This window comes from Lytechinus variegatus, chromosome 8 (genome assembly GCF_018143015.1).
Source record: "Lytechinus variegatus isolate NC3 chromosome 8, Lvar_3.0, whole genome shotgun sequence".
NCBI classification, from domain to species: domain Eukaryota; kingdom Metazoa; phylum Echinodermata; class Echinoidea; order Temnopleuroida; family Toxopneustidae; genus Lytechinus; species Lytechinus variegatus.
In genome coordinates, this window is record NC_054747.1 from 35,957,139 (window position 1) to 36,101,317 (window position 144,179).

At 36.6% G+C, this 144,179-nt stretch overlaps 3 protein-coding genes and 2 long non-coding RNA genes across 5 annotated transcripts; 4 read left to right on the forward strand and 1 right to left on the reverse strand.

Moving 5' to 3' along the window:
- Positions 1-3,927: 3,927 nt before the first annotated feature.
- LOC121420847 lies at positions 3,928-5,815 on the forward strand. The gene is made up of 3 exons (XR_005970854.1): positions 3,928-4,288; positions 5,116-5,237; positions 5,756-5,815. It is a non-coding gene; the product is annotated as an uncharacterized LOC121420847 (long non-coding RNA).
- Positions 5,816-28,961: 23,146 nt separating this feature from the next.
- On the reverse strand, positions 28,962-29,585 carry LOC121419685. Its single transcript, XM_041614145.1, has one exon. It carries the CDS (start codon positions 29,583-29,585, stop codon positions 28,962-28,964), a length of 624 nt encoding a protein of 207 aa, XP_041470079.1.
- A 33,021-nt stretch (positions 29,586-62,606) lies between these two features.
- On the forward strand, positions 62,607-77,089 carry LOC121420848. The gene is made up of 8 exons (XM_041615468.1): positions 62,607-62,672; positions 70,403-70,513; positions 71,540-71,784; positions 72,747-72,836; positions 73,117-73,188; positions 73,596-73,706; positions 75,516-75,593; positions 76,962-77,089. Exons 3-8 carry the CDS (start codon positions 71,680-71,682, stop codon positions 77,031-77,033), a joined length of 528 nt encoding a protein of 175 aa, XP_041471402.1. The 5' UTR covers positions 62,607-62,672; positions 70,403-70,513; positions 71,540-71,679; the 3' UTR covers positions 77,034-77,089.
- A 5,645-nt stretch (positions 77,090-82,734) lies between these two features.
- Positions 82,735-84,526, forward strand: LOC121420552. The gene is made up of 2 exons (XM_041615217.1): positions 82,735-82,795; positions 84,058-84,526. Exons 1-2 carry the CDS (start codon positions 82,739-82,741, stop codon positions 84,403-84,405), a joined length of 405 nt encoding a protein of 134 aa, XP_041471151.1. The 5' UTR covers positions 82,735-82,738; the 3' UTR covers positions 84,406-84,526.
- A 41,480-nt stretch (positions 84,527-126,006) lies between these two features.
- Positions 126,007-129,105, forward strand: LOC121419924. Its single transcript, XR_005970660.1, has 3 exons — positions 126,007-126,090; positions 126,765-126,842; positions 128,081-129,105. It is a non-coding gene; the product is annotated as an uncharacterized LOC121419924 (long non-coding RNA).
- The last annotated feature ends 15,074 nt before the right edge of the window (positions 129,106-144,179 follow it).

The window sequence follows — 144,179 nt, forward strand, 5'->3', positions numbered from 1 at the left end:
TAATTTTTGACTTTCTAATAGGATTATTTATTTTCTCATTCAATATCTAACAGCTTAAATTGTTGAGGTATATACACAGGAGCAACTCACGTGCATGTGTGACTTTTTGAGAAGAAACCACGCAAGACTGTTGGTTAGCAATCATCATGTTAAAGGGTAAGATATACGGTTACACTTCGTAATTCCGAAGCTTCGTAATTCCGAAGGTTCTTTATTCCGAAGGTTCGTAATTCCGAAACACGTAAATTGCCTATACCTCGATGTTCGTTAATCCGAAAACGAAAAAGGGTTCGTTATTCCGAAGGTTCGATAATCCGAAAACGAAATAAGGTTCGTTGTTCCGAAGGTTCGTTAATCCGAAAACGAAATAAGGTTCGTTGTTCCGAAGGTTCGTTAATCCGAAAACGAAAAAAGGTTCGTTGTTCCGAAGGTTCGTTGATCCGAAAACGAAATAAGGTTCGTTTTTTCCGAAGGTTCGTTAATCCGAAAACGAAATAAGGTTCGTTTTTCCGAAGGTTCGTTAATCCGAAAACGAAATAAGGTTCGTTAATCCGAAAACAAAATAAGGTTCGTTAATCCGAAAACAAAATAAGGTTCGTTAATCCGAAAAATGAAAACCGGGAAAGCAGAGGCAGAGGCAAGGGAGGGGGGCGGGGGACACTGTTGCCGTTCAATTATTATGAGGATGGGAAGGCAAGGGCGGCCGAACGAATTTTCGTTGGGGGTAAAGCCAAAAAATGAAACTCATACGTCAAAATGGGCACTTTGGTGATATTTTCACCTTAAGATTATCATCTGCTTGAAGTCATTGTGTGTTTGATAGTGATTAAGTAGAGAAAAACTTTTTTGAAGTGACTTCTTATTATGGCAAAATGTATATTTAGGCTTTATTTTTCGGGAGAGAGTATAATGAGCGAGCGGCTTGGTAAAACAAATTCAAAGGTGAAGTTGTATAACGTTTTTTTGTGGTCAATTATTCTTAAAATGGCATTATTGCGAGGTGTTGCGAGCGTGAATCAAAAGCTAAAATTTCAGGGTATTTCAATAAAAAATGAAAATAAGTTTTTAAAAATCCGAGCAGATTTCTGCTGTCATTAAAAAGATGTGCATCTAACTAAAAAAATAACACGAGCTTAAACATACTGACCAGAAAAGGAACCTGTTAAAGAAAGCATTTAGCATGTTTAGTGACCTCTTTAGGATGCATATTTCACCAATCGAATGAGAGTGCGAAGCGCAAGCTGAAAATTTTAAATATTCCAACCTGAAAACTTAACTTAACTTGTATACTTTAAAAAGAGTTTTATTTCGAAAAATATGAAAAACGGCATATTTATTTTTGAAAAAGGAACTTTCCCATTTTGGAAAATATTAATTCCCCTGTTTTTTATTTCATTTTTGATGCCCCCTGCCTTTCTCCCGGCGGATCCAACTTTCGTCAAATAGAGGGGGGGGGCAATTTTTTTAGCCATATTTTCCTTGATCGGCAGTTTAAAGTTGATTTTTGTTTGTTTCTTTGAAAGAGTAGTCCTAACAGTCAATAATTAGCTTTATCCTTATAAAATAAAGTAAATATGTAATAACATGATAAACCCTTTTTAAATAATGCGAGCGCGAGCTATATATTTTTTTTAATATGATGGGCAATGTGTTTGTGATCTTCAAAGCGAGATGCCTATGTAACTAAATTTAGATAATAACTGCTAGCAAGAAGCGCGAACAGAATAGGGGACATTTTAAGAACTTTTTGCAGTTAGCCATGAAGACGACGCGTGTTTTAACCAATGGCGGCGGAACGTTTTTTTTTTTTTTGGGGGGGGGCAAAGCAAAAAAGGGGCCAATAGGGGCAATTTGGTGCAAACGGATATTTTCACCATTAGATTATCATCTGTGTAAAGAGGTTGTCTGTTTTGTAGTAACTAAATTGAGCACAATTTTTTAAGTGATCACTAAAGTTATATATTTACGTTTCATTTCTGCGAGCGTAGACAGCAAGCGGTTTTGGGGAAAAAGTCAAATCTGAAGATGTAAAATTCACCTTTTTGGTCAATTACTGTTAAAAGGGCATCCTTGTGAGATGTTGCGAGCGAATCACGTGCTCAAACTTTTGGAAATTTCATGTGGGCCCAGAATGATAATATTGATATAGATATTATTTGCCCAGGGAAGCCACTTGAGTTCTGAAAACTATTCTCCCAGCTATTATTATTTTTTTTACAAGAATGCTTGGAATGTCCAGTTTTCAGGTTGGAAAATCGGAAAAATTTGGCTCACGTTTCTCGCTCGCATCAAGTATTGTTTATTGAGGAATTCATTCTATTCCTGGTTACAAAAAAGAAGTATGAAATGTCTGAAAACTAAGGTTAGTCTGATTTCCGCCATTGACTTAAGCACAGGGCAAAAACTCCTGTAAAAACAACCTGAGTTTTCTCAGGTAAAAAGTTTCATGCAACGGTCCCCAGGTCGGTATATAAACAAATTACAGCTCGCCCTCGCATTAATTCTTTTAGAAAGATACACATCTTTCTCACGATTACAAAAAATGCTCCGAATGCTCACTTCGCATCTTGTTACATGAAATGTCTACTAGTTTGAGCTTGCGATTCGCGCTTTCAACATCTCACAAGGATCATTATTCGTATTATTTTTATTTTTATTACCAGCAGAAGCTGTTATTAAAAATGACATCCCCTCCAATACAAATCCTATTATCTAGAGGTTGCTCGCACGCTTCCAACACACTTGATCCCCTGCATCTTTAATTAAACCATTTGCTTAGGCAGCAATTGCTCAGATAAAATCGAAATTAGCCTATGCTTGATCAGGGCGCCTATATTCTTAATGAAATACATGCTTTGGCCCCAACACACGCATGTATCATCGATCGTTATTACTATAATTGCATAATATCGTTTAATCTTGTAATGACAACATCGTTTTTGTTACCAAAATGAATTATTTTCATTTTCGGAAATACGAACCTTATTTAATTTTCGGATTAACGAACCTTATTTCGTTTTCGGATTAACGAACCTTCGGAATTACGAACCTTATTTCGTTTTCGGATTAACGAACCTTCGGAATTACGAACCTTGTTTTGTTTTCGGATTAACGAACCTTCGGAATTACGAACCTTGTTTTGTTTTCGGATTAACGAACCTTCGGAATTACGAACCTTATTTCGTTTTCGGATAAACGAACCTTCGGAATTACGAACCTTATTTCGTTTTCGGATAAACGAACCTTCGGAATTACGAACCTTATTTCGTTTTCGGATTGACGAACCTTCGGAATTACGAACCTTCGGAATTACGAACCTTCGGAAATACGAACCTTCGGAATAACCGAACCTTCGGAATTACGAAGCTTCGGAATTACGAATGTATGCGAGATATACAGCTTAATTTCAAATTAGCCAAAATTCTAATTGCTACCATTTTAAGTATTTATAGACAGGCTTATCTTTTATGTTGATAATCTTGATGCAAAGTTTCTAAAAGTGAAGAAGGAGTCATTACTGCCTGATAATGTCGAACATAAGTAGTTATAAAGTGCAATTTTTTAAACAGGTTTTGTCTTCTTGAAAGAAAAGAAAAGAAAAAAAATATTGTTTTTCAGGCATATTTGGAATGAGTAAGAATCCTCCTGTTGATTATTCAATTTATACAACCCCTCCAAAAAAAAATAGATATTGTACCTAATCTCACCTGGCTATGCTAGTGATTGTGTAGACCTGAATCAATAATAGTTAAGTTCATTTAATTACCTCTTGCTATTCTTTGAAAATTATTATTTATTTATTTTTTTTTGATATGTCCATTGAAAATGATGAAATCTTATTTTCTTACGATTACAAGTTTGGATTTTCATGGCATAAAACTACGATAACAAGTTTGGATTTTCATGGAATAAAACTGAAATAGTACAACACATCTATCTTATAAATTCCCAAATTGAACTCTAGTTACATAAATAGATTGCAATTTTAGTTTTTTATATAACTTACAAAGTAGAAAAATAATATTAATGATATGCCATGAAATGAGATTTTTGTCAAATAAATTTAGACATTCGTGACATTAAGTGCAGAGTGTCTTTTCAATTATTATATAGCATATTTTATGATTTGTTTGTGTTTGCATTTTAAATAAAGGTTTGCAGAAACCAGACAGAGAGCCTGGGTGGAGATGCTATTGGCTGCCTAGGTCGGACTGCCTCCAATCTGAGGTGATCTTGGAGTGATCTAACATTAGAATGAATGGTTACGCTAGGAATCAGACAAAGACTGGTGTGTATTTTTATTTATAAGAGTTAAGAATATGTTTTATATGCATCAAGAAAAAAATAAAGATCACTATCTCTTAAATTATGTTTTGTTGTAATTGTCATGCAACTAATCCAAAAATCTAGAATTTTTTACCTCCACCCATCGGAGGTGGGGCCGAGGGCAGGTTTTTGGGTAATCTGGCCATCATTTCTTAACTTATTCTGATAAGTAAAGAACAGTTTGATTTCAAACTTTGTCCAAGTATGCATATAGGATTGATGATACTTTGATATTTTGAGGGTATCAAGGTCAACGGTGACACGCCTTGTTCACTGAATATACATCGTTCCTGTGATAAATGAAGAACCCTTTGATGGTTCAACTTCAACTTTGCAAAGATACATTTGGGAGTAACAATGATCAGGTTATATTTTGGGGTCACTAGGTCAAATGTAAAAAATTCACCAGAGATCTTTGGAAAATTTGTGCGTTTAATATTTTTATTTTTTGATGTGGCAATAGTGGATGCATAAATTTTGAAACTTACAAATGTACCCCCATGATTCTCAACGGGTTAAGGATGGATTGGGTGTCACTGCTAAATTCTAAATAAAAAACAAAGTGTTCTTCCCCCCCCCTTTATTTTTTTGGTTGTCAACATTTTCTGGACAAAAGTGCCCCTCCTTTTGGAAATTTCTGGATCTGTGCCTGGGGTGAGGCGAGTCAAAATCACCCTTCATAGTTTATTAATGATGTTCACTCCACTTTTAAGATCCTTCTGCTTTGATCCCTGTTTGCAATTATAACATTTATAATTTTGGCATTACTGTACTTTGTTAAATCTTTAGGAGGTGAACAGTTTGGTAAAGTGAAGTCAAAATGGAAATCGTGCTGGCAGTCATGAGGAACAAGGCCAAGCATTGGGTCCATCCATGGCCAGGAGACAGAGACTGAGACATCTGAGCAACTGGTTAGTTTTACCGTAAAGATTTATTACACTGATGCATAACAAAATTTAAAATAAATATATCAAAGGATCTTTTATTTATTTTCGCTTTTTTCTATATTCTTTCATTCATTTTCTTGAGAAATGAGCATAATTTTGATTGAAATTTGTATAAGATGGATCTCCCTATAAAAAATAGGTAAACTGGTTTACAATGAAAAATTCACATTATTCAAAACCCAGAATATTAATCATCTGTAACCCATAGAATTCCTTTCATTCATTTTGAATTAATTAAATCTGTTTGTCAAAGGGGACAGTTGTTTTTTTCCTCATGAAAATTTCCGCAAGGTATAAGTAGCTTCAACTACTATTTATTGCCAGCTTGAGAGATTTCGTTCAGAGTTGGTAAATGATTTAAAGTTTTTAAAATGAAATAAGAAATGTTGAATCATAGTAAGTCAATTAAAAAAAAATGCGGAATGGTTGAAGATGTCATTTTTTATAAAGTTAAGTCAAAGATTCTTTTTCTTGATGTGCAGCTTTCACATAAGACAGCCTGCTTCTGGACATGGGGAAGCCAGAGAAAGAGGAGGTTGAGGTATGTTCCCGAGGCACCATTGACATCCAGGGTAGATGGGATCTACCGGTAGTTGATTGTGTAGGACACCAAGATGAAACCCAGCATAAGAGAAGAAAGAGAAGGTGCCCTTCCTGTTTTGACCAGCACACCGAGTACCAGGAGCATAGATCTGCTGCAAGTTCAACAGGAGACACTCAGAATGCAGCAAGCTATGCTGCAAATATTTTAAATAAAAAAATATCCATGATGATTTTAAAATTATCCACAATTGTTTGCAGCAGTTTGTTAATGGAAATCAGAAGTAATGTTGAACAATTCAACTTCCTTTTTTTGTTCGTATTTTACTACTGATGTCCATTAACATCTACAATAAATATTACCCGTGTTCTGAGCAAATCTTGCTGAATTTTAAAGAAGGCATCAACTACTTATTGGTGCATATACTCCACCTTTTTTATGATGTTCCCTTGGTTTCCTGCTGAAAAGCTCAATGCAGCTTTAACTTAAGCAAAATATGAACAAAAATCTTTATTTGTAGAAATCCATACAGCAATATCTATATTACAGAGATTGGGCAAGATTGTTTCATTGACAGTTACTAATTAAAATAATTAATTTCATGTTATTTATGATAGTGTCTCAAACAATTTCCATTGAAAATGAAATAAATGAAATGTATGAGAAATTTTAAGAACAATATTCATCAAAAAGAATCGTTTGCTGCTGCTATTGTTTTTTTAAGAAGCAAATTTTACATTTTAAAATAAACCAGGCTATGTTGGCTTTTATGAATTAATCTTTTCTGTCAACTCTAAAAATAGTAGCTTCAATGCCACATACAATTTATATTCTTATGGAATTAATAATGAAATAATTTTATTAGATGTTTTCATCATCTGTAGAATTTTTAGTAAAACTTGAACTGAAGAAACACTTCAAAAGAAGAAATGAGTAGACTGAAAACCTGTTGAATATTCTTTTTAGAAAATGAAGTAAAATCACCTTGAACTTTGGAAATTTCCAAAAGCATGTTTGAACAAGTAATATGAAAATGAGTTTTGCCTAGGTCACATTACGGCGAGTAGAAATAAGCCGTTTAATGTATTATTATACGAACCACCTACATGAAGCTGGTACAAGGATGAATAAAATGGCTGATTTCGACTAGCCGTAAGGCCACCGGCCGGCAAATGTGACCTAGGCATAAATTGCTGATGTCATTGCCTCATAATTTTATACAAAATAATGGCAAAGACTACATCCTTTAGGATGGAGAAAGTTATACTTGAACTTTATTCTCATCTCAGTAGATAAAAGATGTTATTCATTCAATACTTGAATAAATTTGAACAAGTGCATTGCAATGCAACATAAAAATTAAGGTTGTGAAATCTTAAAGGGAATCCCTGTGCAAGAACAGTTTTAAAGTTTATTTATACATGTTCATCTTGCAAGTCTGTTATATTTTCTGTCAGCATTGTTTGTGGATCCCACACTGGTGTCATAAGCCATGGTTCTTATATATCCTGCATTGCCCAACAGGATGCCTTGCAATTCGCCATCTGCAAAAGGTTATCCTATGGCACTGTTCTGTTGAACATTGACGAGTGGATACCATGCGCGACCCCAAAAACACGTAAAAAGGATGTCTTTTTCACGATAGGGCACTTTACGTACGTAACGTGATAAGGGTGTCAAAAACACTAAAATAATGAAAAAAGGGTATCTATTTCGCAAGGAAAATTACGTGTTTAGGGTCGAATTTCCGGGATGATAAAACAAAGATAGAATGTTTTATAAAGGATGTTTTTTTTGCCCCAACACTTCGTGTTTAGGGTCCGATTTGCGCGAGGTGTAGATCGAAGGTGGGGTCGTTCTAAACCGAATAAGGTCAAACCGACGACCGAAGGACCCGTAACAATAAAACATTCCTTTACTTGTTTAGGGGTTCATTTCGGGGAACATTTGCCAAGAGTATCGTTTTGTTTCCAATACTTGTAAAGGGTAGGGTTTCAAACGCCAATACTTGTTAAGGGGTGCATTTTCAGAAAATGGAAATTACGTGTTTAGGGTGCTTTTCGAGACCCCATGGTCGCGCATGGTATCCACTCGTGAATGGAAGTGCCCCCCCCCCCGGGATTTTAATAACCAAATATATTTTGAAAAGAGGTGTTTACCAGGCTAAAGTAAAGGTCCTCATTTGGGTATGAACGACATATTCTCATTAAAATACATGTTGTGAGTTTCAAAGGGGGCACACTTGTGTAAAATGGCATATTTACATTAACAAAATTGATAATGGCTCTCAAAGGGGGGCCGGCACACGGGCCGGATCCCCCCCCCCCTGGATTCACTACATAACTGTACCCTCCATGTGCAGAATATAGACCCCCGTATAGACCCACTACTTCTTTTAGTAGAGGTCACAAAATAGACCACAATACTTTTGAGAGCCCAACTATTGTTCAAAATGAATACCGCGCTTATTGGATTGTATTGTGTTACTCCGGCAGGATCCGCACCAGCATGCACTCCATCCTTGTTGATCTAGTATGCTAAATACCTCGGTCACATTTGTTCTAAGGCAAGTCGAAAACAGTCATTTTAACAGTTTTTGTACCAGTTAAATATAGGAAATTTGAATAAAATGAATAAAACGGCTGTTTTCGACTCGCTGTATGGCCGCCGTAAAGCAAATATGACCGAGGTCTTACCATTTCCTGTACGTTAATTTATTTTTGGTGCGCATTTGAATATGCAAGCTATACAGAATACAGCTATACAATTAAGAGGTGAGGTACAAAGTTGGAAGGGAAACTAGGCCAAAGAGGCTTTCGTGTTACGTCGGTAAATTATGTTTACCTTAGACACTGGGAATCTAATTTGCAATAATTTGACAGACACACATTGCAGATTAATTCGGATATTTGATAGGAAGAAGAAATCAACGGCAATATACACGTATTGTTCAAGTCAAACATGAAGGTTAAAAGAAAATAGGTATAGAAAAGTTTTAGAAAAATTCAAAGGAAGAAATGAAGTTGGATAAAAAAAGGAACCATCAGTATTAAGTTGACAAAATTGAATAATGTTTGTAGAACAGGAAAATTGAAAGAAATAATTAAGTCCCCTCCCCCCGAGCGAACTGGTTTGAAGGGGTGGGGTCACCATGCATAAGATTATGGTACTTGTTGAGGCCTCAGCCCCAGATCCCCTTCGGTTCTGTGGCTCCTGGATGGTAATCAAGAACACTAGGTCACAGAGCACTCTAGATCACAGGGAAATTTATATCAGAGAATAAAGACGGATCACAGGTAAAAAGATATAGTATAGATTTTCCTGTCCAGTGTCATGTCGGAGTCACTTCAATGTGTTAAGTTTCATTTTAATTCACGCGATATTTTTCATCGGTCATTCAAAGTTTAGAATGGGATTAATAGAAGACGCTTAATTCCTTTATAAACACTCAACTCTATTCATGGTCAAGACTACCTCAACTTTGATAAAATCAATATTTATTTTTAAGTGCTTTTGATTTCGTTCGAAGGTAAAGATTTTTGTAATGGTCTTAAAAAGTAACGAAAGTACTTTTTGTTCTGAATTTCGGGTAATGAAATTCAAGAATTGTTCATTTAAGCTACAATTACCGATATGACAGCTTGAGCATCCAATTTATTTTTTTAAAGTTCAAATTAATGATATTTTATTCGTTTGTTTTGCACGGCATCTGTATTATGTGCGAATATATAAGTTTTTAGAATTCCAATGTTTAAACAAATGCAGTGGCGTACCTCGGACTTTCCACAATGGGGGGGGGGGGCGAAATCGCCTTAAAAGAGTCCTCAACAGGATATAAAGGACATTTCACAGCTAAAACAAATTGTCAAGCAAAAATAAAAGGTCTTCAACTTCTCGTCGGGGGGGGGGAGGGATAGATCCGCTGCATGGGTTGTGACTCGTCAGGGGGAGGGGGGAGTCTGCCCCCTGTAGGTACGCTAGTGAACATATATATAAGAGGGCTAAATTAAACATAGGCCTATGTTAAGCTCAAATTTGAATTTCAACGCTGCCCTTAGTTTTCAACCTTTTTTCCAGAAAAAAAACGGTTGCATTTTATGTATTTATTGTTATTTTTTGTCACGGTAGCGTTTCAATGTATATCTTTAAATGCCATCATTTTTGGACCAAGGTATGATTTATATTGTATCTTTTGCGTGGGTTTTTGCATTTCGTTTACAAAGATGTTAAGGACAATTCCATATTTTTCCTCTTCACCCGACAATGCTGACTGTGTGGGCTCAGTGTGATGAAAAAAAATCTTACCCTCGCCTGAACACTTACTTTCAGAAATTCAATATGTTAACGGTATGTTCTTCAAAATAAAACAACATGCTCGTGCTATTAAGGGCTAAAGCTTAATTGTTCTATTAAAGAAATGAAATCTAAATCTAATTGAAATTTGTCATATACTGAAACCCGAAACGAAAAATTCTCCCCCAAAAATGTGAAAGCGTAACTTTTGAAAATATATACCCACTGGACTACGCACACCGATACAAGGACACAACAATATTCAGATCAGAGACTAGAGATCGGGCGTTTAATAGTTTGCCTAAATGCCGATATCGTGGACATAGAGGGCGCTCATGCAGAAACATCTTATCGGAGAGACAACCGGGTGGTGTCAAAAGAAAAGATCAAAGCGCACGCTTCCGTTTTCGCTGCAAAAGGGAACGTTGGCGTCTTGAATGGCAAGAGCACTGACCCGTAGGAAAGAAAAATGGACAATGGAACGTTGAGCGGGATCGCCGTGGAATATAAAGGTAAAGACGCACGCACACCTTTGACAAGCCGCCTTAAAAGGAAAGGGACCTTGTCAACTTTCAATCACATCTTTCAATATGCATACAATGGTATGAGATACTGTTAGCATTGAAATTAAAATATGAATTGATAAGAATTATTTTCAATTAAATTCAAACTATTATTATTGTTCATAATGAGTTCTTTGGACTGTCACTCTGATTGTTCTTAATAAGTGATTGCAAATAAAATTATTTCAAATGTATAATTCTATGAGAAATGAATTGTTTAAAGGAGGATGAATTGCGAGAGAAGTGATAGAAAAAGAAATAAAGTATTGAGAAAGAGACATCTGAGTTGTGTGACTGTAATTAAATTGAGAGAAGAAAACAATTCTTAATAAGTGATAAGTGTTCCTTATTCTCAATTGCTAATTAGATTATTTTAAACATATGATAATTGAGAATTGTTTAAAAAAAGGAAAAAGGTAGAGAGAAGAGGAAGAAAATGAATTATCAAGAGAGAGACGTCTGAGTTGTGTAATATTTTAATTGACAGTAGAACAAAAATTTAACCTTCCGGTTGGCCTCTGACTAAAAAAATAAAATTCACCATCCCTGTTTGCTCATAAAGGAAAATATTTTTTTATTTTTGCATAAAAATGTTACCAAGAAAAACATCAAGTCTTAATTCCCCCCCCCCTGTATATTGCCCCACCTTCAACACTATTCAACACTATGGTCTGACTGAAGTATAATGGGGCATAAAAAGTAACAAGCATGGTGCTGTTAATGATTTATGTAGATCTATGTTTTATGAAATGACTAATTTTGATATTTTGGAAAGATTTTTAACATTGCCAAGAAAGCACCAACAACAAAAAATTACCTTTTGAAATATAGGCAATGTGATACAAAATGTTTTCCTCCACTTTATTTAAAAATATGCTTTGAATAATGGCATTGAGGGGGGGAGTGTGATTGAATTGAATTTAATTATTTGTACCTTGTAAATACATTGTGTAGGCCTAGGCTGTTTACCCCCCCCCCCCCCCTCTTCCAGAATACTCCGCTCTTGCTATCTCTCTCTTCCCCTGTCATTGCATGTAAGGCGGCTTGTCAAAGGTGTGCGTGCGTTTTTACCTTCATATTCTGCGGCGAACCCGCTCAGCGTGCCATTGTCCATTTTTCTTTCCTACGGGTCAGTGCTCTTGCCATTTAAGACGACAGCGTTCCCTTTTGCAGCGAAAACGGAAGCGTGCGCTTTTATCTTTTCTTTTGACACCTCCGGTTGACTCTCCGATAAGATGTTTCTGCATGAGCGCCCTCTATGTCCACGATATCGACGTCTTAGGCAAACTATTAAAGGAGCGATCTCTAGTCACTGATCTGGATATCGTTGTGTCCTTGTATCGGTGTGCGTAGTTCAGTGGGGTATACATTTTCAAAAGTTATGCTTTCACATTTTTTGATAATTTTTCGTTTCGGGTTTCAGTATATGACAAAATTCAATAAGATTTAGATTTCATTTCTTTAATAGAACAATTAAGCTTTAGCCCTTTAGCACGAGCATGTGGTTTAATTTTGAAGAACATACCGTTAAGAAATTGAATTTCTGAAAGTAAGTGTTCAGGCGAGGGTAAGATTTTTTTCATCACACTGAGCCCGCACAGTCAGCATTGTCGGGTGAAAAGGAAAGATATGGAATTGACCTTAACATCTTTGTAAACAAAATGCAGAACCCCACGCAAAAGATGCAATATAAATCATACCTGGGTCCCAAAATGATGGCGTTTAAAGCAATACACTGAAACGCTACTGTGAAAAAAAAACACTAAAAACATAAAATGCAAACGTTTTTTGGTGGAAAAAAGGCTGAAAACTAAGGGCAGCGTTGAAATTCAAATTTGAGCTTAACATAGGTCTATGTTTAATTTAGCCCTCTTGTCAATTCGTTTTTGCTGTGAAATGTCCTTTTTTGAGGACTCTTTCTGGGCGATTTTGCCCCCCCTCCTTGTGGAAAATCCTAGGTACGCCACTGCATTTGTTTAAAACATTTGAATTCTAGAAACTTATATATTCACACATAATACAGATGCCGTGCAAAACAAACGAATAAAATATAATTTATTTGAACTTTAAAAATAAAATGGATGCTCAAGCTGTCATAACCTTTGATGTAGCTTAAATATGCAGAATCCTTGAATTTCATTGCCCGAAATTCAGAACAAAAGGTACTTTCGTTACTTTTTAAAACCATTACAAACATCTTCGAACGAAATCAAAAGCACTTAAAAATGAATATTGAAATTATCAAAGTTGAGGTAGTCTTGACCATGAATAGAGTTGAGTGTTTATAAAGGAATTATAGCGTCGTCTATTAATCACATTCTACACTTTAATGACCGATGAAAAATATCCCGTGAATGAAAATGCAAATTAACACATTTAAGTGACTCCGACATGATATTGGACAGGAAAATCTATAAAATCTTTATACCTGGGATCCGTCTTTATTCTCTTATATAAATTTCCCCTGTGATCTAGAGTGCTCTGTGCCCTAGTGTTCTTGATTACCATCCTGGAGCCACATAACCGAAGGGGGGGGGCTGAGGCCTCAACAAGTACCATGATTTTATGCATGGTGACCCCACCCCTTCAAACCAGTCCGCTGGGGGGGGGACTTAATTATTTCTTTCAATTTTCCTGTTCTACTTATAATATTCAATTTTGTCAACTTAATTCTGATGGTTCCTTTTTCATCCAACTTTATTTCTTCCTTTGAATTTTTCTAAAACTTTTCTATACCTATTCTTTTTTAACCTTCACGTTTGACTTGAACAATACGTGTATATTGCCGTTGGTTTCTTCTATCAAATATTTAAATTAATCTGCAATGTGTGTATGTCAAATTATTGCGAATAAGATTCCCAGTGTCTAAGGTAAACATAATTTACCGACGTAAAGTTAGTAATACGAAAGCCTCTTTGGCCTAGTTTCCCTTCCAACTTTGTACTTCACCTGTTAATCGTATAGCTGCATTCTGTATAGCTTGCATATTTAAATATGCACCAAACAATAAATTAACGTACAGAAAATGGTAATACCTCGGTCACATTTGCTCTACGGCGGCCATACAGCGAGTCGAAAACAGCCGTTTTATTCATTTTATTAAAACCTATATTTAGCAGGTCCAAAAACTTAGAACAAATGTGACCGAGGTATTTAGCATACTAGATCAACAAGAATGGAGTGCATGCTGGTGCGGATCCTGCCAGAGTAACACAATACAATCAGCGCCGTATTTATTTTGAACAATAGTTGGGCTCTCAAAAGTATTGTGTTCTATTTTGTGACCTCTAGAAGTCAGTGGGTCTATACGGGGTCTATATTCTGCACATCAGAGGGTACAGTTATGTAGTGAATCCGGGGGGGGGGATCATCCGGTCCGTGTGCCCCTCCCCCCCCCCTTTGAGAGCCTTTATCAAATTTGTTAATGTAAATATGCCATTTTTACACAAGTGTGCCCCCTTTATTTGAAACTCACAACATGTATTTTAATGAGAACATGTCGTTCATACACAAATGAGGACCTTCACTTTAGCCTGGTAAACAGAGTTGGTAGGCAATAAATATAACTCAAATGTTCACATTAAGAGTAGACCTATAAAGAGGGAAGTTACTTGGTTAATCAAAAATGTGTTGATAAAATATCAGTCGAACGTTATGTTATAATCTGCTTCGCCAAATAGGTTTTATGTAATATTGCTCTTAATAAAGGCAAGCATTAAACTACATTAAATGTCGAAATGTTAAGAAATATAATGGAAACCATATCAAAATGCACATTACGAAAAGAAACAAAATCAAGGTTCTAGTATGGGGACAAAACGAGAACAAGAAAACTACCCATTTGATGCTCATTTTAATTCCCCGAAAGCCGGACGTTGAAAATGACATGGGCCAGCGCATTGCAAGCTGTATTTAACGGCTTACCCCATTGACAAGGTAGATTTAAATTACCCCATTCTTGATTGGGGAGATTAACGTATATTCTTGAACAAAGAGGTGGTCTGACGGGTTGCGGATTTCAATAGAAAGATGACCTCTTGATTGGTAGGGGTATGTCAAGGGGAGATTATCACTTTGTCAGCGCGGGTGACTTGTCTTGATACTTTGATGTTCCCCGATGTGCCTTCTATTCGAAAACCGTGTTTGCAACTAATCCCAATTATGAGACTATTTGGAATCAAAATGAGAGCCTAACTGCACCCTTTTTATAGATTTCGTTTGAAAATAAAATACTTACGTTTAAGGTAAAATTGGAATATGAGAAGGCGCTTCATAATATGTAAACCAAATAGTGTCACTTTTAAGCTTTATTCTTTTAAATCAAATGTAAAAATATGTGTAAAATAATCTCGCAAGCCTAATCAAAATAGTGCGAGCACGAAGCGCGCGCGCTAATTTTTAATTTTTTATTTCATGTATTTTGTCCTAAAATAGCATTCTGGCAATGCTTGTGATCCTAAACGAGATGAATGAATTTATTACGCATTGATCGTTCTGATAAAAAAGAATCTGTTAACGGCTACTTTTAATTATCTGTAAATGAAAACATTACATATTTCAACAATTAAATAATGCGAGCGCGAAGCGTGAGCTGAAAATATTTACTTTTCTACCTGAAGACTAGAAGTTCTAAGCAATCTTTGTAATCATGAAAAAGGTGAATACATAACTAAGCAAGAGAAGCGAGCGCAAGGAAATTTGAGATTTGTAGAATTGTGAGTGGATATGGATCACAGTTAAAAAGGAACATATATGATTCATTATTATTACTTTGAGTTTTGACATAGGGCCGGGATATTCGAAGAACAATATTCCATCATGTGAAAATTATGACTGTCTTCCTATTTCTCTTATCAAATCGCGAGATGAAACTTTTTGATATTCCATTCCGAAAAAGGGACAATTTATCAATAAATTAATTCATTAATCTAATAAGCCTAATCAGAGCGCGAAATCTGTCAATATTATATATTTAAAGCACTTTTGTAATTATGAATAAGATGCCTGAGTTGATATATTTTTAACAATCAATGTGCGCGCAAATCGCCAGCCGAAAATTGTTGATAAACTGTCATAAAATGGAGATTTTAATTAGTTTGTAATATAATTAATATTGAAATTTTCATAACTCACCAATCAATATGCGAGCGTGCAGCGCTAGCTAATATGTTTTACAATCTGACATGAATAGGGATATTCTGATAACTAAATATAATCTATGTCTTTCAGGATCATGATATGAAAACCCTTTTATAACAAACATGATAAATGAAAAACGCGTCTCAAGTTATACATGGTTCATTGGAGGAAATATACCAATCATCTTCGTTTGTTAATGTTTAATGATCAACATTATCACTGATGTTATTATTCGTATTATCATGTCCATTAATATCACTTCAAAGTTCTAATTAGCACCATCATCATCACTGTTATCATCACCATTCATTCATTATCTATTTCCAATCGTTCTCCAGTATCAATTTTATAGTTTATATAATCCCAGGTGAGGTGAATGGGTACCCGGTAGGAAGAAATTCCTCGAATGCTCGAGCGCCCGATCAAGGTAGCCGTGCTAAAGCCGGGGTAATAATAGCAGGCCCTCTGGCAGAACAGTTTTTGGAAATGAAGTGGCTACCCTGGGTAAATATGCCGCTATTATTATTATTATTATTATTATTATTAAAAAAATGAAAGATAATGGTAATGATTATGGTGATGTTGGTAATCATGAACATTAGATCCGTTTTGTGAGATAATTTATGCGATTTTACACGCTAATCGCTACTCGATGATGGTGAAAGAAATCTTTTAAATAGCACAACAAAAGTCGGGCGGTAGTTACTGCATACACATACTTTAATACACTACATTATTACAAAAGATTCCCCATCGGGCGGGCCAACGGTCTTTTGAAGTAGGTTTATCTATTGAAATTACGACAATAATCACGGCAGCGGATATGGGGAATTCAAGACTGTGAGCTTCTAGCTCTCCCATTGTTTTCTGTGGCGAACCCGCTGAGCATGCTATTGTCAATGATTCTCTACTATACGGGTGACTGATCTTGCTTTTTCATGATCATAGGCCAGGGCAATGACTAAGAACAGTTCGATGAGTATCAATGCCAAGCAATCCTGAAAGGTCAATAATGTTCAATTCTCTATATGGAGAAGCTTATATCATGGCCCTATTTGCTTTTGCTTTTAGGCCAGTAAGTGTACTAACTAATATTAATAATAAATAATCACATTCCATCTATTCTAGAGCAATGACCTAATGCTAATATCACTCTACATATCTCCCTGCAGCTTACGGCCCCATAATTTATCTTCACCCGTGAATTACCGAATTTTGAAGCTTAAATTATTGAACATAATGGCATCCTAGTATTGTAATGATGTAATCACTGCAAGTGCAATATAAATAAAAACATTAATTTAATTCTACTCACATTGATTTTACTTTAGAACAAACTCACCCCCTCTTCTACTTCTTCTGTTTCTCCGTCGTTATTCTTCTTTTCCATCTTATCATTCTTCTTGTTCTCATCCTTCACTCCCTTCTTCATCTACTCTTCTTACTCCTTCTCCTTTTTTTAATCTTTTTTTCTTCTTCTTCATATCCTTTGTCGTCTTTCATTATTCTTTTTTCTCCACCTCATCCTTTCCTGCTGCTTCTTTCTTTTCCTTCCTCCCTCTCTTCTTGTTGTTCTTCTGCCCACGTACCTGCCCTTCTTATACGTCTCCTACTGCTTTTCCTTCGTCCTTCTTCTTTTTCTTCTTGCGTCTCCTTTTTTTCTCTATCTTCCTTTTCCTCTCCGTATCCTTTCTCATCTCTCATTATTAATCTCATCCCTTTTTACTGCTCCTCCATTCTACATGTACGTCTGCTTCTCCTTGGTAATTCTTCTTCTCCTCCTCCTTCTCCCACCCCATCGATTTATGATGATAAAATTATAATGAAATAATAGAAATGTTAACGAAGATAATACTTATAATAGAGAAATGAAGATGATTGCGATAGTAACAGCGGTGATGACGATATCGATAACTATGGGAGGATAAGACCATGTACAGCACAACGTATCAGGCGCAATTTCAAATATGATTACATGACGATTTCGACACGAAATATTCATCATAAATCTAGACCTAGTACATTAATATACACTTATCTTTGTAGAATAATGAAATCGCCGCTCAATATCGATAATTCTGATGATCACTAAAACAGAAAAGCATACGTGGGACAGTGTATTATAACATTGCCTCGAAAAATACCTGACATTTGATGGAATTCTGTGCTTATATCGCTCATTTCTCAGCACTTTTACGACTTTCTTTCACAGGGCTATTTGGCAAATATTTTTCATTTATACAAACACTTCGTTGGTAAATTTCATTGGATTCTGATCGAACAAATTTTCAGATCGTTACCACAGTTGGTATTTATCTTCAATTCCGAACATTACGTTTAATACGTTAAACCAATTAAATGAAGTTATACTTTAGTCTGTTATATGTTGTTTTTATGTTGTACTCTCATACCCCGAGAGGGGATCGATAGGTGAATAAAATGTAAATCTAAATCAGGGGCGGATCCAGCCTCCGCCAATAGGGGGGGGGGGTGATTTTTTTTCACCCATATTTTCCCCGATCGGCCGCCCAAGGTTGATATTTAATTATTTCTTTGAATTGGTTGTCCCAGTGCCGTAGTGATTATTAAAATTATTTAATAAGTCTTCGCATCATCTTATTCACTCGCCTTCCTCTTATGTTTTCCTCTTCTTTTTTTCTCCTCTCTTTTTTCTTTCTTTCCCTTTTTTTTTGCTCCGCCAATAGGGGGGGGGGGGCCTTTGTAAATGTAAATCCAACCAAGAATCGGATCTATACAACATAATGTCTAAAGGTCAGGGGAGGATCCATGACGGGGAAAAAAGGTTCCGCTTTTAGGGGGGGGGGCACTCTTCTGTTTTGGCTGCATTTTGCATTACAAATTCTAATTGTGCCTCTCATAATGGAAGGGGCAAGGGCGGCTCCCCCCTAAATCCCCAGTGATAGAAGGGTACAGGAAGTTTGAGGATGCTGATTCATTCATGGCATACAATTTTCGAAATAGACGACCACAATTTCGTAAATATCCAGTCCACGCGCATGCGTACTCTCATTCCGAAGACGCAAGTCATAAAATAATTTCACCCCCACCTGATCACGGTTTCTGCGAGGACACAACTCTGCTTTCTCATGAATATTGATTTCGATGCAGAGGCAGAAATCGGGAGAACCCCTCTAAAATTTCCGAGTTTTTTCCACTCTTTCAACTGTATTTCCTTCATTTTTTTCACCCTTCCTCTTATTCCATCCCAATATTATTTTCTTATTTCTCTCTGTTTCCCCTCCCTTTGACCTCTTAGTTTCTTTTTCCTCTTTTCACAATCCCTTTTGGTCCCGTTTCTTTAAAACATGGAGATAAAGAAAATTAAGAGACAATATGTTATCCTGGGGAAATGGTTGCCCGTCAAAAATATGAAAAACTATTTAAAACAGTTTCTAATAAATCTTTGTAAATCTTTTTTCTTTCTATGCCTAATAGAGCTAAGCTGTTCCGGTCATATTTATCTTATCATTCTATTTCCTTCTGTTTTTTTTTTTTTGGGGGGGGCGTTCTCGACACCTGTTTGAGATGCGAGTGATAATTAATATTCCAAATCGACGTGAATTCTACGAATGGCTTGGGCCTACGAAACGAAAATATGTGGAATCTTATTTTCCCACCTAAAACATGAATTGACTGTCTTCCAATTGCAAAAAAGAGGTTTTCATGGTTATTGCTGCAAATTCGAAAGATCAGTAACGATTTTCGACACATGCGTGATTTTTTTTTAAGCTACCGTGGCTTTATGAATGCACCCGATAGATGCGAACCACAGTTCAGAACAGTGACCCGAACTCTCGATCCGACAGTCAAGATGAACATGATGAAGGCACACATTTGTTTTGGTCGTAGAGGGAGCTATTTAGAATAGATTCTTCGGCCTTTCGACAGAAATTAAGACTTGCAGGAAAGACGAACAAAAGAACGGTGGCATTAAAGGGCCTTTGATGGCGGCCGTTCCTTTGAAGACAAGGGAACGTTGGGCGGGAAAGCCGAAGCGAAAACCCGGATGCGGGAAGAACGATGAAGAACGGTGCGTGGACTTTTGACAAGCTACCTAAGTTGTTGGACAGCTTGGTCCCATCATATCATATATTTAGTTTTATTCCCGGTTTTTATAAAGCAACCACAAATCTAGAAAAAAAAAAAAACATAGCTCTCAGTTCCCGTTCATTTTCTTAGGGAACTTTCGATGATGGCAATTTTTTTTTTTACTTTACTACATTTTATTCCCAGCATTCTATTATACACATGTAGACACAAGTGTGAAATTAAAAGGAATCCACACAAATTTCGGGTCACTGTATATATAGTGTAAGTTTTGATATCAGTCGGATATTTCATTTTCCCTTTTGTTTACGTGCTCGATCGTCGTCTGTCATGGACTGGAGCGAGCCGAGCGACGGGAAGAAAAAGATAAGTTATGTCTGTTTTTAGTGAAAGATAGACCTCCTCCAGCATGCCCCTCCTTCTCAATCATCACCCAGTTTTTATGACGTGTTAAAGAAAAATGAGACTGGCAAAGGTGAGAAATTAAGATGTCCAGTGAGCGCGTCCTTATCTTACTGAAGTTCCAACTTATTTTTGCAAGTGTGGGACTTCGTTCTGAACAGGCCGTATCGACTGCTATTCAAGTTTTCCTCGTAAAATTGAACTTGCAGTACAAGTCTGTTCAATCGTTAAAATAAAGTTAGCTCATACTTCTGAGTATTTCAGTTGATTTAGGGTAGTATTTCTGGGTATGTCTTATAGAACTTGTAAATATTTGGATTTGTAAAGGTGGTTAAATGGTAAAAAACAGCAAAAATAGAGGCGGCTTAGAAGGTACTCCAACAACACATCGTCGCATATCGCATGGAGGTTGATCCAGCGGCCAGCTCGCCAGCCGGAGGCTTTGGCGATAAAGGTCACGGTAGCAAAGAAAAGAGCAGACTGCCCAAGTTCAAGTTCAACTTTAAAGCCTTATGTTTTGAATAATTTAAAGGGTTAAGTCCAACTGCATCGATCTATTCACAGCATAACTTTTCAAAAAACACTGTAATCATATAGATTTACTTAAAGTTAAACTAGAACTAGATTCTATCTAAGATTTTTATTTATTGTCCTGTCACAGGGTTGATATATTTTAAAAAATTAAACCACCAACTATTCCCCCCACTTCACTTAAAATCTAGACCTTCCTAGGCCCTATTTTTACTAAATTAAATGAAATTTTCTGTAATTACCTTATTGCGTAGCCTATATAAGGCTTATGTCAACGTTCTAATTATTCTTGAAGCCATAGACAGGTGAATACTGTACATGGTACTTGGGACAGATCCTGAGCAGCTGCCTTGAAATAGTTTTGCCGGAGTTTTTAGGACTTTGCCGTTGGTACAGGAGCTACGGCAAAAACCCACTTGATTTGCCGGAGTTTTTTTAAAGTTTTGCCGTAAAAAACTCCGGCAAAGTTTTATGCAATGGAAAACTCCGGCAAATTTTTTTTTGCCGTAGTTTCCTGATTTTTTGCCGTAAAAAAACTCCGGCAAAAGTTTTATGCAACGGGGCCCTGGCGTCGGTCGATACTGCATATTTCCTTGTTGTGCCGTCGTCACTAGATCCCACTTCTGACACCACTTGTGACGGAATCGCTCGGCGGCGTGGGTTGTTCCGGTCCGCTGGCAGCTCGCTCTTTTCAGGATGCCTGCCGCCGGCGGGTGTGTCGCCGCGTCGATTTCCAAACTTTTAGCCGTGGATCCGTTTGGCAGAAATATAGTGCCGCAGTTGACACTTGCACACGCCTCGATCCTGTCAGTACCACCACCAGGCAACCTCCAGACGGCTGCACTCTTTGTTGTCAGCTCCAACAGCTCACCCGACCATATGCATCTAGCTTGTGTAGTTAAGCTCTCTCGACCACAGGTATGGGTTTCTCTGCAGTTAAACTCCTACGACCATACCCATGGACTCTGGTGATTTCCTCCGTCGTCTGCTGACGACCAGCTACTACGTCTGTTCAGTACTGCAACCACGTCTGTTCAGTACCACGACCACGTCTGAGTCCGTACTACAACCACTGACATCTGTTCAGTACTGCAACCATGCACGTCTGAAAAGACATGCGAACGATCATATAAATCATTTAGATCGCATCCACCAACTTTATTTATTGGATAGCGAATCTAAATCGATCTGCATACTTTACGTGCAATGCACCCCGTGGGCACCGTATTTCAACAGATCATCGGCAAAGCGTCACTAGTACTAGGGGTGGGCAAATGACAATTTTTTTTCAAACGGTGAATTCTATGGCCGTTTTTGCCGCTGAACACAAATCCGCCAACCATTTTGACCTCCAATGAGGTTTGATATTGGTTCCAGTCATTTTTTTTAAAAATGGCGGGAAAATTGCCCTATTTTTTATATATAACGGCATATAACGGGTGTGTATTTGTCTCTCTCTTTGTTTTTGAGGGTGCTGAGTTCAATTATCTCAATATGTAAATCATTGGATGTATAGCCATGGTAAAAAATTGCCATTTTCCCTCCATTTCTTGAAAAATGGCGGGAAAATGCAATTTTTTCATGTTTTTTACATTGAGCAGCATAAAATGGGTGTGTGATATGTCTTATGTGTTTGAGGGAGCTGAGTTCAAATATCTTCACATACATATAGGACATTAGATGTATAGGCTGGGTGAGATTAAGTTTTTTTCCCGCCATTTTTCTGAAAAAATTGGCCATATTTGTACATTAAACATAAAAGGGTACTGAGTTGAAATATATGCATACTTAAGACATTGAGGTACAGGCATGGTGATAAATGGTAAGATCAAAATTGTAAGCAAAAATCAATGCAAATAGTGAATATCATAATTATGTTTAGTAAAAATCATTATCATGCATGTAGTAATGAACAAAACAAAACAAAATCAAAGATTTAATAATCTGCAGACCAGCTGCTTTAATGAATCAATGTTGAAAATACATAGGCCTATAGTTGATATGAATGATATGAAAGCAAACCACATCACAATAACTGGACCTTCAGGTAAAAGGACATCCCTGACTACAGGTTATGTGGGAAATTTGAATCATAGTGGTCAAGATGGTGCTGATCAAAGCTTATGGGTTCAGGCTCAAGTGCTTAATAGCCATTCTTGCCAACTCCACAGCTGATGAATTGAAATCAGAAATAGACTTCTGGATGACAGATCGAGCTGCTGACTGAAGGCCCTTGGAGTAGACCTTACTAAAATCCTAAAATGCTGCGCTCATATAATTTTGCGTATAGATCATGCAATAGATATACAGAAACATAGAACAGAAGATTTGCATCCACCAGTTACTGGAGGTATAAGCAGGTGAGGGGATCTTTGTATCTCCAGGATTTTCAATCCATACTAGGGTCAATCGCAATCTCCAAGTTATTGTCTCCTAGCCATAATCAGCAATAAGTGTCCCTCTTGGATGGAAGATAACAATATTCAGTGCCAAGGATTCAAAGGATTTGTAGCCAATAAATTCAGTAGAATTGCAGAACTTGCTAAGGAGTACCTGTCATGACGAGAATTCATCCAAGCTTTCTTCAATGCAGATGTGGACACCAACAACTACAAACTTGTTCTTGCAGTGGCTACATTCATTCAGAATGAGTGGTTCACATGCTGTTGAGAAATTTACACAATGACAGGTTATCTTAACATCTTCCTGATGAAAGAACTGCTGGGCATCAACAAGATGGGTGAGCAAAATGCTGGGGGATAGAACGTGGCAGGTGATTCCTTGAGGAAAAACTAGATGGGTAAGATAAAATTATGGTGGGCAAAGAGAAAAGAAATAGGATCGGGAAGAGATAGGCTAGTTGCTGATGTGATTGAAGAAGTTATTATTTCAGTGAAGAGCCAGATGTCCAGGACCGATTACTTTATCGGATGTTGATGGCATGATTTATGCTCCTTTTACCAACTTAGAATGTGAAACTGAATTTTCAAAGCTAGTGCACAGATTCAAAGTTACTGATGGAAGTTCTTCTGTCCAGACTCTGTCCGGAAAAAAAAATCTGCTGGCATCTGGTGGTCTTCTGGTACACCCTGAATTTGAAAGTAAGAGTATAGAAGAAAGGAAGGAAAGGTGGAAGTGGGCTCGCTGTTCTGAAGAGGTGAACACAGTATAGAAGCTCGAAGCACAATTTAATGCAACTGTTGTATCTGCACGGAAATTTGCACTGCATAAGAATGAGGGGATAAAGAAGAAGAAAGCTTGTAAAACTCTAACAATCTAAGATGTAAAGACCATAATGGCCCATTGACTCTTAACAACTTAGATAATATGTTAGCAAATCTTAGTGAAAATGGCTTCAGAATGAAGTTGGCTATCTTTGTCTCACAGTAACTCCACACATTCGTCAAATAGGTGTGTGAAAGGATCAGATGGCATACAAGATGGAAAAATGTTCTGTGGAGGAACTGAAAGTTTCGATAAGAAATGCTCAGAGTACCAAAAGACTGAAAAAATGGATGCTCTGCTGCTGAATGCAAAAGTTCATATATTGATTCATTATACACGTACACACATTAGTACACTCTGTGCTCAGACTCTACAGTTTCATGTAAGCAATTTTCATTTGTCAAAATATTTTGTTTTCCCAAACTTTGACACAGAGTACTTGTAGGCAATCGTATTAGTCAAAAATGATGTTCCAGTTTTACTAGTGTTGAGATGGTCTTGTAAATCACTGCACCCAATACTGCATATTGGTAACAAATGCAATAAGTACATTTTAACATCTATAATTTTGACTAAAGTCAAGGTGATATCTGACAAAAATTTCACCAAGCCAAGCATTACCCCCAATTTAAAACAGAAATATATAAATCCTCATAGGAAAACATTGATAACTAAACAAGTAATTCATATAGCCACCTGCTTTAAATTTCATTTTCTTTAATCTAGTGCTGATCATGAAAACATGCACTATAGGAGGCATAGTTCGACTACTTGTTCTATTACGTTATGTACACCAAAAATATTTCAAAGCCACATACATGTATACCCCCCTCCCGCCTGCCTGACAATTTCTGGGATTTTTCTCTAGAAAGACAATTTAATTATATCATCATATATGAATCATCTATTTTTCAAATAAATTGCATGAACACATATATCATATATCAATTCATACTATAGGTACAGATGCATGAATATTGGATTTTTATGAATGCAAATAGTGATTTGTGATCATTTATCACCACATGATTAAAAAAAAGCTGATTTCACAAAAAAAAAAGACTACAAATGTTGGAACAGATTTAATTTATTGATTGTTGGTTTCAGTGGCCATGAAAACATATATTTAGATATGTTACAAACTACAGATAAATGAACAGTTACTGTTTTATGTCCAAAAATTGTGATTTGAGGGCAATTCATACCAAAAATGGCCCAAACATGCTGTTTTTCACCTAAAAACATCATTTTGAATGACCCAACTTATCTGATTCATACATTTTTGTGCTTAGTGACCATGAAAACATAGAGCTAGACATGCAACAAGTTACAGATGAATGAATAATTAAGGATTTGTGTACAAAAATTGTGATTCGAGGACAATTTTTACCAAAAATGACCCAAAAATGCTGATTTTACCCCAAAACGTCATTTTGAATGACCCAACTTATCTGATTCATGTATTTTTGTGCTCAGTGACCATGAAAACATATAGTAAGATATGTTGCAACCCTTATTTGTACAGATATTTAAGGATTTACAAGTGAAAACACTGATTTTGGAGGAATTCGGCGGCCATTTTGAAAAATCGCTTGGAACCAATATCAGACGTATTCTAAAACAAAAATACTTATTAGATTTGTGTTCAGCAGCCAAAATGGCAACAGAATCCACTCGTTTGATATTGAATTTCCCAAAAAAGGTTTTATTTGCCCACCCCTGCTAGTACACTTACTGTAGTTATCCATTAATTATACATTTTCTGTTATAGTTAACCTCTGTTACAATCTTAGAACAGCTATATTTTGCTCTCCAAAACCGGATATGCATGAATGACATATCAAATTAAAGCATTTATTTAGATCAAGCTAGTGATAACCATACTAATCAGTTAACCATCTTCAGGAAATTGTTATTCCACAAAAACAGTTCAAAACCGGCATGCATAACTTTCATGCTCCTATCTACGTAATTATTAGTGTAGAAACATGCATGTTATATTGCCAGCTACGACAAAAACATTATAAATCAACCAAAATAATTTGCTAACACGAAATAATACCCATTTCGTGACAATATATTCATGGTGTCATATTGCAATATTCTTCGGGCAACATCAACGAGTGTCACAAACCCAATTCTTTTGTTGCAAAAGAAAGCAATTCGCATTTGTGCTGGAGTTGGTTACCGTGATCATACACGCCCTCTCTTTATAAAGCTGCAATGTCTTACTGTTGATGATGTCCGTTTTCTTCAAACTTCCCTTTTTATGTATCGGTTTAATGCCAAAATGTTACCTACCTGCTTTTCCAATATGTTTCAACAAAATAATACTATCCATACCTACCACACAAGACAAGCATCTAATATGCATTTATATAACCCTCGCACACTGTTGGCTCTTAAATCTGTCAGACATTATGGACCTGATGTTTGGAATTCGATACCTACTAGTATTAGGAATATATTATCAGTGCATTCCTTCAAAAATGCGGTAAAACGCATACTTGTCTCTAAGTAATGTAATTTTTTAGCAAGACACATTTTGTTGCACTGTACATTTTAAACTTAAGGATTGATATAATTTCAAGTATTATTACGCCTCATACACACCTTGTAAATATTTGTAAATAGTTGTGGAACATAATAACTTGTTTATTTAGTTTTCTTTGTTTTGTTTTTCTTTTTCTTTCCTTCTTTGAGTAATCATTAGTTTTGACTTTTCAGTATTGTTTTTATATTTATGTATGCATTTCATATATTCAAAGGTCTGACAACAGCTCAAGCATCTGCTTATTTTGTCATACCACTGCATGTCTGCAACCTTGTTATAATCAGTTATGTTAATGTTATGTTAATCATCATAATTATACATTATTATTATGTAAAATTCAATGTAATCAATTTTGTGATGGTTACACTATGTAAATTATCATGACATGCAGAAACAAATAAATAAAAATAAATAAATAAAAAATAAATATATATATATATATATATAATATATATATATATATATATATAATATATATATATATATATTGTGACGGAACCGCTCGGCGGCGGCGTGGGTTCGGTCCGCCGGCAGCTCGCTCTTGTCAGGATGCCTGCCGCCGGCGGGTGTGTCGCCGCGTCGATTTCCAAACTCTAAGTCGTGGATCCGTTTGGCAGAGATATACTGCCGCAGTTGACACTTGCACACGCCTCGATCCTGTCAGTACCACCACCAGGCAACCTCCAGACGGCTACACTCTTTGTTATCAGCTCCAAAAGCTCACCCGACCATATGCATCTGATTCCTGTAGTTAAGCTCCTACGACCATATGCATCTGATTCCTGTAATTAAGCTCTCTCGACCATAGGTATGGGTTTCTCTGTAGTTAAACTCCTACGACCATACCCATGGACTCTGTTAATTTCATCCGTCGTCTGCTTACGACCAGCTACTACGTCTGTTCAGTACAGCAACCACGTCTGCTCCGTACTGCAACCACGTCTGAATTTCCGTACTGCAACCACGTCTGTTCAGTACACGACCACGTCTGATACCGTACTGCAACAACGTCTGTTCAGTACTGCAACCACGTCTGTTCAGTACCACGACCACGTCTGAGTCCGTACTGCAACCACCGACATCTGTTCAGTACTGCAACCACGTCTGTTCAGTACCACGACCACGTCTGAGTCCGTACTGCAACCACTGACATCTGTTCAGTACTGCAACCAAGCACGTCTGATTCCGTACTGCAACCACGTCTGTTCAGTACCGCAACCACGTCTGTTACCGTACTGCAACCAGCGACCTCTGTTCAGTACCGGAACGACGTCTGGTTCTTCGACCATATGTATGGGTCCTTCTGCAGTCAGGCTCCCACGACCACACCAATTGGCTCTGCTCTACTTGTAGTTTTTCCCCGTTGTCTGCTCCGGACCTCCGACCGTCTGCTTCCAGACCAGCAACCATCCGCTTCAGACCAACCCGTCTGCTCCGGACCACCAGCCGTCTGCTCCAGACTCCGAACCGTCCGCCTCCAGACCAACCAGACTACCAAAAGAGCAAGCCCTGGTATAGTCTCTTGCTGGCGTGCAAAAGACCCAACATACAAGGAAATCTAACCACAGTCGTCGCCTAGGATTCTAGGTTTCCCCGTGGAAAGACATGCGAACGATCATATAAATCATTTCGATCGCATCCACCAACTTTATTTATTGGATAGCGAATCCAAATCGATCTGCATACTTTACGTGCAATGCACCCCGTGGGCGCCGTATTTCAACAGATCATCGGCAAAGCCTCACGAGTACACAATCTTACTGTACTTATGCATTAATTATACAATATCTGTTATAGTTAACCTCTGTTACAATCTTAAAACAGCTATAACTTTGGTCTCCAAAACCGGATATGCATGAATGACATATCAAATTAAAGCTTTCATTTAGATCAAGCTAGTGATAACCATAATAATCAGTTAAGCGTCTCTAGAAAATTGTTATTCCACAAAAACGGTTCAAAACATGCATAACTTTCAATGTCTTATCTACGTCATTATTACCGTAGAAAACATGCATGTAATATCGCCAGCTACGACAAAATCATTATAAATCAACCAAATATAATTTCCTAACACGAAATAAAACCCATTTCGTGACACAACTCCCTTATTTTTCAAAGCTCGGCCCCCCGAGCGTCATTTAACAACATCAGACACTGCAGCACGAAATAAATCGTATCTGTATATCAAACTATGCATTCTGTCTTTTCTCCACAAACAAAAATGCATAAAGGAGTCCTAAAACAACTAGTGTTGAGGTTCAACAAAACACAACAGCTAAAGTCCAAAGTAAACTCTTAAATAACTCGGCATGAAGAATAATGTCCAAGGTACATGGTGACATGCTGTTCTTGTCCTGTCCTTAGTTTTCTTAATCAGCATCCTCGTCATCGTCTCTGGTTGGTGGGTTGGAGGCGGATGAGTTGTACTGCCACACGTCTCTTGCAGCACCAGTGTATGGTTTGAGTCGATCTGCATGGACAATAAATGGATGTGATCTTGGTGAAAGTTGCAAGCGAAAAGTCACATCGGACAGTTTAGTGACCACCAAGTATGGTCCAAGCCATCTGGGTTGGAGCTTTGGTGCGAGTCCCTTCTCTCTAGTCTTCTTCCTCATCCACACAAACTCTCCAGGGTGAAATTGGACTGATTCAGTTGCTTTGTCATAGTGTTGCTTCTGGCGACTAGCTGCCTCTCTCAGAGAATTCCGAGCCTTTTCATGAACATTTCTCATAATCTCACGAAGCTTCAAGGCATAGTCTGTGTCCAGATCTTCAGTAGTGCCTGGTATTGGTGGAATTGCAAGATCAGGTGGTAGAACCACTTCACGCCCCATCATCATCATACTGGACGTTTCACCGGTAGATTCCTGTGGGCAGCTCCTGTATGCGGCAGTGGCAAAAGCAAGGTACTTGTCCCAGTCCCTCTGGTGAGCTGCTGGGTCTAGCATGGATGCTATGGTGTCAATCAGGGTGCGGTTATACCTCTCGATCATTCCGTCTGACTTTGGGTTGTAGGGGGGTTGTTCTGGTTTTGGATATCCCCATCAGCTTACAGACTTCACCAAATACTTCGGATTCGAAGTTGCGTCCCTGATCAGAGTGTAAATATCTGGGCACAAATATCGAAAAATTCTGCAGATTTCGCAAGTCTTGCTTTCTTCTCCGCAACAGTCTTGGCTTTCTCATTTGGTACAGGAAATGCTTCCACCCATTTGGTGAAATAATCTCCGACTACTACAACATATTTGTTGCCCTCAGTGGTTTCTGGTAGTGGTCCAAGGATGTCCACTGCTACTCTTTCCATAGGATAGCCACTAATCCTCTGCTGGAGTGGTGCTCTTCGTGTCCTGGTAGGGAGTTTCCGCCTGGCACAGACATCACATTGGCGTAAGGCTGAACGAAGGTCAGCAGTCATCCCTACCCAAAAGTACTTCCGCCTTGCACGCCCCAAGCACTTGGAAAGGCCAAAGTGCCCTGATAACTTTGCAGCATGGACAAGCTGTACTACTTCTGGTACCATTTTCCTGGGCACGACCAACTGCCACGTGATCGTTTTACCGTCATTTGATTCCCATCGTCGGAAAAGCACTCCTTCCTTCAGTTCTAAAGCATCCCAATGTTCTAGTAGATGTCTAGAAGCCATGGAACATGTGCATGCTTCATCTTGATTAGGCCTGTTGCCAAGTGTCTTGGCCATGTAGATAGGACGTATGTCCTTGTCTTCTTCTTGCCAGTCAGCTTTCTCCCGTGAGCTCCGGTCAGTGATGGTTTCAACCATTTGAACAACCTGTTCCTGAAGGTCGTCCATTCTAGGCAGCTGGTAGGCATCTTTAATCGTCTCTGCATTGAGTTGACGGTAGTCAACACACAATATTTGGCTGCCATCTTTCTTTTGACCAGTTCGATGTTGGATGCCCATGGGCTAGTCACTGGCTCAATCAGGCCTTGAGCTAGTTGACTCTTTACTTGCTCGTCTATTTCTTTCCTCTGCGTCAGGGATGTCTCCTCTGGGCTTGACATATTGGTTTCGCAGTACCAGTATCTATGCCATGTTGGACAAAACTGGTCTGTCCAAGATCCGAAGGTCCTGTAGAGAAAACATCTGCATTCTCAACCAGCAGTTCTTTTGTCAAATCATGGCATTGGGCTGGCACTTCGTCAGTACTGCGAACAAAGAGGTCCTTCAAATGTTCTGGTATGTCTTTGTTGGTATTGGTCTCAGTTGGCTCGGCAAGGTTGCACATTCCATGCTCACTTCTTCCAGCCCTGACAATGAAGCAATGGCGGTGCCTGCCTTTATGATCCTTTGTTCCTTGGTTGGGTTGAAAACCCGAACAGGTAATACATCTTTGTCTGCCTTCACACAACATCTGGCGACGATGAGTCCTTTCTTGATTAGTTCTGTTGGATTTGCAGGTGGTTCTACTAATCCATCACCTAGTGACACTTTTCTGCCTGTAACTCTACCTGCTAATACCATCTCGTGTCCTGGAGGAATTGAATAATCTTCTCCCGCTACTATCCTCCTGCAGAATGATTCTCCGTTACTATCTAGGCATGGAATTATGCCATAATTGGTCCTCAATTCCATCTTTTGGCAGTCTAACACAGCATTGATTTTGACTAGGAAATCTAGCCCTAAAATGCCCTCATTCTTTAGACTAGCCACTGTAGCCATTGTAGTGACGACTATATCTCCAATCTGCACTTCCAACATTGACTTTCCTCTGATTCTCAATTGAGATCCATCTGCTTGTAGTACAACACTTGTCACTGGTAGTAATTCTGGTCTTCTGATTTCCTCTATCTGGTCAAACACTTTCTCTCCAATGAGAGTGTTGGTAGCTCCAGTGTCGACCAGTAATTTCAATTCTTGTCCATTTACTTTGCCTTGAAGGTAAAGCCCTTTTCTCTTGGTATCTAGAGTCGCTCCGACTCTGGTTTGTTCCTCTTTCTTTTGTCCTCTTTTATTTTGTTCATCTAGAGTCACTCCGACTCTTGTTTGCTCCTCTTTTTCTTGTTCCTTTGTTCCTCTTTTCTCTTGTCCATCTAGAGTCGCTTCGACTCTGATTTGTTCATCTGTTTCTTGTTCTCTTATTCCTTTCTTGTCTTGTCCATCTAGAGTCGTTCCGACTCTGATTTGTTCCTCTTTTCCTTTTATTTCGTTCATCATTTCCCTTTCGGGTACTTGTAAAGCTGCTGTTCTTCCTTTTATTTTCTTTGGATATGGGCAGTTGTTCCTCCAATGCCCCAATCCATTGCAGTTGAAACATCTTTGTTCCTCTTGTTCATCAATCCTTGATTTATTTGGTTCCTCTCTTTTTCTGTGTGGCTCAAAGCCATCTTTTCTCGATTCCTGATATTTGGTCCTGATTTTTGTTTCCTTTTTCTTGTCTCTTTCATCCAAGGCGTCTATGACAGCCTTTACTATCTTGTCGATAGTTGGATTTCTTGGTTGCTTTTCCTCCACTGCTGCAACCTCACACTCCTGCTCTTCCAGAGCTCGGCTGTACCTTATGACCCGCTTCACTTCATTCCTCTGACCCTCCTTTCTCAGAAAGGCCTCTGTGTTTAAAGCAGCTTCCACAGCATCATCCAATGTGCGAGGTTGAGCACGGAACAATCCCTCTCTTATTTCTGGTGTTACTATGGCATCTAGGAAATGCCCTCGGGCAAGCCGATCTTGCCCCTTTTCATCAAATTCGGGATACGCCAATCCACACAGTTCCCGTATTCTTTGTCCTAACTCCTGGAGGCTTTCCTTTGATTGGCGACGACGTTGCCTCAACTCCGCCAGGTATACCTCAGCTTTGCCTCCTAGGCCAAACCTGTTTCTGAGCCTGTATACCAACTCGTCGTATGTCAACACCACTCCAGGTTGTTGGGTCAACAACTTCACAGCAGGGCCCCTTAGACTTGCAGCAAGAAACTGAACTGCTTCCCTTTTTGTCCATCCGTTTACTCCAGCACAGGCCTCAAAGTGATGCAAATAATCTTCGACAGGTGTACGTCCATCAAATCTGTCCGGTACCAGATGTGGTCGTCTGCCAATCATAGCATCAAAATTTGCCATCCCCGCATCCTGAATATGTGGGGAAAACTGTGGGGGTGTAGATTGAACACCGGGTCTTGCAGTAGATGATCGTCTCATCTGCTCTCTGGGCGTTGAGCTGAATCCAGCCTGCTGTGCCCCTTCCATCTGTGAGTCATTCCTTGGTCCTCTGTCCGCTTGTCCACTCACAGTTTGGGGAATATCCTGTCCACTTGATTCTGCACCGGGTGCTTGTCTTATGGACAATCTTAACTGCTCCATCATTTGGTCAATCTCTGTCATGCTCCTCTCTAAGTGCGCCATCATCTCTCCTGGCGTCGGTCGATACTGCATATTTCCTTGTTGTGCCATTGTCACTGGATCCCACTTCTGACACCACTTGTGACGGAACCGCTCGGCGGCGGCGTGGGTTCGGTCCGCCGGCAGCTCGCTCTTGTCAGGATGCCTGCCGCCGGCGGGTGTGTCGCCGCGTCGATTTCCAAACTCTAAGTCGTGGATCCGTTTGGCAGAGATATACTGCCGCAGTTGACACTTGCACACGCCTCGATCCTGTCAGTACCACCACCAGGCAACCTCCAGACGGCGACACTCTTTGTTATCAGCTCCAAAAGCTCACCAGACCATATGCATCTGATTCCTGTAGTTAAGCTCCTACGACCATATGCATCTGATTCCTGTAATTAAGCTCTCTCGACCATAGGTATGGGTTTCTCTGTAGTTAAACTCCTACGACCATACCCATGGACTCTGTTAATTTCATCCGTCGTCTGCTTACGACCAGCTACTACGTCTGTTCAGTACAGCAACCACGTCTGCTCCGTACTGCAACCACGTCTGAATTTCCGTACTGCAACCACGTCTGTTCAGTACACGACCACGTCTGATACCGTACTGCAACAACGTCTGTTCAGTACTGCAACCACGTCTGTTCAGTACCACGACCACGTCTGAGTCCGTACTGCAACCACCGACATCTGTTCAGTACTGCAACCACATCTGTTCAGTACCACGACCACGTCTGAGTCCGTACTGCAACCACTGACATCTGTTCAGTACTGCAACCAAGCACGTCTGATTCCGTACTGCAACCACGTCTGTTCAGTACCGCAACCACGTCTGTTACCGTACTGCAACCAGCGACCTCTGTTCAGTACCGGAACGACGTCTGGTTCTTCGACCATATGTATGGGTCCTTCTGCAGTCAGGTTCCCACGACCACACCAATTGGCTCTGCTCTACTTGTAGTTTTTCCCGTTGTCTGCTCCGGACCTCCGACCGTCTGCTTCCAGACCAGCAACCATCCGCTTCAGACCAACCCGTCTGCTCCGGACCACCAGCCGTCTGCTCCAGACTCCGAACCGTCCGCCTCCAGACCAACCAGACTACCAAAGAGCAAGCCCTGGTATAGTCTCTTGCTGGCGTGCAAAAGACCCAACATACAAGGAAATCTAACCACAGTCGTCGCCTAGGATTCTAGGTTTCCCCGTGGAAAGACATGCGAACGATCATATAAATCATTTCGATCGCATCCACCAACTTTATTTATTGGATAGCGAATCCAAATCGATCTGCATACTTTACGTGCAATGCACCCCGTGGGCGCCGTATTTCAACAGATCATCGGCAAAGCCTCACGAGTACACAAACTTACTGTACTTATGCATTAATTATACAATATCTGTTATAGTTAACCTCTGTTACAATCTTAAAACAGCTATAACTTTGGTCTCCAAAACCGGATATGCATGAATGACATATCAAATTAAAGCTTTCATTTAGATCAAGCTAGTGATAACCATAATAATCAGTTAAGCGTCTCTAGAAAATTGTTATTCCACAAAAACGGTTCAAAACATGCATAACTTTCAATGTCTTATCTACGTCATTATTACCGTAGAAAACATGCATGTAATATCGCCAGCTACGACAAAAACATTATAAATCAACCAAATATAATTTCCTAACACGAAATAAAACCCATTTCGTGACAATATGTATGTATGTATGGTGTGTGTGTGTACGATATTATGTACTGCACATGTAATCAACCAAGTCCACAGTGTTTTTCGCCTTGTTGTTGTTAACAAATAATTTTAATTTTCAACCCATCTGTAAGCACAGGTACACTAGCGCCCCCTCGTCTATGCATGGGTGACCTAGGCATTTATGTCCGAAATATCGGCACAATGTACCGTGCTGACCCGTATGATTGCATCTTTGAAATGGCTGGGCAAGCGCAACTAGTTGGAAGTGGGCTAAAGATAGCGGCTTGTTTTGGGTGACGATTTGTTCAAATGCCATTTTGACAAGAGTTACGACATACTTTTGTATATAATTACTGTTTTTTCATATGAGAAGGATGCACAGGAAAAATATTTCATATATGAGAAGTGAGATTTTATAGATAGAGTCAATGGCGAGAATAGTCAAATATGACTAATTGCCATCGAAATCCCCCAAATCGCCAAAAATGCAGAACCCGAGTGATTTCGTTCGCACAAGTGACCCAAGTGATTAGTATAAGCCCTATCAGTCAAGGAAACTCCCGCTTTTGCGAGAGCGACAGAATCTCGAATAACAGGGATTTGTGGTCGCATGACGTAATCTTTTAGGATCTCACCGAATAGCTCTCCTGTACAAAGTGAATGGGGTTTTCTGACATACCCTCACTAAAAAAATCATATAAAAAAGCACCACGGTGGCGGATTTTTATTTTCAAATATGTTAAAGAAAACTAAATTTCTCATCTATATTCGAAAAAAGAGAATTCGCCACCGTGGTGCTTAGATGCTATTGAAGAAAGAAGACACATTTATGATGAAAAAATGCAAGTAAAATTTCTCGTAAGAGGACGTTAGTCTCTGCGTTCAGCCTTTGTGCCGCGATACTCCGCTGCATGTTGTAGCCGAACGTGTAGTGTGTGTGTACTGCGTGTACAAAGTGTGCATAGAGCTATGGTACTACCATGCATGGACCTTCCATGACCATGTTGAAAGTTATTTTGGGTACGGCATTACATAATATCTGATAAGAAAGACTTGGAAAATATATTCGTTCCCATGGTACAGTGCATGTTTATATATAAACCTCTAACCAGCTCTCCGGCGGTTAGTGCTATCATGGGCTTAATGGAAAATGGACATGCAGTTTTCGATAATGTTCATAATCTAAACCATTGATCTCACAGTCCTGTTCACTGCTAGCATGGATCATGTCGAATGGAGAATGGTCATGATCATAATGACATGACATGACATCATGATATTGCTTTTAACTCATCTGGGCTGGACGTTTGGGGGAAGTTTGGACATGGATCGAGCTGACATGCAGACTTTTATAATGCACTTTATTTGGTGACCGCTAGCCCCAATACTTTGCAGTATGTTTGTTTTGAAGGTGAATACAGTATACTTTTTTCCAATTCGTTGGCTTCGTCAACCAGCCAATGATTGCATGTTTAATACGACGTACAGACCTGTATTTGTCATGTTTTGAAATTGCATATCGACTTGATAATTTCCATGACTTCCGCCGGCACTAGTGGAAATAATATTATAATGTATTGATCATGGATTGTGCAGCAGATCATAAGCTGAAGATGAATGCTCAGGAATTAACATGAAAGTTGGATATTACGGATATACATGACGGTGGATCCAAAAATATGGTCTAATTACGGCACATGATTAAGGGTAAGTGATGAACTAAAATCAAATTGAATGCTTGACAATAAATGAGAGAGAGAGGGGGGGGAGAGAGAGAGGCACATGTTTTACAGATAACAACAATGCACAGTTGTATACACGCGTACACATTTTCACCGCTCTTACCGAGTGTTTCGCACACATACATAAGGGTCTGAAAACAGCCGAGAAAGACTACACAGGGGAAGTTTTTCAGCGGTGATTCACGCTTCGGCGAACGCAACTATCTCGAAAAAGGGACATTTCAAACGATCTCGGAAAACCGGGAGTTTCCCTGACTGCCTATTCGGAGTCTCTATTCTGGACATTACAGGGAGAAAAGGGTTGTATATATATATATATGTATAAACAAATATATATATATATTTATATAATATATATAATATATATATATATATATATATATACATATATATATATATATATATATATATATATATATATTATATATATATATATATATGTGAGTGTGTGCGTGTGACAATTATGAAAAATATTTTCTGCAAAATACAAAATGGCTTGAATTTCTACGTTAATTGATTGGCAAAAGTGGTTATACGGAAAGAGGTAAAGGTGCTTGCACAGGGACCCCCTCCCATTTTTAACACAAAGAAAAATATAATTTTTTACATGTAGGCCGTATGTGTATACAAGCTAAGAATTCATATCATGCGGTGTCCCATTAATGTTGTCATGTGCTCTCAAATGGAATCTTTTACCTTTCAAATTGCATTTTTTTTTCGTTCGCATGCACCCGTGCAAAATAATGTATCTTAATTCACAATATATTTAGCTACGTTAAGTTAAATCGACCATATATCCAGACCCCTTTATGTCCTAAAAATATTTTTTTTATTTACGAAGGTCATCCTCAGCTACCAACAAACTGCTGGATAGAAAAACAGCGTATAAATTCAATAGTTAAAAAACACTTTCTTCTGTTACAAGTGGCGATGTACATCTTATAAATTCATTCGTAAAAAAAGGAAAAGTCACTTTTCTTCTACCGGTGATATCCCGCTTATAAACTAATTCGATGATAGAATCCCATTTATTCTGCTCTAACGTAACAGCCTAAGCAGATGTGAGCACACTCAATAATTAAACTGGCTTGCAGATTATGATTAGTGAACGGGGTTTTATCAATTTATTTCGATTGGTTAACGTGTGAATTTTGCGAAACGGGTCCAAACAATAAGTCCATGTCTTTCAGGCATCACTCTTTTACATGCATGTTTTTAGGCTCCAATAACATGTCTCCTCCTCTTTGGCACATGCCTTGAATTTTAATGTACGTATAAAAACAGAACAGATTTGGAATAATGGAGAACTGTTGTGCATTCTTTCCAAATAATTTATGTTTCTTATGTTAAAACGAATCCTATAAGATTTCTTTTAATTCACTCCACTGTTTTTTTTCTTCATATCACAAACACATTCTTATTACGATAACATAACTTAATAGCGCCATCTGTAATCAAGGCTCATTCATCTGCTTCCTTGTTAATTGGATATCGTTTTGGCAGTGACAAATATTCACACTGCTTCATAACTTCGTCTTCACCACTTGTAATTGAATGAAATCTTTTCCTAAAATGTGGCATTTATTTATTTTGGTTATCACCATCGGATCGGTGTTTTGTTCTCAAGGTAAGCATTAAATAGAATGAGTAGTCGTTTTAATGACAGATTCTCATATTATATCACAATAATCCTGTAAACTCTTGTATCATAATTGACAAATTTCTATTCTTACACGTTTCATTACATCGATATTTAATAACATTATGTTCATGGTTTCTGTCGTCATGGAGCAGCTATTAATAAATGCTTACAATAGTGGATGTGTACGTGTAAAGACTTTTATGACAGATAATCGCTAACATATTTTTTCTTTCTCTTTAATAATTTCTACTTTTTAGATATAAATAGGAAAGCAGATTCTGGGGACGACGTACATCTGAAGTGCATATTAACCAACGCAACCGAACAATTATTATTAAGTTATTGGGCGAGTGACGGCTCGTCGTTATTCAATTGGAAATCGGAGAAAAAAAGTTCAATTAATACAACGATCCACACTCTTGAAGTTAACCATGAGCCGGTCAGCATTTTGACACTGAACAACGTTTCACTTGCCAATGAGGGTAGATACACCGCTGTCCTGCTGTCTAATAACCACCGCAATGAGTGCAGAATCAACCTGACAGTGAATGGTAGAGATTGAACTTTTTGTTTAAGAATTACTAGTACAGTACACATTTATTACATAGATACATACACAGAGGCCACATTCTAAGTTCCTAGTAACGAAAAGGAAACACTCCTAAATCAGGATCAGCATTTTTCTTTCAAAGGAATTAGCAGTCATACTTTCTTTGAAACGCAAACAACGGAAAAAACCCCAATAGGTTTCATTTGAATTCAACGGCGAAACTGGATAATTCTATTACCTATCACAAAGAAAATATAAATAAACAAGGACCTGCATCATATTATGGTTCAAGAACAAAATGGAACAGACCTCACCTGTCGGGTCCCATTGAAAAAATAATATTCGCATTAGAAATGTTATTCTTTCCAATCTTTATACTTTAAATATTAGCAAAATATTTATAATGAATTTAGCATCGGCACATTTTAGTTCGAACGAATTACTTACATGTGATGTTATTTAACCTATCTAGCCAGGATTTTTTAGGGAGATCATGTGGCCGGGGTAGGGTGCCTCCCGAGCCTCCTTGAATTCTCAGCCGTCAACCCCGCGAACGCGCCGAAAATGGGGATTCAAATTGTCTGGGATATAATCTACAAAAATGTATAATTTTTATTTTCATGCAAATTGCTATTTGTGTTAATTCATGCGTAATAAGTGTGCAAATCATTATTTTCCCTCTAATTCCCTAAGTATAAAGTTCGTAAAGCAGGGATCTCAAATGGTGGTGCACCTAGCCTTGCTGAGTAGCGCTTGGGAGCCGGTATGAAAAAAAAGTAAAAATAAGGAAAAACTGGTGAGAAAAAATTATCCCCCAGTAACCTGGAAAAAAGGATTTGATAATCATTTCAATTCAAAGAGAAAACAAAACTCTTTTCTTGACACTTAATTGCTGATTTTTTCAAATTTTGTCCAAGCATTCGATAACCCCATATGGAGGATCGATGATGTTCCTTTTATTTTATTCTATGCTGTACAAAGTTTATGTGCCACACAAGTGATTTGAAAACCCCTATCGTAGAATTTCTATTTCAACGGCGAGAAATTTTGCATATCCAGAGTATACGTTTTGGTTAAGAGTTAAACATCAAATAATATGATATCCAAAGAACATCCTAGTCATAAACGATTATGAATTTGGAACATAACAAGCAGAAACTTTTTTCCGTAGCCGATTAAAATCCGAAGTTTAAAAATGAAATACATGTATGCTCAGATGTATTGCCTGCCGTGCTTGCCTGCACGCTCTCTTGTTTAACACGAACTGGGTGAATGATACCGCACGTGATGTGTTGTAGATAGAGAGAGGGGCAGTTTGTGGCATTAGTGCAGTGCAACGCCTAATTTTCAGCCCTTGCAAAATCGGGGAACGTAACTTCAGCCACTGGCGTATAGATTAGGGTTGGGATTGGGGCCCCCAAAGTGTTTCACGGCCAAGAAAAAAAAGAAAAAGGAAAGAAAAGGAAAGGGAAAGAGTGGAACATTGTATTATTTTCTTAATATTATGTCCAAATATAGATTTTTGTATTGAAATGTTCAATGTTTTTGCTTCAGCTGCCATATCTAGCCCCTCATTTCTTTTTTTACTCATTACGCCACTAATTTGCTTCAACAAATTGATCTGGTGCAGAACAGTCTTAACCATAGTGGTATCATATGTTGTGAAGAAGTCACTGGTCATTTTTCTTTTAATGTTAATATTGTGTAGTTTGTTGGCATTTGTATTTCTTTTGTTGATATTAATCAGAGCCCCTCTGGGCAATTTAAAAGGCCTTATATTCCAAAACCTCTGGGGGCTCTGCCCCCTCGATCTCCACCAAGGGCCTCTGAACGCCCTCCGCTGATTCATTGCTGGTTTGAGTAATGGATACTGGAGCATTACAGATTCTCAACAAGAAATGCGGCGCTTCAAAAAAAAAAGGAATTGAGAATGGCTGTCGTAAAGTTTTAGTCTTTAGTAAAGAAACTCGTTGTGGTGTTCTCAAGAAATATCTTGAAAACTTGTTTATAATTACTTATGTATTTCTTTTTTTTAACCTTTTTATTTTTCTTTTTTTTTCGATGATTTCTGTAAGAGATTCTTTTTAGATAATAAACAGCATAAAATGAATCTATTTAGACCAGCAAAACTATAAAAAAGTCATACTTGTATACTTTTCTTCTTGAAAACACAATTTCCATTGACAATGTCCACGGAATCAGGTTTTTGATCAATGTTAGTCTGATTTTGGAACCATCCCAAAAGATGCGCAATACTTTAAAGTAAAAAGACCAGCGGTGCAGTCAATGTATTTCGTGCGGCAAAAAATTTGGGCGAATCTTAGTGTGTGTGTGTGTGTGTGGAGGGGGGGGGGCTCCGAGCCCCCCTGCTTAGATATGGCAAAGGATTCTGAGCTAAAAAAAAATTGCTTCGTTTCTATTATGTAGTTATATATATATATATATATATATAATATATATATATATATATATATATATATATTGTGACAGAACCGCTCGGCGGCGGCGTGGGTTCGGTCCGCCGGCAGCTCGCTCTTGTCAGGATGCCTGCCGCCGGCGGGTGTGTCGCCACGTCGATTTCCAAACTTTTAGTCGTGGATCCGTTTGGCAGAGATATACTGCCGCAGTTGACACTTGCACACGCCTCGATCCTGTCAGTACCACCACCAGGCAACCTCCAGACGGCTACACTCTTTGTTATCAGCTCCAACAGCTCACCCGACCATATGCATCTGATTCCTGTAGTTAAGCTCCTACGACCATATGCATCTGATTCCTGTAGTTAAGCTCTCTCGACCATAGGTATGGGTTTCTCTGTAGTTAAACTCCTACGACCATACCCATGGACTCTGTTAATTTCCTCCGTCGTCTGCTCACGACCAGCTACTACGTCTGTTCAGTACAGCAACCACGTCTGTTCAGTACCGCAACCACGTCTGTTACCGTACTGCAACCAGTGACCTCTGTTCAGTACCGGAAACTACGTCTGGTTCTTCGACCATATGTATGGGTCCTTCTGCAGTCAGGCTCCCACGACCACACCCATTGGCTCTGCTCTACTTGTAGTTTTCCCCGTTGTCTGCTCCGGACCTCCGACCGTCTGCTTCCAGACCAGCAACCATCCGCTTCAGACCAACCCGTCTGCTCCGGACCACCAGCCGTCTGCTCCAGACTCCGAACCGTTCGCCTCCAGACCAACCAGACTACCAAAAGAGCAAGCGCTGGTATAGTCGCTGGCGTGCAAAAGACCCAACATACAAGGAAATCTAACCACAGTCGTCGCCTAGAATTCTAGGTTTCCCCGTGGAAAGACATGCGAACGATCATATAAATCATTTCGATCGCATCCACCAACTTTAATTATTGGATGGATAGCGGATCCAAATCGATCTGCATACTTTACGTGCAATGCACCCCGTGGGCGCCGTATTTCAACAGATCATCGGCAAAGCCTCACGAGTACTCCAACTTACTGTACTTATGCATTAATTATACAATATCTGTTATAGTTAACCTCTGTTACAATCTTAAAACAGCTATAACTTTGGTCTCCAAAACCGGATATGCATGAATGACATATCAAATTAAAGCTTTCATTTAGATCAAGCTAGTGATAACCATAATAATCAGTTAAGCATCTCCAGAAAATTGTTATTCCACAAAAACGGTTCAAAACATGCATAACTTTCAATGTCCTATCTACGTCGTTATTACTGTAGAAACATGCATGTAATATCGCCAGCTACGACAAAATCATTATAAATCAACCAAAAATAATTTCCTAACACGAAATAAAACCCATTTCGTGACACAACTCCCTTATTTTTCAAAGCTCGGCCCCCGAGCGTCATTTAACAACATCAGACACTGCAGCACGAAAATAAATCGTATCTGTATATCAAACTATGCATTGTGTCTTTTCTCCACAAACAAAAATGCATAAAGGAGTCCTAAAACAACTAATGTTGAGGTTCAACAAAACACAACAGCTAAAGTCCAAAGTAAACTCTTAAATGACTCGGCATGAAGAATAATGTCCAAGGTACATGGTGACATGCTGTTCTTGTCCTGTCCTTAGTTTTCTTAATCAGCATCCTCGTCATCGTCTCTGGTTGGTGGGTTGGAGGCGGATGAGTTGTACTGCCACACGTCTCTTGCAGCACCAGTGTATGGTTTGAGTCGATCTGCATGGACAATAAATGGATGTGATCTTGGTGAAAGTTGCAAGCGAAAAGTCACATCAGACAGTTTAGTGACCACCAAGTATGGTCCAAGCCATCTGGGTTGGAGCTTTGGTGCGAGTCCCTTCTCTCTAGTCTTCTTCCTCATCCACACAAACTCTCCAGGGTGAAATTGGACTGATTCAGTTGCTTTGTCATAGTGTTGCTTCTGGCGACTAGCTGCCTCTCTCAGAGAGTTCCGAGCCTTTTCATGAACATTTCTCATGATCTCACGAAGCTTCAAGGCATAGTCTGTGTCCAGATCTTCAGTAGTGCCTGGTATTGGTGGAATTGCAAGATCAGGTGGTAGAACCACTTCACGCCCCATCATCATCATACTGGGCGTTTCACCGGTAGATTCCTGTGGACAGCTCCTGTATGCGGCTGTGGCAAAAGCAAGGTACTTGTCCCAGTCCCTCTGGTGAGCTGCGGGATCTAGCATGGATGCTATGGTGTCAATCAGGGTGCGGTTATACCTCTCGATCATTCCATCTGACTTTGGGTTGTAGGGGGTTGTTCTGGTTTTGGATATCCCCATCAGCTTGCAGACTTCACCAAATACTTCGGATTCGAAGTTGCGTCCCTGATCAGAGTGTAAATATCTGGGCACCCCAAATCTGCAGAAGAATTCTTCCACTAGCTTCTCCGCAACAGTCTTGGCTTTCTCATTTGGTACAGGAAATGCTTCCACCCATTTGGTGAAATAATCTCCGACTACTACAACATATTTGTTGCCCTCAGTGGTTTCTGGTAGTGGTCCAAGGATGTCCACTGCTACTCTTTCCATAGGATAGCCACTAATCCTCTGCTGGATTGGTGCTCTTCGTGTCCTGGTAAGGAGTTTCCGCCTGGCACAGACATCACATAAGGCGGTGCTGCACCATCCCGAGTTTGCTCAATCTCGAGATTTTAGCCCGATCAGCCCTCTTCGCGATTAATCTCGAGATTCAAGAAACCCCGTCTCCACCATCGCACGAAGAGCGATTCTTGCTCGAGCGAGGCAACAAGCCCGATATTCCGAGCATGCGCACTTTCGATCTTGGAGTTTCAACGGCCCGCGCTTTTGAATAACTTCCCGCGATATGCAATCAAGTACATGTACTCTTTCGCCGAATTCGACCGTTGTTATGCAACAATCCTCTCAGCTCAGCCGCGCTATAATTATAAGCGAGTGAAGTATTCTTCGTTTAATATGATGGCGGACTCCGAGGCAACGACAGAGGGGGGGGAGGAAAGAAATGCTATTTGCTCACATTTTGCGAAGGAATAAGACGACAATGCTGTCAGTATTGTTATTGACTATGACCATCGTCGATAATGAGCGCCTAGCTCCCCCATCGGTCTGGTCTCTCCCAAAATCCATTCACGGGGGGCTTGACACCATCGTTGCTGATTGGGGAATTGATGAACGCTATGATAAAGTTGACTTTCGCATGCGTTCGGTATAATCGCTGTTTATGTTTTTACCAAGGCGGAAATGGAACGCGAATTGCATTATGGACTGAAGGTCATGAATAAATTAACCCGAGTCCAAACCCGAGTGCGTCTGCACCTACGAATTAGCGCGATAATTCGTAAATAGCGCGCTATTTTGCAAATAAACCCGAGTTGACTTGGGATTGCAATCTCGAGATTAATCCTACGAACTAGCGCGATAATTGCGTCTGCATTACAAACAATCTCGAGATTTTTCAGATCGGGATAATTTGCCGGATCAGAAATAGCGCGCTAATTTGAAAACTCGGGATGGTGCAGACGGCCCTATTGGCGTAAGGCTGAACGAAGGTCAGCAGTCATCCCTACCCAAAAGTACTTCCGCCTTGCACGCCCCAAGCACTTGGAAAGGCCAAAGTGCCCTGATAACTTTGCAGCATGGACAAGCTGTACTACTTCTGGTACCATTTTCCTGGGCACGACCAACTGCCACGTGATCGTTTTACCGTCATTTGATTCCCATCGTCGGAAAAGCACTCCTTCCTTCAGTTCTAAAGCATCCCAATACTCTAGTAGACGTCTAGAAGCCATGGACCAGGTGCAAGTTTCGTCTCGATTAGGCTTATTGTCAAGTTTCTTGGCAGTGTAGATAGGACGTATGTCCTTGTCTTCTTCTTGCCAGTCAGCTATCTCCTGTGAACTTCGGTCAGTTATGGTTTCGACCAGCTGTACCCGCTCTTGCATGTCGTCATTGGTTCGTCCACACTGTCGACATGGACGTCTCGACATACCATCTGCGTTGCCATGTTTACGACCTTCTCGATGCTGGATTTCAATGTCAAACTCTGAAATTATCTCCATCCATCTGGCCATCTGTCCTTTTGGGTCTTTGAACTTGGTTAACTAGCGGAGAGAGCCATGGTCTGTTCGAACCCGGACTGGTCTTCCATATAGGTATGGTCTGAATTGTTTCAGGAACATTACAATGGCCAAGAGTTCCTTACGTGTGACACAATAGTTTCTCTCTGGCTTGTTAAAGGTCTTGCTGCCATAGGCAATGACCTTTTCCTCGCCATTCTGGATTTGGGATAACACTGCACCAGCTGCATAATCACTTGCGTCCGTGTCCAGTACAAACTGTCCCTCTGGTTGTGGATAGGCGAGGAAAGGTGGTGACACCAACCGTTCCTTGAGCTCTTGGAATGAAGCCTGACATCGATCTGTCCATTCGAACTTATGGTTCTTTTCAGTATTAAGCACTTGTAGTGGTCTTGCGATGTCAGAGAAGTTTCTGATGAAACGCCTATAGTAAGATACCAGGCCTAGAAAGCTTCTGACTTCCCCAACCATGGTAGGTTCTGGCCACCTCTGAACAGCTTCCAATTTGTCCGGTTCTGTTGCTACTCCTTCTGCTGAAACCACATGTCCAAGGAAATGGACGCTGGTGTGGAAAAAGTGACATTTCGATGGCTTCAGCTTGAGGCCTGCTAGGCGTAATCTCTGAAATACCACCCTCAGTCGTTCCAGTTCAGCTTCCACGGACTTGGCATGAACTATCACATCGTCAAGATATACAAGTAGTGTATCCCATTTGAGTCCAGCTAACACACGATCCATCAGTCTGCTAAAGGTTGCAGGTGCGTTTGATAACCCAAAGGGCATTACTTTCCAGGAGTAGAGGGCGCCATTGGCAATAAACGCCGACTTTTGTTTGGCATCTTGAGTGAGTTCAACTTGCCAGTAGCCACTTGCAAGATCTAAGGTCGAGAACCATTGTGCTCCTGCAAGTGAGTCTAGTGTGTCATCAATTCTAGGCAGCGGGTAGGCATCTTTAATGGTCTCAGCATTGAGTTGACGGTAGTCAACACACAACCTTTGGCTGCCATCTTTCTTTTTGACCAGTACGATGTTGGATGCCCATGGGCTGTTCACTGGCTCAATCAGGCCTTGAGCTAGTAGATTCTTTACTTGCTCGTCTATTTCTTTCCTCTGCGTCAGGGGATGTCTCCTCTGGGCTTGACGTATTGGTTTCGCAGTACCAGTATCTATGCCATGTTGGACAAAACTGGTCTGTCCAAGATCCGAAGGTCCTGTAGAGAAAACATCTGCATTCTCAACCAGCAGTTCTTTTATCAAATCATGGCATTGGGCTGGCACTTCGTCAGTACTGCGAACAAAGAGGTCCTTCAAATGTTCTGGTATGTCTTTGTTGGTATTGGTCTCAGTTGGCTCGGCAAGGTTACACATTTCCATGCTTACTTCTTCCAGCCCTGACAATGAAGCAATGGCAGTGCCTGCCTTTATGATCCTTTGTTCCTTGGTTGGGTTGAAAACCCGAACAGGTAGTACATCTTCGTCTGCCTTCACAACATATCTGGCGACGATGAGTCCTTTCTTGATTAGTTCTGTTGGATTTACAGGTGGTTCTACTAATCCATCACCTAGTGACATTTCTCTGCCTGTAACTCTACCTGCTAATACCATCTCGTGTCCTGGAGGAATTGAATAATCTCCTCCCGCTACTATCCTCCTGCAGAATGATTCTCCGTTACTATCTAGGCATGGAATTATGCCATAGTTGGTCCTCAATTCCATCTTTTGGCAGTCTAACACAGCATTGATTTTGACTAGGAAATCTAGCCCTAGAATGCCCTCATTCTTTAGACTAGCCACTGTAGCCATTGTAGTGACGACTATATCTCCAATTTGCACTTCCAACATTGACTTTCCTCTGATTTTCAATTGAGATTCATCTGCTTGTAGTACAACACCTGTCACTGGTCGTAATTCTGGTCTTTTGATTTCCTCTATCTGGTCAAACACTTTCTCTCCAATGAGAGTGTTGGTAGCTCCAGTGTCGACCAGTAATTTTAATTCTTGTCCATTTACTTTGCCTTGAAGGTAAAGCCCTTTTCTCTTGGTATCTAGAGTCGCTCCGACTCTGGTTTGTTCCTCTTTCTTTTGTCCTCTTTTATTTTGTTCATCTAGAGTCACTCCGACTCTTGTTTGCTCCTCTTTTTCTTGTCCTTTTGTTCCTCTTTTCTCTTGTCCATCTAGAGTCGCTTCGACTCTGATTTGTTCATCTGTTTCTTGTTCTCTTGTTCCTTTCTTGTCTTGTCCATCTAGAGTCGTTCCGACTCTGATTTGTTCCTCTTTTCCTTTTATTTCGTTCATCATTTCCCTTTCGGGTACTTGAAAAGCTGCTGTTCTTCCTTTTATTTTCTTTGGATATGGGCAATTGTTCCTCCAATGCCCCAATCCATTGCAGTTGAAACATCTTTGTTCCTCTTGTTCATCAATCCTTGATTTATTTGGTTCCTCTCTTTTTCTTTGTGGCTCAAAGCCATCTTTTCTTGATTCCTGATATTTGGTCCTGATTTTTGTTTCCTTTTTCTTGTCTCTTTCATCCAAGGCGTCTATGACAGCCTTTACTATCTTGTCGATAGTTGGATTTCTTGGTTGCTTTTCCTCCACTGCTGCAACCTCACACTCCTGCTCTTCCAGAGCTCGGCTGTACCTTGTAATCCGCTTCACTTCATTCCTCTGACCCTCCATTCTCAGAAAGGCCTCTGTGTTTAAAGCAGCTTCCACAGCATCATCCAATGTGCGAGGTTGAGCACGGAACAATCCCTCTCTTATTTCTGGTGTTACTATGGCATCTAGAAATGCCCTCGGGCAAGCCGATCTTGCCCCTTTTCGTCGAATTCGGGATACGCCAATCCACACAGTTCCCGTATTCTTTGTCCTAACTCCTGGAGGCTTTCCTTTGGTTGGCGACGACGTTGCCTCAACTCCGCCAGGTATACCTCAGCTTTGCCTCCTAGGCCAAATCTGTTTCTGCGCCTGTATACCAACTCGTCGTATGTCAACACCACTCCAGGTTGTTGGGTCAACAACTTCACAGCAGGGCCCCTCAGACTTGCAGCAAGAAACTGAACTGCTTCCCTTTTTGTCCATCCGTTTACTCCAGCACAGGCCTCAAAGTGATGCAAATAATCTTCGACAGGTGTACGTCCATCAAATCTGTCCGGTACCAGATGTGGTCGTCTGCCAATCATAGCATCAAAATTTGCCATCCCCGCATCCTGAATATGTGGGGAAAACTGTGGGGGTGTAAATTGAACACCGGGTCTTGCAGTAGATGATTGTCTCATCTGCTCTCTGAGCGTTGAGCTGAATCCAGCCTGCTGTACCCCTTCCATCCGTGAGTCATTCCTTGGTCCTCTGTCCGCTTGTCCACTCACAGTTGGGGGAATATCCTGTCCACTTGATTCTGCACCGGGTGCTTGTCTTATGGACAATCTTAACTGCTCCATCATTTAGTCAATCTCTGTCATGCTCCTCTCTAAGTGCGCCATCATCTCTCCTGGCGTCGGTCGATACTGCATATTTCCTTGTTGTGCCATTGTCACTGGATCCCACTTCTGACACCACTTGTGACGGAACCGCTCGGCGGCGGCGTGGGTTCGGTCCGCCGGCAGCTCGCTCTTGTCAGGATGCCTGCCGCCGGCGGGTGTGTCGCCACGTCGATTTCCAAACTTTTAGTCGTGGATCCGTTTGGCAGAGATATACTGCCGCAGTTGACACTTGCACAAGGCTTGATCCTGTCAGTATCACCACCAGGCAACCTCCAGACGGCTACACTCTTTGTTATCAGCTCCAACAGCTCACCCGACCATATGCATCTGATTCCTGTAGTTAAGCTCCTACGACCATATGCATCTGATTCCTGTAGTTAAGCTCTCTCGACCACAGGTATGGGTTTCTCTGTAGTTATACTCCTACGACCATACCCATGGACTCTGTTAATTTCCTCCGTCGTCTGCTTACGACCAGCTACTACGTCTGTTCAGTACAGCAACCACGTCTGAATTTCCGTACTGCAACCACGTCTGTTCAGTACACGACCACGTCTGATACCGTACTGCAACAACGTCTGTTCAGCACTGCAACCACGTCTGTTCAGTACCACGACCACGTCTGAGTCCGTACTGCAACCACCGACATCTGTTCAGTACTGCAACCACGTCTGTTCAGTACCACGACCACGTCTGAGTCCGTACTGCAACCACCGACATCTGTTCAGTACTGCTACCACGTCTGTTCAGTACCACGACCACGTCTGAGTCCGTACTGCAACCACTGACATCTGTTCAGTACTGCAACCAAGCACGTCTGATTCCGTACTGCAACCACGTCTGTTCAGTACCGCAACCACGTCTGTTACCGTACTGCAACCAGTGACCTCTGTTCAGTACCGGAAACTACGTCTGGTTCTTCGACCATATGTATGGGTCCTTCTGCAGTCAGGCTCCCACGACCACACCCATTGGCTCTGCTCTACTTGTAGTTTTCCCCGTTGTCTGCTCCGGACCTCCGACCGTCTGCTTCCAGACCAGCAACCATCCGCTTCAGACCAACCCGTCTGCTCCGGACCACCAGCCGTCCGCTCCAGTTCAACCAGACTACCAAAAGAGCAAGCGCTGGTATAGTCGCTGGCGTGCAAAAGACCCAACATACAAGGAAATCTAAACACAGTCGTCGCCTAGAATTCTAGGTTTCCCCGTTGAAAGACATGCGAACGATCATATAAATCATTTCGATCGCATCCACCAACTTTAATTATTGGATGGATAGCGAATCCAAATCGATCTGCATACTTTACGTGCAATGCACCCCGTGGGCGCCGTATTTCAACAGATCATCGGCAAAGTCTCACGAGTACAACAACTTACTGTAGTTATGCATTAATTATATAATATCTGTTATAGTTAACCTCTGTTACAATCTTAAAACAGCTATAACTTTGGTCTCCAAACCGGATATGCATGAATGACATATCAAATTAAAGCTTTCATTTAGATCAAGCTAGTGATAACCATAATAATCAGTTAACCATCTCCAGAAAATTATTATTCCACAAAAACGGTTCAAAACATGCATGTAATATCGCCAGCACGACAAAAACATTATAAATCAACCAAAAATAATTTCCTAACACGAAGGAGGTTTGACTAGGCATGAGCATGAGCATGGTCTCCATAGCTGTGCTAATTTCTGCCATTTTATCCATTGGAAACTGTTATTCTTCACCATTGCTGATGTCTAACTTGCATGTGTTATGAGGATAACATTTTTTATTGTTTTAATACTGAGCAAGTGGTGATTTAGTGGATATTTCATGGCTACTTCTCAAGGACATTAGACTAAAGGTTATCTACAGTCCCGTGTATTCAATTACATGTTTGCAGTGTTGCTGCTCACATTATAGTTAACTACATTGTTGCTGTCTGGTTTTGCTGCTCTTTGCCCCTGTTAACTACACTTCATTCATCATGGCCAGTTTGAACAGGTATGCTGCACTAGAGGTCGAAGGAGAGGAACCGGATATTACGGCTAAAATTGAGGAGGTGGTTCACAGTGCCATGGGCCTTATCCCCGATCGTAAGGGTGATGGGTGGCAATCGTCGACTTGTTGGTGATATCGTGAAAGCAGTGGTGGCGGCTATGCTGCCCATGGTCCATGATTTGGCTTTAAAGATGGATCGTGGAGTGGCAATATCGGCAGTGAAAGCCCAAACTGTTGTCCAGAAGCATGACGACTGGTTGGATGACTTGGAACAGTATTCCAGGCGGGACAATGTTGTACTTAGGGGTATTCCTGAGAGAGAAGGTGAGGCAACAAACTCCCTGGTCATCAATGTAGCCAAGTCGGTAGGTGTCGAGATGTCTGAGAAGGATCTCAGCACTAGTCATCGGTTGGGGAAGCCGCAGCCAAACAAAACAAGGCCAATTGTTGCTCGATTTATACGTCGAGATCAACGCACCCTCCTACTGCGCAACAAAAAAAAGCTGAAGGATGCATCAGATGAGGTCATGAAGAACGTCATGATTGGTGAACATTTGTCTCCTGGTCGTGCTAAGCTCTTGCAGGTCATCAAAAAAGATGAGTCAATTGATAAGGTGTGGACTATCGATGGCAACATTCACTGCATGACACGAGCTGATGGAAAAAAGCATGTCATCGGTAATCCACATGATCTCTTCAAGCGTCTAGATTGGAGCGAGGATAAGCTGAAAAATTCGGGTCTGTTTGTCGACATCTCAGAATAGGAAAAAACCGGCTCCCTTTCAGCATCAGCAGAACTAGCCATTGTGAGTCTGAACGTTAATGGTTTGAACAGTAAACTGAACTTAGGTATTTTAGATCTATACCTAAAGAACTTTGATGTTATTTGTCTTTCGGAAACTAAAAGTGATATTCCTGACCTATCTCAATCTATTCTACATGATTACGAGTGTTATAGTATGCAGAAAAATATACACGCTCAATTCAAATATGGGGGCTTTCATGGTATGTGTATACTTATGAAAAAAGAGATTTTTGCATTTTCTGAAAGAATCCAAGGTACAGTGTCTGAATCGATAATTTGGATTAAAATTGATAGCAATGTTCTTGGTTACGATTTCGTTTTGGCTGCAGTTTATTTACCTTGTGAAGGGTCTATACATCACTCTAATGAGGTTTTTGATAATTTTGTCCATGATGTCATTGGCATAAGAAGTAGATTTGATTTACCTTTTTGTTTTCTGGGCGACTTTAATGCACGGACTGGTACACTCAATGACTTTTTAGATTCGAAAGACAAGGTTTTGAACTTGACTGGATTTGACTTTTTTGATGATGATGATGATGATGACAACAGTATTCTTAAGGCATTGCAGGAATTTGGTATAAATACCAATCGCTTTAATTATGATAAGCATGTGAACACAATAACGGTAGTAAGCTTATTGACATTTGCCAGAGCTTTGATTTCAAAATAGTAAATGGAAGGTTTGGAGATGACAGGAATTTGGGGAACTACACATGCTTTAATAAAAACGGTGGTTGTAGTACAATTGACTATGCTTTGGTATCTTACCCACTCCTTTATCATGTAAGTGATTTTCGAATTGATACTTTTGATAAATGTTTATCTGATGTGCATTCTCCCATTATGATAACTCTGCAGTCAACTAGTTTTCAGGCTCATTCGTCTGGGAGTGAATTAGAGTCTGTACTTGCAAGTGATGAAGGTATAAGTATGCCTGCAATGACTTTCAAATGGTCAAACAATGTCAAAAAAGATTTTTCACAAAATATTAATGATTCAGTTGGTACTCTTAAAAATAGTTTGGACTGCCTTATGGAAAATGTTAACCAAGAGGAACTTGACTTATTTTACTTGCAAGTCTGTAAGGTTTTCACGGATGCTGCTCAAGATGTTGGGGTATCTAAATGGAAACATCTCAAATCTAAAAATCAAAGAAAGAGAAGTGTTGAGAATAAACCGTGGTTTGATGCAGAATGTAATGCAGCAAGGAGTGAGTATTTAAACATTAAGAACCGCATAAGAAGAAGAAGGAAATTGAACCTGAAATACACACTGATCTTGATAACGCCAGTAGACATTATAAAAGGTTTTTAAGAGGTAAAAAAAGACAATATGAGAAGAACTTAAATGACTCTCTTCGTTCTTTGAAGACAGATGATCCAAAGGCGTACTGGAAAAAGTTGAATGCTAGTGAGAATAAGAAACACTCTAGCATGTCTGGTGACAAAGTTTTGTTATCTGATTTTGCAAGACACTTTTGCTCCTTAGGTAATAGTCTGTCTGAAAACGATATAACTTTAGTAGACCTTGTAACTAATTCAGGTGATTCAAATGACGTATTGAATGCACCAATTACAATAAACGAAGTTGAAAAAATGATAATGAACTTGAAGAATGCTAAAGCCTGTGGAAAGGATTTGTTACGAAATGAATTTTTGAAAAGCTGTCCACGAAGCATGCGTAAAGTTTTAGTGAAATTTTTCAATGTTGTTTTGAATAGTGGCTATGTCCCCACAGAATGGTGTATTGGAATAATTGTCCCCATCTATAAAAACAAGGGGCAAGATACCAACCCAGATAATTATAGGGGAATCACACTGTTAAGCTGTTTAGGTAAGCTATTTACATCTATTTTGAATCAAAGGATTACGCAGTTCCTCGATGCTGAACAAGTAATTGGGGAAGAGCAGGCTGGTTTTCGTTCAGGCTATTCAACGACTGACCATGTGTTTGCTTTGAAGTCTATAATTGATTTTTATGTTAAAAAAAAGAAACGTCTATATTGTGCTTTTATCGATTATAAAAAAGCTTTTGATCTAATTGATAGAACAAGTTTATGGCTTAAACTGTTGAAGTTAGGCGTTAATGGCAAAATATTTACTATTATCAACAACATTTACAAATATGCAAAGTCTTGTGTTACTGTAAATGGTAAATGTTCTGAATTTTTTACATGTAACATTGGCGTTCGCCAGGGGGAAAACCTTTCCCCCTTGTTATTTGCAATATACTTGAATGATTTTCAAGAACATCTAAGCAGATTCTACAGTGGTCTTAGCTCTTTGGTAAATGACGTACGTGGCTACCTAGATGATGAAGATGTAGAAACCTTTGTTAAACTTCACTGTCTATTGTATGCTGATGATACCATAATTTTAGCAGAAAGTCCAGAAGAATTGCAAAAAGCATTAGACGGAGTACAAAATTATTGTAATACTTGGCAGTTGACTGTCAATACAAGCAAAACCAAGATTGTTATTTTCTCTAAAGGAAAAGTTAGAAATGTACCTAGTTTCACTCTAAGTGGTGATGTGATTGATGTTGTAGATGATTTTGTATACCTTGGAATTCGATTCAATTATAATGGTAGTTTTAAGAAAGCAATATCAAAGCAAGTGACACAGGCCAGAAAGGCTTTATATTGTATGCTGGTAAAAGCAAAAAGATTACAACTTTCAGTAGATACACAGTGCCACTTATTTGATCATATGGTATTGCCGGTATTACTGTATGGTTGTGAAGTGTGGGGATTTGAGTGCATAAAGCAGATTGAAATTTTCCATAGGAAATTTCTTAAGGACAATGCTACATGTAAATAGATGTACACCAGACTGCATGGTGTACGGTGAAACAGGACGTGGACCGATATTGAACCAAGTCAAATGTAGAATGGTTGGATATTGGTTAAGAATAATTAAGGGAAAACAACAGAAGTATTCAAATATTTTATATAACCTGCTTAATCACATGCACACTGTCAATGAATCATCCTTCACATCACTCTGGCTAAAATGTATCAAAGATATTTTTCAAAATGCAGGGTTAGGTAACATTTGGTTGCATCACGGTAATGGACGTAGCAGTCAATGGATTCTCAATGTTCTGAAAACACGTCTTTCTGACATGTGTCAACAAGATTGGAAATCGTCAACCTGGTCTAACCGTATTTGTACGAATTATAGGATGTTTAAAAATGATCCTCACATGGAAACATACTTTTTCGTATTAAGCAAAAAGATATTGTTACTCTGAGCAAATTTCGTTGTCGGTCACATGCACTACCTGTAAATAATAGTAGGTATGATTTAAGTTTATTGAAAGATACAAATTGTCCACTTTGTTTATCCTCAAACTCAGGTGATGAATTTCATTACCTTTTTGAATGTCCTTTCTTCCAGAAGGAGAGAAACTTGTATATACCAAGACATATCAATAACATCAGGTCAAGTGCACTTAAAATATCGAAGTTATTTAATTCTGCTGATACTTGCCAGCTTAAAAAAATAGCAAAATTTGCCAGAATTATCATGTTGCAATTCCACCAGTCTCCCAGGTCAAGTATTGAGGACGATGTGCCTAGTAACAAAAGTAATACCAATATAATTGTACGTACCCGTAGCGGTAGGATAATCAAACGGCCAGACAGGCTAGTCTTGTAAAACGTTTTAAAATACAAACAAATACAAACTCGAATAAAAAAATGAAATAAAACTATACAAAAAAAAATAGCTCAAGTATGATACTAGTTTTGTTTATTTAATCTATACAATCCATATTAAACTCTTTATGCTCTGTGTTATATCATTCATGTACATTACATGTTGTATTTACTCTGTATTCTATATAGGCTGAATATTTTCATATACTATTATGTTCACATCTATTATGCTTGTATATCTTTTGTAAATATGTTTTTATGTTTGTACTCTCATACCCCGAGAGGGGGTCGATAGAGTCAATAAATCTTATCTTATCTTAACACGAAATAAAACCCATTTCGTGACAATATATATATATATATATATATATATATATATATATATATAGTTTGCGTTTGCAAGTACAGACTCATATTTGACACTCCATTAAAAGGGCTAGAGTGAATAGAGTGAAGACTAGACTCCAAACACTCTGTCTGTGAAAGCCAGTCACAGTACATAGTTAATCTAGTCTCACTACTACAGACCCTGCATAGTATGCGAATCGCTAAAAAAAATAAGTGATTGCGCCAGACTAGCATATATATATATGTATATATATATATGTATATATTATATATATATAATATGTAATATATATATAATATATAATATATATATATATATAAATATATATATATATATATATATATATAATGAGATGAGGCGAGGCCAACTCAACAGATGACGCAGGACACCATTTATTTTCTTTAGCTTTCGTCTTTTAATTGAGACTTCTTCAGAAGCGTCTGTAGTTACAGACTATGATAGTATGACCGTTACAGACGCTTCTGAAGAAGGCTCAATTAAAAGACGAAAGCTAAAGCAAATAAATGGTGTCCTGCGTCAACTGTTGGGTTGGCCTCCCCTCATCTCATTATGTTGAATGTTGACAACTCAACAACGATTGGTAATAGTAAACTTATCACCACATTATACAATGCGTATCAAAAAAAGTTTACAATTAGACAAAATCCTGTAAAATTATATATTTGTAATATCCTGATGACTTTTCCACATGTTAGCATTGCTACCGATCCATTTAAGGAGATAAAGATATAACTGTCGAAAAATATTTCCGCTTGAGTGGGGACCACTTACTTTTGAAAAAGTTTGTGAAAAATGATTTGCGCAGAACTTTGAAATAGTTATGCAAATAAAAGTACACCTTAATCATGAAGAACACGTGAAATTTAGCTAGTAAAATTGATTTGAAGATATTTTTGTTACCTTTTCAAACTTGTTTCCTTGCCCAAAACACTTCGAAGAGTGCATTGCGCCCAACCCCACTCCCCCACACACTGAGGCCATCGTGACGATATTTGCTTTACACTGAGCTGTGATTTACCTTGGAAAAAGTGTGGAGGAACAAGTATTAAATGAAAAATAAAATGTAAACCCACTTTAAATGATAAAAACTTAGTGAAAAATGCTTGAGATGTCTGATATAAACTTTTGTTCAGATTCAGTTATGTCCTCAGATCCAGCTGGCACAAAAAGGGTAAAGGTTGTGCTTACTAAGTGTTAAAATTTAAAATTTGGGCGGCAAAATTGTTACAAAATGCTTGAATGTATCCGTTTTATTTCAATTGGCTAAAAGTGCTAGGGAAGTTTATGAGAAATCCTTCGCAGGGTAAGTTTGATTTCGCCCTTTCCCCTTGACACAGCGTGAAAACAAGCATTTCTGCGCAAACAGATTTCTGCGAGCTTTACAAAAATGGACAGTGCTCACTCAAGTGTAACATTCTGTCAAAACTTTTACTTTCATTGGATAGATGAGACCCAAACCCATAATTATATGTGAAAAAAATTACACACATGTTGTATATTTTTAAATTCCCAGGGCTTTTTCAAAGTGTATTTTTTTTTGATACGCACTGTATATATATATGTATAATATATATATATATATATATATATAAATGTGTAAAGTTATACATGTAAAACAGCGCTTGGCAACTCTTTTTTTATTTAAATATTGTAAAGAAATGGATGGCGGCTTGTCATTGTTCTAAACCCACCTTCACCCGACAAAGGAAATTATAATTGGTATAGTGTCGAAAAATCTGTCTATCTGACGGTCAATCGGATTGGGTTCGCCCTAGCCATTAACCCGTCTCTGTGGTCTAGTGGTTAAGGCACCGGCGTTCAAAGCTGGGGCCCGGGTTCGATTCCCGGCAGAGACATTTTTTCGGCATCACCAATTTTTCCAAAGGGTAGATAGCTCTGGGGAACCTTGATTTAAGCTACGCCTACCATTGTTCTCTTCATCCATTTCTTTACAATATATATATATATATATATGCGTGTGTGTGTGTGTGTGCAATGATATGCTGTAAAGCGCTTGAGCCGCTGTGAAAAATGCTTTATAAAACTAGCTTTTATCATAAATATTATTATCATTGTTATTCATGTCATTACCAATTCATTGTAATACATAGTGAACAATAAAACCAACATTTTATTTGAATGATTTCAGTTCCACCGGAGGGGTTGATCTTAGTAGACGGAAAGGACAATGCTCCTGTACACAAGCAAGAAACGCTTACCGTTGCAAAAGGGGAAAATAAGACACTAGTCTGCAAAACCAATCGATCAGTGAAACCATCGTTATATTTGGAATGGGATGTATCAGTCGGAATAATCCTATATGACGATTTACAAGAGAATGTGAATGTTACCCACGACGGACGATTAACAGTGCCTACACGAACTATGGTCTTCACACCAGTATACAACGGTACTGATGAGCTTAAGGTAGTGTGTAGGGTGGCGAATTCATCGTTTCGTCATATAAAGTCATCAATCATCATAAGAAAGGAAGGTATAGTGATAAGTTTGTTTTATTGTTATCAAGAAGTGAGAAAATTTGTTTACAATAAAAAAGTTTCTGGCCTTTTTTTCAAGAGATTACATAAATATTGTCGAATTTCAGTGAAAATTAAAACATTATTTGTTGCTTCACTTTTGATTTGATACAAATGTCAAAACTCTACTATAATTTTGTACCCTTATCTGCCACAATCCTTTTTCTTCATTCTCTCCCAATTTATTTTCTTTTAACACATAAAACATTTCAAAGGGATTCCCCTTCTATTATGAAATTGACAGAAGAAATACAATTCTGGTCTATTTTGTCCACATGGATACTCCTACATGAAAGCAACTTAAAAATGTTTTCCCCAGTATTAGATATTCAACAAAGAAATTCAATTCTGCTATATTGTGTGCCTTTTGCTACCATGACATTATATTTTTCCTTCAGTCTTTTGTTTCTTGTTATTTCCTCAAACCTTTCTTAGTTTTGCTCTATTTTATAACCATTTTGACCACCGACAGACATCGATAAATGAATTTACATTCTTTATATTTCCAAAAAAATCTTATGATCTATTTGGCGGAATTACATGTTATTGGTGCAGCACCCTAAACAAAAAAAATCAAATATAAAACAAGAAAGGTGTTTAAAGGCTAAAGAATTTCGACTTTTAAAACCAAAATCAGGCACTGATTTTTTTTTCAAGGATTTCACTAATGTAAGGCTACTCTAATATTTTACCTAAAGAAAGTACGCACTTATTATGCCGATTGTTTTTCTTTTATCTCTCCGGATTATTTTCTTTTAGACAACAATTTATATGAATTTCCACGATTGGTCGCTACATCGCGATTTGTTGAACAGCAAAATGCAGATTCGTTAGTGCCAATTGGAAGAGGAAGTGGGGGGGGGATTATGCAACGTCAGGGTTTTCCAGGGCAATGGCTTGATACAGATTGTGTATTATTCTGTGCTACATGTATTTTTCCACATCATCTGCAATAACAGAATTTGTATATGATCAGGGGATGTTTAACAAAAGTTAGCTTTTACTAGTATCTCAGAAAATATTCATGTAACACATGTATAATCTGTGTTGTTGTATTATCAATAGTCATCTCCAAAACTTTCAAGGCATAAGAAGTAAAAAAAAGTAAAAAAAAACAGTTTCCCCTTTAAAATGTCTCCATTAAGAAACAAAATCACCCCCACAAAAAAACGCTCACTCCCTACCCGCTAGGATAGGTGTAATGTTCACGATTACAATGTATATTGCCCTATTTTTAGTTGTATATTAACGTGGTTCATGGTGCATTATATGCCTTAATAAAAAAGAATCAGTCAATTTGAATGGTAAGTTTGCAGAAATTTTATTTCCTTGTTATTTAGATATATAAATGCAGAATACTAGAATAGAATGCAACCATATAAGGAAATCACAAGTAACACCCGTGTAACACATATGAATGACCACAATACTTCGAAAATTGAAAGCATTCGTTCCAAATATTTTATAGGAAATTTCCAACATCTGGAATATCATTCAAGGAAGTTTTATTTTGCCACCAGCATATTATCGAAACTTGGAAAAAGCTCTTTCACTGTTTTCTGTAAGAACAAGGTGATTATAACCCTTGCACGAGTTTTGTTTGAGTGTATGAAAAGTATTTTTTTTATGAATTCGTACAAACAAGCGCTAAATTTTTCCTTATTTTGTCAATGTATTCCAAATTTGAGCATGCGTTTCGGGTGTTTTTATAGGCACTAGACATGAATGAGTAACAAAGGGGGTCTAAATAAACAAAACTGATTTCCGGTAGTGTTTCGAGCTCAAAATTTTGGTTCAGTGAGAAATATATCTTGTCGATGAATTCCAAGATACCGATCTTGATATGTCTCTTTTCGGCTCAATAAAAATGGAAATTGATGCGCTCTCGTCGTTCTGTATAGTTATATATGTATCATGTTAATGAATTCAAATGGTGCGAAAATACACTAATAGTTTAGGCCAAAATATCACTTTACTTGATCGTTTCTATTATTCATGTTATTTGATTTTGGAAGAGCAATACAAAAAACAATATACTCCTAAAAATAAGTTTCTCATAATTAATAAGGGACCCTGAACACAAGCAATAATAAATTCAAGAAAGGGTTTATTATAATACAGTTAATTACATATCAAATTACATGTTAAGACTATGCAGTCTTTATATTTTCCAAAAACATATGTAGGAACAACAAGTAAACCTCATGTGACAACTTCTGAGGGAAATAATCAAAGTACGACAAGTGATGGACATGATGGAGAAGTACAAGGTTGATATTGTTTGTTTGTTTTAATTTCGTTGCAAAATGAGGAATATGTCATTTAATAATTATCTATTGCGCATTAGTCTGGCATCCAATATAAATAATCACAATTGATTGTTCTGCTATGTTCGGTGTATGGTAACGGATCGAATTATAGCCGATAACTTAAAAACGGACCATGTAATCAGATTTTTAAACGGTAACTTAAATAAACGAGTCGTTCTTTCATATTCATACTCATAACTTATTTTTCCTAGTATTATAACTATTATTATTGATTGCATAATTATCATTATTAGTATTGTTATTACTATCATTATTATTAGTAGTAACAGTGATAGTATAGTAGTAGTAGTAGTTGCAGCATGGGTTGTAGCAATAGCCGCAGAAACAGCAGCAGCAGCAGTAGTAATAGTAGGCCTAGTAGAAGTATAGTATTAGTATTCCATTGAGTATTATTACATTGTTAACATCGATTTGTCCCGAGATCCAACTCGGACATTACTATTTTAAATCCCAATTACTCGAAAGCGAAATAAGGCGTTAAGCAGGTACACAAGATTACACAAAAAATCACAGTTTGCAATTGATCATCGGACAAGTACAGGCACAGAGTTGTTCACTTTGGACCCCTTTTAAATATCTATTTGGAGTAAAAAGAAACAACCCCAAAACAAGAAAAACGCTCACTTGCTACGCGCTTTCATAGGTGCATGTCTCGTCCACATTTTCAGTTTTACATTATGATTTTGAAATTAGCCAATTTGAACGGAAAGTTCGTTTACATTTTAGTTCCTTAGTGTTTAGATATGCAAATGCAGAGTTGACCCTACAATGACTGGGCTTCTTGAGATGTTTTGAGAAATGGGGGGGGGGGGCTGATGACCCCACCTGATCTCCACAGCAGTTCGCGCGATCACGGCGAAATTTGGAACCCACATTCTTTTCCACAAAAACTACAAGCCGGTAAACCCCAAAAAATCGAAAACTTAATTTCATGTATATTATGAATATAAAATGCAAATCTATTCATGAAAAAACATTATTTTCTTATTCAAAGACCAATTTCACTTCATTTTTTCTTTTTTTTTCCAGATGTCATCTTTGTAATCTACTCTAAAGGATTCCACAAAGAAAATTGCGAACGCCATTTTTTCCCCTGATGTATATCTCTGTTCTTAGAATTTGTTATGCATTTTTTCTTCATGTTTTGTTCTTCATTGTTTCTCAATGTAAACTATTACAGACCATTTAACAAACCCAAAATCAATTCAGCAAAACAATTACAACGAACAACGAAAAATAATCACCCTTTTACGAATCTTATCTCCCCAAGTTTGAACAAAAAAATATTAAAAAAAAAATGAGCCATTAGGGCTTGGCAATGTCTCGTAAAAGTCATAGGGCGTTGCGATGCTATACTCGGATGTAGCAATTCGGGTTTCAAAAAGTTGCGCTAGTCTTTAAAGAAAAAAAGGCTTAATTTTTTTTTGCATTTCGGAAATACCGCGCGAAGCATTGGTGGGGGGGGGGGAATCATGCCCCCAGTCTTTTTAGGGTTAAGAGCTAAATACATTGCGATAAGGAAATCACAACTATGGTACACGTGTAACGCCTATAAAGAATGAGTTTCACGACATTTCGAAGACTGAAAGCATTCTTTCAATTTGTTTAATTTAAATTAAGCTATAAGCTATAATTTACATGTACAACTAGCATAGGCCTTCTACCGAAACTAGGGATTTGTTTCTAAATCTGTATGTGAAGCAGATGAATATATTACTTACAGCGGTATTCATGGTATTATTTGTTTGTTAGTGTAGTAATATTTCTATGAATTAGTACAAACAATCGCAAACATATTCTTTGGTCAATTTATACAGAATATAACGTTGCGTATTTGGTATTCTGTTGATGCAAACTAGTAATGATATGTATGAGTAATCATAGTTCGGATGTCCCATTTTCAGGTCTAAAACAAATTTCCGCTATACTTCGCGCCCGAAATATGTGTTTAGTGAGAAAAGTGTCTTGTTAATCAATCCAACATAACGTTCTCAAAATATGCCTTTTCAGTTCATTTTGAAATTGTTTGTCTAGCAGTGTAGTGTAGATATTGAATGATATGTGTCAATGATCTGTGACGAAAATGATGGAATAGCGCAATATGCCATTATTAACGTGATGGAATAGTATATTTTGTCAGTGGGCGCTTCATTTTCAACATCATCACAAAATAGTGAAAATAATGTCACATGAAAGTAATTTAGCAAATCAGCATACAGGATTTAATTCATTCAAGAGATCGTATATATAGTTCATAATATTTTGAATGGCACGTTAAGATCATGAAATTGTCATGCTTTTTATATTTCCCCAAATATGTAGGAACATCTCCCCAAAGTAAACATCTTGCGACAACTTCTGAGGAAAGTAATTCAAGTCCGGCAACTGATGAAGAAGCAAAAGGTTGATATTTTTTTTCCTTTGCCAAATACATGTATGATTAAATACGCCAATTTGTAATAACTGCTTCCGCATGAGTAGATGGAGATCATTATATTTTGCAGGGGCTATGGTATTTATTGTCAAATCAAAATAAATGTACAATACTTAATAAAATACTTACAATACGACAATACAGTACTTTGCAAAGTGACAGGTTTCTAGCAGAGGAGCGATAACACAATTTAGACATAAATACAATAAAGAAGCATAAGATAAAGCATTTTGGAGCTTTGCGGAATAGTGGATTAGTCTTTTGACCTTGAAATAGAGGGTCGTGGGTTCGAATCCCAGCCATGGCGTAATTTCCTTCAGCAAGAAATTTATCCACATTGTGCTGCACTCAACCCAGGTGAGGTGAATTGGCACCCGGCAAGATTCATTCCTTGAATGCACGAGCGCTGAAAGGCAGCTCGAGCTAAAGCAGGGGTAATAATAACATCGCACCTCGAAATAGAATATTTCTAGATAGATAGCGCTATACGAATGCATATTATTATTATTATCATTATTATTATTATCATCATTATTATTATTATTATTATTATTACTATTATTATTATTAATGAAAAATGCAGCAGTAATCTTTATTAGCAAAAGTAATATTGATTGCAAAACGCGTTTTTTTATTTTATTTTGTTTGATCATTTTTTTTCCATAATCATATAAAAACAGTTCATTACAATACAAATTAAATACATGCAATAATATACATTCATAAAAGTAAAATACATATAAACAGTTTACAGAATGCCTTTCAATGAAAACAAGAAAGGGTAAATACATGCTGAAATATTTGAAAATGAAAAAAGGGAAACTAAAATAAGGCCATGTGGCCCTGTAAAATAAATTCCCTGATATCTATAGCTAATACAATAAAATATATTATGTGTTAATGAAATGTGTCAGAGGAACATCGACAAAAAAATATGGCAATACATGCACTACTTGGGGTACATGTACATATCAGTATTTATAAAAAAATAAAAGAATGTTTTCAAATGTTTTTGAAATGAGTTTTGGTTATTAAAAGAGAAATATAATTTGGTAATAAAACTTTCCAACGATGAAAATTATATAGACTTCTTGTATTGTAATTGTGAACATTAAGATTTGAAGGGAACATAGTAGAAATGCTATATGGAAGTAGATTGTGAAAATACAAGTAACCCAACACTGCTGTTTGATACAGATATAAATCACTTATATTCAACGTTTCGAGTTTTATAAAGAGAGGAGCAGAATGGGCAAGGTAATGGCTGTTGGTGCAAATTCGCAAAGCTTTTTTTGTAATCTAAATAAGGTGTTTATTTTCAACTTAGTACAATTACTCCAAAGGCTGACACAATACGATAAATATGGTAATATACATGTAAGAGCATAAAAAATTGAAATCAAAGAATGATTTGAAAGATAGTATTTAAGCTTAAATAAAATACCAATACATCTGGATACTTTGCAAATAACATTGTTAACATTGGTATCCAATTTTAAATTACAGTCAATATAGATTCCAGGAAAATTTACAAAAGTTACCCTATTTAGAAGAATTGAATCAATGGAAATGGTAATGCCAGTCAACGTGTTTGAAATATCAGCTAAGTTATGTGAAGAAAATATCATGAAATTGGTCTTCTTTTTATTTATGAGTCTAATAGTTTTAAACCAATTACACACTTTAGTCAATTCGAAATTAAAGTTTTGTTCTAAGTTTAAAAGGTTAGGTTGCGTATAAAATATTGTTGCGTCATCTGCATACATTGTAAAATCAAAATTACCAGAGGATTTAGCTATGTCATTTAAGAAAAGCAAGGGTCGAGAATAGACCCCTGGGGAACTCCATTATTTACCATAAAACGAATATAAACTGAATATTCATAAAAACAGTAAATTGATAACGGTTTAGTAAATAACTCTGAAACAATTGACGTGCTATGCCCCTCACACCATAATATTTCAGCTTGTATAAAAGAATGTCATGATTCACAATATCAAAAGCTTTGGAAAGGTCCATAAACAGACCTATTCCAAAGTTGTTATTTTTTATGGCTCCAATTATTTTGTCTTGTAAATTAATCAAAGCATGTACAGTTGAATGGTTTGAACGGAAACCATATTGACTATTATTCAAATAGGAATAAAGACGTTTGTGCATACACTTTTATATTATTTTTGACAGAGAAGGTAAAATTGAAAAAGGTCTGTAATTTTCAAAATTATGACAATCATCTTTTTTTATAAATAGGAACAATTTTTAGCAATTTTCAGTTTGTCTGGAACAATTCCAGTAGCTAAATATTGATTAAAATATGTGTAACTGGTTAAAACAACAGTGCTAATAGAGTCAAACCCACATGACTTAGTATTTTTTTTGTGTTTTACAAGTTTAAATAATTTCAGTTTCATTTACCGGTGTTAAATATAACGAAACAGCACTTGGAGTTGTGAGATAATCTTTGAAATCAGAAGATAAATAACTATTGTCTTGAAGTAATAAATCAATTGCCTTGGCACATGAATTAATGAAATGATTATTAAAATCATTCGCAATTTTCTGTGGATCATCGACACGTTTATCATCAAATATAAAATACTTAGGAAGAGATTTCTTTGTTTTCTCAGTATGTTATTCAAAACAGACCATGTGCCTTTGACATCATTATGATAATTGTTTAATTTATTGGAGTAAAATGATTTTTTTTTTGCGTTCCTCAAAATCTAAATTACTTTGTTTCTAATTTTTTTTTTTCATGAGATAAAGAACGATGATTCAAAAATATTTTGTAAAGCTTATTCTTTTTTTTTTTTTTTTTTTTTCTTTTTAACCCTTCCACAGGGTTCCTTTATTGAAATCATTATAATACATATTTTCAAACAATACATAATTGAATGATTAACACAGTATATGACACACAGGTTAAATATGTACATTACAATATTCCATGAAATTGTCATATTATTTGTATAAAAAACGAAAAATCAAAATGCAAATGATAGAAAAAAAATTCATACAAGATATATACCCACACACACAGACACACACACACACATATATATACATATATGTGCCTGCGTGCGTGCGTGTGTTTTAGAATGTTATCTGAGAGATTCAATGTAATAAAATGAAAGATGACCACCTTTTTATGAATTTCTTCTCTTTCAGATTTGTTTATATATATACTTTTCCATACTATAATAAGATTTTATTTCAGACAAAATATGGTCGAAAACTGGAAGACAGTGTTTGCATTTTGCTGCAAAAATTTGTTTTCTAACTATTATCAAAATACAATTAAGAGCTCCATTATTGTTTCCGTAAAAACCGAATAATTTATTCTGATTTAAAATTTTGATGTGCAAATTGTTACGAGAAAACCAGATTTCGAGTTGAGACCATATTTCGTTTGTGTGGGCACAAAAACAAAAAATATGCATAATAGTTTCTTCATTATTATTACAAAAAGTGCATAAGTTATCTGTAACTAATTTAAATCGCAACAAAGCATCTTTCATATAAATAATTCTATTCAAAAGCTTATTCTTTTTCCTAATATAACGTAGAATTTCAGGGGTGATCCCTGGTTTACGGATGTGATGTTTCTTATCGTTACATTTAACGTAAAGGTAAATGTTTGTCAAATGCATTAAGTAATTTGGATAAAAACAAATCATAAGATTCATTTACAAACAACAATATATTGAAGACCATTCTGTAACATACAATTCTGCAATCAATGAATCAATACCATCTTTCGTAATCTTGCGAGATAATATTTTAGAATTACATGCATCGTTTGAATTATATTCGATTTGAGAAAGATGAAAAACTGGCAAGCGGTCAGAAATATCCACACTAAAACTTCAACTATGATTAATACAATTTATAACATTGGTAAAAACATTGTCAATTAGAGAAGTAGTATTGGCAGTAATACGAGTCGGAATTTTAATGAGGGGTATGAGACCATAAGAAGAATTGATACTCGAAAATTGGTAGCATCAGAATTATTAAAATGTTTTAAGATGTCGATGTTAACTCTTCATGCGTTCACCTGTAAACCCCCTCTGTGTTGCATTATTTTAGGGTCTCATTCACATTCGTGCCATTAGTCACAGACTCATAACAATAAACCTGGCCATGGTATTGTTTGTGAGGAGGGTTTTATTGATTTTATCCTCTCCTTTTTCAATGAACTTCCTGGCTGTGATCAGGATGTATTGATTTTTGGGGAAAACTCAACGATTCTGTAATTTGTAAACTGCGATAATCCGTCGAACGCTAAACTAATGTCGCACGCGCGATCGGTATGTAGCTAGGCATGTTCCGGGGCATGCAATTGTTCGAAAAACAATGGGACAGGGGACGTCTATGGGAAATGTGTGGTTGTGCAAAAATGCGAACGAAACACGCCTACGGATGTGCAATAATGCGAACGTAACGCATGAAGAGTTAAAATCCCCAGCAATATACAAATTGCAATGTTCACATTTAAGCTTACATTACATGTCTTCATAAAATTTAAAGAACTCGTCAACATTACCACTTGGTTTTCTATATAAAACTCCAACTGTAGTTTCAATGTTATAAAGATTTAAGACATCAATAAATAAATATTCATAATCATTAACCTCATTCTCATAAGCAATATTTCTTATTCGGTATTTCAACTTATATGATACAAAAAAACCTACACCTCCTCCTCGACAAAAGACCCTGTTGGAATAAAAAAAATGTATAGCCTTCCAGCTTAAAAGGTAAAAGTGGTATATCAGTAATCCACGTTTCAGAAACTGCAATAATTGAAAATAGTATATAAATTGTTGATATAAATTCTGTTTTTTTTCACAAAGTTTTTCTGAAGACTACGAGCATTTATGTGCAGTATACTCAGCCCAAGATGTTTATGAAACTTCATATTAAAGTCATTTGGTGTGTAAATAGAAGTACTTGTGTTTACAAAATTAAACATATTTAAATCTGGATCAATATCTATTAACGGATTCATATAAAAAAAAACGGGCAAGAATTTATATTTTCCAATGCATATGTATGTTTAAATCAGGCTGTCTTTTAATCAATTGAGTCTTTTAATCACTGAGCAGAACACTGATATAAGCATTGATACTATGTTTTTTGTCATTGTGCTTGCCATAAAAATCATATTTCAAGCTTGTAGATGTTCTTGGAGGTTGATGAATCCCAGACAGTAGATGCATATTCCACCAAACGTCTGACGAGTGATTGGTATGCTGTAGCTTCAACTTGGGAGAGTTTACTGGCAGGTTTCTTCGTAGGAAGGCAAGGGTGTTGTTAGCCTTTTGACAAACATTGCTGATGTGACTGTTCCACTTCAGGTCTGATGTGATAGTGACGCCAAGATATTTTGTTGCTTCTACAGGAGTGAGGATAGCATCTTTGAGTTTGTACTGGTGTACAATCCTGTTTCGCTTCCTGGTGACTGTGATGACTTCACACTTATAGGTGTTCAATTCCATCATCCACTTACTGGTCCACGTACATAATCTGTTGAGGTCTTGTTGTAGGTGGTCAGCATCAGCATCTGACTGAACTGTGAGGTAGATGATAGCATCATCAGCAAACGGTCAAAACTCTTGACTTGAGTTGATCAGGCAGGTCAATGATGTAGTAGAGAAAGAGACAGGGGCCGATGACAGAGCCCTGTGGCACGCCTGAAGTTTCGTCGACTTGAGATGGACTACGACCATCCAGGAGCACTTGCTATTTCCTGTTATGAAGAAAGTTAGCAATCCAGCGGTTGTTATGTCCTCTAACTCCATAGAACTCCAGTTTCTGGAGAAGGCGCTGGTGACCGACCTTATCAAATTCCTTGCTAAAGTCCAGCACTAAGATGTCTGTCTGCTTTCCATCTTGAAGGTTGTTGGTCAGATCGCTTACCAGTCCTAACAATTGTAGCTCACATGACATGTGTTGTCTAAAGCCATGCTGAAGAGGGTACAGAATATCCTGGTGGTTTCCATGCTTCATGGTGTTACTTTGGGAGTATTATTTTGAAGCTTAGTGTCTAGTGATAATCTTGCGCAATGGTTTGATTTTATGATTAGTATTAAATGAAATAAACTTGGAACTTTCAACTCCAAGCATGATTTATTTATCTTCACTCGTGTGCTGGATGGCCCTCTTCAGCCACAGGCTGTTCTTTCATGGAGTTTCAGTGTACACGTTTGAAAAAAAACATACACAAGTAAAACACATACATGTATAAAAGAAAACATAAATCAATACCAAACGTAGTACATGCATGTAATCCTAGACAAGGTAAGGTAGGACTATGCAACTTATACAAACATCAAGAAAACATACAAGAAAAAAAGAAATAGGAGGTGGTGTGGGGGGGGTTAATGAGGTCCTAAACTTTATTTTGAAGGTAGTATGATGTATGATATTAACTTGTTTTATATCTAGCACTATATCTTATCTCACGATCCGTAATTCTGATGATCACTAACACAGAAAAGCATATTTCATGTCGGGGGTGGGGGGGGGGGGGCAGTGTATGTGAGAATGCATTGAAATTGCATGCTTCGAAAAATACCCGACATTTGAATGAAGTTCGTGCTTATTTTGCTTATTTTTAGGCAATTACACATGTTCTTACAGAGCTATTTGACACTTTTCTTTTCATCTACACATACATACAATTTTATTTGGTGGTAATTTTATTGGATTCTGTTCGGATTCATTTTGATATCGTTACCACAATTGGTACAGTGTATATATATCTTTTTTCATCTGCGTCATTTTTCTTTGCGTGTGTGCGCGCCTGCATGTGTGCATATATGTATTTTAGCGAACATTATTCATATGTGTATATAAAATTTGTGTCTAAATTTGTTTATTACACAACAATGCATCTACGCTTTTGAATTGTAAATGATGATCATAGACCGTACTGATCACCAAGTTAGATGTTTTCCTGGACTTTTATAAACTTTATTTGTTTTATTTGGCTGTATCACACGATATATATTTACACATATATTGGAGGTGTGTACGCGGTGACACGACATATGCTCCTGCGACAATTGCTCCGGTCTTAATATCTCAGAAGGCATAGTATAAGAGTGTGGATTGTGATGGAGTTTATGGTTCAGAATATTGTAATGATTAAGATTAGGGTTTATTTAGTTTTGGAAGTTAGGTTTTATAGATTTTCCATCGGAGCAATTGTCGCCGGAGCAAATGTCATGGAACCATGTATGCTTGGTGTATGCGTTCATGTTCTACTGACCTAAAAAAAAATGACACTTAAGTGAATGTTTGTTGGAATTCATAATCAGAGAACGTAGCTGACTAAAACTGATAAAGCGCAAAACGGAATATCGTGATAAACTGAACTGGAAAGGGATAATGTAGAACCCAGTTTATTAGCATGTTATTATTTTATTATCATTATCATTATTATTATGATTAATTATTATATTGCCTAAGACAACCTAACACACAGCATGCTATGCTTTGCAGATATTCATATTGAAGAAATCGAGTTTGTTTAGCATATTTTATCTGGGTAATTATTTGGGCAAACTGGTATTTGTTCAACCCTGGTAAAATATTTATTAATTAATCCCATCAGTCTGTCTTTCTTCTTCTCACTCGCCATCCATTTAACCATTTTTTAATTTCAAACTTATCATATTTGTTCCCCCTAAAGGTAATCGAAAAACAAATCTCACTGCCATTCTCATCGGAGGCTGTTCAGGCCTGGTGGTTCTCCTTATTTACATTGTAGGCGGTTTTATTTTCTACAGGAAGAAACGAGCTGGTAAGAAATTTAAAACCTGAAAATACTGACAGAATTATTGGCTTGCCAATTCTAATTCATTTTTCGGACGTGCTTTGTTTTGGCTATATATTATTTTTCAAATATATTCCGAACTTTAAGAAAATCTACTACCTACAACCCGACACCCCTAATAGTAATATGTCTAACTTTGCTTTTGAAGGCCGAATTATTGTTTTGGCTATTTACAAAGAACATTCCCCATTGTTTTCTTTGTGGCTGGTCATCATCAATCATTTAAACTATGTCCAAGTTTCCTTTTATGTCTCACCTGAACGAAGTTCGGCACAGACCGACATGAAGTAATAACTTATCCTGCTGGTCTGTTCGTCCGTTGGGCTGTTTTCTTTTTCTTTTTCTTTTTTTTTTTTTTGGGGGGGGGCTGTCAAGGTTTTTGTTCATGTTGCTCTCATTTCTTTATTTTTTATTATGTTCATGATGGGCATGATGGGGTCAAACGTCATCTAGCATAGCTAGGGGTTAAACAGTCAACGAAGTCATGTTCATCCATTTTATTTAAGTTTGTGTGCAAGTTAATTGCTCTCATTTCTTTATTTCACCATGATTAAAATGATCATTGGGTAGTGCTGCATGTGTCTTGTTGAAGATGATGGGGTCAAAGGTCACGAATGGTCAATTTCTATTCAACTTGGTATCATTTCTTTATTTATGCATCAATTGTGTTTACACTTGGTATAATTATTTGGTAATATCCCATGTGTGTTCATGACTATGATCGGGGTCAAAGGTTATCTATAGGTTAAAAGGTCAAATGATATGAGGTCCCGTCCATACGTTTTTCAAGTTTTTGTTCAACTTGCTCTCGTGTTTTCATATCTGCACCAATTCACGTGTGGTCCCGAGGATATATATATATATATATATATATATATGTATGTATGTATCATGCAAACGACCTGAATCTACAAAATACAGATACGGTCCCGAGTTCATTTCTGACGAGCATGGGACCCCGACTAACGAATTTCTTCTCTTTTCCATTTGTAGTAAGGAGTTCTAGAAAAACCGAATTTATAAGAAATGCCATCAGATCGAGTCCACCACAAGACAGGAGAAGGACATTGCCACCAACCCCACCTGGTCATCCTCCGCTTCCTGACCGGTCAACCTCTCTGCTACAGAGACAAATGCCTTCCGCCCCACCTGATATTCCAATGCGGTCCCTGGTACCGGTATCCGAAGACACTGTCAGAGGTTCGGGGGAGGGACTCGTGAAAAGCCGAATGAATGAGGTTTGTTCTTGTGTAATCATTCTACATATTTGGCCTTTGATATGTTTTCTTCTTCTTCTTCTTCTTATTATTATTATAAAGTTGTCATTATATTTCAAATAACATACATTCAATTTTTGTAAAGATTTTGATGTTTGTACAAAGCCACGATTTCGTTTATATCTAAATATCATCCCGTGTTTTATTTGACTGAATACACTTTTCAAACAGGAACGCGCTTTTTATTTGAAGAGTGGACAATCGCAATTTGGTTGAGTCAAATGACAAATACATCTAGATTCTTGGTAACTGTTCAAATACTTTTCAAATACTTTATGAAGCAGTTACTCTGCGTAGACAGAGTAACGGAATTTTAAGCTATCCACATCTGATCAATTTGCACCCCCCCCCGAAAAAAAAGTAAAAATAAAATGATTAAATAAACTTGTTTAGCCTCTATTCAATACATTTTCCAGAAGACTAGTGTCATTGGAAATTAAGACGCATAATGAGTTCGTACAGACAACGGAAAATATTTCATCCCGGCCTGTCAAATGACTTGATGGGTTAAATCAAATTGACTTTCCTAGACATGTCATCCAATGGAAACGATTATCGCACACTTGCATGCCTTACGAGCCCTCATTTTGTCAAGCTTATTTTAAACCAAAGATATATAATTCATAATGCAAAATAGGAGTTCTTTAAGACAAACAACTATTGAAAGGAGGGAAATGATCTTATTGATTTATTCGTGAAAAGCATTAATCCATTTTGTGGTTGTATTTGATATTTTCTTTGCAGTGGGGTATATAAATAGAGATATAATAAAATTAATAAAAATCGTGCTCTATTCTTGCGAGACTATTGGATTCTTTTACTGTTACTAGTTTCCGTTCGTAAGGCCAAGTATAACCCGACGAACAGTTTTCGAAGGTGCTAAATTTCAAGCTGTGTTTTTGTTTCCTTTATTTCTGATCAAGGAATCGGATATTGAAACGGATTATGACTTGCTCAACCACGGATCCCCTTGGGCAGTTCCACATGTGTACAGGGAAACAACGAATGGATTGGTAAATATGGTGTGGTGATTTGCATGTGTCCAAGAGTCGAAGTGTGTTGTCCAAATAAAGATTCGATGCAATATAGCTTGGCATGGGGTGAAGTAGAATTCATAACAACATGAATGATGTCATTAGTTTCTTGCTATTTGATTATGTTACGTTTTTTTTCAAAGCAATTAAGAGTACAAATTAAAAAGAATAAAATCTTTATTCGTGATTATATTTTATTGCCAAGTAAGTTCAGTGGTTTGAACATTTGTGACGTATTTAATTGTGTCGTTCTTCAAAGGCGGAATATGCACAGGTCAGTCGACCAAACACCAACAAACAGATGACACCATCAAGGCACCAACCACAGAAGGTAACAAACTCTAATATACTTTGCTTGTTGATCATGTAGATCGACTTGAAATTTAATGGGACAGACAATTTTCTAACCATTTTTTATGAGCAGAATAGATCCAAGCTTGAATCAGATTTCAACACTGTCATGACTTTGAAGATTATGGTGATCTTCATTTGCACAAATTTCATTTTGTCAGTTTGGGGGGGTACCAAACTGGGCATGGATCCTCAAGTTCAACCGTCACCGTGTCTATCGATGAGTTACCGGCTACACCTAATAGTCATTTTTCTATTTTTCTTCTCCATGATAATAACTTCTTTTGCTCTGTATAAATTCACAACTCCAGAAATAATCACATGGAGACAGCAAATCATTACCCTTGCAATTAACATTTGATTGTTATATATTGTTCCCCTCTGCAGCAAATCTACGACAGCGACGCCGACGACTCAGATTATGACCTACTAAATACATGTCATCTAACAGCTAGTGCAACAGTACCACACGTTTATCGGGAGACAAACACGGGCCTGGTAAATCAAAATCAATGTGACTATAAAAATGGATCCCCATCAAAGTTCGTTACCACACTAAAATAAAAATTAATTTCACAATATGATTTTATGGTAGAATTATGATATATGTAAGTGGTAATTATGTTTAGAGGGAAGGAACATTCAAGACCCTAACTATCAATTATTTTAATGCGAGTTTGCTTAAATCTTTTTGCACATTTGAAAAGAAAAAAACAAATGATTAAATTCCTTCACAATAAAAAATGTTTCCATACATGAATATTGCTTGCTTTTCATAGTATTCTTGGATCAGCACCATATTACCGTCATTCATTTATCAATTACTACAGACCAAACAGGTCTTTGCGCTCATCCACTTCTGGCTTCATTGTTATTCCTGAAATTTCAAAAACCTGGGGGAAAGATGTTAGATGACCCAGGTGAGGTGAATGGGTACCCGGCAGGAGTAATTCCTTGCATGCACTGAGCGCCGGTGATGGTAGCTCGAGCTAAAGCCGGGGTAATAATAACAGCGCTTTGTATCCTCTGGCAAAAAGCGCTTTATAAATCCAGCTATTATTATTATTATTATAAAGATCATTTTGTTTTGCATGCCACACTTTGTGAAATAGCCTTCCTGAAGACATAAAAAGCTGTACCACTATCGAAATTTTCACAAATGTTCTAAAAACTCTTTTATTTAAATCTTAGCTCTGTATGCACCTTGAGCACTCTACATAGTGGATTTTGCGCTTTAAAAGTTCTTACATTGAAATTGATGACGATCCAGGATTTTTTATCTTAAATTTCAGGACAATCATTTTATGAACCAATGTATAAGGTAAAAATTATTGGAGATCGACTGAAGCTAAGTCTAAAGAACTGAGAAATATTCTTTTTTTTCCTCAGAGGTAATCGTCCCGGGCTTATCGTATATCACTTGAATGTGCATATTTGCAAATTAAGTGAAGTAAAACAAATGTTCCCTCAGTGTTAAAATACATAAAAAACTACTGGTATTACACTTCGACATAATTTTATAATTGGGGACCATTCCGTGTGTTTAATGGGAAAGTAGAGTACTGCTTATTATGACCTTAAAAAAACTTGGTTTTAAAAACACTTAACACGAAACTAATAGGGAAATAGATTGATCACTTTGGGCGAGAGTTTTGTATGTTTTTAGAGCATATTTTGCTGAAATCTCTGCCTTAATTATTAATGTAAAACATTTAACCTATATCCTAACTATTCCAATCATGAAACCGATCACCCAACTCTGTGTTGAAAAATAACCTTGAGGCTTTCAGCATTTGTCTTAATTGATATTTATCAGACATAGAAGTGAAATGGAAAAGAACAATCTCCATAACTTGGTTCTTGCATAAATTTCGCTTTCTTTTTCGTGAATGATGAAAGAAACAAGGCGCATTTTATTCAATAGGCCTTCAAATGCAACATTCGTAGCTCGCTAAATTGGGTGAATGCTCTTTCAAAGATGCACCTAGCCATAGTTTGCACAATGGGAACAGCAGATTTCTATCTCTTGGAATCGTTACAGATTTACACATCTTTAAAAGTTTCAAAACAGGGTATGCACCCTAGAAGGTTCACCGTGTTCAAAGATTTAGGAAGGCCTCTTCCGGGTACAAACGGGAAGCAAACATGTAAATTTTGTGAACATTCACTCACTTAGTGTGCAAGATTGCACCTGGAAGGTGCGCAGCTATTGCATTTGTGAAGCGATGGTGAAAGGCATGTGGGCCAGAAAAAAAGTGAAAGCATGTTTTTCATTGTCTTTTGTGTCTCTCTATCACTGTTTTTAAGGCTGAGTATGCTGTAGTGAGTAAACCAGGAGACGAGAATAAAGGACAGTCGTTGGTTTCCCATTCCAAAGCGGTAAAGGTATTAGTATACTCCTGTTTACACTAAACACTTTCCATCGTTTTTTTTTATTTCAGGGAAGGCGGAACAAGGCTTAAAATAAGTTTGTGTGAAGGGAGGGGAAGGGGGGTTCCTGAACATGCATACAATGACAATTTGATTGGAATTTTCTTTCTTTTTACACATCGATACTGAAAAATAGTTCAACTGCCCTTGTTCACTCTGAAATTAAATTATTTTGATTGTTGTTCATTATGTTATACTAAATAAAATTTGGGTGTTTCTTATTGCCAAGCTGTGATCTCAATAAGTTGTAATTGACAGCAAACCTTAATAACGAAACTGTTCAATAACATTCTTTTTTTGTTTTTGTTCGAAGTGTGTCGGGCAGATACTCTCATTGAAACAAATTATGCATTCATGGTATATAATCATTCACCCATTATACCATTGTTGATAGCCTAGTATATCCACGTTGAATTGTTCTCGAATCCATAATGACAATAAATTGCCTATTCCCTGCGAAGTACTTAGAAACAAAACGAGAGTACTTTGCTTTCTTTTACTCACCAATAGATAGGCATATTAGCTGTCTGTGTTATCAACAATATTCATTTTCTGCAATACAATACTCTGAGAACATTATAAATAATATCACACGACATGAGGCTCCCAAGAATGTAACTTTGCAAGCGATTGTAACTTTGGCAGCGAACGTGCGGTTTCATTTTTATAATGTTCATTTTGTCATAAAATCAATGATGATTTGATCAACAGAAAACAATCCTCGGCACCCTCCAAAATTTCAAGATTTTATAGCATTTTGATAATTGGATTTTTTGCAAGAATGACATATAAATGTATGCCTAACAGTGACTATATGAAAAATTACAGAGGTTGAACCTCTGCATTGATAATCATTTTTCCTTGAAAAAATATCAGTTCACATTTTCCAGAGCCATAGTTTGTCTTGTTGTTAGGTGAATGATAATAATAATTATTTTGAAATAAGTTTTATATTTTACCCAAATTCCATTTGTATTATGAAATGTTGCATGCATTAGATCCCCGTAGATCCCATTTTTCACTCCTCATCTTTATGTCAGGGCCATGCGAATAATAATAAAAATTCTCAGGTTCATCTTGTATGTATGCTACATCTTTTTAAAAATATATGCTGCATTTTATGTGAACATCATCATGCATACAATTTATTTTTGAGATTTCAAATATTTCTTGTGATCCAAGAGAACGAATTTCCCGAAGTTTATGAGTTGACATACAGCTTTAATTTTCATGAATACCTGTTTTTTATCCAATACATCATGATTGGAGTGCATGTTCATCTTCAAAGAATACTTTTTATCGAAACTTTCTGTTTTCATCCAGATTCCTCATAAAGTGGAAGCCGAGTACGCAGTGGTCGACAAATCGGAAAAAAGAAATAACAAGAGGCGATAATCGAAGAATTCTTAAGGAAGATATGTCAATGTGTAAATTTGAAAACTGGCGAAAAGTGTATGTGGGGGGGGGGGGGTAATCCAATGGTGATTAACAATCATCAATGATAACCCAACAACAGCCACACATTATCTACATTTAGAAAGATGAATATCCGTAGAATGACTGGTTCGTGTATACATGCACAATTACACCCATATTGACCTATTAATGATGATGTAAACGCAGTTCAATCAAATCTTGTTTAAGAAGAGCGAGAGTGATAATACTTTGTGTAGAACTGAATAAAAATGGTTTTCTATTTAATATGATGTACATATTATGTTATGAGAATGCAAAAAGAGTTGGATTTTTTTATATTGCGACGTAATATTAAGATTCAATTCGGTCTAATTAAAATAATTCAGAAGGCTGACAATGTCAGTTCATAATCAAATGCATAAAATGTAACAAATATCATTAAAATATTAAATGCAGTACCTATTATTAGACCAGTTTAGCAAAGAAAAATAAATATTCTGTTTTTAATGCATTAACATAAAAAAGCAAAATTCGAACTTTTGTTTACATGCTTTGTTAAAACGAACTAACTTCAGGGTGACTTTCCCTTTAAGTGTTTTGGCTCGGCAACGTATTATCAGTTTGCAACAGTTTCATATTATTGATTGCCCAATTTGAACTCAGAATTACTGGTCTAGATTACTACATGATTAAGTGTAACTTGCGGTAACCAGGGTAATTAATTAGCCTAGACATGTTATCTATATCAGTACTGGTGATCAATCTAGTCACATCATCGTTCCAAGGAATAAATGGACAATCTGCTTTCAATTACTATTCGACAGGACAATCATATAGTTTTGCAACTATGAATAACATGTAAATTCAGAGCAGTAGCGAGGGAGGCGAGGGGAGGGGGCGCACTAAACACTCCTTATCACGTAAATGTATGCATCATTTACTTTGCCTGATCCCCTGTATCTGTACGATGTATTGATAGTTCTATGAACTATGAATATTGATGATAAATTGGTCTAAAGCTCACTATACTAGTACTAGTGTAAATAAGTTGTATTGTCTAATAGAATCCGCGCATAAATTTAGAGCTTGTGTAAAAAACCAATGTTCCTTTAAAAAGTGAGTAGGCCTCATTACGGAGTCGTGCAAAGGTATCATAGCTGTTTTTTTTAAGAGCAATGTAGTGAAATATCATTTCTCTTAATTTGGAAATAAAAACACTGCAAGCTTTAATAAACCATTATGCACTTTAGTCAAATTTGTATAATTGCGCTCTCATTTTAATCTCTGCTGTCTTCTATATCTTGTGTTTACTATTATCAAAAGATCGTGACACTACCCAAAAGTGAGGTTGACATTTTATTTACCAATCGATAATTTACAAAATTGAACGTTTTGAGCAATGTTTGTGATCCTGAACAAGATGCGTATTTAACAAATAATTACTGCGAGCAGATATTTTTCATATATGTTCTGATCTGATCGAAATGGCCCTGTTTTTAGGACTGTTTGCAGTTACCAATGAGGTAATCTAATTATGCGAGCACGCGCCTAACAAAATGACATTTTGACCTAAAAACTGGACGTTCTATGCACTTTTTGTAATCATGAAGAGGATAGGTATATAACTATGCAATTGATTATAGCGCAAAGCGCGAGCGGTAAGAATATTGAAATTTCAGACCTAAAACGAAACATTCCAAGCATTTTTGTAATCATTAACAGGATAGGTATATAACTGTATTATTGAGGAGAGCTAGAGCAGAAAGAAAATTGAGATTTTAGACATTAAAATGGGCGATTCTAAGCAATTTTCTAATCATGAATCATGACGTCACTGTTCAGCCGTGAAGACGTGAAAAAGCACAATAAAGCCCGTTCTAAAACCAGATGTTTTAGTTAATGTCGTTATTTTTCCATTTATAACATTCTTGTAGTGGTTATTGTCATTGCCATTTTAGTATTATCATTATTATTATCATTATTATTATTATCATTATTATTATTATTATTATTATTACTACTACTACTATTTTCATTATTATTATCAGTATCATCATCATCATTATTAATTTCATGTACATTTGTTCCATCATAAAGAGATAGAAGGGGGCATCAATAGAGGAAAAGTGGAGATTCGGGAAAATTACAAGAGAGTGATTTGAAGAGTTAAATGACAGAGAAAGAAATAGTTGGTCAATTTATCAATTTAGTTGGGAAATGTAAATTCATGGTGTAAGAGAGGGAGAGAGTAAAAGAGAGAGAAGGGGGTACGGAATGACTGGAAGAACTGAATATACTTACAAAAATCGCACAAAGTTTTCAAAGGCATTTTAATGGAATTTCCCTGTTTTTAATCAATATTCCATACCCTACCGTAATTTAAAGTGGCACTTGAGAGGCTTCTTATATCAGACTGATTCCATTCACAATGCGATGAGGATAACGCTTTGTTTCATATATTTTCATGTTAATAAAACATCGAATATCAAAAATAAAAGCATCCCCTACTATAGAGTTGTTATTTCCTTGTATGGAAAATCATCTAGATAAAAAAAATGAGAGACCAAAACAAATGTTGTATGCACACGCACATAAACTCTCACACAGACACACAAACTTTTTTTTTAATAATGTTTTTATTCTGATTTCATGAACATAACATTTCAATTTAACATTTCAAATCATATATAATACTTTACACTTCATATTTTCACTTTTTTCCATTAACTTAACAAAATCATGAGTCATATATATCTTTAAAAAAAAATCAACAATGAAATCAGTTATTATAAAAATGCTTAAAGACCAAACTTCCCCCTCCCCCCCACCACAAAACACACCCAAACACACACACACACACCCAACACAACACTGCCCAGAAGATCTGCTCACACTCATTATAAATAAATCATGTTTAAAAGTACAAAACAATTCGATGAAAAATTTTGAATATAACAAGCTCACGGGAGAAGCATTACATATATTGAAAGTAAATAAAGACTTACAACTTAACCTTGTCACAATTTTACTGTTTCCCATTTTTGCAAGTGCCGCCCTAATTTCCCCATTTTAATAGCTATTTTCTTTTCTTGATCCTTATATTCTAAAATAAGTTTATGTATATCGTCAATGGTTGGTAAAACCCCCTCCTTTCTAAATATAAATAATATATATTTTACCATAAAGATAATAGTATTACAACTTTTTATTCTATTTGTATTGCCTGACAAACCAACAAATATATCCCGCCAATTCAAGTCCTTTATTTCATCTAATTCAAATCGCTGTATCAAAGTTTCCCATATCAGTTTGACCTTTAAGCAAGACAAAAATATGTGAATATGTTTCCGTTTCCAGTTTACAGTACGAACAGAGATTATCTTCAACAAATCCAAATCTAAACAAATTAACTTTAGTGTAAATTGCCCAATGCAGAAGCTTAAATTGAAATTCCCTCTGTCTTCCAATTAATAATGTTATTCTTGGTCTAAAAAAACATTCACTAATTTCTTTCTCTGTATAATTATAATTATTTTGTCCATCTCTTATCTGTAAATCATATGACTTTTGCAATTCTTTAATAAAATATTCATATATTTTTCTTGATAATACCTCCTTAAAGCTAATTTCCCTCCCCAACAGAAGCAAATTCATATTATAATTAAATAAGTCTATGTCACAAAATTGTATCGAACCTAAATCATTTCTCCAATCACTTGGAATTGCATGATATATTTCACCTATTGTAAACAAAAGATCACTTCCCATACCAAGGTTAAAAAAAATATGCGACTGGTTTAACATGTCCATTGTCAATGGTATGTTCAACCTTAATTAACCCTCGTTCTAATAAATCTTTATCAAATTTTTTTTTTTTTATACAAATATTCTTATTATTGAAAATGATTGGATTTTTAGAACCATTGAAATGTCTTAAATTATCAATCTTTTGCCAAGCATCTAGCATTTCCAAATAATAAGATGGAATATTCAACTTACTTTTTATCTTTTTCAGTTCATAATCACATAGAAAAATTAACCTTCCTCCAACTGAACTTAGGGAATAATCAAAAAATAACTTCCACCCCAGATTTCTTTCTCCATACAAAAGTCTTTTTACCCACATTATACGCTGCGTTCTAACAAATATTTCAACACACCCTCACGCACACACACACACACACACACACACACACACACACACAATATATATATATATATATATATATATGGCATGGTTTTCTTCGCAGTTCGGGTAATGTTTAAGAATGTGAATTTAACAAAGAAAATCTGTGTAATTTTATGTTTGACTATAGGCAGTAACGATTTGCCTTGGAACTTTCATAAAGTTCTATACATCGTCGGAAGTACATTAACTGTCCTGATTCTTGGCCTCATTGTTACATCGGCTGCATACATGTGGTTTCAACGTGACACAAATAAAGGTGAATGTTTTGATTTATACTTTACAGTCAAAGCATCGATTGCGCACATGTATGCGAATGGAAATCCGGTACTTGCTCGTAGAAAATGCAATTCAGGTTGGTCGGCGAGGTGTTTATTTTACAAATTTCTATGTAACGCCATTTTTTCTTTCTTTCTATTACATGCATATAAAATATTTTCAAAAATACATCCCTCTTCTCTACACTTTTTCTCTTTTCTCTAATCGTAGATTGTTTTGTTTTCAGTTTATTTCTTTTTAATTGATAGTTGCTTTTTTAACATAATTATAATAGTTACAATTTGCATGTACCTACTCTATTTGTTGAAGGTGGCATTCCTCACTTCGATAAAAACCTGTTGTATATGGCTGAGTGTTATCATTATCATGAATAGCAAATAATAATCTTCCATTTTCAGAGGAATTTTGGTTTGCTTGCCAGATACCATTGTAATATAGTAAGCGTGAGCATGTAAGTTAACTGATATATTTGACAAATCAACGTCTAAAACGTTTCATAGTGTCGTTCGTGGTAGCCTTGTCAACGGTCTCACTGCCATTAATATCACAGTGTCAAGGAATCCACTAAAAAGAAACACCAATATCTTTCAATCTGAGTTTGTGCATTCTAAATAGAATTTCATATTTAATATTGCATTTTATGAAATATAAATTGATTAAAATGGCCACCGTTCTTTTGTTTTAATTGAAATAGGCTTTACATATTACTAATGAAACGAGTCGTTTTAAACTGTAATGACGTGAATTTTCTTTTTTTTGTGGCGATCTTCTGGAGATTTACACTTTTTTGGTCTATATTTCTTTACTAATGTACACTACAGAAAAAAAAACTATTTGCTAGTGTGTGTATTTGAGTTTTGTCACAGGCGTATAAATCAAATATGAATATTTACGCCTGGGACTGACCTTTAACGTCTATACCCGAAAGACGTGGCTAGGGCTCGAACATCTGCATCAATGTGTAACTTCCCCACATACTACATGTACCTTGGATTACCGGTGCGCCGCGGCGCACGCCACAACGGCCAGAACTTTTACCTATTATGTCATTATTATGAAGTGATGTCATTATTATAAAGATTGATACACACTTTCGTCAAAGAATGTATATAATATAGTTAAAGTTCGTTTCGTGTGACCTCTTATCATTTTCTAGGATTTTTTTCTTTTACTTTCGAATCCGTTTTTTTTCTTAGCAGGAAACGCACATGGAGCGGGAATGAACGCCGTAAACCAGAGGGACTCGAACCACGAACCCCGTGCTGATTTTTCAATGGTAAATATAATTGCTAATACTACAATTAAATAAAATATCGGGTGAAAATTAGGCAGCATGAGGTTAATTATGCGTCCAACCAATTTAGGGCAGCATCTTACCCAATACGGAAAACAACGGTCCAGAAAGGTTAAAAAAATAAGCAGAAATTACTTATGAATGGGCAAAATTTTCATCAAACTGGATAAATAAAAACGCCTAAAAGAATGCATAATGTTGGTTGGACACGAAATCACTCTCATGGGGCATTTTTATCCAATATCTTTTAGCATGTTTATAGTGCACTACCTGTAATGTTGTTGATGAAATCATCACGACCATGCTCAATATAATACACCCATTTTTAAAATAAATAATAATATATGTGATAGATCAAATAGAAATGAGAGACAAGTCGCAGATCGAAAATCATAGGAATTCGACAACCCAGTAAAAGACATGACGATTTTTGTTTTCATTTAATTTTCTGGGTTTCAGTGTTACATGATTACTCTGTGAAAAAAATGAGCGAAATTGATAACGGGGAAAAGGGGAAAAATAGTTTTTCCCGCGAGCGTTTTCTCGGTCAGTTATAAATATTCTGAAACTTGGCAAGCTCGACTTCATCGAATATCGCTTCATAATTATCTCCGCCCTAGTAAAGTACGCCATTGTTGGCCATTGTCGGATATATGACTATTTATATTAAAAAATACAAACATGTGTAAAGTTGGTGGCGGGTCTTGTTCGATCAAGTACAGGATACAGCTTCAAAAGAAAGTTAAAAACATTGCTTTCATTGATTTGAATAGAACCCATTCGAGAATAGGACCAATCCTAAATCGTATAATCTTGTAAGGTTTGTAATAACGATCATAATTATGAGGATTTTACAGTGGTAAATAGAATACTATACTATACTGTCTCATGTGATATCCCTGGCGATAGCAATTGCATTGATAAACAATAGCAGATATATGCTGACACTCATGCTAAATTTCATGGTAAAATTATAAATATAGCGAAAGACAGAATTAGATATATAGACCTTATCGCGCATCTGCAACAATTGATAATTTGATGTAAGCTGAAACTATTTTGAGATGAATGGACCAACATTATTTTTATCTACATTATCTACAGCCATGTTAACAACTTGTTTTTATATTCGCAAGAACAGTTTGGTTTGGACATAAGAACATTTCTATTCTGACTCCCAGATCACATGTAACAAATTCTAAACGTGTTACCTAATTAAGTTTTATATCTCATGAATTCCCCAGTCTAGAACTGATGCGGATGGAGACTCCAATCCCGCTGTTTCTCAAACTGACACTGTTTCCAAGCAACCCATCCAGGAAGCTCACAAATACATGGAGATGAAGCCCATATCTCATCAAAGAATTCCACCCAGTCAACAAAACCATACACCTGGTAACTCTTCTTCTCTGCACTTGACACTGTCAGCTTCTGCTTCATCACGGAAAGAGAGTCCAGCCTCAGATGCCATACTTAAAAAAGAGTTTAATTCCAGTGACAGAAGATTCATATCATGCTCAGGTCCTGCAACATTTCCTCGGACTGGAGTTTCGCTAGACAGTCTAGATTCGGTGATCACAACATATTTATGATTTTTTTCACATGATTTAATTGAAAAATTGTCATACTTCATAGCTAGAAAAAATGGGGTTTGTAGTACTTACCATGATTTCAGAAAAATATATTTAGCAGAGACTGGAAACAATCATAAAATTAGCGAGATGCTATTGTTTCGGAACATCCATTAGAATAAGTAAATGAATGTGTTAAGACGTAAAGTTTACTATATAATCAACGTGGACTTGAGAAAGTAAAAGAAAAAATCTTACAAAGACAACTCCTGGTCATGAAATCCATTTGTCTTATAAAAAATCTGAAAATGATTGAAAAATAATAATTCAAAGATCCTAAACTTCGTATGTGCATTATCAATATTTATAAATTAAAGCGTTCTTCACAACTACTAACTGCATTCGAAGAACGACTTAAAAATGTTCGCTTGGCATAATCATAACGTATATGCCTTTGAAAGACAAATGGTTTGCAATGGGCCTTGCATACCTTTGCAAATCCTTTGGCCCATTACAGGAGGAATTACAATTGATTGCAATTCATAAAAATAAACACAATTAAATATCAAACCAAATTTTAGACAGGGAATTTGGACTCTTGGTTAATTCATCGAGTTGACTTTTTTCAATGGGTTTCAGGACTTCAGGAATTATTTATTTTAACTTGCCGCCACCACCCTACATATATATATAAATAAATAAATATATATATATAATATATATATATATATATGAATATGCATGTGCATATGTGTGTGTAGGGGTGTATACAAATTAACTACCAGTAAAGAATATCCATCTACGTGAGAAGGATTTATAATGCTGTGCAGGTGTATATCAAATGCAATGTACTTGTACGTATGGAAAAAGTAACTGATGTTTATCTCGGTTTATATAGAAGACACGCATGATAGAATTAACAGCTCTATGCCGTTAATTCTATCATGCTCTATACGTATTCAAGCTTATTGATGTACTTATTATTTAAAGTAGTTGTTAAAATAACTTCAGAATTAAAAGTTATAATGATAAAATAATATCATATTTATCCCCACAGTAACATAACTATTAATCTTAATTATATTAATAAATGTCGGATTGGAATTTAAGATTATAACCCATCGGTAACTAACAACTCAGGCTGACCATGTCACTGTGATTACTGTTAATATGTAGACCTTTAATCATATCAGTAGCAGTTTAAGCTATATTGAGCCCTACTGAACATAATCATGGTAATAAATTAAACAATAAATTACTTGTGATAACTGGTTGATGACTAATATCTTTGGTTTGCTGAATTAAGAGTGGTGCTGTGGGATATTTTTTGGAGATTATATAATAATTATATGGAGATTTAATACTTGAAAGTCCAGAAGACCAACATAATTATACTGATATATTACTACTATGATTGGTCGTTTAACTGATTGTGTCGTTACACGACTAAGAATTTATTCTATAGTTTGGTGATTTATGACAGAGTTTGTTAATATAAAATAATTATGATGAAACTTTAGGCAAATTACTCTTGTCAAAGCCATACTAAGTAACAAACTGATTATGTAACATTTCTTTGCCAAAGTTGTGTAGATAGTACGTCAGCCATTGTTTATAAAATGTTATATTCCAACTATGCCGACTTAACTCTGTAAATTACTTCTATTGAATTCATGAAATATGTAGTTAATTATTGTACACACTGTATGTGGCATTAATATCTAAAACTATTCTAGGCGTCAACATCATAGACAGCCACCTGAAAAAAGAAAGGCTTAATAACAAACCAAATTCACGATTAATGCACTTATTGTAATATCAAAGAATAACATTAATGTTACATTTAACCGTCAGTACATGTGTAAGACTAAAAAATAAACAAAACTGATACCACTCCACGTTTAAGATCATGAGTATGCAGTTATCATCATGATTAATAATAAACATTTATACATGTAATGCACTCTTATGTAGTAAACAAAATGCAATAAAAAATGTTCGTATTTCCGTGAATGAAGTTTTATTCTTATTCTGTATTTGTGTTGGCTCTTTGTAATTGCTGTTGTTATTGGTTGCTGTTTTTGCTTCATTCCTATTTAGGGGTTAACAATGTCAGTTCATATGTACAAGTCGAAAACATCACTTCACAAAGAGTTCATTAACTTGATTACAGGTAATGAATCTTTAGTTCCCTGGTCATAATAGTGTGCATTAATAATTGAGACTGCTAATGTCACTTGTATTCTAATATCCCCCCTCCCGAAAGGGTGGGGGTGGAAATTCTAGTCGAACTTTAAGATGTTCAGTAATTTCAGGGATTCATTTTCCCGAAAAAAAAATATGACACTGATATAATACAGAATAAGTGTCATTGTGATCATTCTCGCCTTGAACATTTAAAATGATTACACTTTACTTAAGGAAATGCTTAGTGAACTCCGTTACAACTCCTCTTTAGGGTGACTAGTTTCACTTTCTGGAAATAGATGATAGATGAATGTAATTAATCAATGGTTAAAAAGAGAAACTCTCCAAACCCTTGAGGTACTTTGAGGTTTCGTAGATGTTAAGTTGGATGTTTTTAACGATTTCCTTACCTAAAGTCATTCAAAAGGTTCCCGAAGATATGTCAGGAATAGACCATACTTCTTTACAAGAATGGATACCAGTAACAGCAGTCGAGGGATGGTTTATTCTATATCTACGTCAGGTCTATAGAGTTTGCCTGATTTCATTGACATGTATTTTTCTTATATGTTTCACGAATGATATGTGACTTCCCCATTTATTGTTAACACTTCAGATAATTTTTTTAATTTGATTTATATGGAAAAGCTTAACGATTAGTGAGGTAAATGCAATATTACTATCATTTCATTTCCAGCATGGATGTACACGTATCTATATTCGTGGTTACACAAACACCTCCCGTATCGTCCCTACAAAAAAATAAATATATAACATGAATGAATCAAAGAATGAATTATCCAATGCAATGATAATGACAATTACAAGTTTGCAGCCGATCAAAATACATATAAAAGTAAGTATTAAAGGAGCCAGAAAATAGCATGAATGTTAGTCAAGTCTGTCCCCGTGTAGTTTAGGCAGATAAGCAGGTTGATGGAAATCCCCAACAGATCTTTTCGTGTAGGTTGTATTGGAATCTTTAGAAAGGGTAAATCTAACCCAAATGGAATATGTCATGAGGAGAAAAAAATCGAATAAACAGAAAAGAGAATGTCCTAATAATTCCAAACAAGTTGTAATCTCAATACTTAGGGCAAAGCAGATTATCAATATTACATCGATGTAGAAAGTTATTGATGTGCTGGCTGGTTTTATCAAATTTCCCGATTGTAGGTAGCATTTATAATCGCACGTACTTTCGCCAACTATGCCAACGCAAAATTAATACAGACTTACGGTAGGTGAATGGTGAGATAATAAATGAAAAAGGGAGATAGAGAGAATGATTTACGTCGGTATGGATGTGTGTGGGTGTGCATGAGTCGTGTGTGTGAGGGTGTGCGTGTGTGTGCCTTCATTTTCAAGCAGACCTCAAGAGTTGTCAACATTGCAAACGACCGATGACACTTTCAGTTTTACAAGGCTGAATAATATGCTCTTATGCAGTGTGGTAAGCCATTTAAAATTTCAAGACTGTATTCGTGGTAATGCTGCTAAGTGGGTCTTTGTTAAATAAACAAAAGAGATAATTATCAGTCTGATAAATCACCATGTACATATACACGGATAATACTATGTATATACAATGAAAAGAAAACTAAATGGAACCACAAGTCATAAAATACACTTTCTAGTTTTATCTTAAATCTGGAATAGAAGTGACTTCCTTTTTTAAATAGTGATGCGGTTCAGCGTTTCTAAGTAACTGCAAACATGGCAAAGCTTAAGATATCTCCTTCAAAACCGTGGGGGAATGCACTGTTTTGTAGAATTATTGTGGGTTTTGGGTTCGTTTGTCACATAAGGTTACACAAAATAGGGAATATGCATCATCCTTTTTATGTTTAGTATACATTTACAAAAAAGGTGCAAAACACTATTATGTGGCGGATATGTCATTCAGATTCTGCAACCACCATTTGCAGCGCTACAGGATGCGGGCCCTTTATTTTTTAAGTAGTAAACAAATGGGTAGTGGAGAAAAAATGTAGATATAAGAAATCTACCACACCTCTGTAATATAAATAATATAAGGTTAATGTCACTTTAAACCCTGCCCCACCTTTATCAAACTATCATAGCACCACCCCCCCCCCTCCCCGGTGGGAGCTACAGAAACTAAGCCTAAATGTATGGTTCGTATGTGCCGCGGTCGAGTCCCCCATTTTCAGCCTAAATTTCTATTCTAGAGCATCACAAATTTAAAATCCATAAATATTCCTAGTTTTTTCCGTTCCAGAAACCCTCAAATTTGTGGTTTCTCGTTCCAATGCGTGCCCATCACGAGCTACGTAGCTGATCGGGACGGCTAGCTTGATCGACGAGTTCCGGAGAACTGCCATCTTTTATGTGGTCAGTTGCAAAGCAACGTATTTTTAGCCGTTGTTGTCTCACCTGCATAGCAGAGTGAGACTATAGGCGCCGCTTTTCCGACGGCGACGGCGACGGCGGCGGCGGCGGGTGTGGCGGCGGGTGTGGCGGCGGCGGCGGCGGCGGTGGCGTCAACATCAAATGTTAACCTGAGGTTAAGTTTTTGAAATGACATCATAACTTAGAAAGTATATGGACCTAGTTAATGAAACTTGGCCATAAGGTTAATCTAGTATTACTGAACATCCTATTAGAGTTTCATGTCACATGACCAAGGTCAAAGGTCATTTAGGGTCAATGAACTTAGACCATGTTGGAGGAATCAACATCGAAATCTTAACCTGAGGTTAAGTTTTTGAAATGTCATCATAACTTAGAAAATATATGGACCTAGTTTATGAAACTTGGACATAAGATTGATCAAGTATCACTAAACATCCTGCATGAGTTTCACGTCACATGACCAAGGTCAAAGGTCATTTAGGGTCAATGAACTTTGGCTGAATTGGGGATATCTGTTGAATTCCCATCATAACTTTGAAAGTTTATGGATCTGATTCATGAAACTTGGACATGATAGTAACCAAGCATCACTGAACATTTTGCGCAAGTTTCAGGTCTCATGATTAAGGTGAAAGGTCATTTAGGGTCAATGAACTTTGGCCGAATGGGTATCTGTTGAATTACCATCATAAGGTAGCTTGTCAAAAGTCCATGCACCGTTCTTCATCGTTCTTCCCGCATCCGGGTTTTCGCTTCGGCTTTCCCGCCCAACGTTCCCTTCTCTTCAAAGGAACGGTCGCCATCAAAGGCCCTTTGATGCCACCGTTCTTTTGTTCGTCTTTCCTGCAAGTCTTAATTTCTGTCGAAAGGCCGAAGAATTTATTCTAAATAGCTCCCTCTACGACCAAAACAAATGTGTGCCTTCATCATGTTCATATTGACTGTTGGATCGAGATTTCGCGTCACTGTTCTGAACTGTGGTTCGCATCTATAATGGAAGTTCTGGTGCATTCATAAAGCCACGGTAGCTTAATAAAAAATCACGCACATGTCATTAATCGTTACTGATCTTACGAATTTGCTGCAATAAACATGAAAACCTCTTTTTTGCAATTGGAAGAGAGTCAATTCATGATGTTTTAGGTGGGAAAATAAGATTCCACATATTTTCGTTTCGTAGGCCCAAGCCATTCACATCGACTTAGAATATTAATTATTACTCGCATCTCAAACAAGTGTCGAGAGCCCCCCCCCCCTCCAAAAAAAAACAGAAGGAAATAGAATGATAAAATAAATATGACCGGAACAGCTTGAAACTATTAGGCATAGATAGATCAAAGATTTATTAGAAACTGTTTTAAATAGTTTCTAAAAATTTTTGACGGGCAACAATTTCCCCAGGATAACATATTGTCTCTTAATTTTCTTTATCTCCATGTTGTAAAGAAGCGGGACCAAAAGAGATTGTGAAAAGAGGAAAAAGAAAACTAAGAAGTCAAAGGGAGAGGAAAGGAAGGGGAAATAGAGAGAAATAAGAAAATAATATTGGGATGGAAAAAGAGGAAGGGTGAGACTCGGAAAAAAATGGAGGAAATACAGTTGAAAGAGTGGGAAAAAACTCGGAAATTTGAGAGGGGTTCTCCAGATAAGCGATTCCATGTCCCTCGACATCAATGTCCGATTGTGTTAAAAACGACTGTCATCGATTAATATTAATCTTTTTTTTTCGTTGTTTGACCAAATGCGTGCGCATCCCGATTGCTGCTTCTGCATCGAAATCAATATTCATGAGAAAGCAGAGTTGTGTTCTCGCAGAATTCGTGATCAGTGGGGGGGGGGGGGGTTAAAAACATTTTCCCCAAAATTCATGACTTGCGTCTTCGGAATGAGAGTACGCATGCGCGTGGACTGGATATTTACGAAATTGTGGTCGTCTATTTGAATATTGTATGCCATGAATGAATCAGCATCCTCAAATTTCCGTTACCTTTCTACCCCCCCCCCCCATTATGAGAGGCACAATTAAAATTTGTAATGCAAAATGCAGCCAAAACAGAAGAGTGCCGCCCCCCCCCCCCCCCTTGAAAGCGAACCTAATTTTCCCCCCTGTCATGGATCCGCCACCGACCTTTAGACATTATGTTGTATAGACCCAATTCTTGGTTGGATTTACATTTACATAGGGCCCGCCCCCCTTCCTATTGGCGGAGCAAAAAAAAAGGGGAAAGCAAGAAAAAGAGAGGAGAAAAAGAAGGGGAAACATAAGAGGAGGAAGGCGAGTGAATAAGATGAGGCGAAGACTTAGAAAATAACTTTAATAATCATTACGCTACTGGGACAACCAATTCAAAGAAATAAACAAATATCAACCTTGGGCGGCCGATCGGGGAAAATATGGGTGAAAAATGAAATCATCCTCCCCTATTGGCGGAGGCTGGATCCACCCCTGATTTAGATTTACATTTTATTCACACTATCGATCCCCTCTCGGGGCATGAGTGTACAACATAAAAACATATAACAGACTAAAGTATAACTTCATTTAATTGGTTTAACGTATTAAACGTAATGTTCGGAATTAAAGATAAATACCAATTGTGGTAACGATCAGAAAATTAGTTCGATCAGAATGCAATGAATTTTACCAACGAAGTGTTTGTTTGTATAAATGAAAAATATTTGCCAAATAGCCCTGTGAAAGAAAATGGTAAAAGTGCTGAGAAATGAGCGATATAAGCACAGAATTCCATCAAATGTCAGGTATTTTTGAGGCAATATTATAACACACTGTACCACGTATGCTTTAAAAAAAAAAAAAAAAAAACAAGTACACACCTAGTTACAAATAATGCGTGAAGCATTTCCATTTATTTGAATGCAGGATAAAAGAGCACAGGTGTCGTAGCCGGGGATCGAACCCCGGACTTTCCATGTATAGCCAGGCGCCTTAGACCACTCGGCCACGGCACCCTCACATGTTTTAGCAATCATCAGAATTATCGATATTGAGCGGCGATTTCATTATTCTACAAAGATAAGTGCAGGCGCGGATCCAGGAGGGGGCCGAGCCGGCCCCCCTATTTTTTGACAACCTGCAGAAAAAAGTGTTTCTTGATAGAAACTACGAAAAGCAGGAAGAAAAGTAAGAAAGAGCTATTATACCCATGATGTGTAATTTACAGCCTCGTAACGGCCGGCCCGACCCCGAAAGGAAACAAGAAAAAGATGAGGGGAAGAATTGGAAAACAGACTTTATATAAAAAAAATTCGCTCGCGCATCGCGCTCGCATTAACTGTGTAATGAATCCCATTCAAGAGGATTAAATGGCACTTTATATATCCAGTTCTGAAATCAATTTGCACACAATATTTCAGCTCACGCATCAAGCTTTCATTTTTTTGTTTGATTTACACAAATTCGTCCCTGTTTTCACGAAGTGACGGATGTGCGCGCAACTTTAAAAAAGCTAGTTTTGAGTAAATCGCTTGCAAAGGTTTAGACCTCGGTCTCAACCTCTTTAATGTATGCAGGGTGAATAAATATAATGTTTTCGTAAAGGGCATATTCTAGACAATCTTCAGTTCCAATCATTTTCATTTTTCTTTTTTTTTTAAGAAGATATAGAGATATAAATAGAACCATATTTTCGTGAAAAAAAAAACATTACGGGATGCGCTTAGATTTATTTTCACGAAGTGACGGATAGTGCTCCGCACGCATAACCGTCACTTCGTAAAAAAGTTCGTTAAAGTACGTGTATGCAGTAACTACCATCCCGACTTCTGTTGTGCTATTTAAAAGATTTCTTTCACCATCATCGAGGAGCGATTAGCGTGTAAAATCGCATAAATTATCTCACAGAACGGATATAATGTTCATGATTACCAACATCACCATAATCATTACTATTATCTTTCATATTTTTTAATGATATAAACTATAAATTGATACTGGAGAACGATTGGAAATAGATAATGAATGAATGATGATAACAGTGATGATGATGGTGATAATTAGAACTTTGAAGTGATATTAATGGACATGATAATACGAATAACATGAATAATAATATCAGTGATAATGTAAACATTAACAAGCGAAGATGATTGGTATATTTGAGGCAATGAACCATGTATAACTTGAGACGCGTTTTTCCTTTATCATGTTTGTTATAAAAGGGTTTTCATATCATGATCCTGAAAGACATAGATTATATTTAGATTAAAAAGAAAGAGAATGGATAGCAATCTAATTATGGGAAAGATTTTGCGGGATGTCAAGTCCCGGGGGGGGGGGCACTTACATTGACGAGTGGATACCATGCGCGACCAAAAAAACACGTAAAAAGGATGTCTTTTTCACGATAGGGCACGTTACGTACGTAACGTGATAAGGGTGTCAAAAACACAAAAAAATAATGAAAAAAGGGTATCTATTTTGCTAGGAAAATTACGTGTTTAGGGTCGAATTTGCGGGGATGATAAAACAAAGATAGAATGTTTTATAAAGGATGTCTTTTTGCCCCAACACTTCGTGTTTAGGGTCCGATTTGCGCGAGGTGTAGAAGGTGGGGTCGTACTAAACCAAATAAGGTAAAGCCGACGACCGAAGGACCCGTAACAATAAAACATTCCTTTACTTGTTATTTAGGGGTTCATTTCAGGGAACATTTGCCAAGAGTATCGTTTTGTTTCCAATACTTGTTAAGGGTAGGGTTTCACACGCCAGTACTTGTTAAGGGGTACATTTTCAGAATATGGAAATTACGTGTTTAGGGTGCTTTTCGAGACCCCATGGTCGCGCATGGTATCCACTCGTGAATGGAAGTGCCCCCCCCCCGGGTGTCAAGTCCGATGCAGTATAAAAATTGATTGCATATCGCGGTCGATGCGATTCTTATATCAACGATATCATCCCCAAGAGTCTATCAAGTTATGAGTTTATGTGCATTTTTAGCAAAATTGACATTTGTAATACGAGATTATTCTAATTTTAGAGTGCTGTAACATCCGAATTGCATGGCATTCCTGCTACGTACGTTTTGAATTCATCGGACATTTCGATTTCTGGATGCATGTTATATCAGTTAAAGCGGTGTACGTCTGAATCACATTGATTGTCATTTGTATTAACTTTATGATAACGTTGATATACAAAAACAGAATTCATCAGGTTCTTTATCATTACACCAATGGTATGAACTTATGCACATATAGGCCTACGTCTTTTGCTTGATAGAACACTGACACCCCCCCCCCCCTCCATTAGAGCGAGAACAATATTGTGCTCTTTCATTAATATTGATTTCGATAAGGAGATCGGGAAGCGCACGCCATTAATAGGAATTTACATTATTTGTATACCACTTACAAGTGAAGCACAAAACATGTATCTAAACGCTACGGAACAAATAGAAAGAGAGAATGAATTTCACCAAAAATTAAAGTAGTTGCACAGTTCACAGTAGGCTGTAAACGATAGGGGGCTTCACATGCGGCGGGAAAGGCTATTTACCCCCCCACAAAAAAAAAAAAAAAAAATTGAATTTCTCTCTTGAATCTGCTTGTTTAGTACTTTCTGTTAGATTGTTCCTGAGTTGGATCTAGTGGGGGGGGGCAAGGGGCCCGCCCCTCCCTCCTCCTCTATTGGCGGAGCAAAAAAAACGGTGAAGAAAGAAAATAAAGGAAAAGAGAGGAGAAAAAACATAGGAGGACAACGATTGAATAAATAAGATGAGGAAAAACAATTAAAAAGAATTCTTTCATGTCATTAAATAAGATTTTCGCTCATGCTTCGCGCTCGCATTGCCTTTTAGGTGATTACACATATGGAACTGAAAATATCAAATTTTTAAGTCAATATACATAACATATTTTAACTCGGAAATCGAACTTTCATTTTTTAAAAGTGTTCTGAAAAAAAAAAATATTGTCTGAATATTAACATTTTCTGCTCCGCTGCGCGCTCACAAAATTTGATTTGTCAGGTACCTATTATTTTCCTGTATTCTATTTTAGTTATCAAAATATCCCTATTCATGTCAGATTGTGAAAACATATTAGCTAGCGCTCCACGCTCGCATTTTGATTGGTGAGTTATGAAATTTCAATATTAATTATATTACAAACTAATTTAAAATCTCCATTTTATGACATTTTATCAACAATTTTCGGCTGGCGATTTGCGCGCACATTGATTTTTGAAAATATATCAACTCATGCATCTTATTCATGATTTTAGAAGTGCTATAATATTGACAGATTTCGCGCTCTGATTAGGCTTATTAGATTATTAAATTAATTTAATGATTTAATTGTCCCTTTTTCAGAATGGAATATCAAAAAGTTTCATCTCGCGATTTGATAAGAGAAATAGGAAGACAGTCATAATTTTCATATGATGGAATATTGTTCTTAGAATTTCCGGCCCTATGTCAATCAATCAAAGTAATATTAATATATGAATCATATATGTTCCTTTTTAAATGTGATCCATATCCACTCACAATTCTCCTACAAATCTCAAATTTTCCGCTTGCGCTTCGCGCTCGCATCGATTACTTAGTTATGTATGTACCTTTTTCATGATTACAAAAATTGCTTAGAACTTCCATTCTTCAGGTAGAAAAGTAAATATTTTCAGCTCACGCTTCGCGCTCGCATTATCTAATTGTTGAAATATGTAACGTTTTAATTTACGGATAATTACGAGCAGCCGTTAACAGATTCCTTTTTTTTATCAGAACGATCAATGCGTACTAAATTCATTCATCTCGTTTAGGATCAGAAGCATTGCCAGAATGCTATTTTAGGACAAAATACATGAAATAAAAAAAATTAAAAAAGCGGGCGCTTCGCGCTCGCACTATTTAGATTAGGCTTGTGAGATTATTTTACATTTATTTTTACATTTGATTTAAAGAATAAAGCTTAAAAGTGACAATATTTGGTTTACATATTATAAAGCGCCTTCTTATATTCCAATTTTACCTTAAACGTAAGTATTTTATTTTCAAACGAAGTCTATGAAAAAGGTGCAGTTAGGCTTTCATTTTGATGCCAAATAGTCTCATAATTGGGATTAGTTGCAAACACGGTTTTCGAATAGAAGGCACATCGGGGAACATCAAAGTAACAAGACAGTCACCAGCGCTGACAAAGTGATAATCTCCCCTTGACATACCCCTATATACCAATCAAGAGGTCATCTTTCTATTGAAATCCGCCACCACTCAGACCACCTCTATATGTTCAAGAATATAGGGTAATCTCCGCAATCAAGAATGGGGTAATTTAAATCTACCTTGACAATGGGGTAAGCCGTTAAATACAGCTTGCAATGCACTGGCCCATGTCATTTTCAACGTCCGGCTTTCGGGGAATTACAATTATCAAATGGGTAGTTCTCTTGTTCTCGTTTTGTCCCCATACTAGAACCTTGATTTTGTTTCTTTTCGTAATGTGCATTTTGATATGGTTTCCAATATATTTCTCAACATTTCGACATTTAATGTAGTTTAATGCTTGCCTTTATAAAGAGCAATATTACATAAAACCTGCTTGGCGAAGCAGATTATAACATAACGTTCGAATGATATTTTATCAACACATTTTTAATTAAGCATGTAAATTCCCTCTTTATAGGCATGATAGGTCTACTCTTAATGTAAACATTCGAGTTATATTTCTTGCCTACCATCTCTCTGTGCATTTTAATCCGGGGGGGGGGGGGCACTTACATTGATGAGTGGATACCATGCGCGACCAAAAAACACGTAAAAAGGATGTCTTTTTCACGATAGGGCACTTTACGTACGTAACGTGATAAGGGTGTCAAAAACACAAAAATAATGAAAAAGGGTATCTATTTCGCAAGGAAAATTACGTGTTTAGGGTCGAATTTGCGGGGATGATAAAACAAAGATAGAATGTTTTATAAAGGATGTCTTTTTTGCCCCAACACTTCGTGTTTAGGGTCGATTTGCGCGAGGTGTAGATCGAAGGTGGGGTCGTTCTAAACCGAATAGGTCAAGCCGACGACCGAAGGACCCGTTACAATAAAACATTCCTTTACTTGTTTAGGGGTTCATTTCAGGGAACATTTGCAAGAGTATCGTTTGTTTCCAATACTTGTAAAGGGTAGGGTTTCAAACGCCAATACTTGTTAAGGGGTGCGTTTTCAGAAAATGGAAATTACGTGTTTAGGGTGCTTTTCGAGACCCCATGGTCGCGCATGGTATCCACTCGTAAAGGTAAAGTGGAAGATCCCCCCCCCGGGATTTTAATAACCAAATATATTTTGAAAAGGGGTGTTTACCAGGCTAAAGTGAAGGTCCTCTTTGGGTATGAACGACATATTCTCATTAAAATACATTGTGAGTTTCAAAGGGGCACACTTGTGTAAAATGGCATATTTACATTAACAAAATTGATAATGGCTCTCAAAGGGGGGCCGGCACACGGGCCGGATCCCCCCTGGATTCACTACATAACTGTACCCTCCATGTGCAGAATATAGACCCCCGTACAGACCACTACTTCTTTTAGTAGAGGTCACAAAATAGACCACAATACTTTTGAGAGCCCAACTATTGTTTAAAATAAATACGGCGCTTATTGGATTGTATTGTGTTACTCCGGCAGGATCCGCACCAGCATGCACTCCATCCTTGTTGATCTAGTATGCTAAATACCTCGATCACATTTGTTCTAAGGCAAGTCGAAAACAGTCATTTTAACAGTTTTTGTACCAGCTAAATATAGGAAATTTGAATAAAATGAATAAAACGGCTGTTTTCGACTCGCTGTATGGCCGCCGTAAAGCAAATATGACCGAGGTAATACCATTTCCTGTACGTTAATTTATTTTTGGTGCGCATTTGAATATGCAAGCTGTACAGAATGCAGCTATACAATTAAGAGGTGAGGTACAAAGTTGGAAGGGAAACTAGGCCAAAGAGCCTTTCGTGTTACGTCGGTAAATTATGTTTACCTTAGACACTGGGAATCTAATTTGCAATAATTTGACAGACACACATTGCAGATTAATTCAGATATTTGATAGGAAGAAGAAATCAACGGCAATATACACGTATTGTTCAAGTCAAACGTGAAGGTTAAAAGAAAATAGGTATAGAAAAGTTTTAGAAAAATTCAAAGGAAGAAATGAAGTTGGATAAAAAAAGGAACCATCAGAATTAAGTTGACAAAATTGAATATTGTATGTAGAACAGGAAAAATTGAAAGAAATAATTAAGTCCCCTCCCCGAGCGGACTGGTTTGAAGGGGTGGGTCACCATGCATAAAATTATGGTACTTGAGGAGGCCTCAGCCCCAGATCCCCTTCGGTTCTGTGGCTCCTGGATGGTAATCAAGAACACTAGGTCACAGAGCACTCTAGATCACAGGGGAAATTTATATAAGAGAATAAAGACGGATCACAGGTAAAAAGATATAGTATAGATTTTCCTGTCCAGTGTCATGTCGGAGTCACTTCAATGTGTTAAGTTTCATTTTAATTCACGCGATATTTTCATCGGTCATTCAAAGTTTAGAATGGGATTAATAGAAGACGCTTAATTCCTTTATAAACACTCAACTCTATTCATGGTCAAGACTACCTCAACTTTGATAATTTCAATATTTATTTTTAAGTGCTTTTGATTTCGTTCGAAGGTAAAGATTTTTGTAATGGTCTTAAAAAGTAACGAAAGTACTTTTTGTTCTGAATTTCGGGTAATGAAATTCAAGAATTGTGCATTTAAGCTACAATTACCGATATGACAGCTTGAGCATCCAATTTATTTTTTAAAGTTCAAATTAATGATATTTTATTCGTTTGTTTTGCACGGCATCTGTATTATGTGCGAATATATAAGTTTCTAGAATTCCAATGTTTAAACAAATGCAGTGGCGTACCTCGGATTTTCCACAATGGGGGGGGGGGGGGTGGCGGCAAAATCGCCTTAAAAGAGTCCTCAACAGCTATAAAGGACATTTCACAGCTAAAACAAATTGACAAGCAAAAAAAAAGGTCTTCAACTTCTCGTCGGGGGGGGGGGGGTGGCAGGGATAGGTCCGTTGCATGGGTTGTGACTCGTCAGGGGGAGGGGGGGGGGGTCTGCCCCCTGTAGGTACGCTATAGTGAACATATATATAAGAGGGCTAAATAAACATAGGCCTATGTTAAGCTCAAATTTGAATTTCAACGCTGCCCTTAGTTTTCAACCTTTTTTCCAGAAAAAAACGGTTGCATTTTATGTATTTATTGTTATTTTTTGTCACGGTAGCGTTTCAATGTATATCTTTAAATGCCATCATTTTTGGACCAAGGTATGATTTATATTGTATCTTTTGCGTGGGTTTTTGCATTTCGTTTACAAAGATGTTAAGGAAAATTCCATATTTTTCCTCTTCACCCGACAATGCTGACTGTGTGGGCTCAGTGTGATGAAAAAAAAATCTTACCCTCGCCTGAACACTTACTTTCAGAAATTCAATATGTTAACGGTATGTTCTTCAAAATAAAACAACATGCTCGTGCTATTAAGGGCTAAAGCTTAATTGTTCTATTAAAGAAATGAAATCTAAATCTAATTGAAATTTGTCATATACTGAAACCCGAAACGAAAAATTCTCCCCAAAAATGTGAAAGCGTAACTTTTGAAAATATATACCCACTGGACTACGCACACCGATACAAGGACAAACAATATTCAGATCAGTGACTAGAGATCGGGCGTTTAATAGTTTGCCTAAAATACCGATATCGTGGACATAGAGGGCGCTCATGCAGAAACATCTTATCGGAGAGACAACCGGGTGGTGTCAAAAGAAAAGATCAAAGCGCACGCTTCCGTTTTCGCTGCAAAAGGGAACGGTGGCGTCTTGAATGGCAAGAGCACTGACCCGTAGGAAAGAAAATGGACAATGGAACGTTGAGCGGGATCGCCGTGGAATATAAAGGTAAAGACGCACGCACACCTTTGACAAGCCGCCTAACTTGAAAGTTTATTGATCTAGTTCATTAAACTTGGACATTAAAGTAATCAAGTATCACTGAACATCCTGTGCGCGTTTCAGGTCACATGACCAAGGTCAAAGGTCAATGAACTTTGGCCGAATTGGGTTATCTGTTGAATTACCATCATAACTTTGAAAGTTTATGGATCTGATTCATGAAACTTGTACATAAGAGTAATCAAGTATCACTGAACATCCTGTGCGAGTTTCAGGTCACATGATCAAGGTCAAAGGTCATGTAAGGTCAATCAACTTTGGCCATGTTGGTTTTTTTTTGTTGAATAACCATCATATCTCTGTAAGTTTATTGGTCTAGTTCATAAAAAGTGGACATAAGAGTAACCATGTATCACTAAACATCTTGTGCGAGTTAGAGTAGTTTTCAAAGTCAGCACTGCTGCTATATTGAACTGCGTGATGCAGGTGAGACGGCCAGAGGCATTCCACTTGTTAATTAAAGGGCCGTTTCGGAGACTACCATTTTCAAGGGCAATATTTGGTTAAAGAGACCCCTTTTTTATTTTGGTGTGGCACATAGGGATTATGTTATAATTCGAGTACCCCTCCCCCCCCCGTTCGCCACCTTTGGTGAATAGCTTCTAGTGTCTCTTATTTAAATCATATAGTCTTCTCCTATTTATAAAAAGAGGTATCCCAGACAACGAGATTTAAAGGTTTCATCTGATATTGTCTGATTACGATACAGCCCAATCATCATTATTATGATGCTTTGAAAAATCGAAAATTTATGAATTCCTGGGAATCGGACCAGACATAAGCATATTTTTATACATATATTTACTCTTCATATACATTCGCAGCTGTAAAAGAATTCAATCAGAAATAGTAAATGTACTCAATATGAACGCTCTGTTTGGATTTAAAACGCCCCCACTCGGCACGATAACAATATATTCTGGAAAACCGTCAGTGAGGTAATGATCACTCTGGTTATCAAAAACATCTTTCATGTCTTTACAAAATATATTAGCGTATCACAAGTATGTGTAACACTTATGCATACTCCACATATATATGGTGATAATGTGATAAAAGGACAGAAATGTAATATGCTAGTTATTCATTTATTCATTTATTCATCTATTTATTTATTGGATTTCTTTATTTTATACTGCTGGGTAGGCATGTTCAGTTATGCAAAACAGCTTTTCAAAGGCGCCCTGCAGTTAAACAAATGACTCAGCATCACAGCAATTCAATGTATGTAACATATAATAAGGTAAAAATACAATACAATATAATATACATAGAGTGAATCAACAATTATCATGGAATCATTACATCTATATCATGACATTTAGTGTAATTACATGTATAACAGAATTTCATTGATTTACTGTGTTTTCGAAGGCATGGAGGGACGTGCATATTTTTTGTATATCACAAGGGAGCGAATTAAACATATTCAGCATATTTTATTTTACGATACGTCCTTGGCAGGGTATAAGTTGCATTACGTTTGCAGATAGGTGGTCCCAGATAGGCTGGGGCTAAATCGTTTTTGTATTTTGAAAGCAATACGTTCCTTCACCGTTTCTCCTTTAAGTGTAGACAACAATTAACGTTGGGGAGTAAGATAGTCCTTATTTAAAATTATTCGGGCATAGGTATTCTGCAATTTGTGTACCTTCTTTTTTTTTTGCACAGCTTCCACAAGATCAACAACAATAGTCAATGAAAGGTACAATCATGGCAAAATATACATTCTTAAGAATCCTAGGCGGAAGGGTTTGTTTGATTCTCTTTGCACAACCTATAATACCAGACATTTTAACAATTATACTAGATACATGTTCTCCCCACGTCATACCAGAGTCAAGTGTTACACCTAAGAATTAAATCATATTTAGATTTTCTATGAGTTCATTTATCATTAAAGCATCAAATTTCATTTCATGTCCCAACGCCATGACTTTTGTCTTAAGCGGCAATGTTGAGCCAGTAACAAATAACACTGTGTACCATGTCCACCTTCTACACCATGCGACAAGCCTTGCTCACCCAGGGGGGGGGGGGGCACTTACATTGGCGAGTGGATACCATGCGCGACCAAAAAAAAAACACGTAAAATGGATGTCTTTTTCACGATAGGGCACGTTACGTACGTAACGTGATAATGGTGTCAAAAACACGAAAATAATGAAAAAGGGTATCTATTTCGCTAGGAGTATTATGTGTTTAGGGTCGAATTTGCTGGGATGATAAAACAAAATTAAAATGTTTTATAAAGGATGTCCTTTTTGCCCCAACACTTCGTGTTTAGAGTCCGATTTGCGCGAGGTATAGAAGGACGTTTCCAAGGGGGATCCACAATTTTACAAGCTTTGCTTTTTAGTGGATCCCCCTCATTTCCATTTATGCGCTGTATTATATTGTTTTTTTTATGAAGTAAGAATGCCCTTCTGTAAAATTGTACATAAGAGAGTGCCAATACTACTTACCGAGCAAACTTAACGATGTCAGACTTAAGCCTTCTTCACCTTAATGCCCGAAGCTTATCACGTAACATAGACAGCATAGCAGATAGAAAGACTGCAAAAAAAAACGTCATAGTCGGCGTAACGTATCGTCCACACTGCTATTGACGATTTTATTGAATACCTTGATCCTATTTTAAGTTCCTTTTCTCGAGGGGGCAAACATATCTACCTACTTGGCGATTTCAACATCACCCTCCAGTCATCAGATTCTATATTAAGTAGCACATTTACTAATTTTCCTCATTCCTATGCGTTGTATCCATCAATAGTCAAGCCGACATGGGTTGTTGGCTCCTGACAAACTCTGCTTGATAATATTTTCAACAATTCTTTATCTGAAAATCTCCGAAGCAGTATATTTTACTCGGACGTCTCTGACGACATGCCCGTCAGAGGAAATTAAAAAAGTATATAATGCACTGTGCACAGAAAATTGGTCGGTTGTTTTGTGCAAAAGGAAGTCAATAAACCTTATAACCTGTTTCTTGAAATTGTGTTAAAACATTTCAATGAACACGTCCCACTCCGACCTGTGAAAGTTAATAGAAAAATAAAATACATAAACCGTGGATCACTAAAGGTTTACTTAAATCAATCCAATAGAAAAACGTTTTATTTAACATTTACATTAGCAATCCAAGTGACTCATCACTACACAATAAGTTTATAAAATATCGTAACACATTGAATGCCTTGATTAAGACAATTTATTTCAAGAAATTACATGCTGCATCAGGTCAAACCTCAGCAACATGGACAATTTTAAACGAGATACTACGAAAAAGAAAAGCAAGAGATTTTCCTTCTGAACTTAATATAAATAACTCAAAAACTAATGAACCCAAAGATATAGTCAATATACTTCAAAGTTATTTTGTCAGCATCGGTATAAATTTATCAGATTCCACAGGTAATAATGAATCATCTCCGCAGAATTTATTATCTCTAAGATGTAGTAAATCTATATTTTTAACCTGTCACTTCAAACGAAATAATATCCATTGTTAAAACTCTGAAAACAGTAAATCATGCGATCTTGAAGGATTGAAGGATTGAATAAAAAAAGAGTATCCATAATATCGCTGATCTTTTATGTCATATATTTAATACATTCCCTCAGTCTTTAAAATTGGCAGAGGTGAAACCGATATTTAAAAAGTGTGATCGTAATCAATGCAATGCAATATCAAATATTATCGACCAATTTTAATATTGACTTTCATTTCTAAGATTCTCGAACGGATAAGTTATAATCAATCATGCTTTGTTATGTACATGTAAACATACATTGCTCCCAACACAATATGGTTTTCTTAAAAATATTCCACAGATTTGGCAGTCCTGGACATATACGATAAGATAACATCTGCCATCGCGAAAAAGCAATTTATTTTAGGTGTAATGTTAGACCTATCAAAGGTATTCGACACCCTAAACCATAAAATTCTTCTACATAAACTCGAAAAAAGTGATGTAAGGGGAACGCCACTTTCATGGTTTGGTGATTATCTTTCTAACCGGCAACAATATGCTATATTTGATAATCATAAATCAGATATCCTAAACCTGAAATATGGCGTTCTCCAAGGGTCCATACTTGGACCTCTTCTATTTATGGTGTATATAAATGATGTTTCACATGTTACTCCAAATCGACAATATGTCTTGTTTGCCGACGACAAAACCTTACTTTATGCTGATGAAAACCTGGATAACATCTTCTCTCAGTTTTTTTAATACCGAATTCCCTTAATTACTGAATTGTCTTCGTTCTAATAAATTATCGCTTAATATCAGTAATACCATTTATATTATATTTTATAGCAAAAACAAACCAATTGTTGATAACCTAAATCATAGCATGATTATAAAGAATACTATCTTAGAAAAGAAGTCAACTGTGAAGCTCCTTGGTATTTTACTTGACAAACGTTTTACACGGAACTCAGTTTGAAAACATTAAACTTAATGTATCACGTACACTTGGCATCATGTGTACGCTTAAATTCTACCTTCCCTCTAAGGCAATGATTTTATTACATATTTTTTTTATATTGTCTTCATTGTCATATGGTGTCATTATCTGGGGAATTTGTTACTCCAAACATATATATATGTTGTTTAAATCACAAAAGAGAGGTGTAAGATTGTGTAAAGGATCTCACTATCTAGCCCACACCGACCCAATCTTTAAAGAGCTGGTACTATCAAAAGTTGCTGATAAATATCATTCAGATATTGCCTTTCCAATTCGATTTAATGTTTACACGTAATTGTTAAATCAATTCACATAACACAAGCTCGGAAATTACCATTTATGAATAAAAGTAATTGTCAGATATTGCGTTCTTCCGCCTTATGTATAAATGCATTTCATGTTACGGGTGAATTAGCATGAATAATGTACTATATCGGGATATTTTTTAAATACATTTGACCTGATTCCCCATACTTAGCTTCTGACGTTGCATGAAACAGGTATTGGGAAATGCTCATAATCCAAAAATGGATGTGGGGATGATTGTAATTTGTTTTAAACATCTTTTGTGCTGGATAGCTCCCCAAACAATATTTTACAACATATTGCATTAAAAAAATATCGAAATTTGTTTTTTGCTTCCCAAATAAAAGGGCTACATACAATTTTATTAATATTTGAAATCAATGACAAGGCTAAATTTGTAGCTTTTAATTATGTATTTAAGGTAAAGAGCGCCAACACAAAACAATCTGTCATATTCTGCCGATTAAAATTCTCATGATACCAAATAAGTATTTCGTTTGCAACCTGTTGCCGTGGCTTTTTGTTACACGATTCCTGATCCCTGCTAAAACTGGAAACAAACAAATCTTATCATGTATGTCATGCGGAAATTATCTTTCTTCATAATTGGATCTATAAGTTGCATTTTGGGTAAGTTTCCTTCTCGGTGAGCAAAACGCTTTCTATGGACCAACTGGACCATTAATTTTAGTTTGCTTGGTCGGGTTCTTACGGGTTATTACGTGTTTGTAATTTTACATAAAATGATTAGATGTGTAGAATATGGGTCAGTATTTTATTCAATCAAATGTCACTTCCCCAGCAAATAGTTGTAAAGCGTCATATCGCTGATTTCATTTATGTTTAATGTCATTAAACGTCAATATTTAGACTATTTTTTCATAATTTCGATCGTTATGATGTCAGGCTGCTCAATGGGGGTTCATATCAATAGACCCTTTTCCTAAAAGTTAAGGACAATTAAAGAGACATGATCAAATGAAGAATTTAGTTGCACAAAGGGTTAGGTCCACTTCGGACCATTCCGATAAAAAACATGTTTATTTTCTCACTTATTGCAATATTCTTATGAGAAAACTAAACTGTCATGATGTACTACCCTATCATATGAATTAGAACTGGGTATAAAAGAAATATAACTGTCTTCAATTTTTCTATATATTTCTTTAAAACTTATCATTGTGGACCTAACCACTTTTGCAAGCAAACTAAAATGAATCCAATCTCTTTTGATTAAAAAAGTATTTTTTCATTGCCACTTTCTTTCGCGTTTTCATTTCAATTTCAAATTTTCTTTGGTATCATTAGAATGAGTAAACATTTAGAGGTTGGAAGTCAGAAAACAATAAATTTTATGAAAAATAGACCTTACCCCTTTTGAAAAAAATGAGTTCTTCAGAAGAGTTGGGTTGAAAAGGGGGTAAGGTCCACTCCAAGAAAATATATTTTTGTTGATCCTCCCACATTGCAATATTGTTTAGCGAAACTGAATTTTCATGATACCCTACCATAAGAACATAAAATTGGGTGTAAAAGAAATCTACCTGTCGGATATTCTTTTCCAAAAAAAAAAAACTGTGTGGGCCTAACCCCTTTTGAAAAAAAAAAATCTTTGCCATTTTAGTTCACTTTTTAATGGGGATTTCATCTTTTCTTTGGTATCATCTTATAGAGCTACTAAAAATCTATACATTGAGACATAAAAATCAAATTTGATGGAAAATGGACCTAACTCCTTTCGCAAATGAGCTCTTCAAATAAAAAGTGATTAGGCAAACAAGTTGTATGATATACTCGTATTCAAACATCTTTATTGCAACACCTTAACCCTATCTAGGCCGGGGGGGGGGGCCTCGGAGGCCCCCCCCCCTCAACGAATCGCGCGATATTTTTGCCGTGCGAAATTTTTTGACCGCGCCGCTCGCTGAGTTTTTAATTTCGAGTCTTGCGCAACTTTTGAGACCAATTTTGCGTCACCTGGGCATGTGGTTCCGAAATTACGCAACATTATGTAAGTGCATGTCAGACCGAAAATTACTCAAAAACGTGATTTCGTGTACAAAGTCAATGCAAATTGTGTTTTCAACCAAATTTCATAAATGTATGATTATTTTTAGTTTTGCTGGTCTAAATGTATTCATTTTATGCTTTTTATGATCACAGAAGAGTCCCCAACAAACTTCATTGAAAAAACAATGAAAAACAAAAGGTCAAAAAACAAAGAAATACATAAGAAATTACAAAAAAACAATATACTACATAAGAAAATGATTTGATATCACAATTTTTTCATGTACTCTTGCTTAGGACACCACAAAAAGTTTCTATACCAAAAATTAGTACATTTGGAGCGTTATTTAGGGAGTTAGAGGAAAAAGTATGATTTCGCATACTAATTACGCATAAATTGGCATAATCACTTAGTAGCGATTCGCATGAAATAAATTACTATACAATCTTGTAGATTATGCCCCAGGCAACACGTGTGCCAATTTTCGGCGCGATCGCGCGGTCGACGGCCGAGAACTCCAAGGCCCCCCCCCCCCCCGGCCATAGGAACTCCCAAAACACCCCGGCCTAGATAGGGTTTAGGAGTAAAATTAAAACCCTTTATTTAAAGAAAGTGACTTGTCTAAGAATGCCAGCGCAATATGATTTACAATGCCGGCTGCTTACAAAGTCATTGTGATCATGAATAACATACGCACCTCACTGATCAAATATTGCAAGCGCGAAGCACTAGCTGAAATCTTGTTGATATTCAGACCTAAATTGGGACATGATAATCAATTTTTTTGTAATCATGATACGTACCTGTCTCGCTAAACAATGCGAGCGCGAAGTGTGAGCTGAAATTTGTGTATAAATTGACCCCAAAAAGGGAAGTTTTAAGGACTATATTTTAGGAATCCATTAATATTATACATATCTCACCATAGTCATTTGATACCAAGCGCTTGCTGATTTTGTTAGAAATACATGCGAACACATGAAGCACTTTTTAGTCATTATAATCATGATTATCATACTCATCTCACTAATCAAATATTGCAAGCGCGAGGGGGCATTTAAGACTTGTTTGTAGGAATTCAAGAACCATACAATTTTTTCAACCAAATGATGGGAGTGCGAAGCGCGAGCTGATTTTTTTTTATATTCAGATCAGAAAAAGGGACATTTTAAGGACTGATTTCAAAAATTCATGAAGAGCAGACATATCTCACCAATTCACCAATGCAAACATAATCACGGACAGAAAATGGTTTATATGAAGACCTTAAAGGATACACACAAAGAAAATTCACGAAAGTGATGATTATAGACAAATTATATATGAATGGAAAGGTCTTGTCTTTTTATACACAAATATGTCACTAAAAAGTCTTACAGATGTTGTGGAAATGCAAGAAATGAAATTAATAGAGACCCTTCTCAGCCCCCAGCCCCCCCCCCCCCCAGGCAGACATTCACGCGATCGAAAACAGTCGAGAATAATGACGTCACATGATCGACTACACACTATCTCTCTGTGCATAATACACTGATACACCTTCCTGGTCTCTATTTTTCTTCGAATTTACCGTTTTCTTCATGTGTTGTGATATCCGATTTCGACATCTTCAGACTATAAGAGAACCAGAACTGTGTTACTTTGTCCATTTTTATTGAATTATGAACTGGAAAGACCGATTTTGTCCACTCGACAGTCTTCGTTGTGTTGCTCTGATTCCAAGCTGTACGGTCCCATTCACTTGCTGCCGATGCAGGTTACGCTGTTTGATCCAGTCAAAAGTCAAGGTAAGCATGTTTGGAAACTGTAGTCTGTACTTGTTCTGACGATGCATTCAGGTCAGGTGACAGATACAGATCTGATATAATTTTAGAATCATGCATTTTGGCATGACTACTATTAAAATTAAAGTCTTTATTTTAGAAATAATGTTTTTGCACAATTCCAGCAGATTTTTCTTCACAAAGACTTCAGTCAGATTTCTAAATAAACTGGTCAGGACTCAGGCGATTAAATTATTTAGGAGCACTGGCATGGACCATGGCTGAAAATATGCTGTTTCAGAGGAATGTTTGGCATTATCGTAGTTTTTGTCACCAGTCCATTCACTGCCGTTTATTTCGTCAACGGCGGTGATCCACTCCCATTGACTTTGTACACAACGAGAGCACAAACACCAAATTTCACGATAAGGCCGAATGTTTTCACGATAAGGCCAAATGTTTAAGTTTTTATTATACACAGGTCTAGTACCCAATGCGTTTATGCTCAGGAGGGCCCTGTATCGTATACATCCAGATACACAGAATTATATCACCATAATGCCGATGTCATGAAGCAAGACAAATTTTCAGCAGTGGTTACCCTGATCATGCTGATTCCTGGCCAAAACTAGAGTCTGGTGTTTCTTTCTGATTAGAGTGCTTCTACATATGAATGCGTAGTGCCTTCAACATAAAACAATGAAGATAAATGCACTCTTTGTAATGACACAGAGTACCGTACCTCAAGTGATTCACTACCGCTAAGCGGTAAGTAGAGTGGGCCTACATAAACATCACTTGAGCGTTGAGGTAGAGCACCAGTGTTCTGAGTGGAATTTTTCAGGTGTCTAAACCTACTATTATTTGTTGTTCACCGGAAATTACATGCCACCGCACGTCGTCAATCATCAAGATAATGAAATTCATACTTTGATTTGATTATTTAAATTATTTCTTTATTTTTTCTCTCTTCTACACACAGATCTGCACACTTGCTGACTCTGGTGACTTCTGGTCTCTGCTCGCTACTTCAATCTGGGAGATTCCATCATGTCCTCTTACTGATTTGGATATAGCCATTTTTTTCTTCACTCTTTCCAGGAGCTACGATGCAAGTTTTGGACTGATAATGATGCAACAGAAAATTTATCTTTATCGATCTTGGAAACGATTTTGAACACAGTTTTGGAGAGAATTAAAAAAATTGACTTGGACAGGAATACAGCTTGTCGAAAATAAGAACACACAACTTAAAACGAAAAAAACAATTTTAATGTTATTAGGGCATTTTGCAAGAAATTTTCTAATCAATCACACGTCCCAAATCAAGGGTAAGTCCTTTGATTAAAGACAAACATGTACATGTAGTTGAACTGCTATTGCAACTCGACCTTATTACGCTTGAATTTGAATTTAAGACTTACGCTTGATTTGCAATGGAACATAAGTTTCTTGCAGTGCCCCATATTTGTGTTTTGTTATCAGATATCTAACGTGCTGATTTTTCTCAAAAGGTATAATATATTTGGCCTTTTAAACGGTATTTGAATATGGGTACGCCTTTAATTTGTTTTCCACAATATTTATTGCATGTACATGTATGAACAGAAGTGAAATATTTATTGTGAAGCACTGAATGTTGTGTGCTGTTGTGTGATGGTTCATCATTTTTTTTTTGTTCTAAGACTGTAAGCCTGGTGGGTGTGAGGAAGTGGCCTGGATGAAAGAAAAGTGAACATGTGCCCAATTACAGATTTGCATATTTTCAGACAATTTTGTTTCTGGATAAATATTGCTATGCATTCCCTACATTAAGAGTAAAGGAGAAGTCCACACAATCAAAAATTCATTTGAATTTAAAGAAAAATAAGATATTGCAGGAAATTTCATAAAAACTTTGATTCAAATTTATATAATTACTACTCTAACATTGAGAAATTTTGCCTAATTTATAAAACGATGATATGCTCATCTGTGTCGATGTGCAAATTACACTAACTGTTATGTCACACGCACTAAGTTCTTTTGTATTTTGTTGTTTGATATATTTACATGACATGTAGATTTGATATTTAATTTTCTATTTATTTTCTGAAAAATTTTCAGAGGGATTTTAATTCCTCCAAATAACATTTAGAGTTACAGTTCCGTAAATGTAACCTATTGTGTTCGGATGAAGAAATTCCTATACTCAAATCTGCAAAGAATTAAAAAACAAAATGCCACAAAAAAATTAGAAACGAATGTGATGTGAGTGACAACACTAATTTGCATATCATTGTTTTGTGACTGTTTTGAGTAAAAACAGCAAGGGAAATTACTCTATTCAAATAATTTTTAGTTGATGTGGACTTGACTTTTAACTCATCCTGTACCCCTCCCATCCCAAATAAGAGTAGAATCTAATCAAGAACTTGAAAATCAAAAGCAGCAATTAAATAAGATTTGATAAATACAGGTCTGAATGGGATTTCACAAGAAAAAAAAGCTGGGTAGGGACGAGAAGGAATAAAAAAAATAACCAAGTTAATCCGAGTTTTGAACCAGGGTCCTCGCACACGACAAAACGATGGCCAACACGTTTGGCCACAGACCATTCCCTACATTATGGTGTGCTTTTAAGATATATGAAACAAAGTCCGCTCGCCGCTGTGGGCTAATCATGTTTCGGCAATTCAACTGCAATTTCAATCATTTCGCGATGGATATTGCCATGTTATTTTGTGGTTCCTGACTTTGTTACGTAATGAAATTTCATAATTTTTTTTTCAGTCGTGACGAAGAATGTCTATGCTTTATATTGATTATAATATCAATTTGTCGCAAGTGTGATTTCTAAGTGAAAATATGCTTTGTTTATTCAAATATATTTCTTGAAAAAAAATCATTTTTTCTAAGCTAAATATCGGTTACCAAAATACATTAAATGTGCACTTTATTTCACTGTTCAGTAAATTCAAACTTTTATCTATATAACAAGACAAATCTTGTGAGGAATAAACAATTCTAAGAGCAAAAAACGCTGATTGGAAAGATCGTCTTCAATGGGCTGCTGTCAGCTCAGCTGCTCACGCTCATTGTGTGACGTCACTCAGCTGGAGCTCGCAAGAGGACCGATGGAAGGCAGAAATATGGCATGAAAATAAATCATTTTTGAGAGCTGATTTCTGCAAACTCTAATGACTATTTTGAAAAGTGAAGTTATATATCTGATTAGTAATACTTCCCCTTTACAATGATGACCACAAAAAGGCATTATAAAATACTTTGGATTCTTCGGGTGTCTCCTTTAACATGGGGCAATCGCGTTAAGTAGTATATAAGAAGCATATGGCACTACGTAAAACAATAATAACTCGAAGTGCGGGAATATATTTGGTGTATATTGACTTGAAAACGGAAAGTTTTAATACAACATGTTGATACATGCATGTTATACAGACAATGCGAGCACCATGAACAATGAAGACATAGGCCCTGAGCAAATTATGTTTCACTTAAGTTAATTATGATAATAATGTTTATTATGCAATATAAAATAATTATAATATGATATTATAATGAATAATACTAATAATATAATAATAATGACTAGCATTTAGTACGCTCTCCATAGTTAATTATATCACAGCGTTTTAAAACAAAAGTACATAATAATTACAATAGAAATACACGCAAAAGAAATTAAAATAATGTTTTTTTTTCTTTCCCACTACCTTGTCTCTTCCTTTCTTCATCTTTTTCTCCCTTTCCCCGTCTTTATTTTGTCAGCAGATGGGGGGGGGGCACGTGCCACCCATGCCCCCCCCCCCCGTAGTTACGCCACTGCCGTTATTCCAACATGTCAATTTAAAATCGGGTCAGCATTTTACTGTTCTCTATTTCCCCCTCTTCATCAATACCTTTTCATTGTGTACTAGTTCCAGCAAAAGGGTTGACGTTGGTCGAAGATGAAAACGACCGAGATGGTAATATAATTCCTAAAGGAGGATCAATCGTTGTTCAAGAAGGTGAAAACAAGACATTAGTCTGTAAGACCAGTACGTTAGTGAAACCACCTGTGGACCTGGAGTGGGTGATTCCAGAGGGCATGGACATGTTATGGTACATCGTTCGACCTCCAAAACTTCTTAATGACTCAAATGATAGTAGACTTGCTTTGCCAACACTAAAATTAGAATTCTCACCAATTTACATGGATGACGATGATGGTAAAATAGAGTTCGTTTGTATCGTCAAAAATTCCAGCCAAATCAATACATCCGTTACAGTAAAAAAGGAGGGTGGGCATGGTGAGTTTGTGTACATATTTTTTTTTCTTGACACAATTATAATAAGAATTTAAAACTATTTCCCATTAAATAACCCTCAATAATTGATATATCATTTAAACGAATTTGTGCATTGCATAATGCAGATGGGAGTGAGAATTAGATTCGTTTTGTATTACAGGTATATTCAATCAACCAAAGATATTTTGTGAAGGACGAAACACGGACTAGGGTCATTCTCATAGTTTCAAATTCAGCGTTTCAAGTTCAGCGTTCAGGCCATAATATCATCAGATTCCGCGCCCTCATTATGCATTAATACTAAGATATCAATTTAATAATTAAATTGTCACTTTTGTTTTATCTCGCGCTTAGCAAGATGAATAGGAAGATATATAGTCATCATATTCAAATGATTACATGGATGTCAAGGTCCTATGTCTCAAAATTAAAGTAATAATGAAACATATCAGCTCTTTATCAAGTGCGATTTAAATCCACCTTACAAGTTTCCTACAAACATGACAAAGTGTTTGAAATATCAGATCGGAATATCAAATATTTTAAGCTCGCGCTTCGCGCTCGCTTTTTTTTCATGATAAAAGATTGTTTAGAATGCCTAGATTCTAGGTCTAAATCTGAAACACGCGTGCGCATTTTCATTCAGTTATCCAGTTTCAGATTACAATATCAAAAAAATTCTGCTCGCCCTTTGTGCTCGTATTATTAATGTAGGAAGATCCCCTTTCTCATCCCTTTCATGATTTACAAAACACGAATAGAGTTTCCCGTTCAAGTTCGAAATCTCGATTTTTTTATGCTCGCGCTTCGCGCTCGCATTTATTTGATTGTGAAATTTAATGTCTTCATGGCTAAATGCAAGCAGTCCTTAAAAGGCACTTTTCAATCAGTTCAAAACGTGTACAAACATTTTCTGCTCGCGCTTTGCGCTCGCATTATTAATGTAGGAAGATCCCCTCTTACTCATCTTTTTCATGATTTAGGAAACATGAATAGAGTGTCCCGTTCTAGGTCTAAATCTAGAATTTTTCTCATTTATACGTCTTGTGCTGGGCATTCTATTGTGATGTGTAGTGTACTGATATTTATTTTGTATTGTAATGTATTATGTATTTCTTTGTTGTTTATATACGACAGTAAAGTGATGATTCTTATTTGTACACTTATTGCACGTATACGTTCTAAATTTGACATGAATTATATAAAACATCTCCATTGCTTTAAATGATAATTAATTTCCTCAAATTATTCTAATTTAATCATTTTTTCATTGAAGAATTTGCCTAATTAATGAAGTTTATTGAAATCAATGAATCAAATGAATGATCATTCCTTCAGTATTTTGAATTTATGTATAAAATGATTATTTACAAGGTTTCCAAATAAATAGAATTAAGGCATTTTAAAGCTCGTGTCTTATTTTTTTTTCAATTTGTACCAATATTATGAGATATGACGTGAGCGATATGATACTGTTGTTTGAAAATAGGTTACAATTATGTAGAATTGTAGACCAAAGAGAAGAAATGCATTTCGCAACATATCACCTGGGTTTCTCTTAGACCAATCGAAACGTTACGAATCAAACACAGAGGCACACACCAACACGCACACACACCCCAAAAGCACACAAACGCATTAATTCATACAATGAATACATATCAAAACAATAATTATCTGATAAAGAAAATGCTTTTATTTCATTGAGATTACTGATCAATTTGGACTAATTACAGAATTTGATACAGTCCTTAATCCCAATCATGAACAAATGATCTATACATCATCACTTTGCCATAGTTCGTCCGAAATGAACGAATGGTGTTTCTGCAGATAGACCCTTTTACCACGATGTGACCATGAAAACCAATTGGTGTATCTGCAGATACATCCTTTTGCCGTGATTTGACCATAAACACCAAATGGTGTATCTGCAGATACATCATTTTGCCATGATTCGACCACAGAAACTAATCAATGTATCTGCAGATACACCTTTTTGCCATGATATCGCCGTAGAAACTGTATGATGTAACTTCAGATACACCATTTTGCCATAATCGTAGGACTAATATGGACAGTTGGATATTTTGGCTAAATGCTGTATCTACATAAAAACAGTTATTTTGATGAAAATAACAAGTTAAATATGATGAAAACTATTAAGGAAGATGGTTAAATGACATTCTAATGAATCTAACTAAATTCAATACTGGGAAATTTTCTTTTGAAGAAAGACAAAAGCTGTAACTTCAAAGTGATTTTTCTACGAATGTGCATTTTGCAGATACATCGTTTCGCCATGTAACGGCCGCGCTATATAAATGCGGATTATCATTATTATCACTATTACTATTATTATAATAATATTATTATTATTATTATTATTATTATCATTATTATTTTTTTGTCATTATCAATATAAAAATCATAATTATATTTATCATTATTGATTCATAAATATTAAATCATCATGCTCCTGAATATTCTTTTCGCTTTTGACAAGTGCACACCTAGTTACCAATAATGCACATAGCATTTTCATTTATTGCAAAGGAGGGTAAAAGAGCATTGTAGATTAAATGCCTTGCTCACGGGCATCGGTGCCGCGGCCGGGGATCGAACGCCGGACTTTCCATGTATAATCAGGCGCATTAGACTACTCAGCCACGGCACCTCCACTATGATGAATATGAATATTGACACCAACGTGGAATTTCCTGGTTGTTATAATATCCAAATCACCATTAATACAATTTTTATTACTAACCAACTTTTTTTGCATTGTTTATTTCTACCATATTTTTACATGATTTTTCAAGTATTTGTACTACTCCTTCTAATGTCGCTATATCTTCTATCAGACTCTTATTTTTATCACATTTTTCATTTTAAATTTTATTGATGCAACATCATCATATCATAATGTAAGTATTTGCGATTGTGTTATGTCTTATTATCCTGTAACCTTTCGAAATATTTCAAGGAAATCTTATTGTCTCAACACCTTACAAATTTTGGGTTAAAAAGATTATTGCGTATTGACGACTTCAAAATAAACTATAGGCATATAAAATTAATGAAGTTCGAACTGATTTTTATACTCATAAAGTTACGGGGCGATCAATATTACTTTACTGTATTAGCGTTTGTCAATAGAGGACCCTTTACTACATGTATTTTCCATATGTAGACTTATATATCAACATGGCTTTTTGAATATTTTCAAAACTTAATTCACAGGCTATGCAATAAATGCCACATCAAACACAACTTTACTCTCTACCACCGAAAGAACAGGTAATTTGTACTACACTCTCTTAAATAGAAGCATTTTGAAAATTTGCACGAGCCCGAACATACAGTGTTTTGAAATGGGTGTGTATATGGGTGTATGTATATGACTTTTGTATGATGCATACGAATCCAATATACACTGTTGGTCATAAAGGAGGAATATTTTATTTTACCAAATTTTCACAGCGTAATTATTACAACATAATTTGAATATGGCATTTATGGTGCATGATAACCACTTTACTTTGCTATTCTGTTTTCTACACACGTTTGACAGTGATATTTTAAAAGTTTATGTCCTAAGCGATGGATGTCAAGAGCATAGAACAACAATCATGACAATGGCGACAATATACAGTATATTAAAGGATCATGAGATATTTATTTTCAATCTCTCTCAGTTTTCCAGATGACTTTTTTTTGTGATTTCAGGGACAAATTTGCATCAAACTTGAGTCATTGTTCTTACTCAGTCACTAGTATCGGGTATGTCCACCCCTGGCACGAACCAGCGCATGCAGACGCCGTGGTATGCTGTCCACTAGCTTGTTGATGACGTCAACAGCCAAAGCGTCCCATTCTTTCCTCAGAGCATCTGCCAACTCCTGCAGATTTTGAGGAATGACCTTTCTATCGTTGATGACTCGGCCTTGGTCATCCCATGCATGCTCTATGGGGTTCATATCCGGCGAACAAGCTGGCCATGGCAACTGTACGACGCCCTCTGCCTCCAGGAATTCCCTTACTGCAGCGGCCCTGTGCGGTCTAGCGTTGTCATCCTGCAGTCGGAAATTGTGCCCATACACTCGTCTTGCATATGGAAGACAGTGGAACTCCAAGATATCCCTGTAGGCGGCGGCGTTGACGTTTCCGTCCGGAACCACCAGTGGCGTTTTCCCTCCATAATGGATGCCGGCCCATATCATCACTGAGCCGCCTCCGCCTTGAGTCGTCTCGTGGATACATTCATCGCGAAGGTTTTCCCCGGCTAATCGACGAACTCGTTGTCTCCCATCCTTTCGGTCAAGGATGAACCGGCTCTCGTCCGTGAAGACCACATGTTGCCAATGTCCTGGATGAAGCCTTCTGTGCTCCCTAGCCCAAAGAAGACGAGCTACTCTGTGGCGAACAGACAGGCGTGGACATTTGGTCAACCGTCGTGCTCGGTAACCATGTTGGACAAATCTGCGATTAACGGTTGACCTGGAAACGTTGATCCCATGATATCTCCTCCACAAGCGACGAAGACGGCTCGTGGGCAATTTCCGGTTTCTGTGGCTGAAATTCAACAGTTGGCGATCATCTCTTCTTGTGGTCAATCTGGGACGTCCTGGCCGCACATTCCTTGCCTCACGTTGACGTTTCAAGATCTTAGAGACTACACTCTGTGATATCCCTAGGACTTCTGCAATATCAGTCTTTTTGTAGCCCTCCTGTCGCAGTGCTGCCACTGTCTCGCGTGTAGTTGTTGCTGTTGGACCAAGCATAGTCCAGGGAACGTCTCTACCGATTTTTATTTCAAACGGTACAAGGAACTCGAAAAAATGTAATCTTCTTATACACAGTGCTAAATCAGGGAAAGGGACAGAATATCATATGCATAGGCTTTTATAGTCTACAACAAAACAAATTATTACGTAATCCAAATTTCTCACGTTATAATGTCACCTGTGTAATGGGGAAACATTATGTAATCACCCAATTACCATTTTGTCTACGCGTAGCCTTTCAAATACCAACAAAACTGTCGATTTTTTTTCCAAAATATTTTATTCCATCTTTATGACCAACAGTGTACATGAACATACTGATTTTTTTTTAGTGAAGTAATCCAGTTAACTGCACAACTGCATAATATTGTCAACTTTAGAGGTGTCGTTGTTTAGCTTAGTGTCTTTGCAGTATTGATCACAAAATTCGAGGGTCGGCATCATATTCATTCACATATGCTACACTCAACTCACGAGGGGGAAAGCCGGGTACCCGGAAAGAAAACACTAGAGAGCCTTACAACAATGCTATCTCTTGGAAAATGCAAATATGGAACGTTGTTAAACATTTGCATCAGATCATTGACACAATTATCATTAGTGGTATGATTATTATCATGATATGAATCATTATCAGTATTATTATACTTAGTATTCTTATCATTTTTCTTAATGCTATTATTATCATAATCATCATTTTTTATCATTATCATCATGACCATGATCATCAACATCATCATCATTATCACCGTCATCATCATTATTATCACCGTCGTCAACGTTATTATCACCGTCATCATCATTATTATCACCGTCGTCATCATTATTATCACCGTCATCATCATTACTATCACCGTCATCATTGTTATCATTATCGTAATCATCTTTAGAGGCTTTCGGAGTAATGGGACCGTACACACTGCGATGATCTATGAGTTTGACGATTATTTAACTCCACAAATCTTGCGACTATAATTTTGCTTATTTATATATTTTCTACAAATTTATACAATCGTTCATATCAATGAGACTTGCATATTCATGAAATACCGTTCGCATGAAAGATGTGCTTTTTTGGGCCATAGACGAAAATGTCTCCACTTCACTAGCTTCCTATAGCGCGAGATGAAACTTGTCGACATTCCGTTCTAAAAAATGAAATATCGATTAGGAATTTCATTTATATCAGGAATTCATGAAAATTATATTATCATACACATTGATCTGATGAGCCTAATAAGAGCGTAAAACTTGTAATTTCAAGCTTTTTCGTAATTATAAATAAAATGTAGGTTTCATGGATAAATAAATTTCTATCAAAAATAATGCGAGTGCAAATTACATGCCGAAGTTTTGATAAACTGTCATGTAAGAGGAATTTCAAGTGGTGTGTTAGAATTGATGTAGGCTTATATAACTCGCCAATCAAAATTAGACCGTGCAGCCCTTGCTGAGACGTTTGGACAATCAGATCTGAAAAGCGATCGTTCCAGAACTTTATGGAATATACGAAGAGTTTAGGTACTCAATATATCAAATGTTGCCTGCGGGCAGCGCGAGCTGAGAATGTTGATATTTGGACCATTACACGGACATTTTACAGAAAATTTCTCAAAAAATGAATTTGTAAATAAAGCGAAGTAGGGCCTAATGAATGCTCTATTTCTGAGAAATGTTTTGTATATTGACCTCAAAATGTAAGATTATAAGCTGCATTTATTTTATTTTATTCAGTCTTTTTTCCTCTTCTTATTTTTCCTTCTCTTATTTTCTCTCTTATCCCTTCACCATCCCTTTTTTTCTTGTACCCTTTTTTATTCCTTCCACAATAAGCAGGGGGAACATTTGACATGGGGGGGGGGGGGAGCCCCTCTGTATCCCTGGGATTTCCTTCCATGCTTTTGGTTATCCCTTACTCGGCATATACATGTAACTGTCATGTCTGTATGCCATTAGAGAAGTGTAGCGGTCTCAATGGCAATCACATGCCAGTTTTATAACTAGTAAACATGGTAAAGTGATTTCTAAGGAATGGAATGTAAAAATTCTAACAGGAAAATGTATGAAAATTTCAGTATCATCATAAGACAATAAAAAATAAAAAATAAAATAAACTCCTTCTTGGTCTCATTCTCCTTAAACCCCCGAATAATATTGGAGATGAATACAAAAAAAATCTTTGGGATGGTGATTTTTTTTTTGTTCTTTTCAGATTCATATGAAGATTGGAATCTAGTGCACATTGTAATCATCGTTGGATGTTTAAGCTTCCTACTTTTCATCGCAGGCGTTTGTGGTATCATCGGTTATAGAAAACGAATTGGTAAGTCATTGTCCTGTTAACATGTTTTCTTAATATCACTGTTTAGTGGCGTACCGTGGGTCGCGGCATGTGGGTGGGGCACCAGAAAAATGTCGAGCTCCTGAATGGGTGCGCGAAGCGCGCTCAATAGGCAGATATATTAAACGGATATGTATCTCACTAATCAAACGACGCGAGCGCGAAGCACGAGTTGAAAATTTCTGATATCGAGGCCTTAAAAAAAGGGACGATGTAAGCCAATTTTGGTAACCATGGTACTTACCTGTCTCACTAACGAACACTGCGGGTGCGAAGAATGAGCTTAAATTTTAGCATACATGTAGGTCTATATTGACCCCAAACAGAAACATTTGGATAGACTATTTTTTTAGGAATTCATGAAGAGCGTACATGGTTATGTAATGCGAGCCCCAAGAGCTGGTTGATTTTTTTTACTATACTAAACACATGAAGGATTTTTTATCATTGGAATCATGAACATAATATGTATCTCTTTAATCATATATGGGGTGCTGTAAATGTTTGAAACTCTGAACTGCAGAGAAGCATTCTAATGCTTTTTAGTAGGAAATTATCAAGACAATTCGTATTTCACTAACAAAATGACGCGACCGCCAAGCGCGAGCTCAAAGTTTTGGCTATTCAAATCAGGAAAAGCGACATTTTAAGAACTGTTGTTTTTTTTTTCATAGATTCATGAAAAGCAGACACGTATCAAATAAACACTAATGCCAACGTTTACTCGGACTGGAAATTCCTTATACTCAGACCTTAAAATGGGGCATATACTTTAAGTATTCATGAGAAATACGCAATTGTAACTACATACAATAAAAACGGAATTGTGAGGAAATATGGTGTTTATTGACTTGAAAACATGATATTTTCGTACAATTTTATCCCCTTGAACAGGTGCATTTATCGTAGCCAAAACAAGCACCCTGAGTGATAAACACATAGGCAGGAAAAAGCAATTCGAGTTATACAAATTATGCAAAAGTTATTTTGTATGTTAAATAATATATATAACATGACATAATATAATAAACAATTTATTCTTCTCCCTCTGCGTATTTTTTCGTTTTCCCTCTTTTTCTCATTTTCCCCCGTATAGCCAGCGATGAGGGGGGGGGCACGTACCTCCGTGCCCCTCCCCCGTAGTTACGCCAGTGTCAGTGTTACATTTGACACATGCAAGTTAAAATATATGAGAGAATGATTAAGACATTTTTTTTTTATTTAAAATTTTACAATAGTTACCATCTTATCTATATTTTATTCCAAGTCAAGGTATTTGCCCTATTGCACGTAGTATTGTTCCGAAAGGAGCTAATTGGTATTTTTCTGTAAATCAAGGTTTTTCTAATTAATCACTTTCCCTTAACCACTGCTATTTTTTGTCGATATATGATAGTACTATCATCTTATATTAATAAAATCAGGATTTCAAAAATCTAACTTTCATTATTGATTTTTAAAGAATGTTTGAAATATAATTTTCATGAATTTAGCTCCTTTTGCAACAAAATCTTTATAGTTAGTAAAATGTCAATTTTTGCAAATTCTAACATGTTTTATATTGGAAATTGAACACGAAGCACATAATATGACCAGCAGAATACATTTCACATCTTTTCTGATGTTTATCTATTGACGGCAACTTTTTTATATCTAAATCTAAAATATTCATAAAAATTGTAAAATTCTATTATTTTCAGCTAACTTTGCAATGATGGTGTAAACTTTTTTTCAAAACATTTTACCTAAAAATTGAATGTATAACTTTTTGTAAAATAGGAAAAATAACAAATTTTAAATAACCGTTTAGTGGATTGAACTCCTTTGGGAAAAAAACTGTTATCTACTATTGGAACAAAACTCTGTTTGTAATAAATTTTAACCAACCTTTCCATTTTTATTTTCATATGCGATGTGTTGCATTTGATTCCCACCTCTAAGATACATATATTTGTATAAAAAAATAAATTAGTCAAAAGTGGATTTAGCTCTTTTTGGAATTAAGCTCTTCGTATTATAATTTAGTAAAGCGTGAACAAAAATTAATACATTTGAAGCTGTACGCATGTTAACTAAAAACATTCATCAAGCAAATGATTCTTTAATACTTTTACCTCACATTTATAGAACTATATAACATGTATGTTTATTTTATTGAATGCGCTCTGGTACATGGTATTATTAATGACCTATAACGCAGTCATGTATGCCTATTAAATATCTTAAGTACTAATCATGTAAATATTCATATTTACGTTAATATATTGATATCATGTCTGTCTTTCCGTAGTCAGGCGTTCTGAAAAAGCTGAATCCACGGCAAATGCTCCAGAGTCGACACCACAACAAAATCGAGGTGCATTGCCACTGACGCCAGCTGACCATCGTACATTACCCGATCGACCATCACCAACTCCTTGGCGACACAGATCAGTTCCTCCCGTTCCCCCTGATATTCCAATGCGGCCCTTGGTGCCAGTGTCGGAAGATATCAGAGGTTCGGGGGAAGGAGGCGGAAGCAGGAACAGAAGGGTTTGTGGCTACTTTAATTTACGATGATAATGCTGCTGCTGATGATAATAATAATAATGATAATAGTAACAATTATAACGAAAATAACAATTATATTCCATAACATGATCTATTACTGCCTTCTCAGACTGGGATTTCACATGACTCCAACCTTTCAGAATTTGACCTTGTTTCTGAAATGCAGGTTAAGCGTGTCAGCAAGTCACTTCCTTCGAAATCTTGTAGCTTGGATCCTCTCCCTACTTGGCTAGTGAAGGCATGCCTCGACGAACTCCTGCCTGTTATAACTCTCATCATGAACCTTTCCTTATCATCTGGTGTTGTTCCTGAGTCTTTTAAAACAGCCTGTGTTTTCCCACTTTTGAAGAAACCCAGCCTGGAAACTAATGATTTCAAGAACTACAGACCTATTGCTAATTTGCCATTTCTTAGTAAAGTTCTTAAAAGAAATGTTGCTGCTCAGCTCCGAACTCACCTTGATGAAAAGGGGCTGTTTATCGCCATTTTCATTCTACTGAAACGGCCCTGTTTAAGGTTCAGAATGATCTTCTGCTTGCTGTGGATAAAGGACAAGAGGCTGTTCTTATCCTTTTGGATTACTCAGCTGCGTTTGACACGCTGGACCATGGTGTTCTTCAACGTTTGGAACATGATTACGGCTTCAGCGGAACTGTTCTTCTTTGGTTGGAATCGTACCTTGCCGGACGGAGCCATAAGGTTGTCGTGGATGGTTCATTTTCTAAACCCTTTTCTCTGCCCTATGGTGTCCCGCAAGGCTCCGTTATCGGACCTCTCTTGTACATCCTGTATACTGGTCCTTTAGGAAGGATTATCAACTCCCATACAGGTATCCAGTATACTACCTATGCTGATGATACTCAGATATATCTCACCATGAAGCCAGCTGATCGAGGAGTTGCTGTTCAAAGACTGTCTGCCTGCATTGCTGATATCAAGCGTTGGTCATCCGACAACAAGGTTCAGCTCAATGAACTAAAAACTGAGATGCTGCATGTTTTCTCTAGGTTTAGGAGCTCAGGTCATTTACCTTGTTTAGATTTTCTCGCTGGAAATATCAGTGGTTCAGATACTGTAAGGGACCTTGGAGTTATTATTGATAACAACTTGACCCTTAACCAGCATATCAGAAATGTTTGTCGTTGTGCATCATGGGGTATTTGTAAGATAGGGAAGTTAAGAAAGTATCTTGATAAATCATCTACTGAACGTGTAGTACATGCCTTTGTATCATCCCATTTAGATTATTGTAATGCTTTACTTGCTGGTTTACCTCAATCTAGTATAGCCCCTTCAAAGAATTCAAAATACTGCAGCTAGATTGGTAGCCCTCACAAAGAAATTTGAACATATTACCCTTATTCTCTACTCCCTCCATTGGCTTCAGGTTCATAATAGAATTATTTTCAAGCTCCTTCTCCTTGTCTATAAAATCATCCATGGTCTTGCCCCATCCTACCTTCAAAATCTTATCTCTCTCTGTCCCTAATCCTCTGCAACTCAACGTCTCCGATCTTCTTCTACTGCTCACCTTCGACTATCTGTAGGACCCCGCACTTTAACCCGTAATGGAGATCGTGCTTTTACTGCTCTCGCCCCTAAACTCTGGAACAATCTCCCCATCTCCATCCGTAATGCATCCACTGTCGAATCTTTCAAAACACTCCTCAAATCTTACCTCATTAAGCAGTCCTCTTAATTCCATTTCCTGTTCTCTCTCACTGTATTTTGCTACTTCTTTTTTTTTCTTTCCAATGCGCTTAGAAACCGTTCTATTAAGCGCTATATAAATGTTAATTATTATTATTATTTAACATTATAAGGCACTTACTACGGATATTTCTAAGCGCACTGTGTTGTAGATATGGTTTATACGTGAGAGGGGAATATATATATATATATATATATATATATATATATATATATATATATATATATATATATATATATATATATATATACAAAGACATGCATTTCACTTATTAAACAACTATTTATATAGATTTGAAAATTCAATGAATTTAAGAAATTTATTATTCAAGAAATTCATTTCCATCACAAATATATTCAAATAAGAATACAGATCAAATAAAGACACAAATTGAGTACAAATCAATCAATAAGAAATACATATGCAATAGCATAAGTTTATGATAACTAAAGATCGTGTTGTGGCATCTAAAAAGTTCAATGTCGTACTTTGTCAAAAAAGATAACGAAACCCCAGGGGAAAGAGGCATATTCATTTTAATGACACAAAAGGATAGGCATAAGCCAATAAGAAAACGATCGATCACAAATAATCTTTAATCAATTGACAGCTATGGATTTAAAAAAACCCACCTTACATTAATTCTTGTCTGTTAATTAACATGATACAGTCTTTCAAACCTCAATGATGTTCTGTTTAAATCATGTAATATTCCTCCATTACCCCTTGAGATGTTGATGCGTTTAACTAAAATCCTTTTGTGCTAATGATATCTTAACATGATTTAACACTAAGTTGATGGATGAATTTTCATCCCATTCCTTGATGAGACATTTATTATTCTTAGCAAAACCTTTTAATAAAAGTTCATGGGAGGAGGTATTATTGTAGAGATACTAACTAAGCTTAAGGAAATTACAACCATGATTTGATTAGACATTAGGAATTGAAAAATGGTAGCAGCCCATACCTTTACTTCCCGTTGGTACTTTCACTTCCAGTTTGCAAGGTCATGGCTTACCTATCGATCAGCCTTATGGAACAACTACAGGGTTATTAATATTGATTAAATCGCAAATAATAATAACTTTTGTTTCTGATGAAGGAACCAGATACTGGACTAGATTACGACTTGTTAAACCATGGATGTTCTTGGGCTGTTCCCCACGTTTACAGAGAAACAACTAATGGTTTGGTAAATATCACATCATCTTTTTAAGGTTTAAGATATTCCCAGTTGTTAGATTTATGAGCTAAAAGCCTGATTGAGTATGATGGATTGAATTTAACGCGTTTTTTAAATTAATGATAATCATTAACTTCTTGTTATTTTTGGTTAATTAAAAGAAAATGCAGTGTTCTAATTCTACTGTAATTTTGGGTGCAAAGTATGCATTAAGATCTCATTTTCTATAAATTATTTGTCATTCTCACTTAGATGTAGTTTGCAGTCTTACCGTTTTAAATGTGTTGTTATTTCAGGCGGAATATGCTCAGGTCAATCGACAGAACATTGACAAAAACAAGACACATTCAAGACATCCTATCAAGAAGGTAATGCAAATTATTCAATGTTTGGAATGCGGATTACTTTTAATTGTTAATCATAGGGATCGGATAATCAATCCAAGGTACCGTAAATACAATATGCTAATTGCATCAAGCTTGAGTTAAACTTCCGCTAAAAATATCAAACTGACGACTGTATTTTACGCACGTCTTGTATAGTAGCATGCAAAGGCTGATGATGGTTTGATTTTTTTTTTTCTACAGCGAATTGAAGAAGAATATGACGACTCAGATTATGACCTACTTAATCCATCCACTCTTCCAGGGAGTTCAACCGTACCACATGTTTATCGGGAATCAAACACGGGCTTGGTAAATTAGCATTCCTTTTATTGCATCAACCATGTTTACTAAACTGAAAAATTAGCTTTACAAGTCTGCTCGTTATGATAAATGTATGTTGCTTGTAACTTGTTACAGGTGAAATAGGAAGGGATACAGACTCTTAATCGTGTATTGTTTACTCCTTTTTTTTAATCGTTAATGTATTATACATTTATATTCAATATCCAACATGACATTCAAACTTTAAATATAAATCAAGTATTAACCCACTGCAATTCAATGTGTACCAAATAATTTAGAAAAGTTTATAACAGATATCTGTCCGACTTTAAAATGGAATGACAATGGTAACACTACTGAACTTTATTTGTACCTGATTATTTTTCTTATGCTAAAAAATGTGGATTTTCACCATGTCCCTCGAATGCCAAATTTGCAGCTTATTTTAGAAGGGACCTCTGCACACTAAAAAGTTGTATAGTACAGCGAAGCTGCACATTTTCACCATTTGTATCGTTAAAAGACATGCACCCTAAAATATGAAACTTTTTACAAGCTTTGCGGTGAAATATTGCACCAGAAATCAGCCAGTGTTAGATCACGGGAAGCAAACTTGAATTTGAGTTTCTTAGTTTGTAAATTTGTGAAATAAAAACGAATTATCATCATTTTTTGTTTGTTTTATCTATCTATCTATTGAGGCTGAGTATGCTGTAGTTAGTAAACAAGGAGACGGGAAGAAAGGACAGTCGTTGGTTTCACATGCAGAAATCGAAAAGGTAGCATTACTTATTTCCATACTTTCTAGCGTTGCTTTTATCAGTGCGGCGGAACGAGATTTAAATTGTGTTTGTGTATGTCAGTGTGAGGGTGGGTGTGTGTTTGAGTGTGGTGGGAAGTTGAACACGCGTACAATCACAATTTGATTGGAATTTTTAGGTTTTTGTACATCGACACTTAATCTTTGGGGACTTCCCTCCCAGTTCGGCGGCCCTTATCTACTATCAAATTACAAGTATGTAACTTCAACTGTCATTTTCTGAAATAGTTTGGAAAATTTATCTTCAACAAGTTAATGGCATTTTTAATTGTTCAGCTGTGATCTAAATATGCTGAGGACAAAACTCACATCAATAACAAAACGTTTTTATAGTATTCTTCTTTGTTTCTGTTAAAGTGTGTAGGGCATAAACTCTCATTGAGACACAAACAAAATACATGATATAATCATCAAACCATTATCATGATTATACCATTGATGGCCTAATAGATCATCATTGAATAGGACTCATTCCATGCGAAGTACTTAGAAGCAAAAGCAGAGTACTTTACTTTCACGTTACTCAGCAACAATGTTTTTTTTTGCAATACGGTACATATTACATGGAGTTCACAAGATTGCAAGCTGTTATAACTTTGGAAGCAAGAAAGATGTTTAAATATATTCATTTTATACCGTTTTATTCTCACTTAAGATCGAAGATAATTTGATTTGCAGAAAACTACTTTTGGCAGACCTTTTGAGTTTTCATTATATTAGAGCATTTTGATAATTTGCATTGTTTTGCAAGAACGACAGATATGCCTAACAATTTGTATAAGCAAATTATACATGTATTGGTTGAACCTGTGCGTGATTCTCTTCTCAGAAAAGTATTTGTTGTCTTGTTTAAAGGTGATTTGTAGGTTGAATTCCTATTTACACCAGTTTTATTATAAAGATCATTAGGTCCCAGAAGATTTTATTATCACACCATATCTTTTATATGCTGCATATACATGATATATTTTCGTATCATTTTATATGTATTGAATAATACATCGAATGGACATCTCAAATATCTATCGTGAGCCATAATGTCTAATTTCACTAGGTGTGGCCTAAAAGTGTAGTGGACGTAATGTTTCAAATTTCACGAATAACTACATTTCAATAACAAAATTCAGATATTTTCAGTGTCATGTTTTTCTTAAAAGAATATTTTTTTATCGAAACTTTCTGTATGTTTTCTTCTAGATTCATCATAATGTGGAAGCCGAGTACGCAGTGGTTGATAAATAAAAGAAAAGAAATCACAAGAGGCGATAATCTAAGGATTATGGAGGAAGATATGTCATTGTGAAATCTGAATACCGACGGTGAATTTTAATGATTGAAAATCATCATAGATAAGGGAGCAACAGCCACACTTGGTCTAAATTTAAAATGATGAAGATCCGTAGAATAGCTAATTAATATATACATGCACTTTCACACCCACCCACACACACACACACACACGCCCGAGCAAGCGAACCCATACCAACATGATCTGACCTGTTGACGATGTACAATACATGAAGTTCAATCAAATCTTGAGTACACGGAGCCAGAGTAAGAGCACTTGTGTATAACTGAATCAAACGGCGTGCTGTGTGATATGATGTACAAATTGGCCCGGATTCTCAAAAGACATGAAAGGGGTTTCAGTTTTACCATGGAGCAAAAACCATACACTTTGCTGATTATTAAACATTATTATGCTTATTTCATCGCATAAACAAAGTTAATTCCAATTAAATACGCGCTTTCGGCGAAGGGCGCTTAAAATGAAGCGCGTTAAAGAAATAAATCTGCATAGTCAATGGTTTTGTACCATGGTACAATTGAAACCTCTTTTGAGAATTCGGGCAATTAAGTATGTTATGCCTGCAAAGGGAATGCAAAAAAAAATGTTTCGTAATATTAAAATTCAATTCGTCTTCTCAAAAATTAGTCAATAAAGTAAATGCATAATATATAACAGATAAACGAATATATTAAAGCAGTTATTAGACCAATTTGACGCACAACAAGTTTTATGTACTAAAATGCATTAACATTATATCAAAGTTTGAATAGAACTGTTCTTTGCATGTTTTATTAGAGCGAAAATTATTTCATGTTCACTTCCGTTTAAGTGCTTTGGCGCGGCCACGTATTCTAAAATCAGTTTGAAACAGTGTATAGCGGGATGGAAAATAGAGATTTGTTTGTTTGGGTTAAGAAGTTCGTTCGCCTTCTTCCGTTGTTTACATTCCTTAAAGGTGTTGATTTCGTTTGCTAGTTTTTCTGGGCCAGGCTAGCGATTGGAATGTGGAAGTGAAAGAGGGCAAACTGACTGGGTTGCTAGGCGTTCAGGGCTAATAGAAGTCCATTGGAACTTCAGTTATTTTACTACTTTGCTTCTTATTCATGTTCTTCGGCTCGCTTGCATTCTTCAGTGATTAGAGAGAGAGAGAGCGAGAATGTGAACAGGTGTGGAAGCAAGGAGTGAATTCCTTGGTGGAAGTGAGCTGTGAGTGGGAGTGGCTGAAGTGACAAGAGTCGCAAAAGAGGATTAATTGACGGAGAGAGCAGTTGGGGGAGTAGTAAAGAGAGTTACGTAAGTTGGAAGAATAATGGAAAGCCGAAGAACTTGAATTTGGAATCGGAGTACACAATAATTAAGTTCCGTTTTATATACTTACATTATAGGCGGATTAATTTCGCGCATTACACCAAAAGTGATAGGGTCGACTTGGGGAAAGGCTTTTTTCGCGACGCGGTGTTTGACCCAGAAAGGGGATAAAAAGGGGGTGTTTAGTTGACAAGGGGCAGTTTTTCGTTCCCGATTTGTTTTGCCGCCGTAGGCAATGTCGGCTTAATTTTTGTCTGTCGTCTGTCGTCCAGCCCAGAGATGCGACATATATTATTATCCAGTATGTAAATTGACTTTGATTTAGAATAAAACCTGATACACAACTTAACTTCATCGAACTTGTAATTCTTTGACTCCCGTCTTTTTTTGTACGTGGGCAGCGCAAGACGGTGGGCGGCCACCGGCCGTCTTGCAAAGCTGTGCCGCTACAAGTGCGAACTCTTGAGTGGCCATTTTGAAATTAGAATTGTCGGCCTTGCTTACTACATGCTGAAGTGTAACTGCGGTCACCGGGTAATTAGTCCAGACGTTTTTATTCATATCAGTATTGGTGATCAATCACTTCAGTTCATTGTTTCAAGGTATATATTTGGTTTCACAAACTATTCAACAGTGCAATCGAATTGGAATGCACTTTTGCAACTATATTTTAGGTTTAGATCAGAAGCGAGAGAAGGGGGGGGGGGCAGTAACACAGACACCCAAAACTCTTTGAAATACTCCTAATCATATAAATGTAAGCATCATTTATTCTCCATGTCCCCCTTAAATTGTACGATGTGTTGATAGTTCTGCATTATATTCCAGATACTATGAATAATGATGCAAAATTAGGCTAAAGCTCATCATCTTTATCTCGCTGATCATATAAAAAAACAGTGTGCTGTGTCCCATCTTTGACGAAAATATGTATATTCTATTTTGTGACGTCGTTCGACCTCAACTACTCCTAACGACTGCACGGCAGAATATGTAAATTGTGTCCATACACAGTACGTTTTAAGGTTGGGTAAGCCACGGCAGGGGAAATTCGAAACTGGGATCTAAATCCATTTTGAACACAGGCTTTCTTTCCGTTAAGCAATTGTCTGGATTTCATTCATAATTATGTTTGTATAATATGCCTAGGCAGGCAAACCCATTACAGATGGATTGTAGTTCCAGATCTTCTTCAGATCTTAGACGTACACACCTGGTATACAAGAAATTTAATTTTGTCTGGTTTAAATGTTTGTGAACCTCAACTTGTGTAATGATGTAAAGAAGTTATTATAATGTATATGGAATTCACGTAGGTCTCAAAGAAGATCAGTTAGATCTTAGAGAAGAAGTCAATGTTCCTTCAAATGCAATGTGAGTGATCCTGAAATTATGTTAATGTATTGTAACTGCTTTTCAACTGCAATACACAGCGGCAAGTGACAGCTCTAATAAACCTATAGCACTTCAGTCAAAGTTGTGTAATTGCATTTTCCTTTCGTCTCTGATCTCTTCCGGTTACCTAAAGATCATAACTGTATAGGATTGGTATGGTTATTGGAAAAAAATATATCAAACAGGCAGCTAGCAGGCTGAAAATGTTCAATTTACAAGCAAAAACCGGCAGAGATAGTATAATCATACAATGGTGAGAGATAAAATATAAATTGAATTAAAATTGATAAAAACAAAAAAGATAAAATTGACATTCATTACCGATTGAAATTATACAGATGGAAGGATTTTAAGTTTTTTACCGCTTGCCAGCTTGGTATTTTGCTTAACTCGAATTATCAGACCTTGAAAATATGGTTCTTCTTCTTTTCTTCTTTTTCTTCGTCGTCTTCTTCTTCTCATTTGTCTTCTTATCCTTCTTTTTCTTCTTCTTCTCGGGTCACTACGCAGGTTCTGTCCAGTGTATGGTACAAGATCTGACTTTGGGTTAAACGACTCGAGATCTTCAGCAGTGCACTTCTCCGGTATTATATAGGAGAGGGTAGACCAAAAGGTATTGTGTCGTCTGATTCTCTTGACCCCCAAAATACCAACCCTCAGTGACGTCAGCTAACTTCAAGGAACTTGAAGTTAGCTGACTCTAAGAAGTATGACTCACACTTCAAGCCCCAGTCACTTGGACAGAGCATCACCAAACCCCTTATAACAGAGAATTTTGATAGACAGTTACCTGTAGACCAATCAGAGCAAGTTTAGATCACTCCCACCTTAAATTGTTACACCCCAAAACTAATGATATAAATAGGATTTCTAGATTCTTCAAGAGATACACAATATATACAGGAGAATACTAGACCCACACTCATCGATATAGACTGACTGACTTAAAGACTTTCATCGAATATTATATGTACTTCACAATCTTAATCTTTATACTTCTAAATTATTTTATATTCATCGTCTCTTGTTATATCCAAATCTTCATACATTTCAAACAGGTAGCTGAATACTGATGATTAAATACCCTGAGATTTTGAACTGTATAACTTTCTCCAAAGTTTCTTCGTTACGTTTCCCTTCTTAATTATAATTACCGATCCCAACACAATATGTTCCCCAATAAACAGAAAGCTGGATTAGAATTTTTGTGGATGTGACGGATACGATAAAGCCAAAACAAATAATGCGGTATAGATCTATGAGAATTCTATTTACACATTTTATTCCTTCACTTTTATTACATAATAATTATAAATATCATACATTTTCCTAGAGCCTTAAACCTAAAGCTATTGATGTTTTTCCATGCTTTATTTTATGCTTATTTGGCCCCCGGCAATTCTCCATTTCTATTCCTGATACATAAACTTATTAGAATCATTTGAAATTACAACATAGTCAAGAGCTGCAGGTCTCCATCAATTGAGTACTGAATAATTTTAGTGCCACTGTCCCAATAACTTTCGGAGATAAAAAAAGTCGATAAATATTTTCTATGTATGTATTTCGAACCCCCATTAAACATTATTACGTCACTGTTGAGGCCGCGAAGAAGCGCAATAAAGCCTATTTCAAAACTAGATATTGTGAGTTAATATCGTTATTTTAACTACAACATTTATTCTTATCGTGCAGGGGCTGATCCAGATATCACAAATGGGGGGGGGCCTGGATTTTTTCCATCTATATTTTCACCGATCGGCCGCTCGAAGTTGATTTTTGTTCGCTTCTTTGAGGGGGTAGTCCTAATAGACACTCCTTAGCTTAATTCTTATAAATCAAGATAATATCGTAATCCTTGCTTATATAGTGCGAGCGCGAAGCGCGAACAATTTTTTTTTTTAGTAATTTATCTATTTTCTCGTACAATTTTGAACACTCTGGGCGATGTTGGCTATTTATGCAATGTTTGCACCAAAATAATGACTACGATCGCGAAGAGCGAGCAGAAATACTTGATACATGATTTTAACTGATCGGAAAGGTAGGCCTACCTGTTCAAGACCGCTTGAAGTGAGCGAGCAAAATAATGACTAGGATCGCGAAGCGCGAGCAGAAATATTTGATACATGGTTTTTAACTGATCGGAAAGGTAGGCCTACCTGTTCAAGACCGCTTGAAGTGAGCCATGGAAACGTTACAGACCTCAACAATCAAATAATGCGAGCGCAAGTGCGAGCTGAATTTTTTTCTACATTTTAACCTTAAGAATAGAAATTCTAAGCACTTTTTTGTAACTTCAAGAAACTATTACTAAACAATTGATGAGAACGCGAAGAATGAGCGGAAAATCTCGAGATTTAGACCTGCTGAACGAGACACTCCATTCATGTTTGTGATTGCGGATTTTCCTTACATTGATCATGCCAGCGCAAAACACGAGCAAAAATGTTTCATATACGTTTCAAACTGATAAAAAATGTACTTGTTAAGGAGTGCTTACACTTAGCCATGAAGAAATTACATATTTTACAATCCAATAATGCGAGCTCAAAGTGCGAGTTGAATTTTTTGATATTTCTACATAACATGACATAAAGAATGAAAATTTTAATCAATTTTTGTAATCGTGAACAGGATAGCTATATAACTAAACAATTGATGCTAGCGCAAAGCGCGATCGGAAAGTTATAGATATACATGTAGACCTAACAGCGGGACACTCTATTCATGTTTTGAAATCATGAAAAGGATGAGTAAAAGGGGATTGATAATGCGAGCAGAAAGCGCGAGCAAAAAAAATGATTTTGTGATCTGAAACTTAATGATTTAAATAAAGAACAAGTTGCGTAAACACGCACATGGGTGTTACAGATTTAGACTTAGAATCTAGGCAGTCTAAATACATCTTTTATCATGAAAATCAAAGCGAGCGCGAGCTTAAATATTTGATATTCCGATTTAAAACAGGGTCAATTTCAGCTCTATATTTCGAGCACTTTGTGCGAGAATTACGAGGTGGATGGATCGCACTTAGTAAAGAGCTGATATTTTTCAATTTTGTTACCTTGAGCTTTGACGTAGGACCTGGACATACTTAGGACATGTCATCATGTGAAAATGATGTCTATCTTCCTATTTCTCTTGCTAAGCGCAAGAAAAAACTAAACGGACAATTTAATTATTATATTGATGTCTTATTCATTCATGCATAATGAGGGCGCGGAATCTGATGATATAATTATGGCCTGAAAACTGGACATTTCAAGCACTTTTGTAATTATGAATAGGATGCATTAGTTAATATATTTTTAAACACTAATGCAAGTGCAAATCGCGAGCCGAAATTGTTGAGAAAGTGTTATGAAAAGGGAATTTTCAGTTTGTTGTATAATCAATATTGAGACATTCATAACTCGCCAATCAAAATGCGAGCGTGCAGTGCTAGCGGAATATGTTACTATTCAGACCATTGAGCTTACACTTTTACAGAGTACTTTTTAAGAATCAATTCGAAAATCACACCATATAATGAAAGTTCGATTTCCAAGATGAAATATATATTTGTATATTGATTTCCAAGCTTAATATTTAAGCTCCACATAGAACAAGATATGTAAAATAGGCAATGCGAGTGCGAAGCGCGAGCGAAACCTTTATGAAGTGACACGAAATATTTTTTTTCCAAGTTTTCTTCCTATCATCTTCTTCTCTTCTTTTTTCTCATCTTTTTCCCGTATTTTTTTAATTTTTTTTTTCATTATCTTTTTTGCTCCACCAATAGGGGGCCAGGGCCCCTCGACCCCCTGGATCCGCCTATGTAGTGGTTGTTATTATCACGTCTTTCGGATGGTGACGTTAAAGCTCGGTTCCAGATGTATATGATTGCTACACGTCTGACAAAACTCAAATACAAATACACACACACTCAAGTCTTCACTTCTGACGAAGATCAAAGCTTATGTGATTAAAACGTCTTTTCAGGACTAACCTACATGGTGTTACTAACAAACTGTCCATTCATTGATATTTGCTTCTATTAGTTTTATTGATATCATTTTATTATCATTATTATTATTATCATTATTAGTATTATTATTATCATTGCATTTATTATTATCATTATTATTATCATCATCATCATCATCATCGATGTTGATATCATGTACATTTGTTCATGAAGAAATGGGGAGAGGACAGTGAGAAACTAATAAACAAAGAAAACGATAAGATCTGGGTAAAATTGCGAGAAATTTAATAGAAAAATGAATGAATCAGAGAGAGGCATTTATTAATAAAGTTAGGGGAGGTAGGCTCATGCTGCAATTCGCACCAAGTTTCCAAAAAAGAATTTCCCTGTTTCGATGCTCCATACCTTTTCGAAATGGTGGCAGTCGAAAAATTTCTTATATCGGACTGATCTCATTAACAATGAGATGGGAGGAAGGTTCAAATTCGTATATATATATATATATATATATATATATATATATATATATATATATATATATACATATACATATATATATATACATATATGCATATACATATCTTTATATATATATATATAAAGATATATATATACACATGTATGTTTATATATTTGAATAAAACATGTAACAGTCAAAATAATACCATTCCATACAAATACCCCCAATGAGTTTTCATTGCCTTGTACAGAAAATCATCTAGATTGTAAAAAAGAAATAAAACATAGCGAGACAATATATAAATATACACACACATATCTATGGCTTCGTTCGCTTGCAGTTTGGGTAATGTAAATTGTAAGAAGAAATATTGTGTAATTTTTCTTTTGACTATATAGGCAGTAATGCTTCCCCTTCGAAGCTTCATAAAGTTCTTCTATACATCGTGGGAAGTTCACTAACTGTGCTGATTCTAATTTTAGTATCGGCTACATGTATGTGGTTACAACGTGACACAAATGAAGGTGAGTGTTTAAAATCTAATAAGGTAGTAAAAAATAACATCCTTTCCATAACTACAGTTTCAGCAATCAATTATGATATCAAATGATAACAACTCGTTCAAATAGTAAATAATGCACGAGCATAGAAGTGACGTAAATCCGATACGTATAAAATATAAAATAGGTTTGTTTTCTCGGACCAAACGTGAGAGTAATTTGGAATAGCCCATTTGAATATGATCGTGGTGATTAAAATTTTGTTTACAGCTGTATTTATTTAATTTATCATAGCTGATTAAAGGACATATATTCAAGACATTTCCTTTTTTTTTTGGGGGGAGGTAAATCTGACCAAAAAACGAGCCAGTTTGGACTTGTATCTAGTTTTAACAAGGGAAAACCCGAACCTAGCCTCAGTGCGCCTTTTTACGTAAATCGCAAAGGCAGATCACAAGGAAAAATAATTTGTCTTGTTCATAAAATAAGTTCAAGAATACTCCGTGTAAAATAAGTAATTACTCAGTAATACTAAAAATAGGCATTGGATACCATCAATGGAACGAGTCTTTTTTAAAACTGTGATGATTTTTCTTTTGGTGATCTTCTGGAAATTTACAGTTTATTCGTTGTCTAGATTTCATTATTACCCAGCAGATTGCTAGATATTTTAACCCATGATGTCATTATGTTAAAGTGTCTCTCTTTCCAATTGAATACCAATTGTTCATCAAGGAATGTACATATAGTTTACTCCGAATCGAATCCGTTCTTTATTTAGGAAGGAAAGCAGATGGTCTGTCAATGACCGCCATACATCAGAGCGACTCGAACCACGAACCCCTCATGCGAACTTTACAATGGTAAATAAAAATTATCTATACCTTTACATGAGACATTGTTTACGAAAACAAAAACATCATTAATGAACAAAGAAATATGCTGATCATTCTTGTGCCCAATTTTCTACGGCGAATTAAAAAGTATAGGGGAATGTAGGTTTAGATACTATAGACCCCATTAAAAATGGCATCGCCTTATGACATTTTATATACATGGTGCATCTTCAATATTTATTAAGTTGATCTAAATCAAAACTACTTGAGATAAGTGGGCCAGCAGATGTCCATATTAATTATCTACAGCAATGAGACAAACTTGATCTATTTCATTAATCGGAAGAGCATATAGTTGTGGTATAAGATCTTTTATATTCTGAATTCCGGGTCATGTGTAAAAAATTTAAAGGTGTTGCTCACTAAATTTTCTTGTCTAATAAATTGTCCCTAACTGTAGCACGAAACTGATGTGGATGGAGATTCCAATGTTTCCACAATTGATGTGGTTGCTAAGCAACTCTTCAATGATGCTCACGAATACATGGAGATGAAACCAATAATTCCATCCAATCATCAAGCCAGTGAACTTGTTAGCTCCTTTCTGCATCCGACATCGACAGCATTCGCTTCATCACGGAAAGGGAGTTCAACTTCAGATGCCATTCTTCAAGAAAAGTGGATATCGTGTCCTGCAACATTTTCCCGAAGAGGAATTGCATCAGAAAGTCTCGATTCGGTGATCACCACTTATTTATGATTTATTTCCACATGATTGAATGGAAAAGTTGCATTATACTTTATACCTAGAAATTCACTTCTAAAGGTTTTGTAATGCTGTAGTTGCCATGATCTCAGTGAAATTCATGTAATATCTAGAGAAGGCAGTAAAAATATCCCAAAATGCAGCAAAATGACATTTTTTTCCGGACATTCCACTATTTCCCAAAATGTACCAAAATGGCGTTGTTTCTGGACATACCGCTACTTCCCCAAATGGCATTGTTTTGGGGCATTCCACTTTAAAAATGCACACCCACTTCAGAGAAGAGGATAAACATCGTTAGCGTTTCTGTTGATCTGTATTTTCTGTGTGATGACGAATTGTATGCAACAATAAGAAAAGTAATATTGAAACTGAAACTTCCTTGGACAAGATTACCAAGTATATTTTTTTATCTTCTTAATCTCGTCTCAAAAGAGAAAACACAATTTGATTTTTATTATATTTGTTTATTCCTTCATCCCATTTCATTCACTGATCTTTCTTAAATAATTGATGAGGTAAACATGATATTTGAGTTTATTTCTCAAATTTTCATATGATGTAAAATGTAAAGAAAAATACTGGTCATGAAATCCATTTGCCTACAGAAAATTTTCAACTATGATCGACTATCGATGTGGAGGTGCCATAGCCAAGTGGTTTAGGGCGCCTGGCTATACATTGAAAGTTCGGGGTACGATCCTTGGCCGCGGCACCTATGTCCGTGAGCAAGGTATTCAATCTACAATTCTATTTTATCCTGCATTAAAATAAATAAAATACTATACACATTTTAGTAATTAGTTGTGCACTTATATGCTAAAAAATAATAAAATGCGCCAAAGAATTCGCATATGAATGAATGATTTTTCAATCTCCAAATTAATAAAAATCTTAATCTATTTTAGAATGAAATGCAAGACCACGACTATAAGATGCATTTGTTCGGCAACTTTCCATTTTCTTGAATAGTAATCTATCAAAATATATTTTGGACTTTCGTTTGATTTATCAAAATAACTTATTTTTTTCAAACGGGGGCCCTGACTTCTGCTTAGCGGGGCACAGTCGTGGACAGGATTCAGGGGCATAGATCCATTTTTTTTTTCAGATGGGGGGGATCAAGAATCAACGTTCCAAAGGCACCCGATCACACAAAACAAACAAACCTACACACACATATGCATACATATATATATATACTATATATATATATATATATATATATATATATATATATATATATATTCATGAGAAAGAGACACATATCTCACCAACACATTAATCAACAAATTCATGCGAGCGCGAAGCGCGAGCTGAAATTATTTTGTATTCTGACCTGAAAACCGGAAAAAGGTACCTTTTAGGAATGTTTGTAGTGACTCATGTGGAGGATACATATCTCACTACACAGATAATGTAAGTGACGAATAATTTTTTATATTCTGACATGAGAGCTTGATATTCTAAGCATCATTGGTACCAATGATTAAGATGGGTATCTAAAACAAGAAGGGATGCGAGGTTTAGAACTGAAAACGGGACATTCTATTCTCCTAATTAATAATTAAAAAGTAGGGGTTTTGCTATAGAATTGATGCAAGGGCGAAGCGCGAGCTGAAAGTTGTTATATTCCAATCTGAAAAACGAGCATTTTGAGCACGATTTTAAATAAAGAACAAGTTGTGTATTTCAATCTTGCTTGCTGATTTCTGTGTAACATTATAATCTTATTTTATTTTTGCACATGCGGAATCATTGGTGGGGTGATAGCCCTTGCTGCCCCAGGATCGACGCCTCTGACAGGTTGATTTTTTTTTACCAAAGTCTGTGTATGGTGGAATATATATAATATATATGTATATATATATATATATATATATTATATATATATATATATATATATGTGTGTGTGTGTGTGTGTGTGTGTGTGTTTTGTATATATGTGTATGTATACATACAGGAGGTGCCAAAGTTGCGTAACTAGTACGTAACCAATTATTTATAAAATTTTCCATTCCAACTATGCCGACTTAACTCTGTAAGATTACTTCTATTAAAGTCATGAAAATCTAAGGTTAATTATAGTCCACACTAATTGTTGCAATAATAGGCGTCAGCATCATCATGATCATAGACAGCCACTTGAAAAACAAAGGCTTTAAAACAAGCCAAATTCACGATAAATTCACTTATTGTAATTTCAAGGTATAACATTATTTTGTTTACATTTAATCGTCAGTACAAGTGTAAGACTCACAAAATAAAACTGATACCACTCCACGTTTCAAAACATAAGTATGCAGTTATCATCATGGTTAACGATAAATAATTATACATGTAATGCTGACGTATGTTGTAAACGAGTGTAATAAAAGATGTTCGCATTTCCGTGTACGAAGTTATAATTTCATTCTGCCTTTGTGCTAGCTCTTTTTGTTATTGTTGTTGCTTTTCATTCTTTTTTGGGGAATTAACGATATCAGTTCAATTTTACATGTCTAACACTTTTTTTCATTTTTCTACAACACATCACTTCACAAAGATTTTACAAACTCGATTTCAGGTAATGAATCTGAGCTTTTTCACGTTATAATAGGGTCCATAGCACCCAATTAAGTGAGACTGCTAATGTCACTTAGCATATATTCTAAAAACCCCGTCCCCTCCGGAAAATATTGGGGGGCTTGGAAATTCTACTAAAACTTTAAGATGTACATTAATTCTCAGGGATTCATTTTCCCGAAAAAAAAATGTGACACTGTTATACAAAATAAGTGTCATCGTGATCATTCTCGCCTTGAAAATTTAAAAAGGATTACACTTTACCTAAGGAAATTCTTAGTGAACTCCTTTACAACTCCTCGCTAGTGTTGACTGGTTTCACTTTCTGGAAACAGATGATGCTTGAAAGTAATCAATCAATGGTGAAAAAGAGAAACTCTCCAAACCCTTGTGGTACTTGAACGTTTTGTAGATGTTATGTTGGATGTTTTAACGATTACCTTACCCAAAGTCATTTAAAAGGTTCCCGAAGATCTGTCAGGAATAGACCATACTTCGTTACAAAAAGTATACCAGTAACAACAGTAACAACAGTCTAGGAATGGTTTGTACTATATCTACGTCAGGTCTATAGAGTTTGCTTGATTTCATTTACATGTAGTTTTCTTATATGTTTCACGAATGATGTTTGACTTCCCCATTTACTGTTAACACTTAGGATTATTATGAAAATTTAATTTATATGGACAAACTTTAACAATTAGAGAGGTGAATGCCATATTGCTATCATTTCATTTCTAAGAATGGATGTACACGTATCTCTATTCGTGGTTACAAAACACCTCTCGTATCGTCCCTACAAAAAATAAACATATAACATGAATGAATGAATTCATTATCCAATGCAATGATAATGACAATTTACAAGTTTACAGCCGATCAGTTGTGAAAATATATTAAAAGCAAGTATAATAGGAACCAGAAAATAGCATAAATGTTAGTCAAGTATGTCCCCTTGTAGTTTGGGCAGATAAGAAAAAAGGGCAAATTGATCCAAGCAGGTTGATGGATATCCCAAAAATATCTTTACGTGTAGGTTGTATTGGGATCTTTAAACGTGGAATGTGTCATGAAGAGGAAAAAATCAAATAAACAGGAAAGAGAAAGTCTTTATAATTTCAAACCAGTTGTAAACTCAATACCTAGGGCAAAGCAGATTATCAAACATGCATCGATGTTGACAATTATTGCTGTGCTGACTTTAATAAATTTCCCGATTGTAGCGTAGCATTTATAATCGCATGTACTTTCGCCAACTATGCCAACTCAAAATCAATACAGAACTAGAATTTAATTCGTCATGCGGACGAATTAGGTGGTCTGTCATGATTTTTCATTCAGAGTCGGCTAATGTATAAAATGAATAATTTAGATATGATTGATAATCTTGATTCTAGACATCCTAAGAATAAATTTTGACCATTGCTCAATGTGATTATTAATGTTTCCCATAGACTTTACACGTAAGCAATTTTGAGAATTACAATTCCAATATTGCAAGTGAAAAACGGGCATGATCCCGGCTTCTGATCAAAAAGTGGAGGGCACATTTCCGAAAGCCCAGAATCTAAGCTATAACATATTAAAAGCTCCGGCAAAACTGACCAGAAGAAATGGAGATATGGCTCACGAAATAGAGGAATGTCGAATCTAGTTTTGAGAAAAAGTCATGTCCCATAGAGATTACACACAAAATACATGTGATATGAAAAAAACAATTATAATCTGTTTTATCTTGCTAAATTTTAACTTTCATACCTTTTAATTATCATAAAGGATCATGTAAGAGGTGGCAAAAAGAAAAAAAAAAAAATGAAAAAAAAAATCATCTTTTCTACCCCAGGAATCGAACCTCCGCCCTCGAGAAAGCAAGTCAAATGCGTTATCCATTGAGCCACGATATTCCCATAGAGATTACACGTAAGCAATTTTGAAAATTACAATTCTAATTTTGCAAGTGGAATACGGGCATGATCCCGGCATCTGATCAAAAAATAGAGGGCACACTTCCGATAGCCCAGAATCTCAGATACAACATGTTAAAAGCTCAAGGCAAGCTGACAAGAAAAAATGGAGATATGGCTCACGAAATAGAGGAATGTCGAATCTAGTTTTGGGAAAAAGTCATGTCCCATAGAGATTACACGCAAAATGAGGAAAAATGACATGCCTCTTTTCATCGCTGTTTTACGCAATGATGCGTTTCTCAAAACGAATATTCATGTTAACTGAGGAGAAAGAGTACATTATAAACTACAACTTATTGAAATCTGGGCGAAAAATGATCTATATTCGAGAAGTTACAGCCAAATTTGCATAAATTTGATGACGTCATTTTTGAAAAAAATGAAATTTTTAGTTTGGGCGCCTATTTGATGACGTCACGATATAATTTAGGGACAATGGTGACATGAATCAAATTTACAATTAATACTCTATCGATATATGAAAAAAAATTGGGGGTCAATGGACTTTTTAAAGAGCTACAGTGAATTTTCAATAGGCATGTTTTTGCCCATATATGGCCTATAGTGAGAGCTCGCGCGCACACGTGCTGCAAAGTTTAACGGGTGTTAATTTCGTTATTAATGGTTGTAGAAAGTTGATCAAGGTATCAAATTGCTCAGAATTTTATTAGCAATGCAATGATATTAAAGAAACGGTTTTTCTGCGTTGCGTTAAGGTGTAACGCGCGGAAACGCGCGCGCATATGTGCGCGCGCGCAAATTTTTGAAATGCTTAAAATGACCTGAAACGTACCCAAAAAAATTTATAGGTCATTTGGACGATTTTTTTACCTTTGACGCGCGCGTACGCGCGCGTCATGACCTCTACATGACCTTTGATGACATTGACATTTGACTCTTGACATGAAGTTAATGTCATGTAAATATTGTTAATTTTTGACAATTGATAATGAAGATATGATCAAATGAAGAGTTTTACAAAATGGCGCGTAGATGACGTCATCATGACCATATGACCTTGAAAAGCTTATTTTGCCGTCTCTATGATAGATTCTATATATGACGAAAAAATCAGCAAAATTGATTCAGCCAATTTCGAGAAAAGTTGGCGACAAAAAATAGGTACTATGAATAAAGAAATAAAGAAATAAAGAAAATTCTGACGAAATCAAGAGGTGATCTGTCGTAGACAGACCACCTAATTACAATCGGAGAATGGTGAGATAGTAAATGACAAAGAGATAGAGAGAGTGATTTAGGTCGGTATGTCTATGTGTGGGTGTGCATTGGTCGTATGTGTGAGGTGTGGTTGTGTGTTTGTGTCCATTTTCAAGTAGACCTCAAGAGTTGTCAAAATTGCAAACGACCGATGACACTTTCAGTTTTATAAGCCTGAATAATATGCTATTATGCAGTCTGGTAAACCATTTAAAAATTCTAAGACTGTATTCGTGGTGGTGCTGCTAAGTGGTCTTCGTGGAATAAACAAAAGATGTAATTATCAGTCTAATAAATCACCATGTACATATTCACGGACAATAGTTTATACCCAATGAAAAAAAATGAAATCAGATGTGATAAAAGAGACTTTGTAGTCTTGACTTCCTCTTTTTAAACTGTGATGCGTTTCAGGTTTCTAAGTAACTGCAAACATTGCAAAGCTTAAGATATCTCTTTTTAAAACGTGGAAATGCACTTTTTTGTAGAATTATTGTTGGTTGTGTGTTCGTTTGCTCATAAAGTTTCACAAAATCGGAAAATGCATCATCCATTTGATGTTAAACATGAATTCATAAAAAAGGTGCAAAACACTATTTTGTGGCGGATATGTTTACAAATACGAGATCGCTTGAGTTATTTAGATAATTAACCACCATTGGAAGCGCTATAGGAGGCGGACCTGTATTTTTTAAGAAGGGTGAGTAGAAAAAAAATAATACAAAAAATCTGTAACAGCTCTATAATAGAAACATAATATAACGTTAATGTCACTTCGCACCCCTCACACCTTCATCAAACTATCATAACACCATCCCCTGGGATGGAGCTACTTAGCATGAATGTATGATTCGTATGTGACTTCCATTTTCAGCCTAAGTTTCCATTCTAGAGCATCACCAATTTAGAAAGCCATGGAAATATTTAATTTTTTCCGTTCTAGAAACCCTCAAACTTTTGGTTTCTCGTTCCAATGCGCGCCCATCACGAAGTACTCAGCTGGTCGGGACGGCTAGCTCG

Excerpts from the sequence above, each read along its gene's own strand:
- LOC121419685 (XM_041614145.1), bottom strand. The coding sequence starts at position 29,585 with ATGATCGAGAGGTATAACCGCACCCTGATTGACACCATAGCATCCATG.
- LOC121420848 (XM_041615468.1), top strand. The coding sequence starts at position 71,680 with ATGCCTTCCGCCCCACCTGATATTCCAATGCGGTCCCTGGTACCGGTA. Across the intron at positions 71,785-72,746 it reads TGAAAAGCCGAATGAATGAG|GAATCGGATATTGAAACGGA; the intron begins GTTTGTTCTTGT and ends TTTCTGATCAAG. Across the intron at positions 73,189-73,595 it reads CAAGGCACCAACCACAGAAG|CAAATCTACGACAGCGACGC; the intron begins GTAACAAACTCT and ends TCCCCTCTGCAG.
- LOC121420552 (XM_041615217.1), top strand. The coding sequence starts at position 82,739 with ATGAACGCCGTAAACCAGAGGGACTCGAACCACGAACCCCGTGCTGAT. Across the intron at positions 82,796-84,057 it reads CCCGTGCTGATTTTTCAATG|TCTAGAACTGATGCGGATGG; the intron begins GTAAATATAATT and ends TGAATTCCCCAG.